General features: G+C 39.6%; 1 long non-coding RNA gene across 1 annotated transcript; it reads right to left on the reverse strand.

Moving 5' to 3' along the window:
• Window positions 1–15765: 15765 nt before the first annotated feature.
• On the reverse strand, window positions 15766–47325 carry LOC120095592 (uncharacterized). The gene is made up of 7 exons (XR_015632932.1): window positions 47159–47325; window positions 33388–33524; window positions 32697–32866; window positions 32182–32370; window positions 25605–25694; window positions 25316–25443; window positions 15766–17284 (listed from the first exon to the last, which is right to left on the reverse strand). It is a non-coding gene; the product is annotated as an uncharacterized LOC120095592 (long non-coding RNA).
• Window positions 47326–119811: the final 72486 nt, after the last annotated feature.

The raw sequence follows: 119811 nt of genomic DNA on the forward strand, positions 1-119811 counted from the left end.
CCACCTAGGTTTGTGATGGGTATAAACCATCAACAAATATCACACTTCGGTCAATGTTGTCAGCACAGTCTCCTGTGCCACCAACTATGAGGCCCCACAAGTCAACCCCTTGCATGATAACTTTAGCATTTTTATGGCCTTCATAGCCAAAGTCTATGTCGTTATCACCCTGTGGAAGACCATAGATATTCCCTTTAGGAAAATATTCCTCTAAGGCACCCCGCAGTGAATGCAAAGTTCACTGGCATGAATTTTCACATTCCTGCCTTCAAAATGTTCCTTATGGGTCTGACAAGCAGGCTGAAGAAATGTGAAAAGTACTATAATCTCCAAAGTATCATATGAAGCAGACATCACTGAAGACCCTAAAAAGGGGGCAATCTGGGTATGCTAAGAACCAGAAAACATGAGTAGGCATGTCTCAAAAGACATCCAACTGGTCAAAATGTATATGAAAAAATATTAAATATCACTAATATTCAAGGAGATATATATCAAATTAATATATGTCAAGTTAATCCCTTCTTTAAATAAGGAAACCTGTAAGAATTTAAGAGGTTTACATTTGCAAGTACAGAAAAGGAAATCCTGTACATTGTTGATAGGGATGGCAATTAATATAACCATGTGAAAGGAGCCTAAATTAAAAATATAACTACCATGTAGTTCAGCGATCCTACTAAGTCTGTACTTAGAGAAAATGCATTACAAATTGTAAATGCAAAAGACTATTTAGATGTGAAAGTTTATTGCGATACTCCAAAAAATAGTCAATAAGTGTTCATTAACTGACTAATATATAATGAAATGTGATGGGTATGCATAATAGAATGTTATTTGGCCATTAAAATTGAAATTTAGTCATGTAGTGATAGCAACAGAAGTGAACGAACCATACACAGAAACACAAGAATCACGTATTCTCACAAAAGCTTCTGCTAAGAACTTTCACAGAACTTGAGAGGAGAACCATAGTTACCAGAAGCTGGGAGCTATAGAGAGGAGGGGTGTTATTTAATAAAATAAAATCCCATCCATTTGATTTTACCAAAGAAGACTCAGAAGTTAGGTATTGTGGTGGAAATCCTGCTAGCTCAGGGAGGCAGAGAAAGCATCCAGCTGATCTTCTTATACTGACACACCAGAAGGAAAAAGCTCCTCCTCCTTCTCCATGCTGTCCGAAATACGCTTGAACTCAGTCTCCCTCCTTCCTACTTCCCTAATATTTACGCTCTGCCAACTGGTTGCTTTCTTGACCTATATATAGTTGACTTTACTTAATCCTGTTTATAGAAAGCTCTTTGGATTAAATGTATGTGCTAGGACTGAGCCACACTGCAAGACTTTTCCAGTTCACCATCTTGGCTTCCACATATGAACAGAGGGAGAAATGGGAAAGTGTGAAACGGAAGTCCACGGTGAAGAAGAAATCAGCTTTGGTGTGATGTTTATTGAACAGGAGTTATATCATGCACCTACCAGATGCTACAAGAAAGTGGACTCTTGCTTCATTCTGATGTTATCAAAATGGTTAAGGAAATGGGCATTGTTAATCCCATGTAAAGCTATGATGGTTTCACATAATACATATTTTATGTAATATATTTATGAGATATATAATATAATATATAACATATGGCTTATATAGTATATAAAGATTTATGTAATCATACAATAAAATTAAATATTATATAATAAAATTAAATATAGATGTATCACATTCCATATAATTTGTATCTATAAGCTGTTTTTTATCTAACCAAAAGAAGACCAAAAAGAGAGGTTTCAACCACATAAGAAGGACCCAAACACAGAAGGTCTTTTAGTACTATGGAGTTGAGCAGCAGCACATTAGAAATGATATATGTAGACCCGGCACTGTATTTTGAAATACCTTATGGATCAATGATCAAGTTAAACAGTAGAGAAGTTCATTGTGTCACTATGGATCGAAGCCAGGACCTCGCATGCCCTAAACAGACTGTCTGCTACCAAGTCCTATCTCCAGCCCTAAATTATGTTTTATATTTCATAAAGTGAAAACAGAACATATTGAAGTATGTATTTAGGTACTGTTAAAAAAGCTTAAAGGGAAGTGAGTGGTACAAAATATTTATGTTAGTAAAAGAAATGTTTAATCTTTAATTAGATGAGAATATGACCTCACACCTTTTTCTAGTTCTGTTCCCTCAGAAAGAATTTTCTTTAAGAAAGATATATATGTCCAAAAAATGGATTCCCCAAGCACATGCAAGGGCATTTTGAAGTCAGACACTGTAATCAATTAAAATGCTTTCCTAGAATATCTGACCACCAGCCAAGCATCCAATTTAGGAGTGACCACTTTAAGCATTAAATGCAACTGCTTCCAATAGCATTTTATCTCCTTCCTTGGAAAGCAAGCATGCATACTGCAAATCCAATTTACTACTTATTACTTTCCTTACAGAGTAAGAAGCAGATAACATGGAACAAAATTAAATTCATGTGTAGATCATACAAATCATAAGGTTATGGTCATGAATAGAGTGTCTCTAACTAGAACAGCAAGTCGTTCTAGAGCAGCAATTCTCAATCTGTGGGTTACAACCCCTTTCGGGATGGAACGACTCTTCCACAGGGGTTAGCTGTGACCATCAGAAAACACAGATATTTACATTACAGTTCCTAACAGTAACACAATTACAGTTAGAAAGTAGCAACAAAAATAATTTTATGGTTGGAGTCATTATGGCACAAGGAACTGTATTAAATAAAGGGTCATAACAGGAGGAACAGCATTAGGCAAGTTGAGAGCCACCGTTCTAGAGTGCTAAGGGTTAAAGGGGCTGCAAGGGCATGGGAGTTTGGAAACTAAACATAGGGTTCCAAACTTACCAAGACAAATTGTGGACATGAGGCATTCATCTCTCAGGAATGACGATGAATGATATAACATAGTTGAACGTTTTTTAATTTTTATAAGTGATTGATATCACACTGGTTAATTCAATCTCCATCCAAACATATATTATTTTGATGTTTTTATTTATTTTCATGTGTCTAATTGTGCCAATAAATCTCTTGGGTAAGTCCTTAAGTCTACCTTCCTAGGCATCGCGTACATGGTCTAGACTTGTGTTTGTCTGGTTGGTTTGGGTTTGGGTTTTGTTCATTTGTTTGGTTGGTTTGGATTATTTTAGAGCTTCTGGAACTTTCTCTAAGTCTTAGTATTATTTTACAATAGTTTTACAGGGAATATACTTAAAATCCCAGTTCCACTTGTCCCAAACTTCCTAAACATACAACGAAGACCTAAGGTGAGCTCACCATTGATTTGTGAGAATCATTTTTCTTTGTAGTTAGCAGAGGAAATGCTGGGATCCTCACTGGATGCCTGAATGCTAAAGGGTCATTGTGCAGAGTTTGTGGGGGTGACCTTTAAGGGATGTACAATCACCAAAACACTTTTATAAATGGTATAGGCTGTCGCCCCTTCTAGAGTCTAACATGATTCCTGAAAAACTGACTAGGAGAGGCAATGATAGCTTCAGAAGATCTCAAAATGGATTGTAATTCACACAAACACAACACAACTTTTATGCTGCATATGCATGCAGACACAAGCACACACACACACACACATACACACACACGCACACACACACACACACGCACACACACACACGCACACACACACACACACACACACACACACACTATTAGGAACCAATTACCTGTTTTCTTTTTGCTGCCTTCCCTACTCTTCTGCCCTCTTCTATGTTGCTCACACTTGTATGTACGGGATGTGTGCACATGCACATACAAGCACACCAGTATTTGTGTTTGAGAGGAAAGACAATAGTGAGAGAGCTGCAAGTCACATCAGCTCATGAGCTCACCTTAGAGAAATCAACCATCCAATTTCTTCCTTGTAGTCTGGCTATGATGAGAGCTAAGGCCAGGCCCAACTTCATTATTCTTTGTCAGGAAACAATATTGCTAGGCATGTTCTCCAGATATGTGTAGGCTGAGGTAAAGCAATTTTCCCCCATTCTGTTGCAATTTCTCCTCAGCTAGCATCCAAGATTATGCACCAGCATTACTGTGTTAGGTCCAACCGATCACATTGGTTTCCTATAGAATGGACCAACCTTCTGAGGACATTAAATGAAAAATTTACAAAGCCCAATGCTGGGAAATATTCGATGGAAGGCATCATGTAAGTTCATTCAAACCCAGTGTCTGCCCATAACTGTCTTTTGTGTAGTCTCTTAGTCAATTATAGACATTAGATGGGTATACTAAGTTTGTTCTCAGTTTCCTTTCAATCACAAATACATTGTGGAGGAGCCACGCTAAATGGCTTGAACCTATAACTTATACCATGCTGCTTTGCTCACTGAAATATGGATTTTGATGAAACTACTCATTCTTTACCACTATACCACCCCCTTTTCTATGTGAATGCAAATGTGTGGTATATACACAAATATATGCATGCTAATGTTTGTGTAACCATGAGAAAGATACTGTATATTGATCTCTCACTTTCTCTCTTCTTCCCTTGAGACAGGAATCTATAGATGGGCTGGTAGCCAGAGGGCTCAGTGGTCCTTCTGTTTCTACCTTCCTCCCACAGTGTTAAGATCATAGGCACAAGTGGCTACTCAGCTCTTTAAATGGGTGTTAGAGACTTGAGCTTGCGTCTTTATACTTCAGTAGTAAGCACTTCTATATATTAGCCATTTCCCTAGATCTACTGCTATATCTTTAAATATAATAAAGAAATTCTTCCTAGGTAGTTTGAGACAGTGACTTATAACCTTGCTCCTTTTTTCATCAAAATCAACATTCTTCTCCATTCCTCGGCACCTTCAATTCTTGAAAACAATAATGTAAAAAAAAAAATTGATGGTCTGGGGCATGCTAGGAGAGATAGAGTCCCTGACATCTGCCATTTGGTTCTTGATGGGTAATCCTTGTGAATCTGATAATCTACACAGGCTAAGAGGATTGAAAGAAATCTAAAATAGTTTGCAAGTGTTCATCAGAACGACTGCTATATTTTTGAAGGTCAAAGGAAAAGCCCTATGACAGCAAGCTCTGTGTTCTCAAACACTGAATCAGCATCAACAATATTCAATTAACACACACCAATCGAGGTGGGGGGATAAGAGACTGAAATTGGTAGTAAATCCTCAGCTGTCTAAATTCACTTGCTAAGGACTTTATGATCGTTCAGCAAAAAGCTAAGCTGAACTCCAACATTTTCCTCTGAATGAGAATTGAAATGTAAATGTTAAAAATAACCATCTGCATAAAATGAACGTAAGACGAGCATTTCATAACAACACCAACAAATCCACCCAGTGAGGTGACTGGTAAAAAGTAGATGAAATGAGAGACAAGGGGAGTAGAATGGGGAGAAAGACGAACTGCTCTTTTCTGGGTCTCTTTCTTCTACATTTTATTTGGGGATGACATCCAGGGACAAACAGGGCTTACACCAACATGACAGAGAGACTCTACTTCATGCTACAGAGTCACCATGTCCAGATAGTTAAAGCACAGCTCCAGATGCAAAACCCTGCCACCAAGCTCAGTCAGGGTGCTGGGTCTTCTGAAGTAGAAAACATGCACTCTTACACACACTGTAGTTCATTTACCCACCACGTGTAATATGAAAAACCAGAAGACACGCAAGCCTGTAAACAGACAGTGAGGGTTGAATCTGTAAAACTCTGGAAGAGTCCCCAGCTTTCTCAGGACCGTCCTTTTTCCATGTTTCAACTACTGTCAACAATGGTAACTCTGTCATAGTAACTTTGAGACTTTTATATGACTCTGTGTGTGTGTGTGTGTGTGTGTGTGTGTGTGTGTGTGTGTGTATAAAATCATATGTGTGTGTATCTAGAAATAAGGTACATTATATAGTTCCTGACATATAGCAACCATTTAATAAATGTCAGCTAATATTTTGTAGGGCTATAACACAAAAGGCTAAGCAGACTTATATCGTGGATAAAGTAGGAATATTTTTATCTTAAAAACAATATAAAATGTCTGTAACTAGAAAAGAAATGTGGGAAAGAATTTACAAAAACTTTAAAGAAAATCATCTCCTCTGTGTTTACATTTTTACAGAGGACTCTACTTTTCACCCTGTAGTGATTCTGCAGCATGGACATAATGTTTTGTTCATCCATGTCCACCAAGTAGGCAGCCACGTATTCTAGCAGCCTTTGCTAGCTTTCATTTGCAGATGATTAATGGGCATGAAATTTAATTGTTATTTATTTTTAAAATTTAATGGAGATCTGAATAATTTAACTTTTGCTATACATACAAAAATGCAATATTAAAATTGCAATGAACCTAGCCTTTCCCAGTTTCATGAAGTATTTCAAATGAACTTATCTCAGGAAATATTTATGCAGAGTGTGAAAGAACACCAAGGATGGATTAGGTGCAGCTGCTACCTCTGAAGTCATACCTTACTATGAAGAACTACTGCGATAAAGTCATTACAGACAGTCCTTGACTTTACAACGCTGGACTAACACTTCTTCCTTCCTTCCTTCCTTCCTCCCTCCCTCCCTCCCTTCCTTCCTTCCTTCTTTCTTCCCCCTCTCTTTCTTCCTTTCTTTCTTTCTTTCTTTCTTTCTTTCTTTCATCTATCTTTCTTTTTATACTTTTACTTTTACAGTGGTGGGATAATACTCAACAGATATTTATTTTTTGAATTTTGAATTTTCCCTAGACTAGGAATACATGGCATGATATCTCCTGTGAGCCAGCTAGTGTGGCCATAGTCACAACTTCCAATTAGCCATTCCGTTCCTAAACTTAAAGTAGCAGTGCACAGGGTAGCCAGTGCTTTTGTAAAGACAAATCTTCAATGTGCCCCATGACACATTCAATGTTTTATTATAAGGTGGGGTCTCTGTCAGGTGATTTTTCCCAGGGGTTAGGCTAGGCAATGTAAGTGTCCTGGACACATTTAAGATAGCCTGGAATAAGCTATGGTGCCCAGCAATTTTCTTACATTTAATTTAGTGGTGTGTGTGTGTGTGTGTGTGTGTGTGTGTGTGTGTATGTGTATGCGTGTATGTGTGTATGTATGTGTATGCATGTATGTGTGTATGTATGTGTATGTGTATGCATGTATGCATATGTGTGAGTGTTTATGTTCATGTTCTTATAATGTTTACATGTGGAAAGTACAAATGCTTATGAATGTGCATAGAAATGTTGTATACATGTAAGTCTCATGGCTAATGCTAGGTATCTTCCTCAATTCCTCTTTGACTTACTTTTTAAGAAGGGCTCTCTGCTTGAACCCAGAGCTCACCAACTTGAATAGCCTTGCTGTCAGGATCCCCAGAGCTGAGGTTACAGACTCGAACAAAAGCCTTCTCTAGCTTTTGCATTCTGGAGATCTATATTGAGTTCTTCAAGAATTTTCACAACGAATCTGTCTCTCCAAGCCCTAAAAGTGTTCTTTTAGTATAATATTTGTACTAATTCCTTGAAAACTTCATACAATATATTTTTACTTTTGGAGAACTTTATGCACAAGTACTACATCTATGTCACCCCCACCTCTTGTCACCTTATTTCCATATTCTTCCTCCCAAACTGATGACTTCTTTTTAAATTATTACTACCATATACATATAAATATATAATACAATGTTGTATACAGATACGTACATGTTACATGCATACATTTGTATATATAACCTTCTGAGTCCATTCACTTTTGTTCATATATACATGTGTCTGTGGCTGACCCCTTGAAATTTGACAGCCTTTGTGACAATTCATCCCGGAAGGGAATTGATGCTCTCCTCAGCACGCATCAGTTGACCATAGCTTGGCATCAAAGGCTCCACTTGGTGGAATTTCTTCCATTCACATCAGCACATCAACTGATATTACCATTATGCCCAAACCAGTCTTATTCAGTCAAACATGTTGTAGAAATTCGTGGGTGCGTGTTTTCTAGGATATGCTATCTAGCACCAGGCACCTCAGTTCTTATGACCTCTTTCCCCTCTCCTACAGCATCTTCTCCCTCAGTCTTCAGTGCCTTGATTATATTATTTGGCATTAGACACACAACAGACCCGTACTTTCTGCATTTCAGCCACCCTGGTTCTCTGTCACAGTTGCTGTCTGTCACAGCAGAAGCTTCTTGGACAAAGGAGAAAGCATCATTTATCTATGGGTAAAGAACAGCACTTAGAGTACAATTAGAAGTTGCAATCGTTTAGGGAAATGGCAGTAGTAGATCTTCCTCGCAGCTGTGATCTCTCCAGCATGAGTAGCTGGCCAGGTTGGCAGAACCCGGCATGAATTAATTCCCAATGAGTGGGCTCTAAGTCCAATTAGACAGCTGTTGATTACTCCCAAGATACAAGTGCCACTCCTATACAATAGGGATATCTTGTCTACATTTTTAGACAATAATTATTTTTCAGTTTACAGTGTTACCTCAATATAAGTGCATCATAAGGCAAGGGGGGGCCTGTATTTCTTCTAAGTTATCTTAAGGGGACTAGCCTTCTTTAGACCCAACACTGCTTGCTATCTATATACCAAATTTCCTGTAACTGTTGACACACTATTCACAGGGGTACACAGCAGGGAATAAGGCCATTCCTCTACTAATCTTTTAGGCAATTTCTCCTCCATGTCTTGGCAGGAAGCCTGTAACAGTTTGAACAGACTTGTACACAATATGTGCAGCGCAGCCAAAACTCATTAAGTGCCTTTGTCTCATGCTTCTTGAGAAACGCAGTATCGCACCCCTGATGAGCAGTGCCTCAAAATGTTATGTTAACATTGAAATCACCAGAAAACATTAATTTACTAGTCAGGTTACATCTCTCAGCAGTATTTAGATAATGTTCTGAGGAACGATCTGCCAATCACCAAGTATAAATGAAATGTCAATGAGCTTTCCAGGTCCTTCAACCACAGGTTATCAAAACACTCTGGCAAATAAAAAAAAAGAGCTTAGTAATGAATTTAGGACAGAGTAACCTTTTAAATGAATTTAATACAATCTTTACCTTCTTTCTAGCCAAGATGCTCACAGCACTCTCATTTATGGATCCCTTTATTTCAGAGAATTTAGACAGGATATTGCGATCTCTGGTTTGCTTAAGTCCACTGCTGAGTCCAGATTTTCCTTGGCTTACAGTGCTAATATTCCACATTCGCACTTCTGCATGTTTCAGGCTCCTCTGAGAACGCCTTCCTTCTCTAAAGTACAGCCAACTAACAGCCATTTCCCTCGTTTTCTAACTGCTTGATGCATCACTACTGAGTAACCAGAAGAAATGTTGACCTTGTCTTAACCCCCTTTGTCAAACACTGTTATCCCTTCCTTCATACCACAGAAGGCCATTACTTAAATTTGCATGTAAAATTACACTTTCTTTTCTGTGCCACATTATAACGCCAACGTTATGAGGTTGTTTGACTGACATGGCCGACATTTTAGAACATCACCAAACACCAAAATTCATTAATTAATCATCATGAAATAAATATAACAGTCAGCCTAACAAAGTGAAATACCAAGAAGTTATAGTCCTCCAATCAGTGGATTGATCTTCCAAGTAATCCATTATTCATTTTATATTTGTACCTGAAAACATTGCTTGACTAGCAAATGAATTGTCCTTTATTCTTCAATGACAAAATCAAATAACTACTGGACAATCAGAGCAATAAGGCAAAAATTGATCTTTAAGGCTGACAAAAACCCCACCTAAATCAACGAAAATAGTTCAATTTAGTCACTGGGGTGTGGGCAAGGCCAGCACACACAGGTCAAAGTTCAACTGCATTTGATCTAACAATCAAAAGGCTATTTTCCCCCCTTTGGCCATTTGATAAATTCTAAACTCAGATATGCTCCCTTAACTCAATATTGAAAATTATGTTAAAGCAATAACAATAATAATGTAGTATGTATTGACTTACAAAATAATTCTAATTAAAATACACTGGCAATATCTCAAATGCTATAGGTTTTGTTTGTAATAGATAGTAGACTTAGGTACAAAACTGTATTTAGCTAATATAAAGTTCCTTTATTTCGAGCAGTACCAGAAGAGAAAATACTGCTCACTGATTTACCAATAAGCAATATTAAAGGAGAAAGCAAATAGAATGATCAATCTAAACAGCTGTGCTCATCATTCAGTAGAATCCATAAGAACAGCGGGTCATGTCCTCCGACAGCTATTTTTAAAGATCTGAGAATGAGAGGACTATAAGATCAGCCTTATTTAGATTCCAGGCCTGATGATTCAGTGTGGCCGGAGACAGATGAAGCCTTGGAACCATTTCTCAGGACTTCGATTCACATGGGGATTTGGTAGTCGCGCAACTTGTTATTACTCTTTACAAAATTGTTTTTATTGACTCAATAAAGATTAAAATACAAAAGCCCACATGAATACTTGTCCATGCTATTCCTGAAAAAAAAAGAGAGAGAGTAACAAAGTTAGACCAAGTAATCCAATAAAAATCCTGGAGAAAAGACAGCCTGGGATGGAATACCATGGATGACTGCTGAGAAAGGCAGGGATGAGGACTGATTTTGAAGCTACACAGAGGGAAGGGACAAAGTCTAGCTTCTTGCCGTCCAGCTGCATTACCGGAGAGTCGCTTAACCTTTCCTATTTCCTTTCTTTCAGCTAGTGATCAGGGAGCAGAAGAGCACCTACTTCAAAAGTGTCCTTGCTAAGACGTACATCCCTGACCACAGCAGTGAGCTGCTGGGAATTCATGGTTTTTATTACTGTGACTGATGACTTTTCTTGTACCTAGTGCATTTTCTTAAAGCACAGCCAAGTAAGTTAGTATATATTTCTGTGCTTTCCGGTCTCCCTCACAGGATGAGACTTACTCCAATAATGCATTGTTTTCAAACAAGCAAAATTTGATAATTAATCTTCATGGTCAGCTCCTCAGGATTTAGACCAACCTAGATGTCATAACTCTGGAAATGTCTTAAAGAAACTCCTTTCTGAAACACATGGAGACCACAACAAAATGCAAGTTACATCAACCCGCCTCCGTGAATACAACTACAAAACATTCCTACATCTAAGGCTCAGCCAACATCGTGGCAGGGTAGCAGGAATGATTAGTTGTTTTCTGTGAGATCCTGTCCCCTAGTAAAATCAGAACCTACACCCATGAAGTCTCACCAACACGACTGAGCAAATGGGAGCTGAAAAAAAAGATGACGTCACTGCATATGTGAAACTAGACAGGTGAAGGATCACAAGGCCTTAGCCCTACACAGAGAACTTTAGGTAACTGTGGAAAGATGGGAGTGAGAAAGGTGCTCTTCCCCCAGAAAGGGCACCCCAATTGATTGTCCAGTGACAAATGTTGAGCCTTGAAAACGTGTTGTACACATACATATGTACAGAAACGGATTCAATTTAGGACTACATATAAATACGCATGGAATGGCAGTTAGTGAAAAAGACTGAAGAGGAGAGGCGAATGGTATATGGGAAGGTCTGGGGGAAAGTTAAGGGAGAAATGTTGCAATTAAAATATAAACCTAAAAAGTAAAGCCAAGACATTTCTGGAGATGTTTGGTTGAGGAGGGAAATTCTACCTGAATGAGGGTGGTCCTGTGTGTCTCAGGCAGAGATCTCTAAGTGAATAAAAGGGAAAAGGAAAAAGAGCAACACCAGTGTTCATCTTTTTCTGACCCCTGACTGTGAATATGATGTGAGCAAATGGCTCACCTTCCCGGACTGCCATCATTCCTTCTCCACCATGGACCTCCAAACCTTGAACCAAACAAACCCTTCCTGCATGCTTTTTTTTTTTAGACTTTAATTATTTCATTTATTTACATTCCAGTCATTCCCCTCCCTCCCCACCCCCCAACTTGTTTTTTCGAGTATCTTCTCACAACAGAAATGTAAGCTAGCCACCCCAACCCCAAATCTAATGAGTCCTCAGAGTGAAAATGGATCTTCAACAGAAAGTTAATATTTTTTACAGTATTCCAAGATAGCATTACAATAATTTTAAGAGCTAATTTTAGAAGATAGGGGTGGCAGTTGTCTGAAATCAGTGCCAATCAAAGGTCACCTCAGTCTACACAGGACTACGCATAAGCCACTACACTGATAATTTGAGAAGATAGGGCTAGCAGCGTTTGTATGCAAATTAGCAGAGAACATATTCGCGAGTAATTTTATAGCTGCATTACCTATTTTACTGTTGCCTATCTCACAAAACAAGGCAGCAAAATTTTTATAATCAGCTGATAGGACTGGCCTTTGCTGTAGAAAGCAATTGTCAATAACGGAGAGAAGCCTTCCGAGAGGTTACCCACTCAATCACCCAATGTGGACTCGAAGACCTGGGTTACAATGCTTTAAGCTTCCCATCAAGGACTGTAAAATGGGTAAGGGGGAGTGTCCTGGGAACAAATATATTGGGGGGAGTAAAAAAACAAAACAAACAAAGCATTTTTTTTGCTGTGCCCCAAGATTTCAAGCACTTTGCCTGAGTAGTTCTGCTTTGTGAGGATTCCCAGGATGCACTGCCCAAGGCTACAGCAATGCAGTGATAGCCCTTTAAGGAAGCCTTTTCTTTTGCTCCCTAAGGGAAAAGATCATTGGTAGCAGGTGTTAGGAAGTCAATTCTTTTTTAACACTTCTGGTTACTATTTATATACACTTAATGCTGCATATTAGAGCAGTGGTTCTCAAACGCTGCAACTCTTTAGGACTGTTTTTCAGTTTGTGGTGACCTTCAATCATACATTATTCTTGTTGCTAGTTCATAACTGTAATTTTGCTACTGTTAGAATTGCAACATGTCTGATGTTTCTGATAGTCTTCGGCAAGCCTGTGAAGAGGTCATTTGACACACACACACACACCCATGGGGAGCGAGACCCCCAGGTTGAGAGCTTCCATATTAGGGCTTAGCATATTAAGATATCAAACATGCTGTGATTAGAGAGTATTCCTTGGGAAAATCCAGTTTCCTTCAGTAACACTTCTGCTACATCCAAAGCTTCAATCCTCTGGGGATCAAACTATTCTTGTAAGCTTTTTACTTGGTGTCCTTTTAGTGAGTGGTTCTCAACTGTTTCCTTATTTCTGATTATATTCTATTTCAAAACGTTTACCTGGAAATAAATACGTTGAAACAAATTACTGACAAAGGAAAATATACTTTTCCTATCATAGTATTCAATATTTTTCTCTTAAGGAAATGGACAGAGCTATTTTTTCTCATGGAATATACATTTCATAAAAAATATTTTAGACATGCGGAACATACTATTTTTCAAATGGAAATCTGCAAAGATGTTGAGTACCTGTCTGAGAAAAGCACTGTTTCAAGTTTTGCAGGAATTTTGTAATACTGTTTTGAAGAGGTGTTCAACATACAACCTATATTTAGAATCATTTTAACTAAGTAGAAAATTGGTGCTATCAGCTCATATAGATAGCCCTTGAAAGAAATCTCTGGACAACTTTTGTGGAGCATGGTATGGGGTGATGTGAGTGTGCGTGTGTGTGTGTGTGTGTGTGTATATGTGTGTGTGTGTGTGTGTGTGTGTGTGTGTGTGTGTGTGTGTGTGTGTGTGTATGTTGGCCGGTGGAGGCCAGAAGTCAACCTAGGTTATTATTGTGTAGTCTCTGTCACGTTGTTTTTTTGAAAGAGTCACTGGCCAAGGCTAGCTGGACACTGAGTCCCAGGGATCTCACTCTCTCTACTCCCCATTGCTGGCATCACAAATATCCACCACACCCAGCTTGGGTGCCTGGGGATCAAACTTGGGCTCTCCATGTGTGCCAAGCACTTTACCAACTATGCAAACTGCCCAGACAACTGATATAAAAATGATGCTTGAAATCTGATGTGACTAGGAAAAACTCACTTTTTAAAATTAATTAACTATTCATTTATATTCCAAATGCTGTCCCCCTCACAGAGTCTCCCCTATCCCCTCCCGTTCTCCTCTGAGAGGATGGGACCCCTGGGGATCCCCCAAACCTGGAACACCAATTCTCTGCAGTCTTAGGCATATCCTCTCCCATTGAGGGCAGACAAGGCAACCCTGTTAGGGAGCAGGTTCTCCAGTAAGGCTACAGCCTTAGGGACAGTCCCAACTCCAGTTATTGGGGGTCACACATGAAGATTGAGATCCACATTTGATACATATGTGCTAGATGGCTTTGGTCCAGCCTGTGTATGCTCTTTGGTTGATGGCTCTGTCCCTGAGAACTCCCAAGGGTTCAGGTTAGTTGACTTTGTTGGTCTTCCTGTGGAGTTCCCTTCCCTTTCAGGGCCTTCAATCCTTCCCCCAATTCTTCCATAAGTGTCCGTGACTGCCATTCAGTGTTTGGCTGTGGGCATCTACATCTTCAGTCAGCTGTTGTGTAGAGCCTCTCGGAGGACAGTTATACTAGGCTCCTGTCTGAAAGTATAATAAAGTATCATTAATTGTGTCAGGGATTCGTACTTGCTCATGGGATGAGTCTTAGTAGGTCTGGCTATAGGTTGGGTGTTCCCTTCAGACTCTGCTCCACCTTTGTCCCTGCATTTCTTTTAGACAGGAAGAAGCAGGGTAGAATGTTCAGTAGGTGGGTTGGTGTCTTTATCTCTCCACTGGGAGTCCTGCCTGGCTACAGAAGGTGGCCTCTTTAGGTTTCATGTCCCCGCTGTTAGTAATCTGGCTAAGGTCACCTATATTTACTCCTGGGAGTCTCCATCCCAGGTCTCTGGGTCTTCCTAGAGGTTCCCTACCCCCAGCAGTTATATGTTTTCATTCATCTCTGGCCATCTCTCCTGTCTCTCCTCACACCTGATGCTGACTCCTCCATGTCCCTCCCTATCCTTTTTCCCATCTAATTCCCTCCCTCCCTCTGCATCCTCCCTTGGGATTCTTTCTTGTTTATCTATTTAGGTCTGTGGGGTGTATCATGAGTATCCTGTACTTTATGGCTAATAATATAGATTTGACCTTTGGTTATATACAAAATGAATGCAGACATTGGGTGGCTGAAAACAAATTATGTAACATAGGAGTTTCTAGCATTCGCAAGTCTTGTGATTCGTTAAATAAGTGGACTTCACTTTCTACATTGATAAGAAAAATATTAGTGACATTAATAAAGTAAAATCATGTATTTGACAGTTTAAGGTAAAGTGTATGCTATACAAGTTCAAGTTTTACTGCCTTTTTAATAATTTGTAAATCACGTTGACACTTTAAAGAAAAATGTCCATATTATCTAAGTCCAAATTTTATTGCTTTATTATTTCTGTTACGTATTTTGAAAATGGAAATCTTCTGACCTTAAAATATCCAAGTAATAAAATAAAATTGTAAAAGAAATTGGAAAGCCAGGCATGTGAGTCTTTATTTCAACCCATTAAGGTAGAAGTGAGAAAAAGAATTGATGGCTTCCACTCATACCCAATAGAAAAACGAAGCAAATCTCTCTCTCTCTCTAGTCTTAGACGGTACAATTAGATCAGCATGAATAAAAGTGGAGAGGCTCTGTCTGGCCACTATAATGGGCAGTTAGAACTACATAGATATTGTTAATGGCTTAACCAGATGGCACTATCTTAGTCTGTTTTATGTGACAAATTACTTGATTATCTACTTAGCTTATTTCCCCAAGGAGTACTTTCTGGTTTAGGAACGCTACATTACAAACACCATATCGTAAAGAAAATAGGAAACCATAATGCCCACCACCTTTGAAATCTCAATAGCATTTTACTGTTAACAATCATAAGCCATTTCTCGTGTCAGCAGCAACATAAATGTTGATAAATATTGCTTGAAAAAATCCAACGGAAAACCATAAAGGAAGAAACAAAACAGGTTAGAAATGTGTAAATTTATTGTGGACGAAAACTACAATAAATGTGTGAACTCTTTGCGTAATAAATTTCTTAGCATCTAACAGAAGGTTGTGCTGTAGATGTGCTTGTAACACAGCAGCTATTACCATACTGTCTGATAATCATTGCCAGATCATAATACTAAGGACAAAACTACTCATTTCTATGACAATATTAAGTAAAAGAGCCTAGAAAAATATTTAAAAAAAAAACCCTTTGCTCTTAATATTTATTACACATAATCAAATGAAATGAGAAGACAGTGAAACAGAACGAACTCTTTCTATAATATAATTTCATCTTTTCCGTATATATGCTCAGTTTGAAAGTTAAAAAGTAAAGCAAGTTAAAGCAAAACTCTGAAAATAATTTCTGACAGTTTTCTTTAAGTGTTCACTTAGAACGCCCCAGAGTTTGCCCTTCGCTGACAAACTTTTGCTGTCAACGTAGTATCACAGCCTATTTTCTGTGACTAGCTCTTTAATTGAAGTGAAAAGATAATTCAGATCATTTCTTGAACATACCAAGGCAGCGCACAGATCAGCCAATCAGTGGAAAGCAGGGAAACAAGCAATTAATGTAGTTTGTATTAATCGTATCCATCGCAATTATGTAAATGCAGCTCAGACTGCTAGGAATCATTTTAGAGTGTTATTATTTTTACAGATCTAGGAATTTCTAAACTCAAGGCTTCGGAAAGGGGCTGAGACTGTCACCAGCTGGGATCCCCAAGGAATTAAGTGGTCTAGGCTAAGAGCCAGCCCTTGCTTCACTCAGAGATAAACTGTCCTTTCACTCTACTTCATACCTCGGTTAAGCAAGAATAATGTTTACATCTATTTGTACAATAATTTATATTTTAGTGCCAATTATGTTTCTATTCCATCATGTCTATAATAATATTTTGAGCAGACGAACTGTGACTTTTTTTTTATTTGCATGCAAGTAGCGGCAGAGACAAAGGGATCAGGAAGAATCTTGGCCCTGAGATCTGATTTGGTAAATGGGTCCTCTGAGATGACTTCTGGATAAAAGCTCAAATTCTTAACCCGAAAGGCAATGGTTTATAGCAAAGAACACTGAGAATTTAGTATTTAAAAAAAATGGTAAAGCCTTTGCATAGACCATCAGAAACCTTCTTCTCCAGTTTGGCTTCACAATTTAAAGTTTTAGTCTAAAAACTATTGCTCTTCCTGCTTGTTTCTCTTCTTTTTGTGGACTTGTAGCTTGTGTGACACAAGATGCAGGCTATTCGGGCAGCCACTCAAAGGAAGGGAGTCTCTGAAAAGCAATGGCTGTGGCTGGATTATTTTCCTAGGGACTGTCCTTAGGCATGTGAGTCAAACACATACTTTTGTGTCTTCTTCCCCTTGCTCTAAAAAGTAAAACCACCAGAAGGAAAAAAGTCAGTAAAATCAGCGTCAGGTCACTGAACGCAGTTTAATTATTTTAGCACAAATGTTACATTTCACGCAGTAGATTCTTGTGTTTCCTTTCAAATGATCATCTGTAACAACTGATTCTGTGACTTAGTTGAGGTTGGAAACTACAGTTCTTTAGTTACGTGCTTTTGACAATGGCTGGGCCTGTCTGCATGAAGGCTATGCAGCAAAAGTAGAGTTGTTCTTTCAGTCAGAGACAGCTTTCAAATCACAGTCAACTCATTTCCCCAACATTTCACTGCAGTTATTACTAGGCTTTCTTCTTCTAGGAGAACTATAAGTGACGGAGAAAGCAAGTGCCACTTAAGCGGCACCACTGTGACGTCAAGATAGAGCTTTCACTGGGAAGCAAACCCATGCTACATGAAGCTCTTCATATAAGTAAACCAGACGAAAGGTAAGAGATCAATCTCGAAATGACTGAACATGACAGCAAGCCACAGTCACAAAGGCTTTGGCTTTAGGTGTAGAAATTCTTTCACCTCACTTCATTCTTCAACTTAAGATTAAATTTGTTCCTTAATAGCGCGCGCACGCGCGCACACACACACACACACACACACACACACACACACACACACATACACCACAATATCATATGTATAAATAATGACAAACAGTTTAGGAGAACGAGGAAAAATACATTTCCATTGTTCTCCCCAGAGAACAAGAATTTAGCTTACAGAAATCACACTTTTAAAAACATCAAAAATATGTCCAAACGTGCTCATGGATGATTTCGAAGTAAAATGCTTCAAGCATGCTAAGTCGTGTGTTATGTCTTAATCTCCAGCAGGCTGCATCATCCTTAAAGTATGGGGAGCTATGTCCTGTTCTATGAACCGACTTTCAAAATTGCAGCCTCCCTTTGCTCACCCAGTGCCATCAAGGTTCTCTCTCACCCGCTTGGGACATCCTGACTCTCTTCACCAGTAACTTCTTCTGTGTTCAAGTCTGTGACTCTGTTAGCTTTTTATCTTTATTTCTATTAACTTCAACAAAGTATGTGTGACAAAGAACCTAATCTCTGCATATGTTGCCATTCCCCTACCCTACCAGCCCTCCTCTATGCTCTTCCACCACCGGAACACAGCACGCACCTTGTTGCCCCTGTTCTTGTGTTTTCTGCAGTCAGAAACTGCATCTTCTCATTCTCTCACTAAACGCTTTCCGAAATCCCTGCTGACAGGCTGAGTTCCTCTCCATTTCCTGTGCCGTGCTGCCTCTGTACAGAGCTTTGACCTGCCACACTTACTAGATCCTTGTTTCTCAGCCTCTGGCTCCTTCAGGATTCACCCTCCACCTTCCAGCTACCTCGCCACTTACCCACGGAGAAATATGTCTCTGAGGAGGTCACCTTCTCTTTAAGGTAGGGAAGGTTATATAGTTTGGGTAGACCTTAAGAATGAACTCTCTAAACTCATCTATGGTCAAAAACAAGAACTCTTACCCTCTCTTCAGCAGTCCCTTCTAAAGCATAACTGTACTTACATTCACTCCAAGCCACTGTGTCTCCCCTAAGGCTTCACAACTGTCAACTCCATGTCTGCAATATCTCACGCCATTGACTCTCTTGTGTCCCTTTTCATTCATGAGCGAACTTTACATAGTTGGAATTTAGTTTACAGTGTCCCTCTTCCCTCTCATGGTCTCTTCTGGCCCAGAAATAGTGTACAATTTATTTTTGCATCATCAACAATATCGTAATACCTAAAACTTAATAGAATCTAAGAAACATTTCTTGAGTGACTAAACTAATTAACAGGTAAATGGCATATGGCAAGACAAATATTCATGCATGTGACAGAGATCAGAAAAAGAAATCTAGATCATTAAAAACATTTATCTATTTTTAGCTAACAGGGGTGGGATCTTTAAAACCTACAGTAACTGCTAAGAGAAAATGCTATAGAAAATGTCTGCTAATAAATAGTGCTTGTTGGTAGATTTTGTTTGGTTCCTGCTTTTCTTTCAGGAGAAATGTCGAGCTTCCTAGGTCTCCTATATAAACAATGGTTTGCTTAAGTGACACTCTTCAAAGCTACTCACGGTATCAAACTTTGATGTTTTTCTCTGTTAAAAGGGACTGGACAGTTTATAAAAGGAAAGCTGACGGTCTGTATCCTAAGCCTGTTCTTCCTGCTCGTGTAGGCAGTGCTGCCCATATGCAGAAACAGAGATTACAAATGGAAATAAATGCTTATCAATCACACATCAGAGTCTATCAGAACACCCCAAATGGTGTGCGTTTCCAACTATGCCATGCCACCTTATATATCCCAAGATCCATAGTATATAAAACTTCTTACAAAAGAAGGGAAGGTCATACATTTGCAGGCTAGGCATATGCATGTGTGAGTATGTGTGGCTGTGTGCATGTATGTGTGCATCAAATGTGTGTATATGTACAAAGTCAAGCACAGTACACACTTGATATACCAGATGCTCTTTTTATTCATTAGTCATCTCAATGAAATTTTAAAAAAGAGAAATTTTAAAAAATAGAAAACTGTTAATGCTTCAAACAATATGCAAAGACCAGACATGGTGGTACACAATTGCAATCCAAGAACTGGAGACTGAAGCAATCTTTGTCAAGTTTCAGGCCAGCCTGGTCTACATAATGAATTCCAGGCCAACCAATGCTAAAAAAAAGAATAATGTATAATCAATACAGAAGCAGAGTCCTAAATATTTTGGTGCTTAATCAGACTACATAACCAAGGCTCTCACTAAGTTAGATAAAAGTTCCCCACATAGACTAAGACACTTAGAACTCTAAAGGACTACAGAGACCATCTTGGTCCATCCATCCAACGTTTTGCCTGCCTGGTTACAGAGAAAACTGCTTCATTTGAAAACACTGCCTGAAAGAAATGGCCACCCAGTGAAATACTAAAGGACTTTCCTCTAAAATATCTTAGGCTTCCAATTTTTCAAAGATATCCTTAAAAAAAGCCATATACATCTTGCTATGTAATTTCAAATATTCAAATGTTTGAAGAACTGTCCCAACAAACCAACAAAAACCAGAACTAAGCAACTAAAATCTGTTCACTTATTGAGGGAGTTTTTCCCACAGATCCTTCTTAAATAGGAGTTACATTAATCACAAGTTGCACCGCATGGCACTAAAGACCACACAAATACAAGGATCTGAGTGGATCACAGCTTGATGTGGCCCATGGTCCACTGGAATAAAGAATGGGAGTGATCTTGGCTATGATGAACTGGAGCTTCCAGCTCTGTTCCTAAAACCAGTCTCCTCCTTCATGGCTCTGAACCTGCAGTTCCCCTTCCTCAATTTTCTCTCTGGATCTCTCTGTGTTCTGCCAAAACAGTAAGCATTGCCTGTAGCAAATGTCATGGTAGCTACACAGTTAGGATTTCTGCCTCTTTCTGGACTCTTAATGTAATGTTTATTGGAGCCTGAATTGATTACTGATGTGGTAGGGGCCTACTCTGCTTCTTCTTGCCTTTAATCCCCACTGACTCCTTAGCCAGTTCTTGCCTAGTGACTCCTTACACGGTCAGCTAAGGAAGTGCTTCCCTAAGCTAAAGTTTCACTGCTCCTTTCTTCATGGAAATATTAAATGTAATACCTTAGGCTTTGCTCCCTTCCTCTCCCGAGGAAATTAATGCTAACAACACCCTAATTGGAAGTTTGTAAAGGATGTCTTACACACAGTTGGTCTGCAAGGAAATTGTCCAGGAAGATCCAAGTGCTCTCTTCACACAAGGAATAGCAGGAAGTGGTAGGCGATGCAAGTGTCCAGCCTTCTCTTTCATTCATCTTACTGAACCGCTAGCCTAGCTTAAGAGATTCTGTGTCCCACAAGAAGCACAATGGTGAGCAGTGTCTGCCTCACATCCACTCAACAGTACAATGGGGGCATGGCTTCTTCACCTCTGATACAGTTCTTTAGAGCCATTTGCTGTGCCTGCTCCTATGCCCCGCTCTGGCATTTGACATCTAGCGTGTCATGGCAGCACCATTCACCATAAAGAACTGTTTTAATCACTGGTTTGAGAATTCCAAACTACTCCAGTTTTATGACAAGGTCACCAGGCTGGAATGCAAGACTGTGTTCTGAAATGGTACCTGATTGTGGAGGTCTTTTAACCATCTTCAATGTAAGAGTTTCAATTTGGAAAGATAGTAATTGGTAAATATTTGGCACATGACAGAGAGGCTGATTAGACGGAGCTGTACCTGGAAGGTACCTATTGCGTCATTCAGTATTTTCTGAAGAAAAGAACTAATACGTTTGCGTACAGCAAAATAAATTTAAGATTATGATAGTTTTGCCCCCAAAATTCACAATTAGAATGTCAGATCCCAGAATATCCATAGATTCAGTCTAGAGACACAAAGGCTATAACTCTAAAGGACAGAAGAAACCAGTGTCCCAGCTTAATGCCATGAAATAGGAGGAGTTCCTTCTTTTTAGAGACTTTAACACTGTATTATTTAGGACTCTGTCTAAATAGAATGAGGTGAGCCTACTACACTGGGTGGGCAATCGGCTTTAGTCAACTGATTCAAATATTAGGCACTCCTTTAGAAACACACACACACACACACACACACACACACACACACACACACACAAGTGTGATGGTTTGCATATGCTTGGCCCAGGGAGTGGCCATGTTGGAGGAAGTATGTTACTGTGGAGAGTGGGCTTGGAGACCCTCCTCCTAACTGCCTGAGGATGCTCAGTCTGTTCCTTGCTTCCTTTGGGTGAAGAAGTAGAACTCGACTCCTCCTGCTCCATGCCTGCCTGGATGCTGCCATGCTCCCGCCTTGGTGATAATGGACTGAACTTCTGAACCTGTAAACCAGCCCCAATTAAATGTTGTCCTTTATAAAGCTTGCATTGGTCATGGTGTCTGTTCACAGCAATAAGACCCTCACTAAAACACCAAGTAAAATGTCTGACCAAATACTGCAACAGCCAGTCCAATGCCCCAAAAATTAACCACTATACCTATATCTTCCCAGGCTAATAAGCCTGTACTCAATTGAAGCCCTGCTCCGTCATTTCACAGTAACATTGCTGACATACAAGGTGAACAGCAGTTCCCAGGGACCATAGTGCACATTTGTATATTGCACCTAAAATGCTTCAGAGATGTCAAAGAGCATGTCAACGGTAGAGACTCAAGCTCGGGTTCACAGCCACAGCGCCATTTTACAGAGCCTAACAACTGTGATTGGACTCCTCAAAACACACCACCAAATTTTGTGTGAAACTACTTCTGTAACCTATCAGTCTATAAAAATGTGATTTTCCCCCAAAGGTGTACTTACTTGTCTCAAATCATATGATGGCAATTTCATCTGAAAGGTCCCTGAAATAGCCACTTACATGTCATGCTTATACTAGGTGCAGGCACAGGTCTAAGCTACACGTGGAACTCAGAAAATAGTTAGACCTGTCATTCTGCCTTTGCTACTTGATTTCAAGCATTATTTCCTATGAAGGATTATAGAACTCAAAATGGGCACATGGCAGAGAAGTTGAAGAAGCCTTAAAGCTTCCTACGGATTCTTAAGACAGAAGAATGCACCCCCACTGCTGTTTAATTTGACCCACAATGATATTTTAAGAGGCAGAGAGCTATCTTTCTCAGTTGGTAGAGTGGGCAAGTTTCCGATTGATCTTGCACTACTTATATAAGATATACTGATAGGAAATACTTCTCTGAGAAATTATAAGGAAAATAATGCTTATTAGAGAATGGATTTGGAAAACTACTGAGCTGCGGTCAACAGTGTGCATAATTTATCCCATTGTTTCTCAGGAAAAAAAATGTTCAAGTTATTCTTTAGTCCTGTCCTGACTTACTTGGATTAGAAGAGGATTCCAGAATGTGTCCAATAATTACATATATGGAAGGGACACTATATTACTGATAATTGATTTCTGCTAGTTATGATCTAACAGTACTGCCTTATATGAATCTGTCACTCATGTCCCCTGTACCACAAAGCATCTACAATGTCTTTGCCTGTGAAATGGAGATAATAATGGTACTGACCATTAGGAGTTTGTTGTCATAATTAAATGAGTTAATTTATGTAAAGCACTCGGTACATACGGGGTGTACACCTAACGTCATTATCATTATTACCACTAGATGAATTAACCAGGTGGTAATTCCTGACACCGATCAGCATGCCCAGTGACAGTATGAACTCTCATGAAGTCCACGGCCAGGCCACTGCTGTGCTGTACAGTCCTGTGGATTTTCACACACTCTGCTTCACTGGAACTTAGAGTGATGCTCTAATTCGCATACCGTAGGTCTTTGCATAAATATCAGTTACATTTCGATTTTGCATTCATTTCAAGGGCTTTTTTTTTAGTATTTCAAGAAAAAGACTTAAAAATAATAATGTTGAGTTTGTCCATTTAATTATAAATTAAAGAGATGCTAGTTATAGGCTTCATATAAAATACCTACAGCTAAAAGATGAAGAATCAGCTCTTCAGTTCAGATCACTTCTTGCCCTTGCACATGACTCAGGTTCCGTTCTCAGCACCTCCGTGGTGACTCACTGCCATTTGAAACTACAGTACCAAGGAATCTGATGTCCCTTTCTGAAGTCTGTGAGCACCAAGCACATATGGGCTACATACACATACATGTAGTCAAAACACTCATACACGTATAAATAAATAAACAAATAAATCTAAAAAAAATCTTTAACTACGTGGCAAGCAACTAACGATTACTACACGATTATTCTAAAGGAGTACCTTAGCCTTATTCCCCCGGGATAAAAAATAATACGGGGCTTCTTGATATTTATATTGTATATAAAATTTAAATTTAAAATTTAAAAACTGATACTGTTATTCTATCTAGATGAATGTTATTCTCTTATAATTATCAAAAATATTTCACTTTCATTAAATAGAAAAAGCAATAGAATTCATGAATATTTTGTAACATTTTGATAACCACTTTCTTTGAAGTTCGTAGAGCACGAAAACAAACACATGGAAAAGTGCGCAAACAAACTACAATTTTGTTTTCATTTGGAAGCAAACAAATTACTGACACACTGGTTCACTTCCTGCCTGAGTTATAGAAAAAGCAATAAAGTAAATCACAACTCTGATAAAAAGCCACTTGTTTTAGAATGCTATCATCATTTGATGTGGTTTGAACATGCTTTGAGTGTCCCCCAAGGTGTCACGTACTTAAAATAGGAGCTTTTTGTGAGATACTGGGACCATGAAAACTTAATTTAACTATGCTGTGTAGAAATGGGTCCTCTGGGAAGTGATTAGGATTAGATCCAGTCGTTAGTGTGAGGGTTTGATGACTGAATCCTGGTGGCTTCCTAAGAGGGCCACAGACCAGATACGCACATAGACACACATGTGTACACTTCAAGTCCTTTCTGTGTGCTACTCTGATCTACCTCTGGACAGTAACAACAGAAATGGTGTTACCAGATGTATCCCCTTTAACTTGTATCTCTAGGATCCTGAACCCAAATAATTTCTATCCTTTGTAGAATTAGTCTGTATCAGACACTGCATTAGAGTTAAGAAAACAGGGAAGTCTAAAGTAACACATTTCCTATAATGATGTAAACTGTTATGCAGTATTCATAACCTTTAAATCACTGAGCTTATTTCAAACAAAAATAACAGATGCGATTTCAGGAAAATTAGCCTTTATGTGGCCTTTTTTTTTCTTCCTGTTCATATGCGACTGTGAGGGAAAACTACATTAAAAGTTCACTAAAACCTAATGACATGCTGTTTTTAATTCTGTATTCTGGGTGTTTCATTCAAATTAATATTGTAATTATATTAATTTTATCTCAGAAAGAGATATTGATTAAATGTCACATCAGAAAACTTACTCTACACAGTTTGGCAAAAGTTCTAACACGTGTACAAGCTTTTCAGGGGTATATTTTAAGTCACATTGTTACATACGTGCTCGGTTCGATTTTTGGAAGTTCATCGCTTTGAAAGGACTCAGAATAGAATGCAATGAAAATCCGAGATTGGCTGGAGCGTGAAAACGATGACATCTCTGTGTATCAGTTTGTACCTTACTCCTCCTATAAATAATCAAACAAATAAAGCCTTGTGGGTCTACAAAGGCAACTGAGAGATGTACATGAAGACACAAAAAGAAAGCTTTTGGGGGAGGACATCACAAGTTGTCTTGTCATGGTCAGCTTACAGTATACCCTCTTGAACACTCTACCGAAATACTTACATCTCCGTTACTGTGACAAACAATCCCAAGAAAAGCAAGCGAAGGAAGGGAATGTTTACTTTGGTTCACAATTCCAGGATAGCAGGCACTCTAGGAGGAAAGTCACAAGAGTAGGAGCTTGAGGTAACTGGCCGTATTGGATCCTTACTTAAGTGATGAGATGTGGCAAGGTGAATGAATTCCAATCTGTCATATAGTGTCAGGCTCCTATATCAGGATTACTTGAACCATACCACAGTAGTTATCCTGACAACCATGATGACTAATAAGTGATCAATGGAAGGGTGGTACCTACAGGACTGATATGTTCAACAATGTGGTGACCATTCACTGGGGGAAAGAAAACGTGTGATATTTCACTGTATTATTTGGAATGGTGTTCAATTTAAAACTAATGCATTTTGCATTTCTGAATTTTTTCATCTCATATTATCATATCAAGATTGGTTAAAATTGCAAAACACAAAGATGCAGGGAAGAGAACTACTGTGTTCCTCTATGCTTACCAGAGAACGTGAACATCAACTCATACTAAACAGCCCAGTCAGGAGAAAAATTTTGGAATGAAATGATGTTCTGTAGGACATATAGAAGACTTACAAGTGAAGACATTTGTCAATATTACTACATTAGCTCTGTGGTTTAACTGACTATTCAAATGCCTTCCTTGTCCTCTTAGCAAAAACTATAGTCATTTTAATCATTAAAACAATTGAGTCATGTGCAAGAGTTGAAGGAAGGATTGGGGAATCTGAAAAGGACAGAATTCCATGGGAGTTCAACAAACCTGGACCACTGTGGACTCTCAGAGACTGAACCACCAACCAAAGAACTAGCATGGGCTAGACTTAGCCCCTCTCCCTACACACACACATATGTAGCAGATATGCAACTTGATCTTCATGCAGGTCCCCAACAACTGGAGCCAGGATTGTCCCTGAATCTGTTTTCTGTCTGTGGATCCCATTCCCCTAACTGGGCTGGTCTCAGTGGGAGAGTATGTACCTAGTCCTGCAGAGACTTGATACTGCAAAGGTGGAGTGACACTCAAAGGAGGCCTCCCAGTTCCCAGAGGTGAAGGGGGGAGGATAGAGGGAGGAGCTATGGGAGGGTAGAACTGAGATAAGAAGGGGGCCAGATGTTGGATGTAAAGTGAATAAATGAATATACTAATTTAAAAAAAATTAGAACACATTGGTACAAACTGAGAAGACTACTTGCCCCAATTCAGTGCCATTGTAAACAATAATCAGAGAAAATGTTTCAGTGTAATTTGTTAGATCATGATCAATGTCATAACAAATTGATCCATGGCCCTTGTCCTTTAAAGCTCAATCTGCATCTTGATGATATCTCTCCAGATTTGATACTCGCTAAAATGACCTTTCTGTATTCCCCCTTACCATGATGTGTCAGTCCACTGAAAATAATTCACTAGCACAGATCTTTTATTTGACCGTCAAGACAATGTTGTCCTAAGTGAGTTCATTTCTTACCCAGCCATTTGGATAAAATCCAAATTTGTTATCAAAGGTCTTCATGGTCTTTAATGTACTTTATAAGTAAATTTCAGCAGAAAGCATGTGGCCTAATGCAAATATTCCAACATTTAAATGCAGGCAGGATTAACTTCCTTGATATAATGTTTACAGTATCAAAAATAAGTCAGGAATTGTTTGTTCTTCATTTCATAATATTCAGGGCCAGATTTTGGCTCATATAATTAGACCGAAGATGAAATTTTCACTAAACCATGAACTATTCTTGGCAAAGAAAATGAGATTCTCTCAAAATGAATCACATCACGAGAGAAAGCCATAGGTCCACTCGCCCTGCATCAGTATAAATCCTCACGGATGCTGGAGATTTATGCTTTCAACTTGGCCTTTCTTTCAATTACTGCACAGCTTTAATTTCTTTTCATTGGGATTTTCTCATTTTCTTCTCCGGCTTTAGTGCCCTGCACACATTCCACACCTGTATTTGTCTTTGATAATGGGGAAAGGACTCATCGCCTTCAAAGCTCGCTTGACAGACCCTCATTATCTTGGGAATATCTTCTCCAAAATATATTAAAATGTCACCGGAGAAAAATGAATGTATATCAAGTGTATGACTATTGCTGGGGTCGGCCCGTATCTCTATCTCATTAGTCAACACGCGGCCTCCTGACTGAGCTTACCTTTGAGCAGAGCACAATAAAACAACAAATAGATCTGAGACATCCAAATGAAAGGGAAGGGAGGGCCCTTTCCGTGTTGTAGTACCAATCACCATCATCGACTTATTTACTGTTTTGTACCAGAATCAAGCAAATCCCATTCCCCTCTCCACTTTGCAAACACCTATGATGCACCTCTGGTGAACTAGAAGTTATTCTAGATGTGGGTTGGGGTAGACAGAAACTGGTGTAGTCCCTGCTTTCCTAAAGTTCATATTCAAATGGAAGAATAGAGATAAGCAAATAAATATAAAGAATGTCAAGTGGATGTCGGTAGGTAAGAAGAAGAAAGGCAACAACCAGGTGAGAGTTACATGCCAGGTCAGACAAGGCCCTCGGAGCCATAAGAATGGTTTGCCATTGCAGTGGAGTGAGAGGGTACACTTAAAAGAACATAAAGAACTAAGTCCCATGAGTATTTGAGAAAACAATACCCTAAGCAGAAAAACAAATATAAAATCATAAAAGTCTTTCTTAATATACACTACCAGTTAGTTGGAGGGAGAAATCTACAATCAAGTAAAGAACAAGTCAAAATTTGGGATTCATTAAAATGTTACACATTATTTCATTACCTTAGAAATTTGAAAAAATAAAAGTCCTTTTGAGATATTGTGCCTATACTTTAAAATAAGTATAATTTAAATTATATAAATTTACATAATGACTGTTGATAGTAAACTGAACCTTCGTACTTTATACTTGTGGGGATTTTTGTGTTTTTCTGGCTATTTTGTTTTGTTTTGTTTTAAAGCAGGACATTAAACAATTGAGGTTTCATTGTTATTTGAGTTCTTTCGTTGCAGGCTAAGAACCTTCTCATCAAGCTCTTAAACTGGAGGGATTTAGGGAGGATAAGGGGTGTGGCCAGGTGTTCGGTTTCTAGTTTCAGGGCTCAGATTTCAAGAGACCCCTGCAAGCTTAGATGTAGGCTGCTTCCTTGCACCGCCCTGCAAATGCTCTCTCTAACTGGATGCAGTGCTTTTTGGAGATGGAATGCACATCTGAAGGCTCACAGGAAATCTGATACAGGCATTTAGATGTTTGAGCATAAACAGGGAAAATGAGAGGGAAACAGAACGTGCCAAATGCTAGGGAGAGCCAAGGGAACATCGCAGAGCTGTTCTGTTCTTTGAGAGGAACAAAGTGTCTGTTTCATTTTCTTTAGATCTGAACCCATCGAATGATGTAACGTTGCATCTCTGTCCCGTCCCTGTGCCTGGATCCCCTTTTCCTTGCAAAAAGGAAGAGCAAGGGAGAAAAGCAAACAACAAAAAAATAAATAAATAAAAATAAAAAAGTAAAAATGGTAGGTTCTCAGGGACTCAGACAATGGGTAGGAAAGGGGTCACTTTTTACATTTTTCCTACTCCCCTATACCCCGTGACAGTTTTAACTTCAGTTTCTAATCCTGACTCATTTGAGGAAAGAACAGGTGATTTACCCCTAGAGAAATGATTAAGACTTAGTTCTTAACTTTCATCCTTGGACTAAGAAAGGATAATTAAAAACAACGAGAAAACATCCAATGCAAGAACAGTTACATATTTGTACATTCCCTTCATTCTTAGCACCTTCTTTAAAGAGATGTATGTATAGTGTGCTAACTTCTCAATGTTTACAGATTAAAATATCATTTTAATTAAAATCATTTATGTGTTTGAAATATATATTTAAATAAAATTTCAAAGAGGATAGGTTTTTTTTTTTTTAATTTCCAACCAGCTGAGCAGACAATAAGTGGAAAACTATCATACAAGTGATAGGGGTGAAAATTCTTTTGTTAGATTTTATGCCTATATACTTAGGATAATCCATCTTGATTCTGTCTTTCCTTTCCATGGAGGGACACAGGCTATGCAATTATGTAACATATATTATCTATATTCGGTCCAGTTCCGTCATCAGTTTAATCAACATTTATGCTTGGTTGACTTTTCTTAATTAAAAAAGGAAGATTAACTTAGCCATTAATTTATGATCCAGAAGCCTAAGCCTCCACCTTGCCAAACAAGTATCTAGTGCTTGCAAATGACTGTGTGATTCCGCCTGGCTAGTTTTTAGTGACAACATGGCGTCGTGACCTTAAAAGGGATAACGGTGTTAATGTAGTGTAAAGATACATCAGATGATGCCCACCGAGAGGCACAGTACACTGTTGCGTCTCCACCTTGGTTACACTACAGTACAGTTTTTAAGGAAAGGCTTAAAGGAAGCAAGGAAGGATTGTAAGTGCTGAGGGCCATTCCCGTCATGAAAAGCTGTGCTCATCTAGAAGAAGCAGCATCGGAAATTTGCTGAGTCACTGCTCCGTGCCAGACAATCTGTCCAGCCCTGCGTATTCCTTATCCCAGCAAACTGTTTTTAAAAATTATTTATTTATTTTGTGCCAGGGTGCTCAGCTGCATGCCATAGAATCATGCAGAGAGGAAGAAATTTCTGGGGTGTTAGCTTACTTCTTCCCTCGTTTCTGACACTGTGCTACAAGCTCCAGGCCAATTGGCCTGACACAGCTTCGAGACAATTCTTCCAGTTCCACACCTCATCTCCCCAGGAGGGTGCCAGGATTACAGATGTGTGCCACTGCGTCTAGATTTTTGTGTGGATTCTTCACTTCCAATGTTTTCACAAACCACTGAGGCATCTTCTAGCTCTTTCTATTTAAGAATATTTTTTGTGGGTGTCACTCTAGTCTTATAATATGACTTTCAACACCCCATATCACATAAGGATAAAGCAAGTCTCGACTTAACATGCTAAAGTCAGCCAACTTTGTGAGAATGTGATGTAAATCAAGATTTCTTAACCAGATTCCCTAGATCATTTAAAATATAACTGAGCATGAGTTTAAAAAAAAAAAACAACATAACTATGTCACGGTTAGAAAACTATACAATGTGTGATGCACTTAATAAAACACTAGGATTATCTGTCATTACTTGTGAGACTGTCTTAAATTGTGTCTTGGACGATGTATAGAGATGACCTACATGTGAAGGTAGATGTTTTTCTTCATGGGGTAGTGGCAGAGTGAACCACAGCTTACAACTGTGAAGAGAATTTTCTAAATTCCCTTCATTGTGGAGAAAGCAGAAAGTCCCCAGAGAATCCATCTAAGATGGAGTTCCTTTTGTAAGAGTTTGGGACCTTAAGAAAATTGGAAAAAGACATCAAAAGCTAGATTAAGCAATCAATACCACAAACATTCTCATCTTTTATTTGCTCCAGGAAATTCTGAGTTTCCTAAAGAAATGTGTGCATTCTTCCTTTGAATTTCCCCCTCTCCCTTTCTCATATTAAGTTAGATATATAAGCCTTTAACCTTATCAATTTAATAAGTCACTTTTATGTACTCCCCCACACAATAGAAAACATAAATACACTCTGCTATCAAAAACAATGACTTTATGAAATTCATAGACAAATGAGTGGAACTGGAAAATATCATCCTGAGTAAGGTAACCCAATCACAGAAAAATCACATGGCATGCACTCATTGATAAGTGGCTATTGGCCCAAATGCTTGAATTACTCTAGATGCCTAGAACACATGAGACTCAAGAAGGATGACTAAAGTGCGAATGCTTCACTCCTTCTTTAAAAGGAGAACAAGAATACCCTTGGCAGGAAATAGGGAGTTTAGAACAGAGACAGAAGGAACACCCATTCAGAGCCTGCCCCACATGTGGCCCTTACATATACAGCCACCAAACTAGATAAGATGGATGAAACAAAGAACTGCAGGCTGATAGGAACCAGATGTTTATCTCTCCTGAGAGACACAGCCAGAACATGGCAAATAAATAGGTGAATGCCAGCAGCAAACCACTGAACTGAGAATGGGACCTCTGTTGAAGGAATCTTAGAAAGGACTGAAAGAGCTTGAAGGGGCATGAGACCCCATGTGAACAACAATGCCAACCATCCAGAGCTTCCAGGGATTAAGCCACTACCTAAAAACTATACATGGACTGACCCTGGGCTCCAACCTCATAGACAGCAATGAATAGCCTAGTAAGAGCACCAGTGGAAGGGGAAACCCTTGGTCCTGCCAAGGCTGGACCCCCAGTGATTGTTGGGGGGAGGGCGGTAATGGGGGAGAGGATGGGGAGGGGAACACCCATGGAGAAGGGGGGAAGGGGTTAGGGGGATGTTGGCCTGGAAACCGGGAAAGGTAATAACAATTGAAATGTAAATAAGAAATACCCAAGTTAATAAAGATGGAGGAAAAAGAAAACATAAATATTAATTAATATATTTTTTCTTGTTCTGTTTTGTTTTCTCTTGCTAATCTACATTTACCCAATTTAATTTCAGCCTCTGAATATAATTGGGGGAAAAGAATATTTTTCTCACCAGTTTGACAGTGTACAAGAGATGCCCAAAACAGCATCTCTAGAGTCAGAGCCCATGGTTTCCATTCTGTGGCTACCTCAGTGGAGGCATTTCTCTGTTGTCTGTTCAGATGTTCCTCACTTGAAGAAATACAGCAGGGCAAGAAGGTCAGGGCCAATGTTAAGGCTGCCCCCACCTCTTTGAAAATAGCTTGTAAGAGAGGAGAAATGAAGGACTTAAAAATCAATGATCCTTGCCTTATATGTCAATATCAAATATTGTTGCAAAAATAAAAAACAAAAATGGGACTCTAAGAATAACTCAAAGCCCACACATTTTTTTCTTATCAACCATAAAGACTTCTTTGTTCATCTTAAGACACTTCAGATATTGTAAAATCTCAGGACATTAGAAGACGGACTGTCTGTGTTTCAGTCAACAGTTGCTATGGTTCAGATAACAATTGCTCCAGGCTGTAATCACAAGCACTCTGCTCACAGTCCTTCCATCCCAACCAGGCCTCAACATATACCTACAAAAAGTGCAGATTTCCAGCATATAGGACTCCTTCTTTTCCTCCATCCAATGTCTATGTTAAAATGAAATGCGTACATAATTAACATTGGTACCTATAAGCCCAGCCCTCAGGAAGCAGAGGCAGGACTATGAGTTCAAGGCCCCAGTGAAACTTGGTTTCAAAAAAGACCTAGAAAAGAAAAAAGAAAAATTGCATGTAAATTAAGTATCCCTGAAGGTCTCAGAAATAAGGAAACTGATATAAGTGTAATATAAGTGGTTTTATTTCCATGTGGCTTTGAAAACTTATGGATCAATGAGACTAATTTGGAATTGCAGGTTTAATAAAGCAAGACTATGTAGAAACAGCAGCAAAAAAATTCTATAGAAACATACAATATTTGAGTTTGCGGGTAAATCATACCCAGTAGAGTTTTAAGATTCTAGAACTGAGGGATTTGATTTGAATTAATTCAAGTCATTACCACAGTCTTTATTTCAATTATAGTTACATGTTATAACATATCTACTTAGAGTTACTTTCACAACTTTTTTCCTAACCCGGAACTTAAATTCATACTAAATTAAATGTACCAATCAATTTTGTATGCCAATTCTGAGTTAGATAAAATATTGAGACACTTATGACTGAACACATTATCTCAACCTTATATTTTCATAGAGAAATTACAGAAACGAGAGTCTACTTACAGCATAATTTCCCATATTGCTGCTGACCTCTAAAGACCAAGTCTCCGAACATTATGACTTAGTGCATGTTTGCATTTTCTTGTCTATTAGAAATGGCTGCTTTCTTACACACTGTTGACAAGTTTGTACTTCATTGTCTGTGGCTATTAACATTTAGTAAGGGTTAGGAATGTGAAAACACATTAATTAAACTGCTAGGAATACTACAGGGAAAGAGCTTGCGAAGTGGAAAGAAATATAAGGTGTGATTTGTGTTCAGGAAATAGCCCTGTTCTGAAATACTGCTGTTTGAGATTGTTTAAAGATTCCAGAATTAGAAGGAAAAGGAGGAAAGATAAAAACCTGATTGGCCAGGGAAAATTGCAAAGGCCCATGGAAAACACACACAGAGAAAGAAGAGAGGGGGAAGCCAACTACAACTGAATGGATCATCGTAAAGTTTTACATTGAACCTTAATAGCAAGAAGACACTATTGTAAAATCAGACATTGATCCTCTTTCTCTGTTAAAGGGAAGCATTTGAAAACTCATGTGTGTAATCCTCACACTGCGAAGATGGAGGCAGGACGATTACAGAGTCTAAGGCCAGCATGGACTAATAGATTTAATACCATCTCCAATATAACGAAGCAACAAGCAAGCAAATAAGAAACTCACAAAGAAGAAGGAAGGAAGGAAGGAAGGAAGGAAGGAAGGAAGGAAGGAAGGAAGGAGGGAAGGGAGGGAGGGAGGGAGGGAGGGAGGGAGGGAGGGAGGGAGGAAGGAAGGAAAGAAGGAAGAAAAGGAAGGACTTTTTAAAAATTAATTTACTTAATATTTCACTCCACATCCTGGTTGCCACCTACCCCACCCCCACCCCCAAATCCCTCCTCTCCTTCCTGTACTACCCTTACAAATCCCTACCCCTTTGCCCTCCCTTCTCCCCAGAGAAGGGAAAGCCTGGATTGGGTACTGCCCTATCCTGGAAAATCCAATCACAGTAGGACAAAGCACATCCTCTCCCACTGAGGTGGGCCAGGCAGTCCAGGTAAGGGAAAAGGATTCAATGGCAAGCAACAGAATCAGAGACAGCCTCTGCTCCAATTGTTAGGGGACCCACATGAAGACCAAGCCTCACATCTGCTACAAATAACCAGGGGACCTAGGTCCAGCCCCTGTGTGCTCTTTAGTTGGTGGTTCAGTCTCTGTGAGCCCCCAAGGGCACAGGTTAGTTTACTCTCTAGGTCCTTTTGTGGTGTCCTTGACCCTTGACCCTTGACCAGTTTACCTGATTCTATACCCCACTCTTCCGCAAGACTCCTCAAGAACCCCCTGATGTTTGCCTGTGGATCTGTGCATCTGTTTCCATCTGCTGCTGAATGAAACCTCTCAAGAGCTGTTTACCAGCATAGCAGAATACCAATAATGCCAGGGATTGGCTCTCTCACATAAAATGTGTCTCAAATCAAGCCAATCATTGCTTGGCCATTTCCTCAATCTCTGTTTCATCTTTATCCCTGTGCATCTTGTAGGCAGGACCAATTTTGGATTGAACCTTTTCTGGGTGGAAGTCCTTCCTGGTTACAGAAGGTGGTTCTTTCAGTCTCTATATTCCCCACTAGCTAGGATCAGTCCTACAGACTCCCTGAAACCGACCTGTCCCAGGTCCCCAGTTACTCAAAAGATGACCCTGATCCATTTCTGTTCTCACTCTAAGTCCTCCCCCTAAACCCCTCCTACCCACACGTGATCCCCATCCCTGTTCCCCTCTCCATGCCTCTCCCACCGGGGTCCCTCCTTCCATCCATCTCCAGTGATTATTTTGTTTCCCCTACTGAGTGAGATCCACACATCCTCCCTTGGGTCCTGAAGGAAGGACATTTGGTGAGGTTATTGATCTGCTTTTCAAGAGACTTCAGACATTGTTGTTTACTGTTTAACTCATCTGGGAGGAAAAGGATTGTGCATCCTGGTCATTGTAATGTTTGTGCTTTATGTAGTCTTTATCATATCATCTAAGGGAAATGGATCTTCTCAGGGTTAAAAGATCTGGCCACCATGAGCTCTTGTAATCCAAGGCTGAGGCTGGAGGGCTCCCATGAGTTTAAGGTGACCAGAGTTAGCGAACGAACCGGAAGCCACCCTGAGCCCCTATGCAAAACTCTAGGAAAAAGACAAAAGTCTCTAGAGTATCTTTTACAATCTTTTAGTATCTTTTATCTGCATTTTGGCTAAATTAAGTATTTGTCCAGAGTGACCTGTTGTCTTGTTTAATCAGGTGGGCAAATCTTTTTTTTTTTTTTTACATTTTTGACAATTTCTAAAACCAAATTCTAAATGAAATCTTAACCTTAAAAAATCCTTGAGATTTCTGAAAGGTCATCTGGAAAATCTCAAAGACCTCTCACCCTGTAAGAGGTCAGATGTTTACTGACCTAAGTTCTTTTTGCTACATGGGAAGCATAGTTAAATGAGAAATTATTTCTTCAAGCCTGAGTTGTATTTTATAAGCCTATAATAATAATATGAATATTTTAGATAGTATAAAGGGCCCCCAGAAACAGGACAGTGACGTCTTCTCTATAATATTCCTGGCATAATATTGTGTTCCTGGTTATTATCTTCAAATCCTGAACATCTCATTGTTCTGTGACAGTTGTGTAGTTGTGGATCAGCAATGTCCTCTGACACTGACAGCCCAATACACAGAAGTTCATTAAGATAGGAAGTCAACAACTCAATATAACTTTAGGAAGTTCCTGAAACTGAGGAGATTCACTAAGCTCTTCCTTTCAAATAGTATATAAGCAGAAAAGACTGCTGAGGGTCCCTCAAATACAAGCCAAGCTGCAAAAAAGAGATGCCTGAACCAACCAAGATGCCTAGAAGAAAAAAGAAATGACATGACATGCTCCACCTGTTGAGCTGCCTACATACTTTGCAGTGTGATCCAGGTTTCTGGGTTGTGTGATCTGTCACTATGCTGCAGTAGACTTTGGTGGTGCAATCTTTGAGTTATTTCTGCTCCTGTAAGTAACCCCACATCTAGTTTCCTATAAGTAACCCCAATAAAACTTATTGATCTGCTAAGTTGGACTTTGGTGCTATCCATACTTTAGTCTGTCATGAGCTTCCTATCTGGCATGAAATGATATGCATTCATGTACGTGTGTGTGTGTGTGTGTGTGTGTGTGTGTGTGTGTGTGTGTGTGTACAAGAGCCCATGCATGCATGCATATAAGTATGTGTTTTGTGTGTGTTGTGACTCCCCAAGTAAAATCTGTCTTACAGCAAATTATCTAGTCAACTACACAATGGTACTGACCAACCAGATCCTTCACCAGTCATGGATTCCCTCCCATGACTTCAGGAAAGCTCCTCTTTCAAGTGCAAACCAAAATACTTTGTCTTTAGCAAGAAGGACTACCTAAGACACTGTGGAAGTGACGGGAACAGGCACTCCCGGGTGAGAGTTTCTGATGACATAGTTAAGAAAAGCCTGAGAGCATCTTCCCAGAGTAAGTAACAGTTTCCAAAATTAATAGAGATAGGGATGGGTCCATAAAACCACCAGCCCGAGATCAAGCAGGACAAGAACTAATTACATGAGAACAAGTGAGCTGATGAGGAATATCACTGGTGTCTTTTATGACGAGTGTAGAATCCTGCTGGGGTTTCAGTGTTCCATTTCTACATTTAAGGAACATTTTTTTCTCTTTTCTTAGGCTAAGAGAAAATCACAATCCCATAGATGAATCCTTTATACCCAAGGATGAAGGTTTATCTTCATTCCTTATCTGATTTATCCCTTGAGAATTTGGACACTCTTAATAAGTAGTCTTTACTTCATGACAACAGAGTTATTTGCATAAATTCAATAAGGGTCTGTTCTCTAGTAATGATACTCAGACCTCATCTTATCAGCCAGTCTGGTAGACTCCCTTTAAGTATATATATTTACTTTTTCAGTTCTGTTCCTTCAGTGAAGTTGAGCTAATACATTCCCTAAGTCTTGTAAATTTCATTTTACATTCTAAATTTTAAGTAACTTGCCCCCAGGAAAAAAAATGTTTCAGTTCTGAGGAGACGAGCACATAGTACATCTTCCTACATTTAGAACCTGCCCTAAAAAGACTCCACTGTCTTCCAAAGCACTATGATCTAATGGCTAAGACTTCCATATAAGGGCCATTGGGATCACTTTAATTCTGAACAGTTGCTCTAGGATCACAGATCAGTAAGGACATTTACTTCCTAGCAGATCTGTGAGCCATAAGGCATTTGAACGATGTCAAGACAATGGAAATCTACCCAAGTCTATGGGAAAGAAAAGAAAGCTGGAAGTAAATTCTTGTTCCCAATTTCTTGACTCAAAAGACTTTTAGACGTTCAATAGAAGATCCCTTATTAAACACCACCAAAGAAAACTAAAATAAATAAATAAATAAATAAATAAATAAATAAATAAATAAATAAATAAATAAATAAATGGCTGTTTGGTCAGTTACTCATTTATATAAATAGTCAAATTATGACATGAAAGTGATAGTGTTGCTTTATTTTTTGTTGAAATGGGAGTAATTGAAAGAGAATTTGTTTATAATGAGAAACTGTAGAGAATGTTACCAATATTCCCAGGTTATCTCCCTTACTAACATTTCCAGGTTATCTCCCTTATTAATGTTCCCAGGTTATCTCCCTTAGTAACACTCCCAAGTTATTCCCCTTACTAATATTCCCAGGCTATTTCCCGTATTAATGGTCCCAGGTTATCCCCCTTACTAATATTCCCAGGTCATTTCCCTTTATCAGTATTCCCAGGTTATCCCTCACTTTTCTGAGTTATCACCACTGCGAGCTGCAGGCTGCTTTTCTTCAAAATCTGACAAACTGACATGGGCAGCTTGACTGACAGGTTATTACAGTGTGGCCACTCAGAGCCTGTACCACACTGTGTGTTTTCGAGTCTCTGTTCTTAGAATTGACTCTGATTATGACCATGCTGTTACCATCCTCATCTTGCTACCTCCATACACAAGGGACCTAGATCTACACCTCTGCTCAGATGGCTGCTTCCTGGGACTCCACACTAGAAAGACTCTGGCTTAGAGTCTGCTCCAACCACTGATCTTTCTTTCCTTTTTGTCTTTAGAAATGTCCCTTGTTAAATGACTATAACTTAATGTTTGTATCACATAAAGCCCAACTTTGCCAAATGCCTTATCCCAGTTTATACTTCTTCCTGAAATAAGAATCAACTGTCTAACTGGAATGACCCATCTTTAGGGTAGAAGGCAGGATGGGCTCTGTGGGATAGAAAATAATAAACACTCAGCAACCTCTTGAGAAACCTGTAGATCAGCCTCAGATGGAATGAATCATCAAGAAAACAATAAACTTTCTATCTAATAATGAAAAACTCTTAGGAAAATACAATTATCCTAAATCTTCTCCCTCGGTGAGATTTACGGCTTAGAGGAATATGGAAAAAGACTCTTTGCACCTTTGTAAATAAATACTATCAAAATGTTATCTTCAGTTTGTTTCCCCTAATAATCTAATTTTTTTCTAAGGAAATCTATAGGTTCTTCTGACAGAAGACTTTTTGTCCCTAGCTTTTCATTTTTCCTTTATTATTTTATGTATATGAGCAGATGAGAAAGAGAGAAGAGAAGGAAAGATGAATCTGTAGATACCATGATGCTTTAAAGACAGAGCGCACTCTAGTAAGACAAATGTTATGACTGGACTTCAGAATATCTTCGAGGGGCTCACATTTTGAAGCCCCAGTTGCCAATGAGGCAATGTTAAGTGGTGGAGGACCATTACTTCATGAAAACTCTGACTCACTGAATTCATAATATAAATGAGATTTTATTATTCATAGGCAACAAAACTTTCATTGGATAAAGTAGGTCACTGGACTGGTACCCTGGAATGGGATCTCTTTTCTCTATATTCTTAATCTCTCAGTCTCCTCTCCCTCCTCCTCCTCCTCCTCCTCCTCCTCTTCTTTTCTTCTCCCCCTCCTCCTCCTCTTGTTTTTCTTCTTCTTCTTCCGCTATCCCTCCTTTCCTCCCTCCCTGCCTCCTTGTCCATGGTGAAGTTGATATTTGGTTTCATTAGAAGTTCTTCCACATATGTTTAATCTCAAAACTCTGGAGGCAGAGGCAGGCACATCTCTGAGTTCAAAATAAGCCTTATCTACAGAGTGAGTTCCAGGACATTCAGTAAAAGAAACTCTGTCTTGAAAAAAAAAGACAAGAAATGAACAAACAAACAAAAATATTCTTTTACAACAATGTCCTGCCTCCCTCATGAAGTGGGGTAATTGTGGACTGAGACCTCTGAAATTAGAAGCCAAAGTAAATTTTCTGTGCCTTAAGTTTATCCTGTCTTAATTTGTCAAAGTGGTCAGAAACAAGCAGAGTATGAAATACAGGTGCCTTTTAAAAGTTGAAAAGGCATGACATTCTCCCACCCTCAACCAGTTGAAATTCACAGTTGACTATGGTATTATTATAGATGTTCTTCCCTCCAAAACTACAAATAATAAGTGTCCTCTGAGCTACTCAATTCATGGAAATTTGTCATAAAATGAGTAAAAATAAGACTGTCTTAGCATAATGGTCACCAGTTTTGATCAGGTGCTTACCCAAGGCATACCCAATAATGGGGTCTTTTTCTTATCTATGTTCAACCAAGAGAACGGTTTAGTAGGCACCGGGAAAGTCCCTGAACACTATAGTCAGAACACTACAGGAGGAGCACTACAGCAGGAGGAAGAGTGAATCTCAGCCCATGCCTCTGTACTTGGACCAGGAAGCAGCACATCTCCTTTGTTTGTTACCCATTGCCAGAGTCACATGATTCTGGCTAACTGAAGAGGGAGTGTCCTCTTGTTAACTGAGAGGGATAGAACTGGATATTTCTGAACATTCGAAATGTCTGTCAGAAGCACCCACCTAACCTGATCCAGACATTGTTCCTTCCCATTGCAGCAGCGCCCCTCTGTATTGGGATGGTCTGTTCCTCATGTTGTTGATTGCAGAGAATGTTTTCACTTTTACACACGGTAAAAAGATTTTGACTCCCTGGGTCCAACTAATGCAATGCTATTAATAATCTAAGCACTCAAGAAATATATTTTAGTAATACTTTGTGAGATACCATGCTCTCCCCAACCTTTTTCCATGTGCCAGTAAGGTCAGTTTTTTTTGTCTTATCTGTCCCATATTCAAGCCCCACAGGCCAATGAGAACCATTTTTTCCCTCTTTATAGAGGAAAACAATGCACTCTTAAACATGAACTCCACTACGATTCTCTAGAGAGTACTTAACTCTTCTATGAAAATTTTATATAATTTCCTCTGTGTGTGTGTGTGTGTGTGTGTGTGTGTGTTCCTTCTTGAGTGTGAGTGCCTTAAAATGTCCTCATTTGGATGTAATTCTATTTTGTGCATAGTTAAATATGATAGATAAGAAAATTATTTTTAAATTGTTTATTTGTAAGTACGGTAATAACCAGACCACTCCAAGCTGTAGTAGGTACACTGCTAAGATAGATGCCAGTGAGCCCTGCCCACTGAACCACAGGTCCTATGTGACTCCCTAACCTTCAGCATGTTCTGGCCCTCATAGCTTGCTTCTAATCAACAGATTTAGTAAGAGTAAGGGAGTTGATTCCCTTTATTCATTATTTATAGAATATTTGGCTTCCAACTTACAGTCTTCCTTGAGAGATTTGATGCACCAAGTTGCCTTATTGAAGAGGTAACTGAGGTCAGTCTGGGGCAAGAATCAAGTAACCGGGTACACAGACCAAGAGTGTGCTATGACATGAATTCTACCAAAAATTTAAGTCACGCACTTGGAAGTAGACTACTCCCATCAAAACCTTGGTTAGACGGCAGCCTGAGAAGATGACTGGAAACTGTGAAAGGTCCCAAGCAAGAGATTCAGTTAGCTTTCTCTAGAATTCTTAGACCACAGGAGCCATGAGGTACTAGAGGCCTGGTTTTCAGCCTTTCTAATGTTGTTCTTTATCTTGTGGTGAGCCCCACAAACCATGAAATTATTTTCGTAGGCTCTTCATAACTGTAATTTTGCTACTGATATCAATCATAATGCAAACATCTCTGGAGATATTGGCTTGACAGAGGGGTTGGGACCCCCCCAAGTCGAGACCTGATGTTACAAGCCTTTGAATGTAACAGAGAAGTAATACATTAGGAGTTTGGTTTGCTCTTGGGTTTGCTTGTACATTAGTTTGTTTCCTCATCTTGGAAATCACTCCAGCATGTTTGCTTTTTCCCTCTCTAATAGGTTGAGAAGTAAAAAAAAAAAGAGAGAGAGAGAGAGAGAAATTTTGGAATAAAATGATCTGAGTAATAATTAGATGGACATTCAAGAAGTATGGAGGCCATCTCATTCAAAACAACTGCTGAACATGCCAACAGAGGAAGGAAAGAAAATTTCAGAGCCCATTCACAGGCTCACTAATAATAGTAGTTGGTAATAATAAATTTAAAAATTAAGTTCTGTGTACCAGACTACAAATAGCCAATATCTGAGAAAAGATAAGACATATTTGAATGAAAACTTGATGCTATGCCATGAATGGATCTAGCATTCAGTCATTATTAAAGTCTTTCTTTTTTTTAAAGATGTGTTATATTCCTCTGTGTGTATGTATGTGCGTGTGCACACGTGCACACACAGACAAACACGCCCGAAGAAGCCAGAAGAATCAGATTGCCTGGAGCTGGAGTTATAGTAGGTTATGAGCCACCTGATGTATTGCTGGGAGGGAAACTCAGATCCTCTGCAGTAACCGCAAGCTCTCTTAAATGCTGTCATAGCTCTGTTACTGTGGTCAGAGATTTTCGAAACAGTACAGTCTGAAACGGACAATTCAGAGGCGAACCATGCTTAGGGAATGTGTGTTTATATATATATATTGACTTTTGCTCCTTTTAACAGTTTTTTTTTAAGTTTTATTTTATGTGTATGACTGTTTAGCCCTGCACTTGCATGGTCAGTGTCCCAGGAGGCCAGCAGAGGGTGCTGAACCCCTGGAACTGGATTGTCAGACAGTTGTGAGATGCTGTGCTGAGAATTGAACACAGGTGCTCTGTAAGAGTGGCAAATGCTCTTAAGCTGGAGCAGTCTCTCCAGCCCTAACTTTTACTTCTTATTCATTCAAATAAAAGAAAAAGAAAGTGGCATGGCACTTCTTAAAGGAAAGGGTCCCTCGAGATTTTCTGTTGCACATTTCCATTCTTGCTCCTCAGAGGCAAACTACAGCACCAGAGGGCATCTTTTCCATGGGGTAGTTGTGCTGATAGATAGTCAGTAGTAATTTGCACCAGGTAATTTCACCGCAATATTATTCCCAGGAATTGTCTTAGAACTTACAATAAGATAAAGAATTCTTCTCTTATTGACCTCTTCTTTTAGGCCCAGCAAAGAACCTATTAAATTCCTGCCTCAAATTATGCCTACAATCTTAAAATCCAAGGTTATAAGTCATATAATCGTGGCCACTGGTTAAATCATTCGGTAATAAAACTCTGTTCCCTCCCTGTTTTGAAGGATAACCCTGGGAACTAAGAAATGGTAAAGGACAAAGCTATGCGAGCTCGTATAAATCACGTGTACGCTTGTGCAGAAAGTCATGCGACTATTGCTTGCATCCCCTCTCCCTGATTTCTCTTTCAGACCGATCTCCATCTTTTGGTTAAACACACTTAAGACACACCACACACACACACACACACACACACACACACACACGCACGCACGCACGCACGCACGCATGCGTGTGTGTATGCCTTTATCTATATAAATTATGCAAATGGATATTCAACTCTATCCTACCAATTCTTTTATTATGACCTACTCAGGCTAACAGCTCTGGCATATTTTAGGAATGCGTGACAAGTTAACTGACCTGTTAGGCACATGTCAGCCAACCATGCTTCGAAGGTAAGAAGTCTGACAGCTCTCCTGTCAGGCCTTTATTTTGCTGATGTATTCGAGGGTTGTCCAGCAACGAGAAACCTTTATAGATTCACGTTTTCTTAAAAGTCGATCTGCTTAATTGTCTTGGTCTGTACAACTGGCTATAATAAAAGTCTAAACAGTAGTGGCTGACAAACAGTAGAGATTTCTTTCACTATTCTGGAAACTAGGAAATCCAAGATTTGGGCTAGGTACTACTAGTTTTGGTAACTGAAGGAAGATTTCTTTCTTTCTTTCCTTCCTTTTTCTTTTTCTTTCTTTCTTTCCTTCTTTATTTTTTTCTTCCTTCCTTCCTTTGTTTGTTTCTCTATTTCTTTCTACACTCATGTCAAGGGTCAATAAGTGTACATGTATACATACGTAAGTGTGAAGGCCAGAGGTCAACTCTGGCACCTGTTCCTCAAGAACCATCATCCTTGGTTTCTGTGAGAGGGTGAGCTATGATTTGAGAGCTCAACCTTTGGACTAGACTGACTGACCAGCAAGCTCCAAGGATCTGTCTGTCTCCACCTCTCCGACACACTACACATAGCTGTGTGAGTGCAGGGTATCAAACTCAGGTACTCCCACTTGCATGGCAAGTACTGACTGAGTTAGCCTCTTCCTCAGCTCCCTGCCTCCTGCCTCTCCTATGGAGTCCTCTTGCCGTGTATTCACAGAGTACAGGGTATGAAGGAGTCTTTCTGTGGCCTCTGTCACCATGTCAGTAATCACATTGATCCAGGCCCTTTCTTTGTTTCCTTATCTCCTAACAAAGGCCCCACTTTCTAAAGAATCCCCCCTGGGGCTGAGGAGCTCAGCACATGAATTTGAATTCTGAATTCTACTTTACAACAAGGCCCTATGCACAGAGAGAGACACATTAATTTGTAGTAAAAATCACTAACCACCCATCCCAATCTGTTCTCCAACTGTCAGCATATGAAGAAGCCACAGGCTCATTCCCTGGTCTTAATAACCCCTGTCCCAGTGCCGTGTGTCACAGTTTGTAAGTGTGACCCTAGGCCAGCTGTTCTCAACTGTCTGACTTATTTCAACAATCAAAGTTTCATTTTCTCCAAGTTCAAACAAAATCCTATGTGCCTTGAACATTAATCTGAGAATTCCTGACTTTTGAATTACTTGGAACAACTAAGCTAACTTTAAAAACATGGCTGGATGTCTCTGTCAGGACTTAATTCTTATTTGAAAAATCAGATGAGGTCAGCTTCCATTTTACCTTTTATTTACTCTCCGTGATTTGCTCTGCCTCACTTTAAAAACATTGTGCCTATGTTTAGAAAATACCTATGGAGAAAGGGAAAAATCAGAAAGTGGATTTTTGAATATATGAAAAGATCAAGATAATTTGGTAGTGTATACCAGAATCAATGAGAATATGTTTCTAAATGTGGTCACCAGTGTGGACACCCTTCAGCAGTGTGGACGACCTTCACACACTGCTAAATTGCTGAGAAAACACATTCTTTTAAAATAGTGATTAAAAGCAGAAAAAATCCTTCATGCCTAATATTTTGGTATTCAATAGGCCAAGATAGGAGGAGGATCATGGTCAAGGCCAACCTGGGCTACACAGCAAAACCTGAGCTACCCTGACTCAAAACAACAGTAACATAAACAAATAAAATAAGTAAATAAGAATGCCAATATTAGACTGCTTTCTCCAACTCTCCTTTTACTCCTCATAGTCATGGTTCCAGAAAGTTCCCCCCAAATGCATGACTAAGATAAAGCCATTTTGTATATAATGATCACATCATTCATTATAATAAAAATGTGCTTTTCTTGTTGCTGTGAACTACCTTTCAGTTTATGTGTGATGGGAAGACAATCGTTCGATTCCTCCTCAGGAAGTTTTCAAAGGTGGAGTTTAAGGTGAGGACAGAGGCCAGTGGTAACTCAGTCCAGCAGGGGTCATACCTACCAGGACTTGGAAAATAAGAGTGGAGAGGGGAAAGGTAGGAAGGCATTAGCAGAAGGGAACTTGACTGTTGGGATGTGCAAGCACAGTGTCAGTGTAGCAGCCCAGCTTCCCTGTCAGGTCCTCTCTTAGAAAAAAATAAGAGAAAAATGAATTTCAGTTTCCTACACTGAAAGGTGGAGAAACCTAAAAAAGCCCCCTGCTGGCCACTCCTATTTCTGCCCTTAGTGCCTTTAAAAATATATGGCATACAAATCCCCTTTATCTATACTTATAACATAGTTTAAGTTTCCATAGTTAACTTCTATTTTTCTTTAATTTAATTAAATGTACTACATCAATGTAAACTTCTAAAGACATTTCTGTGACTTGACTCTCTTTGATCTTTAAAAAAGTTTCAATTGTTTAAAAATACATATTTTGGGGGAAAGTGGAATCAAAAATAATATAACTAATTGATTGGTTTGTTATTTTTATCCTAAACTGAGGAGAAATGTTTTTTTTAACCATCTCAGGAACATGAAATTTTTTTTAAGTTAAGAAATGAATCAGTTTTGTCCAAAATTATTTACACTTAGAGATCCTTTGTCTTATTCTAGAAAACTGGCAATAATTATGCACAGCAAAAGAAAGCCTTGGCTGAGTTTGTTTCATGCTCTAAGTTGACTCTATGAGGTCAGTGTGCAGACTTCTTTAGAAAAGAGAATTTCATAGGGCAGCCTGACCCAAGTCGGACAGGAATGTAAATAAAAATGATTGAGGATTCCTTTCTTTGCATAAAACAAATATTTCATTACTTTGTATATTATAATACTCTTTCTTATGTCTAACAAAGAAATCTTAGCATGAGACAAAGACTTAAAGTCTACTATTAAAATGAAAGGACTAGTGGCATTTGTCCTAACCTCTATTTAATTATATTTTAAAAGAACGTGTGATAAATGGAACAGAAGGTGTATGCTTCGTACGCGTGACAGTCATGTCACAGTGAACAGAAAACATTCATCTGAGACGGACTCCAGAGTCTTCTGCCTGGAAACTTGGGCATGTGTGGAAGAGCAGGATAGACCTGACACAATTTTAGTATTGACTTAGCCTCGGTTGTGCCTCTCTCCCACATGAATAAGTCCTTCCTCATTCCTAACATCACTGACCTTTAGCGAGTCCATGGTTCCTCCATTCTACAGCCTTTGTGAGAACAGGAAAGAATCTACATGGCGCTCTGTACGTGAGGTTAAGAACGTTACTATAGTCCAGAACACACTACTCCTTCGGGCTAGGCATACACCTGAACACCTGAATTCTGGAGCGTGTCTCTACCATGTGTGCATTCCTGGGTTTGCTTCCCAACACCACAAAGGGGGGGGGGAGAGAGAGAGAGAGAGAGAGAGAGAGAGAGAGAGAGAGAGAGAGAGAGAGAGAGAGAGAGAGAGAGAGAGAGAGAACAAAACCTTAAGCTCTCAGTGTCAGCAGTATGAACACAAACCAGAACACACTAAACTTTTCCCGAGGCAGAGTCCAGTCGACGACTTTATGACAATCTTCCTGGATGGAGTTTGCCTAATACCTTCCAGTTGGTCATGAGACAGTCAGGGGACTGAAAATGTGTCACTTGATTAAGTTTTTCAGGCTGATAACAAGAAGGTAAGCAACTATGTTATCCAGGAGGCTCCAAAGTCCCATGGCCATTCTAGGTCAACTACAGTAATTCCTCTTCCTAAGTCCAGACACTGCCTGTCACCTACAGCCCATTAGGGGGCAGTTTCCTAACACTGAACCTCAAGAGTACAGGCTGCCCAGCTCAAACTAAGAAGCTAGCAAGTATGAGTCACAAGAAAGTTCCCGTACCTAAGAACTCCTTACAGAAAACGTTGCTTCTCAGGCTACCGAAAGAATCATCTTTCCCCCGGGGGCAAGGCTGGTTCTGCACACACGAATCGAGAGCATTTTCTTGGGCCTCCAGTTCAAAGAGGAGTGATTTCGGTGGAGTTAATGTTCATTTGCCCTTTAAACCTGAGTTCAAAGGTTTGACTGCACCTCGGCATTTCAAACCCTTGGTTTCCGATTGCATCTTTCCATTGCACAGACCCTCCTGAGGGGGGCAACATTGAACCTGTCGAGGATGGTTTCCCCACTGCCAGGCGCTAAGGCTTCTCTGTAAGAGTAACTCATGACAGAGCTTTCAGCAGCAAAGACTCCATGATTTAGAAAGAAAACTGTTCTAGGTTCAGGGTTGAGCCAAGCAAGTCCTTCAGCTCCACCAAGAAGTATTAAGTACATGCTCACTCGTGTTTGCTTTCTCAAGAGATATTAGGAAAAGAAAATGGGACCACATTTGTAAATAATTTTCCTGAATCAAAACTTACTATTGAAACCAAATACTATTCTGAAGGAAACAATCTTATATTCGCAGTTTCAATATCAATTAATTAATTGATGAAAATACTAATCGCCAATGGAAACATTCCACTTTTGCTTGAAAATATACATAGCATATAAAGTATATTTAAATATAAGAACTATACTAGGGGATGAACAATCTGGAAACACTGCTAATGACTTTGTCTTGCCAAGTTTAGACATAGGGGGTTCAATTTTGCTTCCTTAGTTCTGAGGACTGAATCCAGTGTCCTGTGCATGTAAAACAGGCACTCAGAAACCCCAAATGTTCAACAACTTTTGACTTCATCATAGAAAATGAAACATAGTGATTTTTCTAGACTCTGAGGGAAAAGCAATCTTTTCAGATTATTTACTGTAAATGTCCTTCTCTTTCTAGGCTACTGTGTTATGACAAATTTGCTACCTTCTATAACCGAGCAACGTGTTGAATCTTGGGGAATACTACAAAATATGGATCAACATGTGAGTATGTACATACATGCATATAACCCATTAGGCTTACATCGATGTAAGTGTTTTCATGCTGACTGAAATAGTCTAAGAATTTATGTTGATAGAAAGCCCATTACCAGATGCAGGATTATTTTCATAAATATATAAATATAAATTTTAGTGAACCAGACCATTTAATGCTGTGTTACTTTATTACGTAAATGTACTTGCTGCCTTAAGATCCCTTGGCTATATATTAATGACCAGCTAGGATTCTTAGAGACTCTCAAATTCTCAGTGTTCATCCACCCTCAGATTACACTCTTCTCTCGTTCACAGGGGCCCTTCTCCACTTGACGCACACTAAGCCACTGCTGTGAACTTTGAGTTTGATCTCAGCTCTCTCAAAAGTCACTAATCATTCCTTCAACAAAAAACACAACGAGCACTCGGACATCACACTGCACAGATGTAATTTGGAATAGGAGGAGGTCATACTGGAGGAGGTTGACCCTTCAGCCAATATTTCTGGTATTCTTATAAGGAAATGTGTATCTAAAAACACGAGTGCTAAAACCACAGTGTGACAGCACAGGCAGGGACTGTTATGCACTCCCAAACCAAAGCACACCAAAAATTACTGGTGAACCACAAGAGGATAAAGAAGAGTTTCCCTCCAGATTGCAGAGGTGGCCTGGAGCTTCCAACAACTCTACACAGCCTCAAGAATTATAGAGCGCTATAGTTTTCAGTTCGCTATAGAAGTACTACTGCTTACTATATGTCCTTAAAATCCTCCGGTCCACTGAGCCCTGCACTGTATTTTTTCTAACAACCATACTACAGTCTCAACAAAATACTTTCCAGTTCTTAATATGCTGAGGTTCCTTGAGATACCTGAAAAATCTCATACTCTTATAACCACGTATATGTTAGCGCTTCTCAAATTCATAACCATAGTTTGAACCTTTCTACGGTTCCCGACATCAACCAATGAACTATATGTCTATATAGCAGAGCAAAGCTCAATCATCCTCAGAGGGCTTATCCAATCTGAGTAATGGCCTTCCTTCCATTTATTTCTCTAAAGGTAATGCAAAGAGTTCTACAGTAAGAGTTCCTCCAATTTTACAGTATTTCTTAAAGAAGAAATATATGTGTGGATCCTTGTCATAAACACAGGTTAGAGATCTTGAAAATGCTGGTGTAGTAATCATGCTTTCTCCTTTCTCTTACTCTATTCTTCAGGTGTGGTGATGTATCTGATGGTTTCTGCAAGTCAGAGTTGCTTTTGAATGAACCCTAGTATAGGATCCATTTCACTTTGGCTCTAGGTAAAATATTCTACCTATAACTTATAATAGAAGCATTAAACATACATAGAACCAAAAAATAACTTTAAGAAATAATACCCACATAAAATTAGAAAAAGTGTTTTCTTGAAAAGAGTGAAACTGAAGTTCTAAATGAATAGATGTCCATGATGCTTTAGTATGGGGAGCTACACACATGTGATGCCTCTCAACATTATTTCATATATTCAAATCCTACTCCAGTAAAATTTAGTAATCCAGTAATATTTAGCATTGAAAATTAAAATATTTTGGAATAAACCTATTCAAATGAAACAAAATATGCCTACAATGAAATCTTTATGATATTGAAGAATTAAAGAACACATTGCAGTCAGGCTGTGGTGTCATACACCTTTAATCCCAGCACTTGGCAGGGGCAGGCAAATCTCTAAGTATGAGACCAGCCTAGTTTATTGAGAGAATTCTAGGAAAACTCAGGGCTACACAGAGAAATTCTATCTTGAAAAACCAATACAAAGAAAAAGAAAAGGAGGAAGAGAAGGGGGAAGGAAGGAAGGAAGGAAGGAAGGAAGGAAGGAAGGAGGGAAGGGAAAGAGAGAGGAGAGAAAGAGAAAGAAAGGAAGAAAGAAAGAAAGAAAGAAAGAAAGAAAGAAAGAAAGAAAGAAAGAAAGAAAGGAAGAAAGAAAGAAAGAGAGGAAGGAAGAGAGAGAGAAACAAAGAGAGATAGACATAAAGACAGACAAAGAAAAGGAAGGAAGACAGAAAGACAGAAACAGAGGCAGACATTGGAAGATGGAAAGACATCCCATGTGGTGTTCTTGGATTAGAAGAAGTAACATTGCAAAACTGGCTATCATACTGAAAGCAATCTATAGGTTCTATGTAATTCCAATCAAAATCCCATCATCATTCCTCAAAAGAATGTAGAAAAACAATATTAAAATGTTTGTGGAAGCACAAACAACCCTGGGTAGTCAACACAAACCTAAACAAAAAGAACTGTTAGAAGCATCACCATACCTGACTTCAGATTGCATCTCAGAACCTCAATATCAAAACCCTGCTGGCACATGAATAGACATATATAAATGGAACACCCTATTTAAATATAAGTCTATACAAGTAAACCATGCAAATGTTACTGAAGATGCCAAAACCATGGATAGAGAAAAGACAGCATCTTCAACAAATAGTGCTTGGAAAACTGGATATCACATGGAGAAGTATGAAACCAAATCCTTATTTCGTTTTTTTTATTATTATTAACTTGAGTATTTCTTATATACATTTCGAGTGTTATTCCCTTTCCCGGTTTCCGGGCAAACATCCCCCTCCCCCCTCCCCTTCCTTATGGGTATTCCCCTCCCAGCCCTCCCCCCATTGCGACCCTCCCCCCAACAGTCTAGTTCACTGGGGGTTCTGTCTTAGCAGGACCCAGGGCTTCCCCTTCCACTGGTGCTCTTACTAGGATATTCATTGCTACCTATGAGGTCAGAGTCCAGGGTCAGTCCATGTATAGTCTTGAGGTAATGGCTTAGTCCCTGGAAGCTCTAGTTGCTTGGCATTGTTGTACATAAGGGGTCTCGAGCCCCTTCAAGCTCTTCCAGTTCTTTCTCTGATTCCTTCAACGGGGGTTCTATTCTCAGTTCAGTGGTTTGCTGCTGGCATTCGCCTCTGTATTTGCTGTATTCTGGCTGTGTCTCTCAGGAGCGATCTACATCCGGCTCCTGTCGGTCTGCACTTCTTTGCTTCATCCATCTTGTCTAATTGGGTGGCTGTATATGTATGGGCCACATGTGGGGCAGGCTCTGAATGGGTGTTCCTTCAGTCTCTGTTTTAATCTTTGCCTCTCTCTTCCCTGCCAAGAGTATTCTTGTTCCCCTTTTAAAGAAGGAGTGAAGCATTCACATTTTGATCATCCATCTTGAGTTTCATTTGTTCAGGGATCTAGGGTAATTCAAGCATTTGGGCTAATAGCCACTTATCAATGAGTGCATACCATGTATGTCTTTCTGTGATTGGGTTAGCTCACTAAGAATGATATTTTCCAGTTCCAACCATTTGCCTATGAATTTCATAAACTTGTTGTTTTTGATAGCTGAGTAATATTCCATTGTGTAGATGTACCACATTTTCTGTATCCATTCTTCTGTTGAAGGGCATCTGGGTTCTTTCCAGCTTCTGGCTATTATGAATAAGGCTGCGATGAACATAGTGGAGCACGTGTCTTTTTTATATGTTGGGGCATCTTTTGGGTATATGCCCAAGAGAGGTATAGCTGGATCCTCAGGCAGTTCAATGTCCAATTTTCTGAGGAACCTCCAGACTGATTTCCAGGATGGTTGTACCAGTCTGCAATCCCACCAACAATGGAGGAGTGTTCCTCTTTCTCTGCATCCTCGCCAGCATCTGCTGTCACCTGGGTTTTTGATCTTAGCCATTCTCACTGGTGTGAGGTGAAATCTCAGGGTTGTTTTGATTTGCATTTCCCTTATGACTAAAGATGTTGAACATTTCTTTAGGTGTTTCTCAGCCATTCAGCATTCCTCAGCTGTGAATTGTTTGTTTAGCTCTGAACCCCATTTTTTAATAGGGCTATTTGTCTCCCTGCGGTCTAACTTCTTGTGTTCTTTGTATATTTTGGATATAAGGCCTCTATCTGTTGTAGGATTGGTAAAGATCTTTTCCCAATCTGTTGGTTGCCGTTTTGTCCTAGCCACAGTGTCCTTTGCCTTACAGAAGCTTTGCAGTTTTATGAGATCCCATTTGTTGATTCTTGATCTTAGAGTAAAAGCCATTGGTGTTTGGTTCAGGAAATTTTTTCCAGTGCCCATGTGTTCCAGATGCTTCCCTAGTTTTTCTTCTATTAGTTTGAGTGTGTCTGGTTTGATGTGGAGGTCCTTGATCCACTTGGACTTAAGCTTTGTACAGGGTGATAAGCATGGATCGATCTGCATTTTTCTACATATTGACTTCCATTTGAACCAGCACCATTTGCTGAAAATGCTATCTTTTTTCCATTGGATGGTTTTGGCTCCTTTGTCAAAAATCAAGTGACCATAGGTGTGTGGGTTCATTTCTGGGTCTTCAATTCTGTTCCATTGGTCTATCTGTCTGTCTCTGTACCAATACCATGCAGTTTTTATCACTATTGCTCTGTAATACTGCTTGAGTTCAGGGATAGTGATTCCCCCTGACGTCCTTTTATTGTTGAGGATAGTTTTAGCTATCCTGGGTTTTTTGTTATTCCAGATGAATTTGCAAATTGTTCTGTCTAACTCTTTGAAGAATTGGATTGGTGTTTTGATGGGGATTGCATTGAATCTGTAGATCGCTTTTGGTAAAATGGCCATTTTTACTATATTAATCCTGCCAATCCATGAGCATGGGAGATCTTTCCATCTTCTGAGGTCTTCTTCAATTTCTTTCTTCAGTGTCTTGAAGTTCTTATTGTACAGATCTTTTACTTGCTTGGTTAAAGTCACACCGAGGTACTTTATATTATTTGGGTCTATTATGAAGGGTGTCGTTTCCCTAATTTCTTTCTCGGCTTGTTTCTCTTTTATGTAGAGGAAGGCTACTGATTTATTTGAGTTAATTTTATACCCAGCCACTTTGCTGAAGTTGTTTATCAGCTTTAGTAGTTCTCTGGTGGAACTTTTGGGATCACTTAAATATACTATCATATCATCTGCAAATAGTGATATTTTGACTTCTTCTTTTCCAATCTGTGTCCCCTTGACCTCCTTTTGTTGTCTGATTGCTCTGGCTAGAACTTCAAGAACTATATTGAATAGGTAGGGAGAGAGTGTGCAGCCTTGTCTAGACCCTGATTTTAGTGGGATTGCTTCAAGTTTCTATCCATTTAGTTTAATGTTAGCAACTGGTTTGCTGTATATGGCTTTTACTATGTTTAGGTATGGGCCTTGAATTCCTATTCTTTCCACGACTTTTATCATGAAGGGGTGTTGAATTTTGTCAAATGCTTCCTCAGCATCTAATGAAATGATCATGTGGTTTTGTTCTTTCAGTTTGTTTATATAATGGATCACGTTGATGGTTTTCCGTATATTTAAACCATCCCTGCATGCCTGGGATGAATCCTACTTGATCATGGTGGATGATTGTTTTGATGTGCTCTTGGATTCGGTTCGCCAGAATTTTATTGAGTATTTTTGCGTCGATATTCATAAGGGAAATTGGTCTGAAGTTCTCTTTCTTTGTTGGGTCTTTGTGTGGTTTAGGTATAAGAGTAATTGTGGCTTCGTAGAAGGAATTCGGGAGTGATCCATCTGTTTCAATTTTGTGGAATAGTTTGGATAATATTGGTATGAGGTCTTCTATGAAGGTTTGATAGAATTCTGCACTAAACCCGTCTGGACCTGGGCTCTTTTTGGTTGGGAGACCTTTAATGACTGCTTCTATTTCCTTAGGAGTTATGGGGTTGTTTAACTGGTTTATCTGTTCCTGATTTAACTTCGGTACCTGGTATCTGTCTAGGAAATTGTCCATTACCTGCAGATTTTCAAGTTTTGTTGAATATAGGCTTTTATAGTAAGATCTGATGATTTTTTGAATTTCCTCTGAATCTGTAGTTATGTCTCCCTTTTCATTTCTGATTTTGTTAATTTGGACACACTCTCTGGGTCCTCTCGTTAGTCTGGCTAAGGGTTTATCTATCTTGTTGATTTTCTCAAAGAACCAAATTTTGGTTCTGTTGATTTTTTCTATGGTCCTTTTTGTTTCTACTTGGTTAATTTCAGCTCTTAGTTTGATTATTTCCTACCTTCTACTCCTCCTGGGTGTATTTGCTTCTTTTTGTTCTAGAGCTTTTAGGTGTGCTGTCAAGCTGCTGACATATGCTCTTTCCTGTTTCTTTCTGCAGGCACTCAGCTCTATGAATTTTCCTCTTAGCACAGCTTTCATTGTGTCCCATAAGTTTGGGTATGTTGTACCTTCATTTTCATTAAATTCTAAAAAGTCTTTAATTTCTTTCTTTATTTCTTCCTTGACCAGGTTATCATTGAGTAGAGCACTGTTCAATTTCCACGTATATGTGGGCATTCTTCCCTTATTGTTATTGAAGACTAGTTTTAGGCCGTGGTGGTCCGATAGCACGCATGGGATTATTTCTATCTTTCTGTACCTGTTGAGGCCCGTTTTTTGACCAATTATATGGTCAATTTTGGAGAAAGTACCATGAGGAGCTGAGAAGAAGGTATATCCTTTTGCTTTAGGATAGAATGTTCTATAAATATCCGTTAAGTCCATTTGGCTCATGACTTCTCTTAGTCTGTCTACGTCTCTGTTTAATTTCTGTTTCCATGATCTGTCCATTGATGAGAGTGGGGTGTTGAAATCTCCCACTATTATTGTGTGAGGTGCAATGTGTGTTTTGAGCTTTAGTAAGGTTTCTTTTACGTATGTAGGTGCCCTTGTATTTGGGGCATAGATATTTAGGATTGAGAGTTCATCTTGGTGGATTTTTCCTTTGATGAATATGAAGTGTCCTTCCTTATCTTTTTTGATGACTTTTAGTTGAAAATTGATTTTATCTGATATTAGACTGGCTACTCCAGCTTGCTTCTTCCGACCATTTGCTTGGAAAGTTGTTTTCCAGCCTTTCACTCTGAGATAGTGTCTGTCTTTGTCTCTGAGGTGTGTTTCCTGTAGGCAGCAGAATGCAGGGTCCTCGTTGCGTATCCAGTTTGTTAATCTATGTCTTTTTATTGGGGAGTTGAGGCCATTAATGTTGAGAGATGTTAAGGAATAGTGATTATTGCTTCCTGTCGTATTCATATTTGGATGTGAGGTTATGTTTGTGTGCTTTTCTTCTCTTTGTTTTGTTGCCAAGACGATTAGTTTCTTGCTTCTTCTAGGGTATAGCTTGCCTCCTTATGTTGGGCTTTACCATTTATTATCCTTTGTAGTGCTGGATTTGTAGAAAGATATTGTGTAAATTTGGTTTTGTCATGGAATATCTTGGTTTCTCCATCTATGTTAATTGAGAGTTTTGCAGGATACAGTAACCTCGGCTGGCATTTGTGTTCTCTTAGGGTCTGTATGACATCAGTCCAGGATCTTCTGGCCTTCATAGTTTCTGGCGAAAAGTCTGGTGTGATTCTGATAGGTCTGCCTTTATATGTTACTTGACCTTTTTCCCTTACTGCTTTTAATATTCTTTCTTTATTTTGTGCGTTTGGTGTTTTGACTATTATGTGACGGGAGGTGTTTCTTTTCTGGTCCAATCTATTTGGGGTTCTGTAGGCTTCTTGTATGCCTATGGGTATCTCTTTTTTTAGGTTAGGGAAGTTGTCTTCTATGATTTTGTTGAAGATATTTACTGGTCCTTTGAGCTAGGAGTCTTCGCTCTCTTCTATACCTATTATCCTTAGGTTTGATCTTCTCATTGAGTCCTGGATTTCCTGTATGTTTTGGACCAGTAGCTTTTTCTGCTTTACATTATCTTTGACAGTTGAGTCAATGATTTCTATGGAATCTTCTGCTCCTGAGATTCTCTCTTCCATCTCCTGTAGTCTGTTGGTGAAGCTTATATCTACAGCTCCTTGTCTCTTCTTTTGGTTTTCTATATCCAGGGTTGTTTCCATGTGTTCTTTCTTGATTGCTTCTAGTTCCATTTTTAATTCCTTCAGCTGTTTGATTGTGTTTTCCTGGAATTCTTTCAGGGATTTTTGTGACTCCTCTCTATGGGCTTCTACTTGTTTAATTATGTTTTCCTGGAATTCTTTCAGGCATTTTTGTGATTCCTCTCTGTAGGCTTCTACTTGTTCTCTAAGGGAGTTCTTCACGTCTTTCTTGAAGTCCTCCAGCATCATGATCAAATATGATTTTGAAACTAGATCTTGCTTTTCTGGTGTGTTTGGATATTCCATGTTTGTTTTGGTGGGAGAATTGGGCTCCGATGGTGCCATGTAGTCTTGGTTTCTGTTGCTTGGGTTCCTGCACTTGCCTCTCGCCATCAGATTATCTCTAGTGTTACTTTGTTCTGCTATTTCTGACAGTGGCTAGACTGCCCTATAAGCCTGTGTGTCAGGAGTGCTGTAGACCTGTTTTCCTGTTTTCTTTCAGCCTGTTATGGCGACAGAGTGTTCTGCTTTCGGGCGTGTAGTTTTTCCTCTCTACAGGTCTTCAGCTGTTCCTGTGGGCCTGTGTCTTGAGTTCACCAGACAGGTCACTTGCAGCAGAAAAGTTGGTCTTACCTGTGGTCCCGAGGCTCAAGTTCGGTCGCGGGGTGCTGCCCACGAGCTCTCTGCGGTGGCAGCAACCAGGAAGATCTGTGCCGCAGTTTCCGGGAGCTTCAGTGCACCAGGGTTCCAGATGGCGTCTGGTGTTTTCCTCTGGCGTCCGAGATGTGTGTGCAGAGTGCAGTCTCTTCTGTTTTCCCAGGCGTGTCTGCCTCTCTGAGGGTTTAGCTCTCCCTCCCACGGGATTTGGGTGCAGAGAACTGTTTATCCAGTCTGTTTCCTTCAGATTCCGGCGGTGTCCCAGATCCTTATTTCTTATTCTGCACAAAACTCAAATAAAAGTGGGTTAAATACCTCAATATAAGATCTGAAACGCTGAAGCTACCAGAGGAAAACACAGGAAATATGCCTTTACATAAAGACTAGGTAAGGACTTTCTGGATAGGAATCTAGTTGTAAAGGAAATAAGGCCAACAACTGATGGACAGGAGCCTCATGAAATTATGACTATTCTACATAACAAAGGAAAATGCCAATCAGTGAGAGAAGAGGCAGGCTACAAAGAAGACTTTGCCAACTGTACATATGACAGCAGATTAATGTCTGGACTACACAGACATTAAGAAACTGAAAAGAAGGTTAAGAATTAAAACAATGAACAACTAAGATGAAAAGCAGGCCATAGACCCTCAAAAGAACCTCACACATCTAGGAAACGTTTTTTAAAGTGTTGGCCATTTTTAACCACTGGAGAAATGCAAGCTAAAACTGCTTTGATATCTCTTCTTAATTAGTTATAATGGCTATCATCAAAGAAGCAAATTACAATAAATATCAATTTCAAGGTAGAGAAAGGGGAACCCTTATACAATGTCCGTAGGAGGGTAAACCATCCTCATGAACTGTTGGTAGGGGCAGTCACTCTTGAAATGAATATTTAGATTTTGTGTAGAACTTAAAATAGAAGTACAATATGATCCACTCTACCATCTCAGACATATCCTCAAAAGACTGAATATCCTGCTATAGTTCCATTTCCACAGATGTGTTCATTGTTTTCCTAGTTCCAATAACTAGAAAATTGAATCAATCCAGATGGCCATCACCTGATGAATGAAAAATTAAGATGTGGCACATATGAACAGTAGAATTATATTCAGCTATGAAAAAAGGGAAAATTTTTAAATTTTCCAAAAAATATGGATGGAAGAATGGAACTGGAGAATATTCTACTGAGTGAGGAGGTAACCTGGATCCAGAATGAACAATGCCACTTGACCTACTCTTATGTGTACCATTGCATTCAATTTTTTTAACTTGTAATTTTAACTTGAAATATCTGGAGGGGGAGACCTATAAAGAGTGTTCTTAGTAGAATACATGTGATATTAAAGAAGAGGGAGAGAATACAGAGAATAACAAGATTTAATGAGTTGGAGACAAAGGGATGAAGAAAGGGAGGAGGTGGGAAAGAGGGTTAACCAAACTGGAGATTTATGAAAAAATAATATGGCAGTCAACTGTGATGTTTTAAATGAGGATGAATCACGTAGGTTCAGATGTTTGATTACTCAGTCCCCAGTTGGTGGGATTAGGATTGGGAGGTAAGGCCTTGTTGTAGGATATGTACCACTGAAAGAGGATGAGATTTGTTATTTAAAGGAATTGTATGGTTCCCAGCACCCCGTCTCTCTGAATGGGACCTCTCTCTCTCTCTCTCTCTCTCTCTCTCTCTCTCTCTCTCTCTCTCTCTGTCTGTCTCCATCTCCATCCCATTTGTGGATCAGGATGTAAGCTCCTGTGCTTTGCCATCATGGACTCCAAGCCCCTGAAACAAAAAATTCCAAATTTTATAACTTGTGTTGGTCATGGTGTTTAATCAAGAGAATTAAGACATTTAGTAATTATTATAATCTATTGACTAATTAAGCTGATATCTGTATTTTATTTGTTTAAATATCAGCTGATTAACATGCATATACTTTAAAGAAAACAGTCTGCACAAGTGAATAATGCTGATCTAGATACTACAGGTTGTAAAATAAAAATGTCCAGTGACAAGTATAGGACACCTCCCTATGAGAGTTAGCCAGGAAGGCCCCAGACACCCTCAAAAACAGCACCGGCTATTTCAACTGCTCCTGGCTGCTCACCAGCTGTAAGACTCAATTGCTGAAGATCCCACATGATGAAATGTTGGATGTAGAGTAATCATGCTGGAACGGAACTGGAAGTTTCCTCTATGCTGGCTTTCCTAGTTCTAGAAGTTGCTATTTAGCAACTAAGAGAGAAAAAGCATCAGTCTTCTCATCCAGCTATGGACCCTGCATGCCACAGTACAATATGCCAGGAAAGCTTTGTCCACCGCTGGTATGATTGTGACTGATAGAGGTAACCAGGTATTGGACAGGAGCCCAATTCCACAGGAGAGAGTTCAATCCTGGTACTGTGAGCTAGTGAAAGGCCCATGGCTTGGGAAGTCATAGGTACCCGTGATAGACCTCATACTTATATTTTTCTAAGTGGAAATCAATCTTAGGTTTCTAACTAGAAGATTGCTGCCTTCAGCCTTTGTCCAAAAAGCTTTTGTTTGCAGTGAGAAGTTAATCCAGAGGCCTATAGTTGGTGAAGGTGCTGAGAATAAGTGACTACTGAGTGCTCAGTCCTCAGTGAGACATCCATGTCATATGACACAAGGCTTGGGAAACATTACCAAGGAGGGTCAAACAGAGTGTAAAATCTGCATGATGGAGATGGGGGCCATGATATGCTGTCTTCTAGGTACGACAAGGCCATTGCAACAATGAACTTAGCAACTATGGTGACCTGCATACAACTGGGTCTGGCAATACTCAGTCATAGATAGATGGACTCTAGCCCTTCTTTGAAGAGATCTTAACAACTGATGGCTGGTGCAGGAGGGAGAATCACTTCAGGACACTCTGGTTAAACCCAGGGAACTGCAAAAAAAAGCCAAAAATGAAAAAGAAAACATAGTAGGTTTTGGAAATGTCCTGAAAGCAAAGTGATGCTGGGAATGGAAATAAGAGAAGGTGGGGCAGTGAGTGGAATGTGTTATATACAAGCTGAAAATGTCAAAGAATAAAGTAATTAATAGACAGACAGATAGATGATTGATTGATAGCTAACTAGATGATAATAACTAATCAATTTAACATACTCTTGTTTAAGTGGTACAAGTAAGAATCACCAAAAAAGTGTTTGAGTTAGAAGAGAACAGGGAGAGGTCACAAATCATGACACAATATACATATCCAAACTCTAGAGCACTCAAAACACCAGACAATAATAAACAGATAAGTCAATGATAAGTAAAACAAGCTTAGCAATAGTTTCAAAAATTTGTAAAGTTGCAATGTATGGTGAAGTTGAAAGTGTAAGTTATTAGTGAACTATGATGCTGCTCAGTAAGTTGTGCTGAGAAAATGGCTGTCTTACAGTAAGGTATACTGATCAATGGATGCCCCATGTATCTAAAGACTAGATATCAACAAATAAAAATGTGAGAAAACATGAAAAATGTAGAGATATATTTAGGAGGTATTACTGTGTATCTTAGTTAGGGTTTTCCTGCTGCGAACAGACACCATGACCAATGCTAGTCTTATAAAAGACAACATTTAATTGGGGCTGGCTTACAGGTTCAGAGGTTCAGTCCATTCTCATCAAGGTGAGAGCATGGCAGCATCCAGGCAGGCATGGTGCAGGAGGAGCTGAGAGATTCACATCTTCATCTGAAGGCTGCTAGCAGAATACTGACTTTCATATAGCTAGGTTGAGGGTCTTAAACCCATGCCCACAGTGACACACCTACTCCAACAAGGCCACACCTCCTAATAATGCCACTCCAGGGTCAAGCATATACAAACCATCACACTGTGAGGTGCTCTTTCGGTGTATTAGTGTGAAGTGATAAAATCCTTTCAGGATCCAAAGGGATTCAATCCAGGACCCCCTGCAGATGCCAGCATCTGCTGGTGTTCAAGTATCTTCTATGGGATGACTGTGTTGGCATACAACCATGAACTTTCTCCTGTATATCGTGCCAATTTTTACTTAAAATACCTAATGCAAATAAATATTGTGTAAGTAACAGCAAGGAAGAAAACTGTGTATGCTTAATACAGACACAATTACATTTTGGTGTATAATTTTGACCTTTGGATTGTTGAATTCTAAAATATGCAATCTGTGGAAACCATATTTAACAATACATTTTTAAAGCTATTTCATTCAACATCATCTTGGTTCCTTGCTACAAAACAGTGCGCAGAACCATAGCAACGGATTACCAAATAACGTATTTTGATATTGGACTCAAAATCTTGGCTTAATGAGTACACCAGAGATTCTCATGCAAGTTGTATGTAAGAATTATTCCGGAGTGAGATGACAGGTTGAATATACAAAATGTGAAAATGCTAATAGAAAGGTAAATAATAAAAAAGGAAAACTAAAGAAGCTCTGATTTTTAAAAATTAGGACAATGGAATATCCTGGAGAAGAAAATGGACTGAGGTGGAAAATATCCAGGGGGATTAAGAGAACCAGAAAAAGAGAGGAAGGAAAATGAACGAAAGTAAAATATGCCGACCGACACATCCATATGACATTGCAGAATGAAACTTGTTACCCTATACGTTAGATTAAGATAGTCACTAAAAATTATAATACTAATGAGGAAAGAATTGTAAGGATCTATAGGAAAACTATTAATAAGGAAAGTTTGAGAGTCCTCCAATGACAATCAAAGGAATAAACTAGGTTACTCATGAAAACAAAACAAAACAAAACAAAACAAAACAAAAAAGGTGACATGCCAACAAAGACCAACATTCTGTTCTCACTTTCAAAATAAAATCAGATGTCCATTATTTACCAATTAAAATGATGGGGTTTTTTTTATGAGAAGTGGACTTGTCCTCTCAAATATCATGTCAGAGTTTTGTTCAATACAATTTTACTAGAGAGCAATTTAACATTATCAGTCAAATATAAAAACTGATTGATTCCTTTTTGATCAATTAATTTGATTCTGGGAAGTATCCTAAGAAAGTCATCTTACCAGAATTTGCAATTTATATGCAAGAAATAAATGAGACAAGAACTAATGCATGGAAGGGAAAATTTCTCAACAAGAAAGGTTCTACTATATTATTTAAAATTTGGAAACTATTTATGGTTATGGTTATTAGGATAAGTAGTAATACTCCAATCAGCCTTTCATGAGAGATTCTAAGTTTGTTAAAGGTGTGTGTATATGTGTTTATTCAGAAAAATTTGGAGGAATCGAACATCTCAGAATTCCAATACCAACAACCTTCCATTACACTTGTTTTACATCAGTAGGTGCAACCAGCTACTGATAGAAAGTATTTGCAATAAAGTTATAATTGTATCATTTTCCCCTCTCCCTTTCCTCCTCCAACTCCTTCCACATCCAATTTTCAACCCCTTATATCCTCTTCTTTATTCACTCTCAAATTATGGCCTCTTCTTTATTATTATTGTTACATGAACATATGCATAACTGTATTCAAATCAATTTAATGTTGCTTCTATGTATGTGATTCCAGGACTGACCATTTGGTCACTGGAGAAGTACTTTGAGAGCTCATGTACGGGGAAGGCTAATTAATGCCCTCTCAGTCATTGCCTGTGGTTATTTGTCTATGAGTGGGGTCCATGTGAGATTTCCCTCTTTACACAGGTGTATCTATTGGTATTATCACTGTTCCTGTCTCGCTTAGGAAGCCCCATTGTTGAGGTATGTTGAGGAATTTCTCTGTTATTTCTAGGACACACACAGCAGACCCCCTTGTCCACTGGCTCTTACAATCTCTACGACTCTCTTTCAAGATTATCCCTGAGCCCTGGGTACATGGAGTGTGTTGCAGGTGTATTCACACCACCACAAAATAGACACTCTACTTGGTGAGGGCTGAGAGCTTCATTATCTGTGGGTATAAGGTGAGTATGTCGAATGTAGTTAGGAATAATGCTGGCAAACTAAATTACTAGTAGTTGGGTCTTTCCTAAGATGCACGATCTAACTCACTCTGGTATTTGCCTAGGTTTTCAGTATCAGGCATGCTCCCCGTCCCCAATTAGTGGGCCTTAGCCCAGTTAGAGAGTGGTTGGTTACACCAAAATATGAGTGCCACTCATATTTATGAATATTTTACCGTGATGTTCATCATTGTGTTTCATAGGTGTCGTACCTGTGTACATCTATTGACTGCTTTTCTCCTTTAGCAGTTTTTATAGCATCTTTCTGGAACCATACAAAGTAGTCCTCAGGGAAGAGGTTTTCAAATTAGATGCAATTTAGATCGTTTGAGTCCTGTCTGAGTACACGGTGTCTCCAATAACAGAGATGTATCTTCAGCTTCTGGTAGGGAACAGCCACAGCACTTACTGTTTTGGTAATCTCTTGAACTCTCCTGACAACTCAAAGGGGGGAATCTTATCCTTGGTAAAGGGGGTTTGGTCAGATGGTCAATGGGTCTTGAGGGAAGTACTGGCAGCCCAAGTTAACATTGATAAATGAGAAATAGATAATTAGATGATTAGATAGATGATAGATACATGATAGAGTATGTGCATGATATATAGATGCTTACATGTATTATATGTAATTTTAGGTATATATAATATGATTCATTATGTGTTTGAAACATCTGCATTTTTATTTTTCCCTTCTCCTTTCTTCTCTGCCTGACCATCCATGTCTCTTCCATTAAAGACCCCTTCTTCTTATTTTCCCATTTCCTCTTTCTATCACTTTTATCCTGCTATTTCCCTTCTCTAAAGATCCCCCACCAAATGCGCTATGCAGCCCCATGTGGGGCTAGGACCCACAGTGTAGGAAGTGTGGCTACAGATGATTTGAAGGATGTGGGAGGATGTGAATTGGCTATATCCAAGTAGCATGCCTTCTAAAAAGTCCCTGGAGCACCTGAGGACTCCGATTTCCATGGGAAAGGTAAGAAAGGTATCCAAGGACCAAAATCCAATGGATACATAGTAGTGATTATAAATAATATAGTTAATGTTCCTCTCTTTTTCTAAACTACCTAAGAAAATATGGCTTTATTTACTTAACATAGGAAAATATGGTTAACATATATTATTCGATTATGAATATTTATATTCTCATAGATGAATGAATATAAGAATAATGAATAAATAAACATAATGAATAAAATATAAGAACATTTATATTATATTCTCATATAATATAATACTTGGAGTGCCAAAAATATTTTTAAAATTTTACTCAGTATTAGTTTGTATATTTGTGTGTACTTATGTGTGTGTGTGTGTGTGTGTGTGTGTGTATGTGTATGTTTACCACTGTTGAATCTTTGAACATTTATTACTGAATAAGAATCAACCTCAGGTTATGGAGAGGCTCAAGCAATAAAATGCTTCATGTGCAGGGATGAGATTCAGAGTTAGGCATCCAGTGCTCACATAGGAAATCCACAGAGGCAGCCCCACGAGGGAGGTGCACACAGAAGGATGCTGGGGCTCAGATACAGTGAGAAACCCTGCCTCGGAAACTAAGGGAGAGAATGATGAAGGAAGACAGCCAAAGTTGTCCTCTGGCCTCCACACGCCTGCACATACATGCATTTATACACAGCATGCACACATACACCCATACATAGTTTTTTTTATTATTTTTATTTGTAGCTCTTTAAAAAAATATATAGGTCACATGTAACCAATGGTGAAACTAGTGACACCAAAAACAAGAAAAGGTTCTGGCCATGATGCAAAAAGCCATATGTGTAATTTCTAAATCAGAGTGGCAATTTGTGGTGCTGCAGGAGAGGTGCACCCTGACTTCTCAGAAGTTCCAGGTCTTGTCTTCCATAAGCCTGCCTCCCAGCTCCCGCTCTCTCCTCAGAGGTGGTGTCCTTTCTGACCTGCTGTGTCTCCTCTAATGAGACAGAATTTAGCTTGTGCAAGGAAAGCCAACCCCTGCTGCCCCTTGCTTGGAAAGAGAAACACTCCTTCAGTGAGAGGCTGAAGAAAGAGACAAAGACAAAAGATGGAGCTAGGGACCTTGACTGTAACTCAAGTCCCCTTTAACTCTCTTTGCAGACATAACTTTGTCTACTATGGTGTGAATGTGTGTGTGTGTGTGTGTGTGTGTGTGTGTGTGTGTGTGTGTGTGTGGAGGGTCTCCTTTTGTCTGCGTTCTTTTTTAACAGCATTTTCTTTACAGTAATAAAAGTAAAAATCAATTCTATTTCCCTCTGTTTATGTAATAAAAATGCGGGCAGTTTGCTGAAAGGATTTTTTTTTTGCTTCAGTTTGGGTGACAGGAACTTACAGACAAACAGGTTTCACTGGTGTGTGTGTGTGTGTGTGTGTGTGTGTGTGTGTGTGTGTGTGTGTGTGTGTGTGTAGGAGCAGAGAAGCAGCTGCAGTAATTTGCAGGGAACAAAGCTAGTACTTCCTGTTCCTTTCCAATGCCTATCTGGCATTCCTGAGTTCACACAGTCCTGCAGTCGCTAGACAGAAGCCAAGGGAACATTTCAGAATTTCCAAACTTCTGCATGGGGTGGTCTTAAACATGACAAGTTCTTTGGAAAGGGCAGGTGAAGGCGTCCCTTCAAGCCAGCAGCTGAGCAGCCATGCTAACTTACTGCAGTATTGAAAAGACGGAAGTGGAGCGGGCAGGGCTCAGGAAGGAAGGAAGGAAGGAAGGAAGGAAGGAAGGAAGGAAGGAAGGAAGGAAGGAAGGAAGGAAGGAAGGGTGGAGGAAGAGGAATGGGACAGAAGAAGGTTAGCTAGGCAAGTGTAAAGGCAAGATTTCTCTCAACTCATACAAAGTGGTTAGAGCATTGAAACAAACTTTTGTAAATAGATAAGCACACACAGTTATTAAGTCATAAAACTCGCTTCAGATTCCCAACCATGAATACGAAAGGTCTATATGTATATAGTTTAACTTCCAAGCATGGAGTTCAGGGGCAAGTTCTGCATCCTCCCCATTTACATCCCTTGAAATTGAATATAATGTAATATTTATTCAGATTATTTTCATCTGACTCAGCCATCACTGAACAAAAATATGATTTTCTTCCTTCAGCAGAGATTGCCCAGTGGCTCTGATAAGATCAAGCAGCTTCACCACTAGCATAACTCGGCTCCACCAGAATAGTTCCCAGAGGGAAGAGAGTTGATTTTCCCTCATCAAAACAGGCACGTTGCTGAAGGAAGGGACAGTATCAGAACACTTCCTGTGACCTGGCTGGGGGAAAGGGTAAATGTGACAAACACACACATACACACACATACACACACACACATACACACACATACACACACACATACACACACATACACACACACAGACGCACACACACACACACACATATAAACACATACACACACACGCGCACACACACACACATACACACACGCACACACACACATAAACACATACACACACGTGCGCACACACACATGCACACACACACATACACACATACACACGCACACACATGCACACACACACATACACACACAGACGCACACACACACATATAAACACATACACACACACGCGCGCACACACACACACATACACACACGCACACACACACACATAAACACATACACACACGTGCGCACACACACATGCACACACACACATACACACATACACACACGCGCACGCGCGCGCACAGACACACACATAAACACACACACACACACACAATTCTCATCAGTGTCTGTTGTGGCAGTCCTACTGAGAAGGCTCTTAAACTCTATAGAGAGACATAGAAATTTGAAATGGGCAAAGAAGGATTTCAAATGTACAATTGGCTTCCTAGCTTTCACTCACTTTGTAAGTCATGTGAGTGCCTTAGGAACTCGTGAGTTCAGTCCTGGGATAGAGTTTAGATGGAAGAGCGCTAGGCCAGCAAGCAGGAGGTACTGGCTTTAACTCTTGGTACCCGTAAGTAGGGTAGTGACACACGCATAATCATATCATCACCACAGAGGTGAAAACAGGAGCATTAATAATTCAGATGACTGACCTCGGGCAGTCCCTAGACAACCTGGTCTCCGTGAGGGTTTGTCTCCAAGTAACTTCAACATTTTGAGACCTGTTTCAGCTCCCATTATTATATTACATACATTTAGGCATTGCCTTCTCGCTTCTCTTCCTCTACCCCTCTTTCTCTCTCCTCCCTTCTCTTTCCCTCCCCTCGTCTTCTCTTTATTCCTTTTAATCTCTCTGTCATACACATACATGACACACAGATACAAGTCCATATACCTCACACATATTACACATCTGTGTGCACACCATATATACAAGAATACACATATACACATGTCACATATATACATATATATGCACATATATACGAATTAGTAATATTTGTAATGTATGGAAATTGTTTTAAAGCAATTTTCTCCCCAAAGTGAGAAGAAGCAAGTCCTCAACCCAGAAATAAACAATTATTTCCTGTCCTGACAAGAGCAGAAGAACAAAGCATAAATCCAGTATCCTTCATACTTCAATAACAAGGAACACATAAACAGAACACCACCCCGCCATCACTTCCTCATGCCCAAGACAAAAGTGAAAACTGTGCTTCTCATGAAAACCTTCTAAAATGCAAGTGTTCTGGGTTCAAAATTTGTCTTAATAAATCACACATAAAATGCTGGCCTCAGCTCTTTATCTAAGATTCCCAATTGAAGGTTCTATCGTAGGTCTTGAGGTTGTTCACCTTGGAACATTTTTCTCTCTCAGGCTAGCCTTATGGGGGAGAGGAAAACTAACACAACTGGTTTCACCAGCAAGCTAGAAAGCTTCATGCCCTACTGACCAGGTAGGAAGAGAATGAACTGACCTTTGTTGTTATTTCTTTCAGAATATGTGGCTTTTTCTGAAGCCCTGCCAGGCCTGGATCAGCCTAGGGACAAGGGGGCCTGTGGGTTACTGCACACACTATCGTGCGCGATCCTCATCACAGAGTCTAGTCTGCGTTTGTGAGAGTGCACGTGTGCTGCGGACAAGGACATGAAGTACCTGTTTCATCGTTAGATGTTGATGCTTATCGTCCTATTTCTCTGGAATCTGGCATGCGAGACTTTTAAGATGACCTACTAAGATAAGTGTCCAAGTGACACGTATTAAAGACAAAACATGCAGTCTGACGAAAAGGGCTGAAGATGAAAAATGGGGAGTCGCTTTCTTCTCTATGGTCTCTTGTTTCCCACTTTGAACCCATAGACTTGATTTATCCTTAGGTCAGTTCTCGTTTATTGTAATAAACAGTTCTGTGCATTGCAGTGAGTGAAAGAAGATATAATTTAAAATTCTTTGCTGGGAATACCCAGTAAGTGTATCAGAACACACAATAAAGGCTTTTAAAAAATAAAGACAGGAGAAATTCTCTCTCTCTCTCTCTCTCTCTCTCTCGCTCGCTCGCTCGCTCGCTCACTCACTCTGTGACAGGGAGAAGGCTCTCTTTCTTTGCTACTCGGGCATTTGGATCAACAATCCAGAAGAAGAGTCCTGTGCCATTGTGGAACTCCCCAGACCCTTCTATCCCCTTTCTGCCCAGGAGAAGGCAAAGACTGTAAACAACATGAGATCATCAGGACCTGACTTGAGTAACATCCGTCACCTTTGCTCACACTTCATTGGACCTAGCATAGTCCTGTGACCACAGCTTGCTGGAGGAAACAGGAAAAGACGGCCTCTAGCTAGGTGGCTTTGTTTCTGCTACAGTGATCTCCTCCTGTGGAATGAGCAGAGCACAGACTTCAGTGGCCAATTCATAACCCACACCACACCCCCATATACTCTCAAAGTCCTAGCGATAGTAGATGTCTTACCCTAAGAGCATAAAGTTCAGAGGAAAGTCCAAGAACTAGTGTAATCTCATGTCTCCTGTCTCCACAAAACTTGCTGTCCCTATGACTTAACTAGTTGTCTGCAAGAAAAACCCATTGCCAATCTGCTTGATGAAGAATTCTGGGGTTGACTATCAGTGATTCTGCATCTATGTTCACAGAAGCATTGTGAGAATAAATTAAAAATCTATACATTTAAGAGTGAAAAACAGTGACAAACATATGTTTCTACAGTTTAGAAAATAAATTGAAATACTCCATCATTGTTGATTTTCAACAATCAGTTTAGATGTAGGAAGCCAAGCTTAACATTCCTGTAGTCAACTAAGGAATGGTTCTAGTGGATGAACCAAGGGATCAATCGGCTCCAGAGAAAACAGACAATATGCATAAATAAAAACAACTATGTGTCACAGGGAAGCTGATGCTTCATTTTCAAAACAAATCATGCCAATGAAAGCAGTGCTAGAACATAGACAAGCATGGGTCAAGACCATTGAGGTCAAAGGACAGCTGAATAGACAGCCATCTTACTACTAGCTCTAAGACTTGGAGATAAAAAAATGTGAAGTCAAAATGCAACTAGGGAACCACTTTCTGTGCATGAACCTGGGATGCAGAGCATCCAGAAAGGAAGGAAAGTTTTGCATTTGAGCACAGTCAATAAAAATGAGGAAGAAGAGAAGGCAAACGTCTTTATTGAGAACAGACAGCTATGCAGGTCACAGCAAAATATGTTTCATAGATGCAATTTCTAGAGGACATTAAAGTTGGGGTGGAGAACTTTCTTCACATTCCGCATAACAACCTTGATCGATGCCCTCATATGTCATGGCAAGAGGTCAGCTAAGTTAGGTAATGGAAGTTCCCTGACCCACTGACCTTGTTTGACTTCAGAGAGTCAACGTTTGCCATTAAATGTAAGATCAATTTTCAATGATTTAAACATTTTACCCACAAGTCTCTAGCTTCCTGGAAGCTTCGATGAAAAAATTCTTTTCAAACATTATCATTTTTCAAGCATCCAAAGAACTATTATTATCTTGGCTTCATTCATCTTCAATTTTTTAAAGGATATTTAGTTAATTTTTTGAGAATAGAAGACAGCATATTTTAAATGTCTTCAACATCCTCACCTTCAATTTTCAGCATGCAAATCTCAATTGGTTTCTTATAAAGCAGTACATGTGTACTTTTTTAAAAATCTTTATATAATTTTCAATTTATATTTATATCTATATTTTTATATTCATGAAATAACCTTGCCCTCTGGGGTTCTTTTTCTTAAGTGTTTAGGCATGTTGTGTGCAGGAACAACGTATGCACACTTTTCTGTGTTCTTAGTATGTGTGTGCTTGAGCATCTGAGTGGGGCCTGAAACTGATGTCACTAGTCTTCCTTGGTTGCTTTCCACCTTAATCATCAAGGAAAGCAATTTTCATTTCATGCAGGGCTTGCTGATCAGCCTAGGCCAGCTTATCAGCTTGCTTCGAGTCTGTCTTTATCTTTCTGAGGTTGGAGTGACAGCAGGTGGTCGGCCACACACCCAGCATTTACATGGATTCTGAGGTTCTGAACATTAGTCTTCCAGCTTATGTGGCAGCTGCTTTAATCACCGAGCCATCTTCTCAGCCTCTAGGATACTTATTAAACAATGCACCATAAAGTATATTCCGATATAGTTATTCCCAGGATGACTACTATATCACAATCGTGCGTAAAAAAATATTTCTCTCTCTAGGTCAAAGAAGGCCACGTTTAATTGATCTTCTATCCCATATGATGTGGAACATTTGGTTAGATAGTCAATAAGTAATATTTTCTTTGAAATAGACACAATCAAGCTGGAGGGTAGATAAAGATGGGGACCCATCCATACAACTACCAAAGCTTTATAAAGAACCTCAGATTTCCTCTCAGGAAATAAAAAATGGGTCAGGTCCTTTGATTCTACACAACGAGAATTAAGTCCAGTTTTCAAGTGAAGACCTTAGAGCCTGGAGATGACCTCTGGCACACATTTCTCTGTGTCATGCCTCTGTCTAACACTACTGTATAAACAGGCCTTTATAAGGGATAATTTGCAACTCATTCTTTCATATCTCAGAGATCACTGAGAGATTCCACTGTCCAGAGACTGACACATGTAGGCATAACATAGTTTATTTTAATGATGGGTTGAAGAATTAAATGGGTCAACAACTGCTGTCCCTGGATACCAACAAATTTGGAATTGGTGTCTGCTATATATGATGGTGTCACTTGTATTAAGTGTGACAAGTTGTAATCTGAAAGAACACCTCATCTAGATACTAGTTCAGTTTCAGAACTGCTGGGAAGAAGAGAGAAGATTACAGCTCCCTGCAGAACCCGCCTCCCACTCCCATTCTACCTGCTGTAAAATTAGTACTGTCTTGCCTGCCAAAGTTCCATTAAGGGCTCTGGGTCCCCTGGCACGTGCCTGGATCCTCTACTAAATTTATTCCCCCAAAATGACTTATTCTTGCCAGCTGGGCACATCAAACCAAAGAAATAATATCAAGCAAATATCAATCTGGTTTAGCTAAACATATGACTGAAGCAAACAAGCCAGGGGGCTCCTTGATGATGTGAATTTTCACACACACACACACACACACACACACACACACACACACACACACACACCAACCACCGTCAATTCAAATATTGATGCCAAAAGGGAGGATATTGTTAAGTACAGAGTATCTGAAATCCTTTGCTACATTTAAGACAAGATTTGCTTTCCAAGTGTGGCTCTGTCTTCGTCTGGAGTGGGGGGTTATGCAGTGAAATCAGCAAAGGATCCTCAACATGCCCTGCTCCTCCAATCTTGGATGGTCTAGACCAGCTTGGTGGCAGGAAGAGGTGTTTGTGTGTTCTTCCCCATGTTCGCACTCAAAGCTTGCTGTAGGGTCCTGGAATCCAGCTTTAGGGGAATCTTCGCTGCAGAAACATTCACAAGTGGAAGTATTTGGCACTGGTTCTCTGGATTATGCTTAGCTGTTTGTTTGCCCAGTGCCTTAAATATATATTCTTTATTTTTTTATAAAAAAAAAGTAAATTTAAAAAGTCACAATCATGGCCTCAAATGTAGCCACTGGAAATGGGCTTCATCTGACCCCAACTCCATGCCTCTCCCTCATGCCTTCATTTCGCAAGAGCTAAAGACTTGCACTAGGATGTAGTTCTTTATAGAAGGTGTTTGCTGGCCAAACCCAAGGCTTTGTTTTCTTCCTAGGTTTTGATGAAAGTGAGTGCAAACACACAGCAAGGACTGCTTTCCCAAGGATGATCGTGCCCTGCTTGGTGACGTCCCCCAAGGAAACACAATGTTAACGTGAGTGCACTCTGGACTTGTACACCAGAAGGCATGAGTTCAAGACTAGAAATAGTAGATGGGAATCTGTGGAGGAATATAGCTCCCTGGGCAGAGAAAAACCACTAGGTGATTTTTGCCCACCAAACCCCCCAATTAGCAGTTATTTACAGCCCACTGGCCTGCAACTTCAATTACCTGATCAGACATATTCACGCTAACACAGTGTCTGGCTGAAATATAAATCACCTGCCACAGGCCAGCTCTCAGAGGAACAAGCGAGGCAGAGGAGTTTAGGGTGGAGTTTAGGGTGGAGGGTCCATTGGGCTACAGTGGAGCTGGACATAGCTATTAGGAACTCGCCAGGCAGTTACTCCTTTGGGGCAAAGCAGGTGGGCCTCCAGCCAGACCTCCTGTATCTCTGTGCTCACTCTTCAGCAATCCCTGCATCTCTCACAACACCACACAGTCCCGTTCGCCCTTGTTTCTTGGGAAACCATCGCCAATCAGATGCCAAATGTGCTTCCTTTCTAAGCTGAGTATTTCCCAGGCTTACAACAACACGGAGAGAGTCTCTTTCCTCTAGCAAAAGGAGGGCAGAATATTGGAAGGGAGCGCTCCCCAACAGATAGGAATAAGAGTGCTGTGACTTACTGGAGGCAATAAAGGTGTCAGCAAACAGCAAGGCTGGGGAGTGGGCCCCACAGAATGCTCCCTGTCCTACGTGCTGTGTGCTGTCCCAGTGCCTGGCTAAGCCTCTGTATTAACAGCATGTGGCTGGGACAGATTCACAATGTACTCATGACTTTGTCGGTATCTCATGATTTTGCTGAGTCTCTGTCTTACTAAGGAGGTTAATGGTGCTTTGTCATCTACATCTCCAGGTCATTCCTTGACCAGGTCCCTGTCCCTTGTCCTTCCCTTTCTTATCACTACTCCTCCTTGTATTATACCCCCCTTTCTTTTCAGATTACTTGGGAGGGAAGGGATTTGTGTGTGTGTGTGTGTGTGTGTGTGTGTGTGTGTGTGTGTGTGTGAGAGAGAGAGAGAGAGAGACAGAGAGAGACAGAGAGAGACAGAGAGAGACAGAGATAGAGAGAGAGAGAGACAGAGAGAGAGACAGAGAGAGAGACAGAGAGAGAGACAGAGAGATGTGGGTATGTGTGAGGTACCTGTGTAAGCCAAAAGAGGACATTGGCTCGCCTGGAGCTGGAGTTCCAGGCTGTCGTGAGCCACCTGATGTGGAGGGGAGGAAGTGAACTCAGGTCCAGCAAGCTGTGTGCTGTGTTCTCAGTCACTGAGCAATAATCTCACTAGCCCTTAGATTTTCTTAAAGGAGAGAGGGCCTCATCCTGAAGGTCAAGGCCCTGTGCGCTAACCAATTACTCTAGAATCATCGCTGTCCAGCTAGACCTTTCCCGTAAAGAAAACCCGTTTCTTGCCTAGACTTGTGTGCATGGTGTTTCAATGTAGATTACAGTGAGAACTCTCACGGTGACCTGGAGTGTAGCTCCTACGTCTTGGACCACTTATGGGACAGCTTAATTTCAACTTCCAGCTCTGCAAAAACCAAATGGATGAACACAGAGACACCACAAGGCTAAATAAATAAATAAATAAATAAATAAATAAATAAGAAAGAAAGACCGAAACAAGAAATCTCAAAGATGCATATGAGAGCTCATAGTTTGAATTCTTTCCCCAACTCAGCAAATCACTACTTTGAAAAGTTAGGAAATTTTCTAAGGTTATGCAACCAGTATCAGAAAGGGGGTCACTTGGGAACCAAATCTACTGCTTCCCCCTTACGAATTTCAATATTAAAATACAGAGGTCATACCCTTCTAGCCACTTGCATCCAGTTGTGAACTGAGACAAACAAAATCAGAGTTGCTTCTGCACTCCTGAAGTCACTCAACCTATCGGCTTCCAAGAGTTGTCCGGCTGAAGAAGCTGGCCCAGTATTCTAAGGTTGCTTCTGGCTCTGCAATCCAGTGAACCTTGAAGATTAGCTTTTTCACCAGTGTACCTGTCATTTCTGAGTAAATAGCGTTCACAGTCCTTTCTGGTAAAATAGGTTAAGTAAATATAAAAGAAAGATCAGGTTAAGCTGTGGGCCTAGAACTTGGTAACCAGGGATGAAAGCCATTGATAGTGGTAAGCAAACTATCAGGGTCTACCATTTACAATTTAAATGCTTTACTGGCGAGGTTAAAAGTTCAAAGTTGAGTCACAGTCTGAGGTGGCCCTGCTCTTCCTTTTTAATTATCTGAGGTCAGGAAGTTAATAATACCAGAAATCCCCAATGGAGACCTGCTGTGAACTCTGTGAACTTTAAACTCGCCTCTCTCTATCTCTCTCTCTCTCTCTCTTTTTTTTAATGGGTAAAAAGTTCAGTAGAGACACAGCGGACTTTCCTCTTAGCCTCCACCCATTCATTCCCCCCAAGGTCAAAAGTTCAACTGTAAAATAGAAAGCCTTGTTCTCTGATCCACATTTAAACAGATCACTTATTAAAAGGTAAACATTCCCAAACCAAGCCAAAGTCCAAAATGAATCTGTTCAATAAAAATGAAAATATTGTAATAAAACAAGTCTTTGATCTTTATCACTTGCCTTGCAATTTGAACATCAGACTTTTTTTTAACTTTTTGAATCTTAAAAAAAGAATATTCTCATGAGCTCTTTGCTTACCCAGTTCTTCTCTGAGATTAGCCTATCTAGAAAAGATAAAATCTCAGACATTTTCAATTAGTTGTCTGGCTGCCTCTCTTAAGGCAACAGAGTCTATACCTTTTATGTTCGTTCTTTTGCTTTTGCTTTAAAAAGCACAAAGTGTCAAGTACCGTGGAACTGAAAAGTGTCTCTCGAAGATGGCAGAGAATGCAGAAAGAATACAGAAACCGAAGGACGAACCCCAGGAACCTCATGGGAATAAGAGACAGACCAATTCTGATATCCTAAGCAATCCTACAGCTCACACATGAAGCCAGAGCTGGCATAGGGAGGCAAGGCTTATCCTGACTTGAAACTTTCCAACTGAACGTCCTACAAAGCAAAGTCTAAAGGGCCCCTTCTACAAGAGCAAATAACACAGAGTCCATTGTGTTCAGAACACGTCAGTCCTTATTCTAAAAGGTCTTACCTGTGACTCAGCCCATTTGTGGGGGAGTAAACAGATGAGGTCGTAACTGTATAACTCAGGCTGGTCTCCAACTCATAATCCTCCTGTCTCAACCTTCCAGGGTTGCAGATGCTTATTACCACATTCAGCTCAAAAACTTTTATAGAAAAATTTTTTTCACAACTTAGTAATTACATGAGAATACCGTCACTTGCTTCCTACTTGATTTTATTTAAGATTAATAAATACACTCAGTGACAGAGCCATGTGAAATAAAGATATGGTAAACATATTCATAATTAATAATTTGTACTACTTATATGATTTTCTGATAACGTGTAGCAAAAAATCAGAACTGGATACTGCTCTGAAGAAACGAGGCTCTAGACGGGTCTGCACTATGAGCAATGTGCTTAAGTGTCCTCTGAGACGCCTGGATGCATCTGGATGACCCGGCCACAAATGGCTCAGCCAGGAAGGAAGTGTGGGGAGAGCATGCGTTACTTCCTTCTGCTAGGACTCCCTTCTCAACAGCTGCGAGGAAGAATGGAAATTCCTTATGAGTCAATCTGTGACTTCAAAGTATGGGATAAAACTCGAGAGACATGGTCTTATTGATTAGGACGTTGACCGAAAGGAAGGCACTATAGTTAGGAGGGTATTTGAGGAAACTAACGTTGAAGTAGTTATTTGAAAAATGATGACAGATTTGAGCGCTCTGCAGACTTGGAGGCTGGTATTACATGAGTGCCTTCTGGTTTCAGTTCTTCTACTGAAGAATTGCTCATGATTAATTTTTTTTCTCTTCCCTCTTTTGAAAGTTTAAAGACACTAAATTTTATTTGAGCTAGCTAGTTCCAACCTTCTGTCTCAGTGAATTTTCTAATTAAAAAAAAAGATTTCCTCCTCTTTTCTTTTGTTTTTCAGAATTCATTATGTAAGAAGGATCGAGCTGTACTCTAAGCTGGATACCCTCACTGTCCCTTTCAGATAGCAATAGAACTTGATCTACACACAGTTGACTGTACACTCCAATGTGGATGGTGTGTTATGAGGGCCACAAGAGAGTTTGTCTTGCTCTTGGGTATTATTGGCTTTTCTCTACCTTCACCTTCTGATCCCTCTACCTGGTGCCATTCCATTGTCCCACACAGAAACCTTGACCTCTGTCTGAACATGACTCTTACCTCACACAGCTCCTTCTCCCTGTCCCCCAACTCGTCCACTCAATAAATCTCTCTCTTAGCAATGGAGTAGGGAGTTCTGTGTCAGTACCTATCTTCCTGTGTTTAGTATATTTTTCTGCTCCTGACAATAAAATATGATCAAACAGGGAGAGGTCCCACGCCATTCCCTATAAGCTAGCTCCTTCTTCATAAACAGAGAAACTGACCAGGGAAGAAATAGAATGCATACTTCCCAGTAGTACAAACACCAAGATACCTGTCAGAGAGGTTTCTTTCACATATTTCCGGCAGAGCATTGGGTCACAGGTCTCCTTCAAGCCCAAAGTAGCATGAAGGTGTTTGCTCATCTTTTCCCACTTTGGATTTCATGTGGAATTTTTTTTTAAACGTGAGTTCAAAGCTAGAGTCCAAATGCATCTTGGGAAGTATCTAATCCCCATTTTTTAGAATTTTCATGTGTGCCCAAAAACAAGTCAGTTGATGTTCTGTCCCTAACCTCCTCCTCGTGGACTGCTGCTCACCACTGAGGGCCTGCTCTGAGACTCTCTCCCTGTGAAGAGCCTCACCTGTACACTCCCATCTGTGGATTTCTCTGGAGCTGTGAGCCTGGTGTCTTTTTTAAAGGCTATGAGTAGGAGGGAAGGATGGGAGGTAAAAGGGAATACAGAAAGCCCTCCTGCTTTCTGACATGTACCTTGTTACTAGTGGGCTGCAGCACTCTAACCTGGGGCTGCCAAATTTAGCTTTAAAATCAGCTCTGTATTCCAAATCTGTCCTCACCTCTCACCGTCTCTGACTTTCAGCAATGCAGTAAACTTGTCTGAACCTGAATATCTCTCTCTCTCTCTCTCTCTCTCTCTCTCTCTCTCTCTCTCTCTCTCATCAGTTCAGGACTCTGTGGAGAATGACAACATTATATCAGGGACTGGCCAAAGTTAGGAGTTGGTCAAGACTCAACAGTGCAGAGTCCTTACTGTTGCATTGCATATTTGTTATTGGTTGATCTGTGGCCATGTGTAGTCTCCTCACTTCTGCCCTTTGCATGTCTCTCCTGTGGACAGTAGTAACCACATAGGCCTCCCCACACTCTGTTTTCAATCTATTCTCCTGTAGACAATGTGTACAAAACACCTTTCTCCTTTTCCTCACCCAAGATAATCTGTTACAAATGGGTACAAAGAGTTCTCCATGTCGATCAGTTTGAATTCCATGGGACTGAGGGCTAACACATTGCAATGTTTTGTTAGTATGGTTAGTCAACACTTCTAGGACAATGGGAGCTTCACTGCCAAGTTTCACTGAGGGATAAAACAAAACACATGGTTAAGGGACAAGATTTTTATTTCCCCCAAAGAGTTCTTTTTGGGCCATTGTCTACTCACACGTCTACCTAGAGATGGAATTTCCACCTTTCAGCCACAGAAGTGAGAACAGTGCCCTACGAATAGCTGATTAAAGATGAAAGAAAGCAAGGGCCTGAGAAACTCTGTGCTTATCCACCTGGTAAGTATGATGTGACTACACAGTTGGATCAAATATATAATTTCTGAGCATTGCAAAAAAGAACGTAGACTCCAACGACACTTAGACATCAATGCAAGCCTGAAATACAATGTTTAATTAAAATATTAATGCTGGTTAAATGCCCACAAAAGGGAGCCTGAAAGCAAATATCCTTGATTCTAAATATAAAGGTTTCAAAATTGGCATTACACAATTTTTTAAAGTCTGTGCCTCAACCAAATAGCTGTGGTTGCTTTTATGCACTAAATTTGTGCCTACCCCCCCCTCCAATTCACAAATCAAAGCCCTACCTGCCAGAGTGCTGGTATTAGGAGGCGGGGCTTTATAAAGGTTGTCTGCTTTGCTTCTATAAGAGAATACCAGAGGAAAATTTATAAAGGACATAAATTCGTTTAGTTCATGGTTATGAGAGCAGTGGTTCTCTCTTTGGGGTTACATATAAGATATTTACATTTAAGTTCATTATAGCAGCAATATTGCAGCTATGAAGTAGCAATGAAATAATTTTATAGCTGGGGGTCATCACAGCATGAGGAACTGTATTAAAGGTTCACAGCATTAAGAAGATTGGAGAGTCACCTGATTGAGTGGGCAGCCACCAATAACACATTCTTGTGGTGTTATAAAATGATAAAAGGCACCCTATAGCTCACCAATACAGAAGTCCGCTGACGTCAATGTCTATAGCATAGCACTCCTGAGATAGGCATTACCCATTCTGAAGGGCAGAGCTCTCACTTCCTTATCTTCTGGACAGTTCCCATTCTCCAGCATTCTAGCCCCAGGAATTAAGTCTCCTGCATATTCAAACCAAAGCAGACAAGGCTACGTTTAAAGTCATTAGAGCTGACCTTTTATAGGACAGGGAAGGACACCAGTTCCTTTCTTGGTCATGTGAAAATGCAGTCATTTATAAGCCGGAAAGAAAACCCTTACCAAGAGCCAAGCTAACAATACAGTCTAGGACCTTTCCCTTTCTAGAACCATAACTGAGAACTAGATGCCTGCTGTTTAAACCACCCTGTCCATGGTGTTTTGTTACAAAAATCATTCATGCAGTCGCCCTCTTGTTACAAACCAAAGAAATGAAAGGCAGCTGAAAGCAGAGAGAATGTATGCTTAATATTGCTAACAACTTTGAAAAACAATCATTCTGGCTATATTTTAAACGACGGATGGAAACAGATGAATCCACCCTTCAAAAAACTACAGTTCTTCCTATTAGACAATGAAACACTATATAGAAAGAACTGAGGAACTGCTGAAATTTTTCATGGCTTTTTAGTTCCAACCACAAGGTGGAGAGTTTATTGGTTCAGCTTTGAAGCAAACCTAGACAGAACCCCCATAGTCCAGGTCATCTCTAGTCACAAGATTGCTCACATTATGTCTGGAGTCCAGCCAGACACTGAAGCCAATTTAGAGATGAGCCTAGACTCGTAGCCCAAAATTTGTACTTTTGTAATCTATATTAACTTATGTCTATTTAATTACATACATTTATTTGTCTGGTTATAGTTAATTGGTTGTTTATTTTGTGTGTGTGCGTGTGTGAGCATGCGTGCTATGTGTCTAAATCCATAGATCAGCTTCAAGATTGTTCCATGGAGGGTAACTTCTAGGACTCAGGTAAAATTATCTGGGTCAGCTACAGACTCTTTTTCTCCTCATGCTGGAAAAAGACCAATCTTCAAGATTGAGGACACGAGGCTCATGTAACCAGAGATCTCATGCCAAGGCAGAGTGGGTTAAAAATAGACTCAGGTGGCTCCATAGCCACCTTTCCATGGCCTTCCAGACCTCCAGGGGGCACATTTCTTGCTTTGGTGCCAAAATTCCGTATTTGTCTTGTCAGAAAGAATAACTGAGTAGAATAGCATACTCAGGAGCACACAATCTCCAAGGAGCAGACTGAGTAACTATTGAAGCATAATTTTTCAGTAGTTTTTGTTGTCTGTTCATGATGTGAGATGAAACTATTAGTATGGCCAAACTTAGAAATTTGGCCATCCGTAGTGTAAGGCATGCCTTCTCCATGAACCGTGCTGGATATTTCTTCTGTGTCAAAAGAAATCTTCCTTGAAAGGTGCTCAGCTCGTGTTGATAATGTGGTAAGATGTATCTAAGCTTCTGCTAACATTTGCTTAAAGTCTCTTCCCTGTCTCACCATGACATTGCTGTATCTTCCACTGACAACATCAGCTTTGTGACAGGTGGTACTGGGTAATGTCTCTAATCTTCATCCAGGGACCCAAGGGTAATCACAGAGTAATAGCAGTTGCCTCATATGTACTAATGTGTCAGGCACCTTCCAGGCCTATTTTGTTTATTAATTAGTAGTGTCCAGTACATATGGATTATCATAATAACCTTAAAGAATGGTTTTATTATTCCCCATCCTACAAATAAGGGGATCTGAAACAACTCAGCCAGCAGCTTTCCACGGAAAAGCAATCATGTGGATATCTGAGGCTGAATGTCTAGCATCAGGATACAAAATCCAGCAGTGGCAGCATGCCTATATAACCAAGTGTATCTGTAAAAGAAGTAAAAAAGGCTAGGAACTGAAAACTGCCATTAGACACCAAGGATCACAGTGAACTTTAAAGAGCCTCTGGTACTTCTTGAGTCAAATACCAATCTAAAAGAAATTAACTGGTTCTTCTTTAAACTTTTGCTTTTAGCTGATGAGAGAGAAAGAACTGAGCATCTCAAAGAAAGTAATGTAGATAGATAAGGTCAGTACAGACTGAAGCCCCTCCTAGAAGAAGAAACGTGAGGAAGGCATCGGGGAAAGGGCAGGCATCGAGAACAGAAAGTTGGCCCAAGAACGGACTCCCTCACATGTAATCTTTTGGCTGTCTTTGTGAACAGCGAGGATGGCGTAAGAAATCCAGAGGGACAAAAGCTCAGAGAGGGTTTTGTTTGTTTTTCTGGCAGCTCTTAACTCTAGGAAGTGATGGGGAAATGCTGGTTTCTGAGAACACTTGTCATAAGAAAGTCTTAGGTTAGACTTCCAGCGTAGGAGACATTGCTGCAATAGCAGAAAGCAAAATGCAAGAGAGCTGTGAAGCCAGACGGCGCGCATCTGGGTGTTCAGAAGAGGAGAAGTGCTGGCGATTAATGAGAACATGGACTAGCTCTGTCACACAACAGCTAACAGTGAAGACTGGCTTCTCAGACTGTCTACGAGATTTGTTCCAGTTACGTGTGTTATTGCTACAGCTCGTTTTAAAGAAAGCCAAGAGAATTCAAACAAGCAATTTTTTTTCTTGGTGCTAAGACGCTGTGGAGTAGGTAATAAACAACAACAGCAAAAAGAATCTTAGACGAGCACTGAATACCGTCTAGAGGCTGAAACTTGACAGGTTCCCATCAACTCTGCGAGGATGGAGTTTATGCCTCTTCATCCTAAAGTGATAATAACTGGAACAGCCCAGCATCATGAGTCTGCCTATTCAAAAGATTTGAGAAGAAGAACCAGATGGTATTTTGAAGCTAACACTATGTAAAGAAATTTGAATCATGGAGAATATGCATTTAGGCAAATGAGAGGAGATAAGTTACAGTTTCCCTGGAATCCCCTGTTGGAGTGAAAACTTATGTTCATCTCCATTTTTTAAATAGTTAGGAAATACACATGGACCCTCGGCAATCAATTCTAATGTGATTGACACCTGTGGGGATAAGCTATTTTAAAAATCAATGCCCACATGATCCTGGGATAATTATAGGATTCTTTTGAGTGCTTACTGCTCGGAGCACTCTGCTCGGCATTTTTCCTCCTATTATCTGCATCATTCTTCACTCGTGAGTCAAGGCACACTCTCCTTCAGAAACACCTGCTATGTTAGAAAGAAGCATGGCCTTAGGTGTAGGACAGAGTACCAACCAAGGTCAGAGTTCAGATGACTTTCACAGAAAACTGGTATAAAACCTTGTGAAGAAAATGTGGTCCATATTAAAATAGAGTGAAAAACCAAGAGAGAGGCAAGGAGAGGAGTAATAAGTGACCTTTCCTCTTCAGATCAATCTCTGGGTCAACCAAGAGCTTTTATGTTTTCCCAAAGCTTCACAGTCATGGTAACATCAGTTCCAACCTCCCGAAACTCTAGAGCTCTTTCTCCTTATAGCTGGCTTCCTAACACTTCTTTGTCCTTTACTTTCTTATTTCTTCTCCTTGGTGACTGTTCCAAGCATCTTCCTCTTTGCTGCCCACATGGGAGTTTAGATGTCTATGGGTTTTACGGGTCAGCACAGACTTAGTGTGAAATTCTCAGGCCTTGTTCTCTGCACTGCTTTCCCTCAAGCTGTGCTGACCGAACAATCTGGATACCGTTAACAATCGAAACTGTGCCAATCAGAGTTTAACCAATGACCTTGTCCACTGAAAATACTTCAGAGTTCTTCACACAATGTTCAAAGAGATTTCTGCTCAGGAAAGGTTTGTCTACTGAATTTACAAACTATGATATACTGTAGATCTACATCCAAATTACAACACTACTGTGTCAGGAAAGAGAAAAAAAAGTCATGTGTCAGATGATGCCATACCCATCTAAAAACAGAAAAAGAGAGAAGAGAATTACAAACTGCGAATGGTCCACATACCTCAGACTTGCTCACTTCTCTTTCTGCACTGTACGTTTTCCCCTTCATAAAATTATATGCCTTTTCATAACACTCATACAGCCAAGCTGTAATGTATGGTGATCACCTATCTGACCAATCCCCCTGCCAGCAGAGAATGAGCAAGAATCAAATTCCAACTAGTCTTCCTTTTTGTCCAACTCTACGGACAAGCTTGAATGTCACTGCCACGCTGGGAGAAATAGAGGCTTGATATGTATTCACATCTCTGCTCAGCTAGCTCTTCGTGAAAGATTCATTTTGCATTCTATAGCTCAGATAAGAAAAATTATTTTATACAGGATCTGTCTTTCATACTGGCTAGATTTGAGAACACAGTTACTCAAGCATGGAAGTTGGTACCACTGTGGAGCTGCTGTGTAGGCGTGGCTAACTTCCATGATCAGTTGACCTTCAGGGAGGGAAATTGTCCTCAACGGTGTAGATGGGCCTCATCCATCAGCTAAAAGGCTTGATGCTTCCAAGACAAAGAAAGAAGAGGAATTAGAATTAGAAGAGGAGGAGAAGGAGGAGAAGGAAGAGGAGGAGGAGAAGGAGGAGGAGGAGGAGGAGGAGGAGGAGAAGGAGAAGGAGGAGAAGGAAGAGGAGGAGGAGGAGGAGGAGGAGGAGGAGGAGAAGGAGGAGAAGGAAGAGGAGGAGGAGAAGGAGGAGGAGGAGGAGGAGGAGAAGGAGAAGGAGGAGAAGGAAGAGGAGGAGGAGAAGGAGGAGGAGGAGGAGGAGGAGGAGAAGGAGAAGGAGGAGAAGGAAGAGGAGGAGGAGGAGGAGGAGGAGGAGGAGAAGGAGGAGAAGGAAGAGGAGGAGGAGGAGGAGGTGGAGGAGGAGGAGGAGGAGGTGGAGGAGGAGGAAAAGGAAATTCCATCCTAAGATTACAAAATATACTCCTGCTCAGGAATGTCTAGTTACTAATCTTTGTTATTTGTTCTACCAACCTCTACCAATCATATGAATATTTTATTACAGCAACAAATGTGATCTCCAATGAACAGATTTTAATGAAGAAACAACAGAGCAGAGTGTAGACAGAGAAGGAAACAGAAGAAGGTAAGGTGCAGTGCCTAGCCACAGGGAGGATCCTGTTCTTGCTCCAAGAGAAACATTTTCTAGAGGAAGGAAGGGTCTTTGCCACAGCCAAGTGGAAACTGGAGTCATTGCTGTGCTGCCTCATAGGATGTCCACAGGTTAGGGATAGAAACAGCTTCCACAAGTCATGGAACAGTAGGAGGGAATAGACCAGGAAGAAAGCCTCTATTGCCCTTTCTTCTGTTCTCTCGTCTCCTGTGGGTGCAGTGAGCCTCAGAGTGGCAGAACCCAGACAGAAATCAGTGAGGAAGGGAGCCAGAGGGAATATGCCACTAATCAGACTTGGACACAGGACCAGAGAGGGTGAAGGATGAGGCAAAACTGAGCACTGGTCCTCCTAAGACTCAAACCACAAGTTCACAATGGGCTGTAGCTTTTATAGGTCAGCCTTGGATTTTATTATCTCTTAGCCTAACATATCCAATTGGTCCCAAATTTGTCTTCTCCAATGCTATAATTTCTCCGGCTCCAAGTCTCTCTCTTATTGTGTAGTTTCATGGAAATAAGCTGGAATATAATTGGCTTCCCTTCAATTATTGTACTCATAATGAAGTCCTTGTTATCATCTGTGAAACCAAAAGCTAAAGTGTAATCAATTTATGAAGATATCCATTTATAAGAAAAATATAAACATGTTTAATGAAAGTTAGGTAATATCAATTTGAGGTTAAATTTAGTCTCTTATGCCTGTCAAAATGTACCCTTCACAATTCTGAGCAGATACAATAAGAATTTTGAAAGATGTGGTGAGTGGAGTAACTTTTTTTCATGTCAACCTTTGCTTTCTTTTAGATGCCCCAAAATATTTATTTTTACTATATCACTTGTTAGGGCTAGAGAGAAAACAGATAGGAAAGAAAATAATTCAGTGTTTGAGTGGCTGCCTAGCACACGCAAGGACTAGGGTTCGAGCCCTAATACATCAAAAGTAGTTAAAGAGAGATGTTGAAGATGAGTGGAGATGCAGAAAGGGGGAGCAGAGAGGAAAAGGAGAAATAAGAAAAGTGGAAAGGAAGTGTGGGCATTGTCATCCCTTCCTCAGTTCCTTCTCCTGTCTAAAGATGATAGATCTAGGCTAGGTAGAAATGGAAAAATTAGAGCATGACCTTGAAATTGTTCTTAGAACCTTCAGTGGGGAAGGAAAGACGTGAACTGTAATTGTAAAACCAACAGTCAAGTATCATGAGTTTATTTCTTTTTTTTTTTTTTTTGGTTCTTTTTTTCGGAGTTGGGGACCGAACCCAGGGCCTTGCGCTTCCTAGGCAAGCGCTCTACCACTGAGCTAAATCCCCAACCCCCATGAGTTTATTTCTAATCATACGGAACAGAGTGGGAAGGAAACAAGAGAAATAAATCATATGTGATATGTAGAAGACAAAGGTAGACGATAGATAGGTAGGTAGATAGATAGATAGATAGATAGATAGATAGATAGATAGATAGATAGATAGATAGATAGACAGATATTACAGACAGAAAGGCAGACAGGCAGACAGATGACAGAATATGTGAGAGCCACGTAGATTTGGCCAGTGCAGACACTGAGGCAAGCTGTGACAATAAATGTGTTCAAATTCTTCCTTCCAGCTCTACCCCAAGGCCAACAGCATTTGGGGAGGGGGTCTTCAAGATTCTCCTCTTTGCTTAAGTTACTTTGCTTAAACTGTTCCTTGGGTTTTATTACACATGTGACAATGAACCCTGGTAAATAACCTTTCCAGCTTCAAAGCAAACTATACCCCCAAAGATGTCAGGACCAAGTAAAAGGCAACGAGTGTGAAACAATTGAAGTGTATTGAACTTCCGGACAATAAATCTGGCTGGATATTGCTCTGTGTGATGGTTTCATCAGCAATGGGACAGGGTAAGCCCCTCATCCCCATTAAATCTTATACTAGAAAAATAGTGAGCCTTAAATGGCTCTAATGGTAGAACCGGGATGGAACTAAGAACACTACTATTTTAAGCCTTCACTCTAAGAGTAGAGTGAGCCCTCTGTACCTTGAAACCTTTTCAAGTGAAGTAAATATGTTGCAGAGGCAAAGGAGAGTCAGCAATGTTGAATGTCCAACATGTTACAATCTAAGATATGCATGTCTATCTAATTAGCACAGGACGCCACCCTAGAATGGTTTCTATCAATATTGCATCCCATTTCTCATAACCACTTAACTGCCTTTACCTCTTTTTGCTGGCAATTTGTCTAACAAATAAGCAAATGCAATCAATCTAGAAGGAATCTAATTGATTCCTTTAAGTTTGGGCTCCCATGGGAAAGACTGATAAAAGAATGTATCCGGTCCTTTGGCAAGATATAGATAAGGGGTATAGATTCATCCCAGGAATAAAAATAACTTGCATTTCTGTGAAAAATGGGCAAACTTCTGGAAGCTTCTTAATATATACAGTTGTACACTTAATTTCGGGGTATGGGTTCTGGAGGCCAACAATAGTTCCCTATTTCCAGGGATCACTTACCGTCTGTGAGACCTGGGAAAAGCTACCCAGCAACTCCGGGCCTCCAGCTTCTTAATTTGTAAAAGTAAGAAAGAACCCCACAACTGTGGTAGTTGTCAAGCATAAATGGGATAATACATTTAAAGATTGTGTAACAGAGCCTGGGATGTTATAAGTGCTCAGTAAATGTTAGCTGCTGTGGTTATGTGGTCGTGGGTCATTTACTTTTGTAGCTTTGAGTACAGCACACATCCACAGATGTGCTGTTTTATTTAAATAACAAGAAATCAACAGAATAAATTTTAATTAAGTCAGTTAATGGCAGAGTGTAGATCAGTTAGGAAAATGCAATTACTTCAAAAATTACTTCTGGGCTTGTTGCTCATCAAACAATAAGACGGTACTACATATATACATTTAAAGAGAACATTAAAAAACATGATGAGCAGGGAGTCCATGGCTGTCAGAAGGGTGCCAGCCATGCAAGTGTGAAGACTTGAGCTTTAATCCTTCGAGGCATGCAAAGCCAGAGGCAATAAATAGCCCATACATTTAGTCCCTGTAGTCCTGTGAGGAATTGGGGTTGGGAGGTAGAGAGACAAGAGAATGCCAAGAAGCTTGTAGGCTACCCAGCCTCATGGACACAGTAGTTAATAGCGTAAGACTCTATATTAAACTAGGTTAAAGTTGAGAAAGGACACCTGATTTTGCCCTCTGACTTCCGTGTGAATGTCATGTCATGTGTACACAGAGATACAGTCTCTCTCTCTCTCTCTCTCTCTCTCTCTCTCTCTCTCTCTCTCTCTAGCTGGATCTACACCTATAACTCTGACACTTGGAAGCGTAAGACAGAGAGCATTGTGTCTCTAGGTCCAAGTAGGCTACCCAGTGAGTTCCTTGGTAGACCATCCAGGGATACCTGGCCTCAAAAAGAAACCAAAAAAATTAAATAGATAAATAAATAAAAATAATGTTTAACCATTCAATTTTTTTGCCAATTGCTGCTGTTATAATTATTTTTTAAAAGTGGATTTTAGTTTAAGGGATGAACGATTTTCTCAAGGAAATTGATAACTGGGCTTGGTCCCTTGAGATCCGCATGGTGTAGCAACTGCCAGTACACAGGCATTGGGGAATGTTCAGGAAAAAGGCTGCAACTTTGAAGTATCCTCAAGAAAGAGAAGGGCAGATTGAAACAATTAATCATAAACAAGTCATTAAAATTAAAAGTGTATTCTTAAATAGTTTCTTGATTAAGAACAAATGCCTCATTAATCTGGAACATATTGACTTGAGAACACAAGTAAAGTCAAAGAGAGTAATGACTGACACGACACGGAACACAGCACTCTGTGTGTTCCCATCTCAAGAGCCTGGGAGGAACACACACCGCAGAAGGTCACTGGATACGGTGACTGAACAGAGCGCCCAGCATTGCCACAGGCAAATTTTTAAGTCTAGAGTACAGTGTCCATTTGCATAACTAAAACACAGGTACTTTAATCTATCTATAGACTCAAGGCATATTCCCTTTACTTTACAGATGGAAATGGACCCAAATTCAATATCTAAAGAGGAAAAGCTGGGGACACGTGAAAAATATGCTTCATATAAGCAATGAGTTAGGAACTTAGTATCAGTCCTTTGTACCTCCACCTTTGAAGGTCTAGCTAGAGATATAGGTCTTTAAAAATCAACACGAATAGCTTTGAAAACAATTTTTACATAATTGGGTGTGGGTCTTCTTTGGACCATCCTAAAGGGAGATTTATGAAAAGAGCCTATAGTAAATAAAATAAAGGATATTCTTCAATGTGAACATAAAATCTTATAGATTAAGAAACCTTTTTCTGTATTCTTGAGACATTTACACATATATATACACCTTTACAAAACTGACTAAATATTAAACATACATCTGATGATAACCACAATCTTTTTGACTAAATGAAACAATAAACTCTGATTTACAGTGTCAAAAGATGTAGCCTATTGTTTGAAAAGCCTCAGTTTCACCTTCTAGAAAGTAATGCCATGAGAAGAGAGACTTTTTCCTATGTCATCTATTACAATATTTCTTAGGGACATACCAGAGGTCCCTTGTATATTTGATTACCTAAGGACTCCATCTGTGGCTGGAAGCTTAACCCGCACATAGGCATTGACTTACAGTCTTTACAGTAAGCCCCAGGACTTATTATTCTTCAGTGGCTCTCATCCACACCCCCTCACTGAAAATAGGATTCTTCACAGTATAGGATATATTCATAAAGGAGTACATAGTTTTGGAGAAATATTATACAAAAATAATTTCCCAAATGCCAAAAATTTATGCTACAAAATTACCATAATATTTTCACAGCTAAGATAAATTCCTCTGAAGGACAACAAATTTTGATGCAATTTTCAGTTATAGTCCAATATATAATTGGTTGTTTTTACTTAAATAAGTAAATAGAAAAGTAAGCATCACTTAAATAATTAAGTAAAAATAACATATTCAATTGCAGACTTCAAAATAAGGAAAAGAGAAGATTTTTCTAGAGAGAAAGAAATTTGTCATGAAGAACAATATGAGAATGACCTTTAGCACTAAAAGAAATTATAATTAGACTTTGCCTTCAGCACTGTCTAAGCCCTTTCTTGACCAGGGTTTGACTCTCAGTATCAGGAAGCTAAAGGAGAAGATTGAAAAGAAATGAACAGAAGTGCTTTCCCATCAGAAGACACATTTTATATCATTTTTAAAACTAGATACACGCTGCTTCTCAAGATTTTCAGGGAAAGGAAGCAACAATTTTCAAAAAATGACCAGGACAAAATAAGAATGATAACTTAAAATCAATACCGTAAGTGTTGAATAGATCAGTCAACTTTCCCCTGAAAACTCATGTCTCTGGAGTTCCTTGAATTATTCCAGAAACTATGAAATACCATGTTTCATCGTGAAACACCACTCTAAAACAGGAGAAGTTCTTTGCTTCTAGAAAATCCTACCCAGTACATTGCTATTTTCAGGGAGAGAAGAGACTGGGCATTAGGAATTTGGGTGTATATCTATCCATCTATCGAAATTAAGTGGTCAAGTCTAATAGATAACTTTTATTTTTCTGGCCCTCCTCATTTAAAAGATTGGAGGGTTAGAGACAATAATCTTCAAGTTCTACTCTAACAGACTCTTAGAGCAGCGGTTGTAAACTCCCACTGAGTACTGCATGCACGAGTCTTAGAACTAAGCAGAGATGTAGCGTGGTGATAAACCACAGGCCCAGTGCACACAAGGAATGGTGTGTCACCCACCAAACCACAGAAAAGCCTGCAACACAGAAGGAAGAAGCTTAGCTAAAACGAGACTTTGGTTCTCATATCTCAACTCTCCTCAACTTCTTGCCACAGGTACAGTAATGATCACTCTATATATGATCCTCCTTATTCATAAAGTCCATGTAAGGATTACAGAAACTGCACAGAAAACACTCATCACAGAACTAGGCCCTTTATTGAATCGAGTTTCGTAGTTTTGTAGCAAATGAACTGTAAGCCAGGAAGCCAGGGCACGGCAAACTGAGGGCAGACACCTGTAAGGTCTGAGTCACCATTCCATAAGCAGAAAAGTCAGTCGAATACAGGGAAAACTAGCATAAACGCAGTTAGGAAGCAACAGCCAGAAGACATGTTTCTAGAAAAAGAGGCATCTAGAGAAGGATGCCAATCCTGAGAGAAGAGCTGATTGCATCTTGCTATGAAGGGTCTATTTTCACCTAGATTTCTCCACAACCACTTTTTCTCAAGCAACTTTGAGCAGTTTTTATTCATTACAACTAAAAGAGCCCAAGTCACCTGTGCTTCTTTCCATGGATTAATTTTTTTATTGTGCTTTGCCAATATCTCCTTTTCCTCTCTAGTTAACACAAATACTGGCTGTGATGTTATTTCTAAAGTAATTCAGCTACTTGCTTAGTCTAAGAAGATTCTCACACTTTTCTCAGAAGGTTACATCATTAAGAGAAAAGATTATTGTTCTTGTATCTACTCAGTTCAAGTTTTCAAATTCACAGATTTTACGTTGAAATTAAACTATCAGTAGAATAATAATATAGGAATGTCATGTGTATCTATGGAGAAAATATTTGTGCTTAGCAGCTGAAAAATGATTTGAAAAGTGGTATTTCACTGGTCTTGTGGAGCTTTGGGGTGAATTTATCAAATCCAACATTTGTACAATGTACAAGCACCACTGAGGCGTTCTAAAAAAGACTTAGTTACAGAGTTGTTCCAGGTCTCCAATGCAGGGCCAAGATTGGACACAATTTTTCCATCAACTGTTGAATGCTGCTGTTATCCATACCCTTTGTTCAAACAGCCTAGGGGCTCCCTGTTGGAAAGATTACCCTAGGTAGGTTTTGGGTGTTTTTGAGTTTGCTTTGCTTGCCCAAGGTTACATTGTGATTTACACATTTCAGTCACATGAGGGATCTGGGTCATCTGAAGTCATTGTTTGCTCTAGGAAACTCAGCCTTCATCCCAGGCATACTGGACCAAGACCAAACAGGTGAGTCACAGAGGGAAGAAGCCACCTGGCCCTGCTGCCAGTGGCTTAGTGTACTTTGCTCCTGGGAGGAATCATTAAGCAAGTGCATGAGGGCACATGCTTGATAAAAAGATAGGTCCTGGAGTCCTTACTGAATTCCAGCTTGTTTGAGTAAGAAACAATGGTCTCTTAGAGTATCAGTTTGACATGTCCCAGCTAAGAGGAAATGGGATTTTTAAGAGACATCTTGGTGACCAGTAGAAAACAGAAGTCTGGTGCTCCTGTTCTTAGAATATTTATTCCACGGAGATACAGTAAATCATTAAAGGACCAGTGGCTTGTTAGGTTTCCTAAGAGTGAAAACAAACACCTCAATGGTCAGGTAGATTGAGAAATTTGTGCCACAGTCAAAACCTTTGCGCATAGGTAGAATCCATTTGCGTCTATACTTTTCAAAACAGCACCTCAAATCGAGTACCTTCACCAAAGAAGCCATTTTCTGAAAGCTACTCAAGAGCTCCAATGACTCAAGAAATAGCCTTAACACCTGACAGATGGAGCATATGAAATTTAAAAGGAAACCATCAACAAACTGAAGAAATAGTCTACCCGACTGGAGAAAGACATCTAATTGGGGATAAATACCTAGAATGTACAAAGAATTCAAACAGTAAACATCAAAAACTAAATCAGTTCATAAACAAGCAAATCAGTTGAACAGACAGTTCTCTATAGGAGGGATACAAATAGCCAGTTAATATTTTTAAGTGTTCACCCCACACACAAGGTGGTGGTAGCGCATGCCTTTGATCCCAGCACTCAGGAAGCAGAGGCAAGTGGGTCTATATGAGTTCATAGAGAGCCTGGTCTAGGTTAGTTCCAGGACAGCCAGGGCTGCATAGAAAAATCCTGTCTCGGAAAAACAAAACAAAAACAAACAAAACCCAACAACAACAACAAAATAAATTTTCAACATCCTTAGCCATTAAGGAACTGTGTATATTACCTCAATTTTAAACCTCACCCTTCTCAGAAGGCTATCATTAAGAATAAATAAATCATAGTAATTTGTGGGGAAAGGAGGACCCTTATAAACTGTTATTCGGAATTTGAGCTGAAGTAGCCACTGAGGAGATCAGTCTAGAAGTTTCTCAATTCAAAATGGAATTACCGTAAGATTCAGCTGTGTCACTTCTAAGGATAGAACTAAAGGACACTGCGTCAACATGCGGCAGAGAGACTGCTCATCAGTGTGGATGACCACACTACTGACGATCGCCATAGTACAGAACTGGTCTAGATGCCCGTCAGCATGTGAAAGAAAAAGAAAATGCAGTATGTGTGCACAGCAGAATCGAACTCAGCCACAAATAAGAATGAAATTATGTCATGGGTAGGAAAATGCACAGAACCACAGATTAGCATTTTATGTGAAAGAAGCCAGATGCAAGTAAGTAACATGTTTTCTTACACACGTGGCATTCACATTTTCTATGAAAGCAGAAGGTGAACTAATTGGTAGAGAAGAAAGAATGTGGGGAGAGGGTTGGTAACAAAGCATGTGTGTAGGAGATGCACAACAGCATACATCTATGAAAATGGCCCAGGAAAAGCCATTGTTGTGTGCACTAACTAAAACTATATTAAAACACATTGGATTAGAAAACTACAACTCAATTTCAAATAGAGGCTCATGGGTACATGATTCATTTACATCCCATTTCCCCAAATAATGAATCCAATGCTACCTTTGTTTTCATACCTATGAATCCCCAATGTTCCTGAATCTCATTGTAAATATTCATCTAGACACAGGAATTGTAAGCCCTGCTTTCTACACATAAGATGCCTATGTATGACCTAATGAGTTTCACCAATATCCCACCATGAAATTCTGGCACGTCCAAGAGAGTGCCTTCAATGTTGAGGATCCAACAGTTAGGAGTGCTTCCTATCCTGCTGGATTTTTACCATGGTGTGTGTGGGGACAAGTGTCTGCTTGCATCCGGCCACTCATTATTTAGGAGACTATGTCTTATGACAGCTCCTGGAGCCCTGCTTCTACACAGCACTGTGGCACATGGTGGTACCATCTCTCTATCTTCCTCACTACATATATGCTAGCGCCTGTTTAGAAATGAGCAAAATATGTTTAATTCCTGATTTCATAGGAGCTGAATTTTGCAGTCACCCTTTCCAGAATGGAGGACCTAGTACTATATTCCAACATTTTTTATCTTCTGAAGTCTTCTCAGGCCTTCAGAAATGACATTTCTTCCATCCTTTTCTCTCTTCTTTCCATATACAAATATTAGTGTTCTCCCACATTGCCAAAAAAATTGAATGAAAATGTATGGAAGGTAAAGTAAAATCTGAGCTGACTAGATAAAATGACATGATGTTATTCACAGAAAATAATGTTAAACAAAATATTCTTCACCTTATCAGTCACATGAATAGGATTGGATTTAAAAAATGAAAGAATAAGTGGATAATTACAGTCACAAAGCCCATCAACAGAATTAATAGGGTTTTGTACAGCAAAGAAATAATAAGCTGTGGTGATTATAACTATAGGGCTGTGTGATCTATTTTATCTGCATAGCTTCATATCACTTGGTACTATGTGTGGTAGAAACAGTGTGAAGGATTTTGATGTGGAAAGAAACAGCTATACATTGACAGTTGGCTCCTTGGGTAGGCTGCCAAATGGTGAGATGGTTTCTGAGGGACACAGACAAGAGTGACCCAACTGAAGACTTGTAACAGGGGGACTAAGTCAGGGGAGAGAGGGGAGTGGATGCTTCAAGTGTGTGAAGCACAGCTTGAAAGGAAGAGGGGGAGATTGTGCAACATCAGAGGGTAATGTGTTGAAAGTTGGAAGGGCATTTTCAAAAAGATTATTCTAGAGCATAGTATGCGTGTTCTATAAGTTCTCAGTCATTAACCAAGGTGAGGAAAGTTTTTAAGTAGGCAATTAGAAAATGCTTAAATTACCACTCTCAGCTTCTGAATTCAAAATTCTTGGATCCTGTTTTTCATGATGCTATGAACGTGAAAACTACACATTACCTTGAGATGCATGACTCAGTTCATTTCAATCCAGATATGTTGTCATCTTAAACACAAACTGGGTCCTCTGACTCTGCTTCTTCCATGGGGTCTGAATCAGTGCCACAGTCTTTTCAGAATCAATATTAGAAGCCATTTCCAAGGCACCACCGTATTGCGTTGGGCCTTCTTAAACTCTACATATGTGTACGTGCTAACATGATTACCAGTGGAGTGGAAAAGAACCTTGGGTCTTTAAACATACTCAAGGAAGGCATGTACTATGGTATAAAAGTGGTATAAGGCATAAACCAGCATGGTTAGAAAAGTACCAGACATTCATCCATTTTTTCCCCAAAATCTCCATACAGGACACAGCAGTCTTGTCCTAAGAGGGCTACCACTGATCAAAGAGCATCATTGTGAATTCTTTGGAGAGATAATCTTCATTTCCTGTGGCACAATCTTTAACTATGGGGTGACACATGTGCACCATTTCAGTCTAACTTTTATTTATTTGCAAACAATGAACAGCAAGTTGGGTAAGACTCGTAAGAGCAATACAAAAATGAAACAGGAGAACAGCATGAAAAAGTAAGGTAGATGGTATAAATGCTCTCCCTGAGTGCTTCCAAATGCACTTACACCGTGGAAGCTTTAAATTTCATTAGACCCTATACTTTCAAGGATTTGAGATGAACTCTTCATCTTCAGTTTCTAAACTTAACGAGTGACTGTCATATGCCAGTCATGTGATGTCTCTATATATTTCATTTCTGAATGAAACCAGTAGCTCCACAGAACTTAATCATTTATGTTTTGCAGGAAAGAAAATGGTGTCCATCATTTAGTTTATCAGAAAGTATGAATAAAAATAAGACTAATCCAGTTACAAACTCAAAACATATCACACTACTTAAAAGTTCTTTCAAGCTTTGAAGGGAAAGTACACACTGCAGATACATTGACAAGAATTTTTAATCTTCTTTATATTATTAGACCATCTTGTTATAAGTTGTCTATTTGAATATACTATTTTATAACTCATGATGTTTAATTGTGACTACTAGTATTTGTATATTTCTCTGTGATCTATATCAGAATGTTTTCATTTTTATTTTATTTATCTATTTATTTTTTGCAGTGCTGTTCCTCAAGTCCAGGCCTCCTGTAACTGACACACACTCTAGCTATACATTTTGAGATGAAGTAAAAACACCTTTGCATCTTGTGATAGATATTGCATTTGGCATAACACCTTTCTCCTAGAATTATATCAACTGAGGCGCCTTTGTTATGACAGTGTTGTCAGCCTATCATAATTCTCATTGAGAGGGACTACTGCCTCAGGTTTTATAGTTTCTAAAACAATTGATCAATACAGTATTGGGTTGTAAAAAAGAGTCAGGATCCCCTGAAGTCTAGACAGGACCTTGGCATTTCAGTCCACTATCTTTCAGCTTTAGTGTGCAGACAGAGGGATTACCAAGCTATGTCTTATCCCCAACTGTAAATATATATATATGTAGATATATATATATGTAGATATAGATATATATGTCATACATCATATAAAACATTTGTTTTGAAAGTCCATTCACATCAAATTCAAAAGTGACAGAAATAGTACAACCAAAATAAATCAAAACTATGCAGTTAGGATCAGAGTTAAGCCTAGAAGACACTTGGCTGAATGGCAATACATAAATGGGCCAAGTCTATTGTCATATTTGTGTATAATGTGGATACTTTCCCAAGCACAGGAAAGGAAGAAATTCTCTCCTGGATCTAGTCTTCTAAGCAGAGTTTTCTGCATCCACATTATTGGCATGTGAAGCTGGGTTTGGTGGTGCATATGAGAAATGTCTCCCATGGTCTCTGCTCCCTGAACACTTGGTTCTCACTGTGGGTGCTGTTGGGGAGGTTTCAGTGGGGCTTCCTTGCTGGAAAAAATGTATCACTTGGAGTGGCCCTTGAAATGAGCAGGCTTACAGCACCAGTTCTCTTTGTGCTTGACTTTGAAAACGATAGCTCTTGGCTTGTTTCCATGCTTCCACACCGTAATAGACCCTTATCCTTCTGGAATTGTAAGCCAAAATGAACTCTTTTTTATAATCTGCCTTGGTTGTGGAGTTTTGTCACAGCAGCATAAAAGTAACTGAGTATCTTCGGCTAAGGACCAGTGGTGAAGACTGTCAGATCACACGCTCTTAGATGTTTACTCATCTCTGCCTCTACTCATTGTCCATCTGATGCTCTCGTGTTACTTTTTCCCAAGTATGACAACCAAAAGCATCTATAGACCTGTGAAAGTGTCACTGGAAAACATGGTCCCCTTCTCTGCTACCCTACTTCCTTTTTTCTGGTAATTTCTGCTCTAAACTAGCTCTACCAATACATAGAATGATCTCCTGATGTTGGTTTTATATAATACGGGGGGATTTGTAGCATTATTATTTATTAGTCATGTTAACTTGTTCTTTTACCACAAGTAGGCTAGAGTCAATGAAATATATTCTGATCGGTGTCAAGTTTTACCCACTGACAACTTATGTTTCTTTCAAGCCACATTCCCAGAGTAGACAGGAATATTCACAAGTAAGGAGTAACATCCAGATTAACCACAATAAAAATTTAATATGACCAAATATAGCCTACACCCGCTTTCTAAACTACATCATAAAGAATCCTTGCAGCATCTCACGGCACCAAAAGTTTCTGTAGAGTAAGTGGGTCAGAATTACCATCAGGAAAGCTGCACTCAAAATACCCATGGATTATTATAAGCCAAGCCAAAGCAAGAAGTGCTCAATTAGACTGAGGAAGCACCCCTTCCAGACTGCTAAAAGTTTCAGCAGTCAAACAGCATTTGCAAGAACCAGAAATCCGAGTTAACCCTGTGAGCGCCTAACAAGATGTCAAATGTTCCAAAAAGTTGACAGTATACACAGGGCAGGCAGAACTTTCCGATCTATTCTTACTCAAGCTCAGGTTTTAGGTAAGCAAATAACAAATAGATGAACTCCAATTATGAGCCGGAAGAACAGTAGGATTTACAGACCAGAAAGCTTATGCTGGGGCAAAGAAAGTCTTGACTAAAAATCAAACTCTCACAGAAAATGATTAAAAAAAAAAAAAGATGAGTCTTTTTTTTTTGGCAACATGGCAACCATGTAAGCAATTAACAACCTTTAAAACTCACAAATATAAACATTTGATACTCTCAAGAGAAAAATAGTATAATCAGGCTCTGTGGCAGTATTCAGATAAACTCCTTATACCTTGGCAAATCCAAACACAATCATTCAACATTCTCACCAAGACAGCATCCGTGTTCACTGAAGGCCACAGTAAACTGTGTGGATGTTTGCTGGTGTAGGGAGTGGAAATCTGGCCTAATAGCACCAGAATCCACTACCTTTGTGACCTCTGACAAAATGCATGGTGCCAGAGAAGCAGCAAGAGGACATGCCCGCTTTAGCTCAGGTTAGAATACAAGAACGTGAAAGGTCTTAGCACTCTGTTGTTTTTTGCAAAAGAGGCTTTCGAAGGTGGAAAAGAGAGCTCATCACCACTCAAATGGTGACACTGTCTACGGTCTTATTAACCGCGACTCAAATTCCATTTGCATCTGATGCCTTTTCTTTATGGCCTAACGCCTCAGCCAGTATTTATTTTCCTGCAATGGGACTCCTTTCTTCTCCTAATTGTTCTTGAGTGTGGTGTATTTTATAATAACCTAAGAACACACTGATCCAAAGCTGAACATTATAAATAGTTATAATCAGGCACATCAAAAAGTTGAAAGTAAGAGTGGGCTGAAAGGCAGAGTAGGAGATTGGATAAAGTGATAACGTAATGGGGGGAAAGAAACGGTTTTTTGTGGAGAAGGTAGGAGAGAAGCTATTTCCTTAGGGTTCGGGGGTGGCGGATTTCCCACACTGAAGGAAAGGTGATACAGACTGTTCTATGCCCTTTCTGAGTGCTTCTGAAACTGTAATTAGGGTGTGGGGAGCAGAGACTTGAAGTCAGTGTTTCCTTTATTTATGCATACATTTGTGCACGTTTACAGAGGCCAGAAGGCAATGCTGGGTGCTTTGCTCACCTGCTCTCTACCTCCTTCTTTCACACAAGGTTTCTTGCTCATTCTTTACCTAACCAATTCAGGGGGACTAGCTGACTAGCAAGGTCCTCTGGTCTCTACCTACGCAGTGATGAGAGTATATGCATGTACCATGACACCCACCTTTTGACAAGGTGCCGGGAATCAGAACTCAGGTCCTCAAACTTATACCGTAAGCATTTTACTGATGGAACTGTCACTAATAACCAACATTTTATTATTGCTACAGTGTGCGGATCACACAACAAACAAATTTCAGTAGCTAAGAAGAGGTAAGCTTCCTAAACAAGGGATTTCTTGGGATGTTGAAAAGCCCAAATGTAACAAACAGGAAAATGTAAATTTCAGCTCTATATCATGAGGCACGCCCAATACAAACCAGCTCTCAGATTTTGTGCAACTCCACCATTCATTGTTACTACATCACCATACCATGCAGACTTTTCCATGTTTCTCTTTCAGATGTGTGATGGTTTGAATAGGAAAGGTCTCCACAGGCTCATGTATTTGAATTCTTGGTCATTGGGGAGTAGCACTACTTGAGAGGGATTAGGAGATGTGGCCTTGTTGGAGAAAGTATGCCCCCAAAAAGTGGGCTTTGGTTTTCAAAAGCTCAAGCAAGGCCTAGTGGCCTCCTTTTAACCTGTAGCCTGTAGATCCTGATGTAGAACTCTCAGCTACAACTCCAACACCATGTCTGCCCATGTGCTGCCATGCCCCCATCATGACGACATGGACAAACCCCATGAAACTGTAAGCGAGACCCAGTCAAATACTTTCCTCTGTAAGAGTTGCCATGGTCATGGCATCTTTTCACAGTAATAGGATATTGACTAACACTGGGTTCTTCAAATATCTCCAGGATAAAACACCTGGAGAAAAACCGGAAGACTGGTCTGCTCTCTTGAAATGGATCAGAGGAAGGCAGACATAGACCAAGCTCAAATTGTACAAAAGACTATTTTGCGATTGAATCCTAGTCATTTTAAATAACAATCAACCCAACCTAATAGTTCAGTGAAACCCTATCTTCGAAATATAATTTCTCAGGGCTAGGAAGATGGCTCAGTTCATTACATGCGTTCATTACATGCATGAGGAAAGGTATTTGGCCTTCAGCATCCATGTAAGATCCAGGTGTGGTGGCCCATGCTTGTGATTCCAGCAATGAAGACAAAGAAACAAGTAGCCTTCTGCTCACTGTCAAGTCAACCCAGTCCAGTCTATGAGCTCCAAACCAACCAGTAAGAGACTGCCTCACAAACCAAGGTACACAGCTCTTGAGGAATGCACCTGAGTTTGACCTCTGGCCTCCACACAAACTCATAGACATGTATGAACACAATCATATACACACATATATATATAATTTCAGTGTCTCCTTTAGCTATGATTTTGTTATTGTTTCTAAAAAAAATCTGCCCATTTAACATTTTAATTGATAATTCCTATCATACGTTACTTAAATAGTATGTCCTAGAGGTCTTAATCATTTTTACAAGTACCATTATATGAATATTCATTTTAAGATAAACCTTTGGTAATATCTTCATAAATAAAGACTATCCAAAAGCTGCCGAGAATAAACACAACACAGGTAATTCACACACACACACACACACACACACACACACACACACACACCACAATTAGTGGCATTCAGTGTCTTCTGACATTAAGTTCTTGCGGTCACCAGATTTCACATGCTAAAGGGATGAAGGGAACAGCTATGGAATGTGTGTGGAAACATATGGTGTCCACCTTGTCAGCATACGGCTCCTGGATTCTTTGCCACCTTCCCTGTGCTCAGAGAACCTGGAGGAGCCACTGGGCAATCTGCTGTCTAGTGAGAAGAGAGCCAGAGCCAGGTGGGGCTGACCTCATCCACGCCTTCCTCCTGTCTGAGCCCTGAAAAGCCTGTACTCAGCGTCCCTGCACTCTGAAGACACACTGGGAGGAAACTCAAGTGTGAATAGTGTCTCGTCACACTCGAAATTCTTGTTTCCTTTCTATACGTTCTTAATTGTGTAACCTCAGAGTTATGAGAAAATACCCATTTGATTTTATATTCTGCTAGGCTCCAACAATCTATTCTTCCAACACGAAGAACACGTTGAGCTCAGAAATCAAGGATTAATAATCCATAAATTTTGTTATTTACCTACTGTTTTGTTCTGAGTCCTGACACCTTTAGATTTTATTTTTTAAAAAAGCTGAAAAAATTTTAATTGACAGTATATCAAATGGATCAACAATTTCACAGACACAGATACCATAACAATTTTGAGATTTCCAGTTTCTAAATACAAGATTTGTTTGGGTATTTTTTAATGACTACTGATAATACTTTAGTGTCCATTAATGTTTTTTTACAAATCATTTCTATGCATTTAGTGATTTTAAAACACCATTTTATTACTATGGTTAAGGGGATTTTAAAAAATGTTATTGCAAGCTTTTTCCTTTTCTTCTTGCTGTGGCGCTAGGCCCTCACTGACTCATAAGCAGTCTCCCACTGAACCATACTCTCAGTCGTTCTAAATCAAACTTGGGTAGTGTTCATTGAAAACTATCATTTTAAAAGTATACTTTCTGTTTGAACATGTTTAGCAATAGAAAATAAAACTGATCTTGAATATTAGTCCTAACTTTGTTAACTTATTTCTTATTAATATATATATATATATATATATGTTGAATTACATTGAAGATTTCTACATTCATATGCATCAGGTGTGGATGAGAATATGAACAATAGTCAAAAAATTGCAAAATGCTAAAAACCCCTAACCCAAAACAACCAGAAAATCTAGGACACAATGAGAAGACCAAACCTAAGGATACAGAGGTATCCTCTATTGATACAAAGGAGAGCGAAGATTCCCAACTTAAAGTGCCAGTAAATATCTTCAACAAAATAATAGAAGAAAACTTCCCTAAACTAAAGTAAAAGATGCCCATAAACATAGGAGAAGTCTACAAAACTCTAAATAGATTGGACCAAAAAGGAAATTCCTCCCGTGACATAGTAGTCAAAACACCCAATGCACAAAACAAATAAAGAATATTAAAAGCAATAAGGCAAAAAGGTCAAGTAATGTGTAAAGGTAGACTTATCAGAATTACACCAGACTTCTCACCAGAGACTATGAGAGCCAGAAGATCCTGGGTAGATGTCATACAGACCCTATGAGAACACAAATGCCAGTCCAGGCTACTATATCCAGCAAAACTCTCAATTAACATTGATGGAGAAACCACGATATTCCATGACAAAACCAAATTTACACAATATTTTTGCACAAATTCAGCCTGACAAAGGATAAGAGATTGAAAACTCCAACACAAAGAGGGAAACTACACCCTAGAAAAAGCAAGAAAGTAATCTAATGTCTACTAACATAAAAGAAGATAGCCACAAAGACATAATTCCACTTCTAACAACAATAAAACGGTAAAAAGCAATCTTTGGTCCCTAATAACTGTCAACATCAATGGACTCGGTTCCCCAATAAAAAAACCATAGACTGACATACTAGATATGTAAACAGGACCCAGCATTTTGCTGAATGCAGGAAATATACCTCAGTTACAAAAACAGACACTACCTCAGAGTAAAAGGCTAGAAAACAATTTTCCAAGCAAACAGTCCCAAGAAACAAGCTGGCGTGACCATTTTAATATCGAATAAAAACAATTTTCAACCAAAAGTTATTAAAAAACATAAGGAAGGACACTTCGTATTCATCAAAGGAAAAATTCAACAAAATGAACTCTCAATCCTGAATATTGATGCTTCAAATGCAAAGGCACCTACATTCATGTAAACAAAACTACTAAAGCTCAAAGCACACATTGCATCTCACACAATAGTGGGAGACTTCAACACCCCACTCATCAATGGACAGATCACAGAAACTAATCAGAGACACAGTGAAACATCCAAAAGTTATGAGCCAAATGGATTTAACAGATATCTATGGAACATTTCATCCTGAAACAAAAGAATATTCCTTCTTCTCAGCACCTCATGGTAGCTTCTTCAAAATTAACCATATAATCTGTCACAACACAGGCCTCAACAAATTCAAGAAGATAGAAATTACCCCATGCACCCAATCAGATCACCACGGTCTTCAATAACAACAAAAACACAGAAAGCCCACATACACGTGGAAGTTGAATAATGCTCCACTCAATGACAATTTAGTCAAGGAAGAAATAAAAAAAGAAATTAACAACTTTTTAGAATTTAATGAAAATGAAGGCACAACATACCTAAGCTTATGGGACATAATGAAAACAGTGCTAAGAGAAAAACTCATAGCTCTGAGTGCCTCCAAACAAACAGGAGAGAGCATACATTAGCAATTTGATAGCACACCTAAAAACTCTAAAACAAAAAGAAGCAAATACAGGCAATAGGAGTAGAAGGCAGGAAATAATCAACCTCAGGGCTGAAATCAACCAAGTAGAAACCAAAAGGACTATAAAAAGAATCAACAAAACCAGGAGATGCTTCTATAAGGAAATCAACAAGATAGATAAACCCTTATCCAGACTAACAAGAGGACATGAGGACAGCATCCAAATCAACAAATTCAGAAATGAAAAGGAAGACATAACAACAGAAACTGAGGAAATTCAAAAAATCATCAGATCGTACTACAAAAGCCTATACTCAACAATACTGGAAAACCTGATGAAATGGACAGTTTCTAGACAAATACCAGGTACCAAAGTTAAATCAGGATCAGATAAACCATCTAAACACTCCTATAATCCCAAAAGAAACAAGCATTCATTAAAAGTCAACCAACCACAAGACTGAGCACCAGATGGGTTTACTGCAGAATTCTATCAGACCTTCATCAAAGAAGACATAATAGCAATAGTCTTCAAACTATTTCACACAATAGAAACAGAAGGAAAAGTACCTAATTTGTTTTTTGAAGCCCCAATTACATGAATACCTAAACCACACAAAGACCCAACAGAGACAACTTCAGACCAATTTCCTTTATGAATATTGATGCACAAATACTCAATAAAATTCTTGCAAACCAAATCCAAGAACACATCAGAACAACCTTTCACCATGATCAAATAGGCTTCATCCCAAGGATGCAGAGATGGTTCAGTATACATAAATCCATCAACATAATCCACTGCATAAACAAACTCAAAGAAAAACATACGTATCATTTCCTTAGATGCTGAGAAAGCATTTGACAAAATTCAACACTGCTTCATGATAAAAATCTTGGAAATACAATGAATGTAATGCTCATACCCAAACATATTAAGAGCAATATACAGCAAACCAGCAGTCAACCATAAAAATAAATGAAGAGAAACTTGAAGAAATCCCACTAAAATCAGGGACTATACAAGGCCGTCCACTCTCTTCCTACCTTTTCAATATAGTACTTGAAATCCTAGCCAGAGCAATTAGAGAACAAAAAGAGGTCAGAGGGATACAAATTGGAAAGGAAGAAGTCAAAATATCACTATTTGCAGATGATATGACAGTGTACTTAAGTGACCCCCAAATTTCCACTAGAGAACTCCTACAGCTGATAAACAACTTCAGTAAATTGGATGGAAATAAAATTAACTGAAACAAATCAGTAGCTTCCCTCTACTCAAATAAATAGACTGTGAAAGAAATTAGAGAAATGATACCCTTCACAATAGCCACAAATAATATAAAATACCTTGGGGTGACTAACAAAGCAAGTGAAAGATCTGTGTGACAAGAACTTCAAGTCTCTGAAGAAAGAAACTGAAGATATCAGAAGAAGGAAGGATCTCCCATGCTCATGGATTGGCAGGATTAATATAGTAAAAATGACCACCTTGCCAAAAGCAATCTACAAATTCAATGCAATTCCCATCAAAATTCCAACTCAATTCTTCATAGAGTTAGAAAGAGCAATTTGTAAATTCATTTGGAATAACTAAAATCCCAGGATAGTGAAAACTATACTCAATAATGAAAGGACTTATGGGGGAATCACTATCCCTGACCTCATGCTGTATCACAGAGCAATTGTGATTAAAACAAACAAACAAACAAAAAACTCTGCATGGTATTGGTACAGAGACAGGATGATAGATTAATGAAATAGAATTGAGGAACCAGAAATGAACACACACACCTATGGTCACTTGATCTTTGACAAAGGAGCTAAAACCATTCAGTGAAAAAAATACAGCATTTTCAACAAATGGTGTTGGTTAAACTGGAGGTCAGCATGTAGACGCATGCAAGTCAATCCATGCTTATCACCCTGTATAAAGCTTAAATCCAAGTGGATCAAGGACATCCACATCAAACCAGATACACTCAAACTAGTAAAAGAGAGAGTGGGGAAGAGCCTGGAACATATGGGCTCAGGGGAAAATTTCCTGAACAAAACACCAATGCCTTATGCTCTAATATCAAGAATTGAAAAATGGAACTTCATAAAATTGCAAAGCTTCTGTAAGGCAAAGGACACTGACAATAGGACAAAACAGCAACCAGCAGATTGGGAAAAGATCTTTCCCAATCCTACATCAAATAGAGGGCTAATATCTAATATCTACAAAGTACTTAAGAAATTAGACTCCAGAGAACCAAATAACCCTATTAAAAATGGGTTACAGAGCTAAACAAAGTATTCTCAACTGAGCAATACCAAATAGCTGAGAAGCACCTAAAGAAATGTTCAACATCCTTAGTCATCAGGGAAATGCAAATCAAAACAACCCTGAGATTCCACCTCACACCATTCAAAATGGCTGAGATTCAAACTCAGGTAACAGCAGATGCTGGCGACGATGTGGAGAAGGAGGAACACTCCTCTATTTTTGGTGGGATTGCAAGCTGGTACAACTACTCTGGAAATCAGTCTGGTGGTTACTCAGAAAATTGGACATAGTGCTAACTCAGGACCCAGCTATACCACTCCTGGGTATGTACACATAAGATGCTCCAGCATATAACAAGGATACATGCTCTACTATATTCATGGTGGCTTTATTTTCATTAGCTAGAAGCTGGAAAGAACCCAGATGTCCTTCAAGAGAGGAATGGATACAGAAAATGTGGTACATTTACTCAGCTATTAAAAACAATGAAATTCGTAGGCAAATGGATGGAACTAGAAAATATCATCCCGAGTGAGGAAACCCAATTACAAAAGAACACACATGGTATGCACTCAATAGTAAGTGGATATTAGCCCAAATGCTTGAAATACCCAAGATACAATTCACAAACCATATGAATCTCAAGAAGAAGGAAGACCAAAACGTAGATGCTTCAGTTCTTCATAGAAGGGGAACCAAAATACTCACAAGAGGAAATAAAGGGACAAAGAGTGGAGAAGAGACTGAAGGAAAGCCATCCAGAGGCTGCTTTACCTGAGAACCCATCCCATATGCAACCACCAAACCCATCCACTATTGCTGATGTCAAGAAGGGTTTGCTGACAGAAGCCTGATATGGATGTCTCGTGAGAGGTTCTGCCAGACCTTTACTGATACAGAGGAAGAAGCTTGCTTGCACCTAACCATTGGACGGAGCAGGAAACCCCAATGGAGGAGTTCAAGAAAGGACTGAAGGAGCTAAAGGGGTTTGCAACCCCATGGGAGGAACAACAATATGAACCAACCAGAACTCCCAGCGCTCCCATCAACTAAACCACCAAGCACTCACTATGAAGGGACCCATGGCTCCAGCCATATATGTAGCAGACGATAGCATTGTCTGACATCAATAGGAGAAGAAACCCTTGGTCCCATGAACGCTCATTTCCCAAGGTGTAGGGGATTACCAGAGGGTTCAGATAGAAGTGGGTGGCTGGGAAGGGGAGCATCCTCATAGAAGGAAGGGGAGGGTGGATGGGAGAGGCGGAAACCAGGAAAGGGGATAATATCCAAAATGTAAATACATAAAATATCCACCAAAAATATATACAATAAAAAGATGCTTTTTATAGACACCACTTAGCATGATCACTTTCTATATTTCCTCTACTTCATTTTTGTCCATCTCTCTTTGAGCTCCAGGTGGGCATATTAAATCTTTAGTATTTTTCCCATAAGCCTTAGGGAGTCTGTTCCATTGTTTTCATTGTTTTGTCAGCTGCATTTTCCTTTAGGTGATTTCTATGGATCAACATTAGTGTTCACCAACCACCATCTATAGCCAGTCAGTTGTCAACATGGTCCCTAATCCAGATCCTCCAAGTACTAAGGTCTCGTTTTGAGTGTTTCAACTTCTCACTACTGTAAAGCTGTTCATATCTAAAAGAAAAATGTCCTTTCTGTTTATACATATTGTTTTCATATCAACTGCACTAACTTTCCTGTGTGGCAACTTTGGGACATTTATTTATTGGTTTATTGTTTTAATTGACTATATCCTGAGTCTTTTCAACTTGCACACATTTCCTTCTTTTGTTACTTGTTCAGTAATTTTTTTATTGACTAAAATAAAAAGGAACAGAAATGACTGAAGGGGAACAGTTTTTCTCATAGAGAAGTCATGTACTTTGTCATGTCTGAGCTAGGGTTCCTGAGCTGAGTCAATCTAATGCTCGACAAAGCTATGCTGTATACTTTTTTTGGGGGGGGGGGTTAATGAAATTCAGTTTACCACAGGCTTTAAATTATATGAGAGAGGGAGACAGGATTTCCTACAATGGTGCTTTGAATTTCAGCACACATTTTCTCCTAGTGTCCACATGGAGTAGGGGTGAGGAGGGGTGTCCTGCTCTCTAAGGGACGGCAGGAAGTCAGGAGATAACTTTTGGGAGTCAGAGCCTCTTCTGCACTGTGCATTTCAGGTCAAACTGAGGTCATCACGCTTGCTCGGGAAGATCCTTTACCCACTGCGTCATCTAACCGGCCCCCTTATAAGTGTTACTCAGAATCTGGAGTTCTGAATGATGATCCCTCCCTCCCTCCCTCCCTCCCTCCCTCCCTCCCTCCCTCCCTCCCTCCTTCCCTCCCTCTCCCTCTCTTCCTTCCTCCCTCTTTTCCTCATTTCCTCTCTCAAACCCCTAAGTTTATAGAATATATATGCATTTTACAAGGCTTTATTTAGTCTCTGAAATGTTTTATTTGCATTTCTATCAGAACGTCTGACTTTTAACTGTGGACCAGCCCATGACAGATTATCTGACTTGAGTGAAGCCAGTGAGCTTTCCTATCTTCTTAATAAAATAACGAAAAAAGGCATGATCCCATGACAGGAATTTTAAACGTATTAAACAGTTAATACACAGAAGGAACTAACTAGTCGTGTTCTAATTGACCTTGATCTGACAAAGGTCAAATGTGGTGCAGAAAATCAAAAGTTAATACTTTGTACGTTCTTCGCCCTATTGTTCCTATTTTAAAAATCCAATCCTGTTGAATTGTTTAGTCTGTAATATTTATTCTATATGTCTCCTTACAGGGCCATCTCCTCATAAGTAAGAAAGTACTAAGTCATTCTTATTTATCATAAAGAGTACAGGAGCAATAGGTAAATTACCACTGAATGGATTGCTGAACGAGTTTATTGTTTGCAATTTTAGTGCTTCTGCTCCCCATTTAGAAATACACTCTTTTAAATGGGTAAAAAAAACATGCTGAGAGACAGGTAGCATGCCACTGCTTTGTCATGCATACGTGGTGACACAGCCCTTAACAATGGTTAGAAATGGAGGGAGAGAAGGGTATGTCTGTGAGATTAATATTCAGCATTATTCTATCAGCCACCTACAAGGATCATATCTACTATCACAGCTACAGAGAGAGCACAAAATGTCTGTGCTCTCCCTGTAACTGCAGTTAAAAAAACCCAGCTTGCATTGTTGAAATTAGACCATATCCACTGCCAAAAGTACATGATCCGGTGGCTAACATGTAATGATGCTATTTCTGAAAAGCGTGTTGTAATTAAATGTCACAGTCTTGCATATATTTCAGACAACTCAGCACTGAAGTCAAGTCGGGTCACCGATAGAAAGTTACTGGTCAATGATCCCATTAAGCATGGGAAGGGATGCTCTATATTCAAAATGACTTCATCTTCTCTAAGGATAAAAACCACCATATAATCCCAAAGGATACATCCTTGTCCTCGTGAGAACTCCATTAAAAATTAATACCTCCACCAATTACAATAAACTGGAAGAAGGTTTTGCTTTTATTGTGGTTAAACTTTATTATAATGAGAACATTGCTAGGAAATACCATCTCAAAATAGCAGGGTATAAGGTCAAGAAAAGAATTAAAGGCACCTTGTCTTTACCTTATTGTTTTACAGTAAGTTGTAAGACAATATTTGTGACCCAAGATTGCTATATGATTTACCATGCCCATATTTATGAAGAACAGCTCTGTAAGCTAAATGAACTCTTGAATTAAAGGGTCTTCCCTGGACTTGGAGAAAATAAATTTTACTTTTTGTAAATCCTTCTCACAAGGACAACTTTTAAAATAGGATACACTGAGTTTGTATTTATATCTTTACTTCACTCCAAATCAAATCTATTTTGAATAGCAAAACATTTCATTTTGGTATAAAGCAGAATCAGTGAACCACATTCATTAAGGGACATTAGGGAGAATGAGAACATGTACTATTGTGCACAGATAGAAGGTTCAAAGGTATTAAGCCCAGTTTCAACAGTTTCAAGATTTATGTGCAATTCAGAGAAGGAGTCAAAAGGGAGTTAATTGGAAGCTACATTCGGAGAGACAGCTTCCTCTACTCCTTCCTCTCTCTGCCGTCTGTGCTTGATGACCTTAGCTGGCTAGAGAAGAAGGTCACAACTGTGGATGACTTCTTTATCCAGTTGTAGGAATTATGTCAACCTTCACATTTGGAAGAAACTTTCGTTCTAAGTGTATTCCATGTACATTGGACCGTGTAACAGATATCCAAGAGTCCTCAATGTTTTTAAAAAGTCAATAGTACCATAACTAGGTATTGACAAAACTAAGAACAAGCCCATCTCTAAGAGGTTGATAACTTTAGCAGAAGGCATAATAAGTTACATTGTAATTAAAAAGACATAAAACTAGTTGTATGTAGAAGTATTGATTAGGGATCTGAGAACTTACAATTGAAAAACAATCAAAGTGAAAATGTTGACATGTGGCCAATAGTATCAAGAACACAGGCTGGGCAGTTATGTCTTGGCTTGAACACTAAGCTAAGTATGTTCATACGGAGCCAAACCTATAATACAAAAGAATGAAAGAAAATCTCCCAAATCCCTACCATAAGAATGTCAGACTATGAGGAAAGAGAGAACACAATGAAGTACACAATCAAATAAATATTTAAAAAAAAAAACTCTCAAATCTGAAGAAAGGTTGGCTCTTCAAATTAGAAGCTCTCAGATGGGTTTTAAAAGAGCCAAATCAACCCATGCAACTGTGGACTTTTAGAGATTGTATTAGTTCCTTTTCTGTTGCTGTAACAGAACACCAGGACTAAGACACCTAACAGAGGGATGGTTTATGTGAGCTCGTCATTATGGAGGACTCAAAGCCCATTGTAGCAGAGAAGCATAGAAGCAAGCAGCAGACACAGTAGCCAGAGAAGGAAGCTGAGAACTCACAATCTCAGAACCAAATTTTAGAAGTACTTGAAAACAAAAGAGGAAAAGAAAGATTGATCAGCCTGCCAGCCGGATAACTTCCTGTGAGCACCATGCAGTTTCGAAAGGCAAGTAACAAACTTCCTCCAAATTAAAGGAGACACGATTCAACCCTTTACTCCTATTATCAGCCAAGCTGCCTTTTGAGTTAAAGAGAGTTTGAAGCACACGTATGCAGACAAACAAAGTCCCCCAGTGTGTATCCAGCTAAGCAACCTAGAAGGAAGTTCTTAAGGAAAAATAACGAACCCAAAAGCCTATCTTGTAGACTTCAATACATAAGAGTCTTAAGCAAATGTTCTGTAATGCTTAAATACATGTGCTGTGGTTTGGATGTGAAATGTCTTCTATTGGCTATTTCAATATGTATTTCTCAGGTTGTACTGTTATTGGAGATGACTGTGGAACCTTCAAGAGGACAAATTTATCAGCAGAGGGTGAGCCTTGACATTTCAGAGTCTAGCTCCACTTTATGGTCACTCTCTTGCGTCCTGTTTCACAAAGGTGTGAGGGGTTGAATAGACCCGGCAGCGTACAACTGCCACCATGCAGTCACAAGTAACTAGGTCTTCCTCTCAAGGAGATACTGTGGTTCCTCAAACTGTGAGTCCACTTAGCCCTTTGTTCCACCAGCTGCTTCCTATCAGGTATTTAGTCACAAGAATAAGGAAAGTTGATATTTGGGCACTATTATCAGGCTGCTCAGTGAATTCTTGGGCTAAAAGGTTGATCTGAAGCATTTTCAAGTGAAGCAAAACTTTTAATATGTATGGGCATACTGGTACTGGCACAAGTACCAAAATCTGCAAATGCGCAAGTCATCTAAAGTACACTCATGTTTGCATACATCTTCCTATGTCTTTTAAATCATCTCTAGATGGTTTGGAGAGCCAAGCAATGTAAATGGTTCTTAAAGTGCCTTAGGAGATAATGGCAAAAGGTTGCTATTGCTTTTCCCAAATATTTTCAATTTATGGTTGCTTGGACTGCTACACATAGCAGAGTGTCTACTGCAGTTGAAGATGTACAGAACAAAAGTAAAATCTAATAGAAATGAAAATCGCACTGAAATCCACTGTGGTAAAGTTGGTAGAATAAAAGCTTTTCCTTTTGAGGTGAATGGATACAGACATTAATTATCTATATATCAATAGGAAAATACAACCTTTCAGAATTATGGTAAAACTTGAAAGAAGAATAAGATATATAGCTTCCAAATCAGTGTTTAGAAAGGCATCTTAGAAAAGCAGACAGATGTGAAAGGGTCATCCTTCCCATCTTTTTCTATGCCTCTGAGACCGGTGCCAAGTGCAGTCATTTTCTGCCAAGAATGCACTCCCTCTGCTCCAGGGTTTGCTAGCCATTTGTCTATTAAAGTGTATTATTTTACCATATATGCTACACCTTGCCAATGCCAAGAATGGACTGAAAATGTACACATTTCTGAAGCTAAAGGAGGTGATTAGATCTACCTCAGGTGTGGCAGTTTGAATATGCTTGGCCCAGAGAGTGTCACTATTAGGAGGTGTAGCCTTATTGGAGTGGGTGTAGCCTGGTTGGAGGAACTGTCCCACCGTGGGGATGGGCTTTGAGACTCTCTTCCTAGCCACATGGGAGCCAGCCTTCTCCTGTTTGCCTTTTGAACGAGATGTGGAACTCTCAGCTCCTCCAGTAGCATGCCTGCCTGAATGCTGCCAAACTTCCTGCCTTGATGAAAATGGAGTGAACCTCTGAACTTGTAAGCCAGCTCCAAAGAAATCTTGTCCTTTATAAAAGTTGCTTTGGTCATGGTGTACCTTCCCAGCAATGGGAACCCTACCTAAGGCACCAGGTTATTAGATGCAGGCTGTCTGAGTCTTTAGCTTTTTTCAAGCTAAGTTTGACCAGTGGTTCTGCTACAGTAGACTTGGAAAAGCCTAAATGTCTTACATGCCAGCCATTGCTAGAGAGGTAGGATGGGTCCCCAGCAGAGTTATCAAGAGTTTGAAAATATGCTCCACTCACATATTGTGGTACAATCTCCAGATTGAAGGATATTCCTCTGAATAAGAAATACATCTTGGGACATAGAAAGTAGTGCTCTCATTCATCCATTTAGATACATGTAGACACACGAGCACTCACGTGCTCAAACGTGCCAAACTCAGAAAAGGAAAATGGCAAATTCTTTCATTGCCAGTGTATTGTGACAAGCAGCCATTTATAAAAAAAAATAAAAATTAAAAATAACAGCTCTCTTCAGGATCTCAAAACAAGAATCCTTGAAAAAGAGTAGACTTGAAACAAAAGCTTATCTCTTTGCTACTCACAAGTATTAGTTTAGTTTTTGGTCCTGGTTTTGGCCATACTAAAGACAAAGCCTAAGGTCTCATTTTTTCCAGGCAAGTGCTTTATCACTGATCTAGATCTCTAGTCCAGATTTTCATATATACCTGCAATACTAACAGAAAATTTCCTTCCAATAGCTCTATAATTTACATCAGTTTTCATTGAGATCCATAGATAGTTTAAAACAAAACCTTCCCTGTGGAGTAAATGTGATAAACCAAGAAACCAGGACTGTATTGCTGTGCATGGTTTGCAATAGACCTGATCCTCAGTTCCAGGTGTGAGGAACACCTAGACTTGGCATCCACTTGAAAAAGCAGAGAATACACAGCTCACATGAATAAGGAAATATTTGGTTTGTATCAGCCCGCAGAAATCCCACAACACAAGATCTGCTATATATTGAATCTGGTCCTTGGCAATAATATAAGAAAGACTGGAGTCTGAGTTAATTATCCTCCCAGTAAGACCCTTTTCACAGGTCAAGCTTTCACTGTCTAACAACAAAAAATAAAAAGAATTAATCAGAGAACATGGGCACAAAGGTGGGCTCCCTGCTTCACATAACAGAATATTGTGGAGAATCTGGATCCGTACTTCCTCCCTGATAGCCCCAGGGGATAGTAGAGCCAGCATTATATTTCAAACAGTACCAAAAGTTGAGCTTCTTAGTGTGTAGAAAAGGAGAGCTGAAGTTGAAGAGGGGCCCACTGATTTGGGGGAGTAGAAAAAATCCTATGCGGTAAATGTTTGTTTTGGAAGGTGTCCCTATTGGAAATGTGAGAGGTTTACAGCCACAGGAAAGTGAGCATGCTGGAGAATGTCTATTTTGCTAGGCTTTGTTCATCTCACACTGCCTCACTCTGCAGGGAGATGTACAGCAGCACAGGAATATCCACAATCATCCTGTACAGCACAATGATGTCTCACTAACACCTCTTGTGACTCTCATCTGTACTGCCCAAGCTGAGTGAGGATTCTAAGAACAGCAGTTGTTTGGATCTGATGCAATTTTAATTAATTAGAATATTAACAATATTAGCATTACAATCTACTATTCATTTTCTAATATTTAATTTTTAGTTATGCACATATATGTGTAAGTGTGAGCTTGCTCTCATGCAGATGATGTAGATGAATTCCAGAAGAGGCTATCAGAAACTGGTGTTGGAGTTATAGGTGGCTGCATACAGCCTGACATTGGTGCAGGGAAGGGAACTCCAATCTTCTGCAAGAGTAGTAGATGTTTATAACTGACCCATCTCTCCAGCCACTATGATTTATTTTTAATGCAATTAAACGAAAGAAAGTTCAGAGAGGTTAAGTCACTAATTAAAGTTCCATCAACTGGTAAGTGAAAGGTCATACTATAAAGTGAGATTGCAGACTCTAGTATGTATATATAATATATATATGCATATGTATATGCATATGTATATGCACATATGTGTGTATATTATATATGTGTACATATACATACAGAGACATACACACAGAGACATACACGTGTGTGTGTGTGTGTGTGTCATTGTGAAATGGCAGAAATACATAATTTTTTCCTTTAAGATATAAAGAAGAATAAAAGAATAGACTTTTCCTATGGGAGACATTTTAGCATCACAATAGTATACAGATTATGGCAAGGGACTGTGCAAAACAAACAAACCAAAAGACAACCAAAGCAAATTTCTTGCTTCTTACAAAGGGTGGAGACAGTCCTGCAATAACGAAGCTAGTCTCATCAGGAGCCACATTATTTATGCTCGGTTGCAACACTGAAGCAATTTTCCAAAATATGATGGGTGGCTTCCAAGATCCACTTATAAATGTTTACATATTCATTTGATTTAATCTTTAAAATTGTATTTATACTGTTGGAAAATTAGCCAATTAACTTAAGAGCCTCCCTCCCCCTGCCACAATCTCTTCCTGACTAACTGTACCTATCTGGGAGAGGAGAGCAGAGGCATTTTGAAACCTGGATTCTCTCCCTGTGTTTTCCTACTGTATGTCCAAGTGAAGCCATTTAACTTGGCTTTATAATCAGAAAGTCACAAGGTTTTCTTCTACATCTAAAACTCTGATCTTCTAGCTCCCAGAAGCTTGTATGGAGATTCCTGTAACTTCCATGAGTATTCTGATAGGATAGAAAAAAAAAACTTGAGCATACAAACTATACTGATCTTAAGCACTGCTGCATTTACAGAACTCGGACTTGACCAACTTCCATATCTTCCCTAAATATAAATAAGTGATTATTCTTTAAATGGAAAACAAAAACAAAAATTAAAACCAAATGTCTCCAAAGAAAGATCCAAGTGGGAATAGATAAATATTTAACTTACAACTGACACATTTTTTTTAGGGAAAGACTTAGTAATGAATTTGCTTCTTCCCATAGATTTCGCCTTTTGAAAAGTTTGAAAGACCTTTTTGTTCCCGAAAGTTCTTGATTAATTCATGGAGTTATTGAGACTTCCATCCTTGTGACAAAACATGTAAAATGACCAACCTAAAAGGAATGAAGACAGATGTTGGCTCACAGCCCCAGAGCTTCTGTGTATTGAGACTTGCCCCTGCTATGTTGGCTCTATAGAGGGGCAGGACATTGAGGCAGGAAGCAGTCGAATGGAACTACTTACCTTGTGACATCTTAGAAACAAGAAGGGGGAGGGACAGAGATTCCAATACCCCTTCAAGCACTTGCCTGTCAATATCCTGAATTTCTCCTGCTATGAACCGCCTCTTCTAGCCTTAGGCTGATGATTGAACCCTGAGTCTTGGTGGCCATTTACGATCCCAAATGTAACATTTGCCAAAGACTGGCAGTTGCCAATAGACATTATCTTATATAAGTAGAAAATGTGTTTTTATGTCATCGTTGCAATTGTCTTTACAACCCCACAGATCACACTGGGCAACAGCATTCACATGCTGTGGGATGTATGTATTAGATCTTACCACTCTTGTCTCACCAGTTCCCTACACCTTATAGCATCTGCTTTAACTTGATCCACCAAGGTCAGACTTTGTATACACACAAATTTAGTAGTGTTTGTGTAATAGTCCCTACATCTTAGGAACTTAAGTGACCAGTTTGGAATGGTATTCAAACAAATTTTACCATCAAATCCAAATGACTGAAGTTACTTATGTTCAATATTAACTCCCCCTCTTTCCTCTACATTAATGAGGGAGAGGGGGAAGAAGTGGATGTGTAATTTGTATTATTGTACTTATGAAGCATTCTTTAACATGTGAAATCTCATGCATGCAATGTTCTTCAAACTACTTGTGAGGCAACTCAAACAGGATTAAAAGGGGACAATAGGATTACATCTCAAAAATCAATAAATGCTTGTTTTCCTATAAGCACTACCTGCAATGTTACATTTTAATGTGGGATCTAATGAACTCCAAGATATGAATGGCAAATTTTGATGCTTTTGATATAACCTAAAGACTAGAATTTTATACTTAGTGATATTTACTTCATCTTTAATGTGTACCCGCCACAGCCAAAAGTATTACTGCTTAATAGCTTCTACTCCAACATGTTAAGAAACACTTTTTGTTGGGCTGGAGAGATGGTTCATTAGTTAAGAGCACATACTGTTCCTGTGAAGGACTCCAGTTCACTTCCTAACACCCACGTGAGGCTGCTCACTGAAGCCACATTGGTCTCCCTGGGCTGAATGCACTCTCTCCTGCCCCCGTTTCTTCAGGATGCTTGCACCCAGTATCTGAACTGCTTCTGTTAGGCACCTCAGCATCCGACCACCTCCCCTTTCTTATCACATGCCACCCTTCCAAGCTTTGGGATTCCACTTACAACCAGGCTTCCCCACCAAAGCTGAGAGCTGTCATTCCCATATCCTTCCCTTCCCTTTCCCAGATCACTTAGGATTTTTTGTGTAACATTGGTAATAATTTATTTATTATGGCTATCCCTAGTGTTCTTTCTTTACACACTTAATGCAAAGTCTCTGAAGACTGAAACTAGTGTTTTGAGTTTCTAATATATTTTATGCACTATAGTTAGGGTATTATTGGGATACTATAAAGGTTTATGATGGATGAATGCACAAGCAGGTACATATTGCAATTCTAGCTATTAAATAATTTTTTAACTTAAAAGCGAAATCTGCAATGGTATGTTAATGTCATGGTTTTATACTTTAACAGGGCTATGGCAGGGCCCTGTGTCTCTAACATCTTCTTGGAGCATGACTCTTACCATCTCAGGCATCATACACATAGCCAAGGAAGGAAGAATGAGAAAGGCTATTTTTAATTCTTTCCCAGGAGGGTATAAAAGCTTTCTTTCTCTTAATCACTTCTACAGACTCCTAACTGGTTTAAAATTTTGCTAAGCAGAACTAGAATCTAGGGTCAATTTCAGGCCTACAGGGTCTGAAAAGGAGCGCCAGGATTCACATAACTAGATGAGAGCACTCATGAATAGTAAACTTTAGATGAAAATGTGGCCAACTGAGCTGTGTATCACTGGGAGACATCAGGGAGACAGGGAGAGCTGCCACCGTCATGCTCTCTGTGTGCTTGGAGATGTTGCAATCCACTTGTTGAGCCAAAAGTAATGGGGGGGGGGGGGTGTTGAGAGAGAGAGGAGACAGACAGATAGACAGACAGACACACAGAGACACACAGAGAGAAAAAAGTGCAAAAGAAGTGAAACCATAAAAGGATAGGAAGTTTGGATTCGAGGCTCACATTAAGGCAACGGAGAAGGCAGTTCTTGAGTTTATCTTCAGTTTTGTTACATGGGATTCCCAAGGGGAAAAAAAGAAGGAAAGGAAACTTGCTGAAGAGATGGCTCAGGAGTTAGGAGCACTGGCTGCTCTTGTGAAGGAGCTGGATTCATTTTCCAGTACCCACATGGTGGCTAAGAACTCTTATCTCCAGTTTTAGGGAATCCAACACCCTTTATGGCATCTGTAGGCTCCAAGTACACATGCAGTGCACAGATATACATGTAAACAAACAAACAAATAAAATCATATATATCAGAGGACTTTTAGTTTTTAAAAATGTTTTTTTTGTCATTTTTTTTTATTTTTTATTTTTTTTTATTATCTTGAGTATTTCTTATATACATTTCAAGTGTTATTCCCTTTCCCGGTTTCCGGACAGACATCACCCTCCCCCCTCCCCTTCCTTGTGGGTGTTCCCCTCCCAAACCTCCCCCCCATTGCCACCCTCCCCGCATAGTCTAGTTCACTGGGGGTTCAGTCTTAGCAGGACCCAGGGCTTCCCCTTCCACTGGTGCTCTTACTAGGATATTCATTGCTACCTATGGGGACAGAGTCCAGGGTCAGTCCATGTATAGTCTTTAGGTAGTGGCTTAGTCCCTGGAAGCTCTGGTTGCTTGACATTGTTGTACTTTTGGGGTCTCGAGCACCTTCAAGCTCTTCCAGTTCTTTCTCTGATTCCTTCAACGGGGGACCTATTCTCAGTTCAGTGGTTTGCTGCTGGCATTCGCCTCTGTATTTGCTGTATTCTGGCTGTGTCTCTCAGGAGCGATCTACATCCGGCTCCTGTCGGTCTGCACTTCTTTGCTTCATCCATCTTGTCTAATTGGGTGGCTGTATATGTATGGGCCACCTGTGGGGCAGGCTCTGAATGGGTGTTCCTTCAGTCTCTGTTTTAACCTTTGCCTCTCCCTTCCCTGCCAAGGGTATTCTTTTTCCTCATTTAAAGAAGGAGTGAAGCATTCACATTTTGATCATCCGTCTTGAGTTTCCTTTGTTCTAGGGATCTAGGGTAATTCAAGCATTTGGGCTAATAGCCACTTATCAATGAGTGCATACCATGTATGTCTTTCTGTGAGTGGGTTAGCTCACTCAGGATGATATTTTCCAGTTCCAACCATTTGCCTACAAATTTCATAAACTCGTTGTTTTTGATAGCTGAGTAATATTCCATTGTGTAGATGTACCACATTTTCTGTATCCATTCCTCTGTTGAAGGGCATCTGGGTTCTTTCCAGTTTCTGGCTATTATAAATAAGGCTGCGATGAACATAGTGGAGCACGTGTCTCTTTTATATGTTGAGGCATCTTTTGGGTATATGCCCAAGAGAGGTATGGCTGGATCCTCAGGCAGTTCAATGTCCAATTTTCTGAGGAAACTCCAGACTGATTTACAGAATGGTTTTACCAGTCTGCAATCCCACCAACAATGGAGGAGTGTTCCTCTTTCTCCACATCCTCGCCAGCATCTGCTGTCACCTGAGTTTTTGATCTTAGCCATTCTCACTGGTGTGAGGTGAAATCTCAGGGTTGTTTTGATTTGCATTTCCCTTATGACTAAAGATGTTGAACATTTCTTTAGGTGTTTCTCAGCCATTCGGCATTCCTCAGCTGTGAATTCTTTGTTCAGCTCTGAACCCCATTTTTTAATAGGGTTATTTGTTTCCCTGCGGTCTAACTTCTTGAGTTCTTTGTATATTTTGGATATAAGGCCTCTATCTGTTATAGGATTGGTAAAGATCTTTTCCCAATCTGTTGGTTGTCGTTTTGTCCTAACCACAGTGTCCTTTGCCTTACAGAAGCTTTGCAGTTTTATGAGATCCCATTTGTCGATTCTTGATCTTAGAGCATAAGCCATTGGTGTTTTGTTCAGGAAATTTTTTCCAGTGCCCATGTGTTCCAGATGCTTCCCTAGTTTTTCTTCTATTAGTTTGAGTGTGTCTGCTTTGATGTGGAGGTCCTTGATCCACTTGGACTTAAGCTTTGTACAGGGTGATAAGCATGGATCGATCTGCATTCTTCTACATGTTGCCCTCCAGTTGAACCAGCACCATTTGCTGAAAATGCTATCTTTTTTCCATTGGATAGTTTTGGCTCCTTTGTCAAAAATCAAGTGACCATAGGTGTGTGGGTTCATTTCTGGGTCTTCAATTCTATTCCATTGGTCTATCTGTCTGTCTCTGTACCAATACCATGCAGTTTTTATCACTATTGCTCTGTAATACTGCTTGAGTTCAGGGATAGTGATTCCCCCTGAAGTCCTCTTATTGTTGAGGATAGCTTTAGCTATCCTGGGTTTATTGTTATTCCAGATGAATTTGCAGATTGTTCTGTCTAACTCTTTGAAGAATTGGATTGGTATTTTGATGGGGATTGCATTGAATCTGTAGATTGCTTTTGGTAAAATGGCCATTTTTACTATATTAATCCTGCCAATCCATGAGCATGGGAGATCTTTCCATCTTCTGAGGTCTTCTTCAATTTCTTTCCTCAGTGTCTTGAAGTTCTTATTGTACAGATCTTTTACTTGCTTGGTTAAAGTCACACCGAGGTACTTTATATTATTTGGGTCTATTATGAAGGGTGTCGTTTCCCTAATTTCTTTCTCGGCTTGTTTCTCTTTTGTATAGAGGAAGGCAACTGATTTATTTGAGTTAATTTTATACCCAGCCACTTTGCTGAAGTTGTTTATCAGCTTTAGTAGTTCTCTGGTGGAACTTTTGGGATCACTTAAATATACTATCATGTCGTCTGCAAATAGTGATATTTTGACCTCTTCTTTTCCGATCTGTATCCCCTTGATCTCCTTTTGTTGTCTGATTGCTCTGGCTAGAACTTCAAGAACTATATTGAATAAGTAGGGAGAGAGTGGGCAGCCTTGTCTAGTCCCTGATTTTAGTGGGATTGCTTCAAGTTTCTCTCCATTTAGTTTAATGTTAGCAACTGGTTTGCTGTATATGGCTTTTACTATGTTTAGGTATGGGCCTTGAATACCTATTCTTTCCAGGACTTTTATCATGAAGGGGTGTTGAATTTTGTCAAATGCTTTCTCAGCATCTAATGAAATGATCATGTGGTTCTGTTCTTTCAGTTTGTTTATATGATGGATCACGTTGATGGTTTTCCTTATATTAAACCATCCCTGCATGCCTGGGATGAAGCCTACTTGATCATGGTGGATGATTGTTTTGATGTGCTCTTGAATTCGGTTTGCCAGAATTTTATTGAGTATTTTTGCGTCGATATTCATAAGGGAAATTGGTCTGAAGTTCTCTTTCTTTGTTGGGTCTTTGTGTGGTTTAGGTATAAGAGTAATTGTGGCTTCATAGAAGGAATTCGGTAGGGCTCCATCTGTTTCAATTTTGTGGAATAGTTTGGATAATATTGGTATAAGGTCTTCTATGAAGGTTTGATAGAATT

This window comes from Rattus norvegicus, chromosome 11, assembly GCF_021556685.1.
Source record: "Rattus norvegicus strain SHRSP/BbbUtx chromosome 11, alternate assembly SHRSP_T2T, whole genome shotgun sequence".
NCBI lineage: Eukaryota > Metazoa > Chordata > Mammalia > Rodentia > Muridae > Rattus > Rattus norvegicus.